Below are 144179 nucleotides of genomic sequence, written 5' to 3' on the forward strand. Positions count from 1 at the left end.
TGTTCTCCAGGCTCAAAGGAAGGGGGTTGCATCCCTTGAAACATTACTCTTGAGACATCACGGACTACATCAGCCTGACCAGACCATGTCATTGAGAAAGGCAGCAAGAAGAAGCGCATACCGATTCCTGGAAATCCCATTCCTGAATTCTTCAATTCCATTCAACTCACTGGACCAGAGCTCATGCTGGTTTCCATGGTGCTAAGAGCTGGGAGGACTTGTGAGTACTGGGGTAAAGCACTTCACTCAAGGAACAGCAGCAGGGACTTGAACTCCCAGTCCTCCGGTCCTGAGGCCACTGACGTACCTACCAGGCCACACAGCACCCATATGGACATGTATCAGATGCATTTGAATTGAAGTTACTCTTGTATATTCATATTGTCTTCTGTGTAATTATAAGAAAAAGCACAGGAAAAGCCAGCATATTGTATGTGCACCTAAATAAGGACTATTAATGGAAATGAAGGTCCATTGCTAATTATACTCCCCTGGGTACTTCCTGCTGATAACCTTTGAGATTTAAGTTTGAGTAAAAAGTGCGAAACAGCCAGAAGTATGAAGAATGCACCTGAGAACAAGCATGGGTTTCACATGGTCACATTACATGGCATGATGTGAATTGTGTCTGTGAGACTATAGTGACACCAAGAGGCCACGGCGAGAATGGCAACTAGCTCTGGTCTTGCAATTCTGAACGTGCCTATATACTGTACTGGAACAAGTAATATGTTTATTTCCTGCTGAAAATAGAAGACAGAAAACAACATTTCGGCTGTGGAGCCTTCTTCACTTGTAACTCTGGGTGCTTACGCCCGAAGAAGACTCCACAGCCGAAACGTGTTTTCTCTCTTCTCTTTCCAGCTGGGAATAAACCTATTACTTGTTCCTGTGCAGCCTACGCATGCTGACGCAGCTCCCCACCTATAGACTGTACTGCTTACTCCTTTAGTCTAAGTATATAAATGTAGATGTGTACTTGGATATGCTGTATGGTTTATGTCCGGTGACGATGAGTAAGTGTCTGGCGGCGGGTTACAGTGCTGTCCCTGGCATTCTAAAGCTCTGGTAATAAATACACCAAATGTATTGCTGTGAAAAGGAGATCACGTTGATGCTATCAAAAGGGTAATTGTTTTAAAAGAAGATATGTCTGAAACAGTGTAACACACACTGATCAGGGGCAGGTTTTTCATTTTCATCCATCTGCTTTCACGAAGTCCATTTCATAAGAAGATAAATTACAAACAAGAGGTGGCTTTTTGCCCCCATCTGACTCTTTTGGTTACTAGTGGTTCATTGATCCACGGATCTTATCTACCAATTTCAATGGATATAGTGGTTTATTGAAAAATGTCTTTTTCAAATCAATGCTGACTATCTTACTGTAAGCTGCAGGCATAAATATAATTGTGTTTGACCTTTACTGTGTTCCCAACAACGTAAAATGTAACAGCACTGGGGTTCCAGGTTCAATTCCAGACCCGGAGTACTATCTGTGTGCAGTTTATATGTTCTCTCCGTGTCCACGTGTCTTTCTTCCAAAGATTTCTGTGAAATCTTGCCCTGCAGTGGGTGTCTGTCTGCCCTGCGATTGACTGATCCTGCCCTGAGCCCACTGCTTGCCTGGTTAGGCTCTGGCTCCGCTGTGCCTCTGAAGTGGATGAAGATGTTAGAAGGCCCTTCAGCCAGTCAAGCATGTTTGGGTTCTGGTAGCTAAATGTTCAGATGTTCAAATGCTCTATTTCAAAATAGAGAGGACTCGGGAATACTCGCTGAACGGAAACTGATTGTATAAATGCCCTCGCGTCTCTTCTTCTTTAACGGGAAAGTCTCAAGAATAGCCTGCCAGCAGTAAGTGTCAGGGATGTCGGGAAGGACGAACTGTGGAATGGCAGGTGAGTGAAAAGACCCTATGCGTAGCGGCGAGACTGTTCCCCAGCTGTTCAGGGAATGCCGTATGGAAACCTGTGCCCTCGTGGAGCGACCTGGTGCTAGGCGGGTCTCAGGACATCCGAACCTCAATGCTGAGCCAAGGCAGACTGAAAGACCCGGAAATATATAGCCCCAGAGAGAGAGAGACACCGGAAGGACAGCAAAGAACCGGAAACAAGAGACGAGACAGAGAAGGAGCGACAGTAAGACCCCATTAATCATTCTGATTGACATGGACTCTTGTCTTAACAAATTCATAAACCCAATCCTTCGATCTGGGAACCTTTCTTTCAGCTGTTGCTTTATAAAACGCTTTATAAAAAAAAAGTGATCATTTTAATGCATTTAAAAGCCACTGAACACTGTAGGAAAAATTATTTTCATCTGCCACATTGGAGCTCATCTTTCTGTGGAATGTGACATGCTGGGCTTCACTTCAGAAATCACTCCATATCAAATACACATGTAGACACACATTTCAAGAAGTTGAGAAAAAGGGGTCTGTGAAAATGGAAAAAAGGCTTTGACCTAACTTTTTATTACTTATTGCTTTATATTCTCTGGTCTTTTACTGTACTTATCTCACATGTGCCCAGGTAAGGTTGTCCCTGTCCTTCTCCCGTAACAGCGAGGAGTTTGGATGATCTCGCCTGTCCAAGCACATCCACGCTGGTGAAGCCTGCATGTCTTTGAGGAAGACACGGATAGTGCCGTTCAGAGCTGATGGTTTCATCGGCGACTGACTCGTTTCCGTCTTGTTAGCAGAGGGCTACCCCTTCTCAGTCCTTTTGCAGTGGCGACCAGCAGTTCTTGTAAGCAGAAATGTCTCTTTCTTCTAAGAAAAGATCTGACACAGACCCTCCGGGAAGCTTTACCTTCAGGGTGGGTGGCTGGAATGGGAATCCTCTGGGCTCTTGTGCACAGGGTGCAAGAAATTCTTGTTGGTCCATCCCAGCGAATTCCATGGGATACGTTGCCCCAGTCCAGCAGCTCCACAGGGAAAGCTTAGAAGTCCAGTGAGAGGAAGGACAGAGATCAGAGGAATGGAAACTCCAAACCACATCTGAGTGCCAAATACAGAACTCCTGCATTATTTTGAAATACTGTGTTATTTTAAAAAACGTAGTTTTGCCAAAAATGTAAGAAAATATGTTACATGGATTAGAAAAAAATGAGGTTTTAGAGTGATTATGCCTGTTCTATTATTCTTTGCTACAGGGGTAAAAAATATCACTGGATAGAAGCCAATAAGAACCACAATGAGAAATTTTAATTGCTGAGCTGGAGATTCCTGGGAAGTGATTATTTTCTGCACCTGTGGGCTGTTAAGTTTCAGCAGGAACTCAAAAGCAGATTTTATTCACAATACATACACTTAGAAACTTGGCAGGATACCTGATACATGAAGCAACATCACGCCTCTGTGGAGAAATAAATTGTGAAAGGTCAGCTCCATACTTTTAATTGCTGATACGTTTCAAGACATTAAAGTATGTTTTCTTATCCTGAGAAAAACCAGCAATTCAACTCATGTCTATAAACTATAGGTGCTATAAATACATTAAAATACTTCTATTCTATGCATTCAAATGTTGTAAACGTATGTAGTAAAATATGTATTTTTGTCGTTTGCATCTCTTTCCCAAATTGAACTTTTATGTACTATATAAAAGACCAGTAGCAGTAAGTGTAGTAATGGATACTGCTTAAACACAGAGAGAATACACATCTGAAACCAGAAAAGGACCCTTTTAACAAAGGAAGCACATGGAATGTTCTACACTGATGAGCAGAAATATGGTCTCTTTAGTCTTGACTAGATACAGTATGACTATGATGGGTGTCTTCAAACTCCTCGAAGGCCCTGACAGAGTCAACAGTGAAATACAAGCCAGAGGTCACAGTGGAAACTAAGGGAAGGAAACCTGCACTTCCTTACACAGAAGGTGGTAGGAGTGTGGAACAAGCTCAGCAGCCATGTTGTCGAGGGCGATACCTTGGCTTCTTTCAAGAAAGGGCTGGGATCATTTAGGTACTGAAAAAAACAAGCTTTTTAGAGATAATTAGCCATTAGTATTGGGCCTAAAGCAGGTCAGTGTTGGAATGAAAAGACATGGATGAACCAATAAAAGATCCTACAGCTTGTACTCTATTTAGCCTACAGATGAATTATATTTGCACTTAACATTTACTTGATATTCACCCTCTTACCCAGAGTTTTGTACATATGTAAGTCATCTCATTAACATCAGAGTTTTGGTTAATTATTCTGAGTGATTTAGTAAGCCTGTAGCCACTGGGGAGACTTGTGTCTGCTAACTGCTCTCAGCATACGCTGTAGACTGACTGAGGTAAGATGTCAGACATTCCCAGCATTTCCCTACTTATCCTTATAGCAACCTCTCAATAAAGAAAATCGGCTTGCTCTTCGTTTTCAGCTGCAGCGCTTGTAAATCAAGCCGACAAAACTCGAGCTGTATTTCAGAGAGCAGGCAGGCTGAGCTGCTGGTTAAATCACAAGGCCTGTCACGGCTTAGTGTCCTTTCAGGCTGACCTCCTTGATTGGCTGAAAACTTTTCAAATCTTTCTTCACTTGCACAGCTCCAGGAGCTCTGAGAGACAGATCAAGACTAAACAAAGCTTAAACAGCTGCTGCAAATTTGTTTTACAAGGCTAGTTTTAACCCAGCTACCTGCTGTGCAGTATTGAGCAGGCGTTACAAGATGGAAAGCAATAAAAGCAAGACTGTGATTTCATTTATTCACAGCGATTAGGCACACTTTGCATACTATATCATTTGCTTGTCACCTAATGACTGACTAGTCTGCCTGACTCATTAGTACTGCAGTCTAATGAAAGGACAAACGCAGGAATGAGGAAGACTTGACAGAAGAAAGGCGTTGTTTTCCACAAAGAAATGTTGCTCAGAGAGCTGTCCCAGCTGCAGGTGTTCCACTCACAATGTGGGAAGTGGTTAGGTTCCAATTTAGCAGAAAATTAAGTACAAAAAAACTGTTATTTGTGGGCACAAGATACTCATCCTAGGCAATCATCCGTGCTTTAAATGTAGTAGATGAGCATTCAGCTGTCTTCAGCCTGACTTAAAACAATTAGCATCTTGGGCTACATTCAACACCATTGTATACTAATTATCTCTAGTTTATTCTTTCCTTGGAAATCTTTTTTTTTGTCTCCCTGTGGTATTTATGGATAATTTACTCATTTAGCTATAAATCCATTTGGAATACACAAGGCAGTGTGAAAACACTGCAGTGTGGCAGAGATGTGATCTGTGCAGTTTTAATTTACAGCCTCCATAAATTCAGATTTGTTCAACAATACCTCTGGTAATGTGTTTCTGGCAGCAAACGCAAAGAAACACATCGCACATACAATATAGATGGTTACTGTGTCTTAAATAGAAGAGGAATGTAAATACATTTGCTTTTTTTCCTGGACAGAATTTCTTCTCTCTTGGGTGTCCAGTGAGGAGAGTGTGTACAGGTACTTTAACATCCCCTCTCAAAACCTTCAAAGATCAGCTTTTTTCTCGCAGGGGCTCTGCTGGCAGCAGCTGGTGTTGAGTCATTGGTGTGCCCTGTGAGAAATAATTCATTCTCTGTGGAACAAAATCCCTTCCCCACCCACTGCACAGCGCCAAGCACGGCAATTTCAGAGCTGCTGTTTGCTGCAGGTGGACAACATCTAATCATTTCCCCTCTCAGCAGTGGACCGAGCAGCGCCTGTGACAAATCAGAACAGTGACAACAACAATCGTAGTCTTGCCCAGGAATCTCCAGGTTCAACTGCAAACGTGACAGTTCTATCTAATGCCACTGAATAAACGCGACACGGCACAACAGGGGAGCATTGAGATTGGGGAAGCGGTGCGAAACATCTAAATCTTAGTTCATGGGCAACTGCTGTTCTCCTGTTCTGCACGAGTAGCAAAAAAACCTGTCTGTTCAGCGGAACAGATTGTAGAATGCATGCAGATAAATGAATGCACGTTGTTAAAATGCAGTATATGTATATGATTTCACCTGTCTAAAATCTATATACTGTATTTGGTGGTGACCAGTGAGACTGATAATGGTTCTGTGCGGAGCTGCGTGTGACTGGTGCTGTGATAACTGTGAGCCAAGGCAGTGTGAGGACCACTGTTTATTCTCAGATTACCACTGAAGGACGTTTTCATTCAAGCACAGGGGAGTTTAAATGGGTTATATTTAGAAATCCGTTTGTGTATTTAAACAATCGAGAAAACTGTAGAAATCTCTGAACCAGCCCCACCTTCACATTTTGCCGAATTGTAAGAGAGCAGCACAGCAGAGGAACCTGCAGCCTGGGGTTTCTGCCTCTGCGGTGCAGTTTCTATAACGCACAGTAGATGGCAGTCACGTCCTCTTTAAAGACAGAATCTCCGGCTGCTGCTCCTGCGTCAGAGACGTCTCAAACACCGGCCTTCTGAAAGAGGGGTCTGCACAGACAGGCAGAGAAATAGAGGATTAGACAGATAGCGAGCCCCCAGTCCTTGCAGGTGAGTGGGAGAAATCTCAATGGAGCTGCGACCCAGTACATGAACCTCTGAGCCTGAGGTACAGAGAGGGAGCCTGTCTCTCAGTGATGTTTTAGGTAGAGGTATGTAAATGTCCAATAATATGTTTGTACTGTAGACGATGTGGTAATTGTATCTGTTTTGGCAACACTGTAATTCATTAGACATGCAAATAAAGCCCTTTGAATTGAACTGAAATTGACACACAGCTAGTTCAGGCAGGGAGCAGTGTAGGACCATGAGCCAGAGAGAGTTTAATCTCAGAGGCTCCAGTTACTCAAATCACAGTGATTGAAGACAATTTTTCTTTACCCCGGGAGTGTGGTGCGCTAGGAGCCCTGACCTTGAAAACCTGTGTAATATTTCAGAGTGAAACTGATGAATGAGAGTTTCCTTGACATGAATCATCCTTTGCAGCCTGATGTCGAGGGACTTTACATCGCATGTCTGTATCTGAAGTGTTTTTCAATCCGGCATTTCTATACAACATCTACATTTCTAGATTGGACTTGTAGTGGGGTACAGAACACCCTCAGCACCTGCGGTGAATAGATGAAGCCACGCCACCAGCTGGCCTTCTCTCTTCAGGTGGTAAGATGACGTCACAGCTGCACTGCTGCCCTCAGCACTGTGAGCCAGCTGCCAGTCTGCTCAGATACCACAACATTGCAGATTTGTAACAATGTAGCTGTCCATTTCAACGTACCTAATGTACCTGCATCTCCTTTCTGGAACCCTCTGTTAATTATCCTCCTGAGTGACTGTCTCTAAAACACAAACGTGCTGCACATTCTGCTGAGGGAGAAACCTTCTTATGAGGGAGGAGTAACTTCAACCTCTTCTCCTTTTTCATGGAGAGAGAGAGAAAAAACACACTGCAGTGCAAAACACTGATGGACCTGCTGTGCCCTTGATCAGTTTGCCTCTGTCTGTGCTGGACACTGAATACCCTAGGAATTAGCATAGCTCTGTTGGCATCCAGTGTGGTCTGTGCTGGACAATGCTTTAAACTGTACCATCTATTAAACGGGTTTCTCCAGTAGCATACAGCCTGCTACAGCGGAGTGTATTATTATTCAGCTGTACAAAAGGTCAATGTCAGGCCTACCTCATTTAAAAGTCAATAGTCAGATGTACACACAGTCCCTAAGGAATAACAAATGTATCTCTTCTTCAGCATGTTTGATATCATTCTATTAGCAGACCGAGTGCATCTCCCTTTAATCTCAAACCTGCTTAATATATACAGTACGTCTCCCCCCACCCCACTTGCTCTCACACAGACCCCAAACTCAGGCACGAACAATTCCAGACTGAAATACTCCCCCTGAAATAATAAAAACAGTAAAATAAGGAGGGTTAAAGAGCTGTTGTATTTGAAAACACAAATAGAGGATATGTAGTGGTTGGAGTAGAAGGAGTGACCGCTGGATGGAAGAGTGTGAGAGTGATATCTGTGCACAGGTTAGTCACACCGGGAGAAGGCAGCAGCAGCTCTCTCAGGACAGTAACACCAAGCGCAATCACGAACACAGCCTTTCTTCGGGTCTACAGTAACAGACTTGCAGAAACCCATCTCGTCGGTAATCTCAGAGCGACGCGGGTCATCCTGAGCCGTGCCTGGAAGACACTGGCCCGCTCAGCTGGGGTTAATCCACAGCCCGGTCGTCTCGCTGCCCACGGTTCGACTCGTTTATAAAGGGACCCACACCTGGTTCTCACAGGTGTTCTGCTTGTGTTGGTGTAGTTCTTCCCCAGCCCATGTCCTTTGTTTATGTAGTCCAAGCACTTGCTGTCCAAGTACACTGGCACCTCTAGATATCCCCCGATATTTGTGTGATTGCAAGTGTGCGTGTGCAGAAGTGTGTGTGTGTGCGTGTGTGCTTATGTGAGCGTGCATCTGTGTGCCTGTGCATGAGTGCACCAGTGTGTGTGCGTGTGTGCATGTGTGTATGTGTCTGGGGTGTAGACATGCCTGCCCTCTCCGGCTCTGGCTGACCCGATAGCCACAGCCCTCTAAGGACGATGCCATGGGGTGGGCGGACCTCGTTCACGGACAGTAGAAGCGGAGCGGTGGTCAGGGAAGGTTGTGGGTTCGAATCCCACGTGAGGCACCGCACACCGTACCCTTGAGCAGTCTCCTTCACTGCAACTGCCCCGGTCAAATACAAACCTGCTGGGAGCACACGTCAGTCTCTTCGAGTGGAAACGTCCGCCGAGTAACACGAGTGAAAAGGTCGCAGCGCTCCGGGTCCTTAGACACACACAAGCCCCGTTAAACACGTCCATTCCCGTCTGAACCCGCCCCTCTGCCACGGCTCACGGGGCGGGAAGGGGTTGCATTCCTTTAGGTTATAAAAACCGCTTTCAGAGCTGCTCGTTTTGTACGGCGACGGGGGTTTTAAAAATTTATAAGCAGCATTGTAAAATTGAGTATAATTAAAAATGCCGGGACCGCGACACCGCTGTCAAATCGCGTATACCGCACAACTGTGGTCGTGATAATAGTAGGCCTGACAAAATATTCATATTTAATTAGTGATGTGGGATTTTTTTTTGTAGCTGGGAATATGTTAAAGTCGCTGTTAATTTTCATTTAACGAATAATAAAAACGACCGCGGCGATCATATCAACTATTCAAAGATATCAAGAGTGGCACTTCAGCCAATCGTACGGTTTAAGAAGCATTTTCAAAATCGTCTCGGAATTAATACAGAATAAGGCGATAGAACGAAATAAAGCTACAGCATCCTCATCAGCTCAGTTAAGCGTTTCTTTTGACTTGAAAAGTGCATCCGATAAGCGTTTATAAATTTATAAAGCATTCAGGTCCCGTCTGGATGAACGATTTTCACACACACATACGCACACGGTGACTAAGGACGGGTAAAGCTATATTAAACATTACTCGTTTATCCTCAGCTTATTGAACAAGCTACCTAACTCAAACATTGAAAGGATTTTGGCCTACATCTGAACTACAGGATAGATGTGCAATGGTATCCATGTCTTCATTTGCGGTTATTCACAGCTTTGAAAGTCGGAAAGTTAGAAAGAAGAGCCTAGCCCTAGGGCATAAGAACAGTTTGTTTTCAACCCCTTTCCTCTGTCCAAAGTCAGAATTTTAAAGCAAAGTGTATTTGTGGACCGGTATTTTATGCGAGACAGTAACAACAGTGTCGCCACACAGTTCACGGTGAAAGGCTGTGCTTCCTTGTCCCAGGACAGATCATAATTCAAAAGATTTGTTGTTGTTGATTTCTCCGAATGTCTCTTATTTACCGGCCCCCTAATCAAAATCGGCGATATTGACCAAGAGGCACCCTGTTCCAAAACTTTCATACTGATTTCATATGGTAGAAATAAGCCTAATGGAGGCTTGAAGGAGACATTTATGAAGAGTTACTATATAAACAGCCTCCACCTCCAACACAGCGCGTTTCCCTACTCTGTACTGTACTGTATCTGCATTCAGATTCGACTGTCACGCTGTTCGCTGAGAAACTGCCTTCATTGTGCAGCTGTAACAGCAGGCACACCGCACGGCGGGTTGATACAGGACCAAAACTGAAACTGTGCGCAGCTCACAGACTCGTATGCCGCCTGGTTACACACTGACATGCATGCACACGCACACACGTGTGTCTACAATCGCCTTCAGGCATGCGTAGGCGGCAGAGGAGCGAGACGAGGTTTGTTCCCCGCTGAAGAGAGAAGAAAAGACAACACAACGTTTCGGTGGCGGAGCCTCATTCAGGTTCTCCACACCCGAAGAAGGCTCCACCGCCGAAACGTTGCTTTTCTTCTCTTTTCAGCAGGCAATAAACCTCGTCTTGCTCCTTGATAGGCAATAAAACTGCTAAATAGCCAACCTGCAGCTCCTTTAGCAAATCACCTGTAATGGCTACATGAACACCGTTTTCACTGCACTGTGCATACTGAACTACTTGGACATAACATATTGCATACACCATGGAGACATAGCATTTATACTGAGTTTCGTCTGTGTTTATTTTATTTCTATTACATTATTATCCATTATTATGAAACCTTATTTTTTGTAACATTAATTTTGTGATTTTTTTACCCTCCGCTAAACTCGCAGAAAAGACATTTCATGGCCAGCAACTACAGCTGCGTGCTGTATTGCTGTGCATCTGATAAATAAACTTCGATTGACTGATCGATGATCTCCTATTCCACGTGTTACTAGTAGCGAACCCGCAGTTCACGCTGCTGCAGTTCGCTCACTTTCCCGCGAAACCGCGGCTCCCCGCCTCCTGGCCGGGTGCGGACCGGCCCACTCTCCACACGCGTCGAGGGGGGGGTCACGGCACCACTTTCGTGCCCGAGAGGGTAGCGCCGTCCACGTTCGCAAACGCGTTTCGTGCCCCCCGGGACAGAACCGAGAAATACACCAAAAAAAAAGAAAAAGGAGGAAATGGAAGCGGGTCTCGCACAGGTTTTCGGAGGCTGACGACACGCCCGAACCCGCCCCCCCCCCTGCTCCCGCCGGGCGTGCGGCGGCCCGCCGTGTGTGTGTGTGAGAGAGAGACGCGTGTCTGGGGCGCTGCGACCGTGTCCGTCTTTAAAGTTTAAAATGCCGGTGTCCGCAACGGTGAGTTTCCTCTTGTACTCCAGCACGGTTAACTGGCTAAAACGCCCTTGTCTTGTTCTCCTCCGCTTTCGTCGGCTCCAGCCGCGTGTGGCCCGGGTTCACAGAAACTTTCCGTGGGCGCGAAACAGCCCCTCTGCAGAGCGGGTCCGGGTCTGGGTTCGGATCCGGATCAGCTCGGTTTTCGGAGGTGGTTTTTTTTTAATATATATATATACACACGAGCAAGTATGCGCAAAGTGGAAACAAAGGGGGTTGTGGGTTTAGGAAGCATTTTTTTTCCTACCCGTTAAAAAAAAAAAACGAATGATTGTACTGTACCTCGATAACAATACATTCCCGCACAGGCACAATTGTAAAGAAAGAAAATGTCTGTAACCGAGCCTGTTGCATTGCTGTCCGAGCGCGTTTGCAGGGCACTTTTGTATCTTTCCAGGAACCCGAGCTGCTGCAATTGCAGTACGTTTCTCTCTCTCCCCCCCGTGTGAACGCTTGGACTTTCTTTTAAACTCTCGTACAGCCAAAAAAACGCAAAGACCGAGCCGACCGGGCAGCGGGACGCGCGGTACCGTGCGTGCCCGGCGGGCTCTGGAGAGGCGAGCCGGCGTGCCCCTCCCCATGTCTGGGCGAGCCCGGGTTCACGGCCCCGCGGTCTGTTCTCGTCTCCCGCCGACACCAGGTCCCGAGAGCGCTGGCTGACATCTTTGAGACCCCCAGCGACGAGGAGGACTTCGAGGGCTTCCGGGGGTCCCTGCCGAGGGACGCCGCCTGCTCCGAGGACAGCAGGGACAGCCTCCGGGCGGTGAGTGGCGGAGCCCGCTAGCGCAGGGGTGTCCGGTGTCCGGTGTCCGGTCCCGGTCCTGGGGTGGGGGGGCGGTGAGTCTGCAGCTGTAGGGCTGGGAGAAGCTGGTCCAGCTCGTTAAGGGGTGAGATGGAATGGAAGCCCACACCAGTCCTCCAGGACTGGACGCCCCTGGACAAACACCCCACGTCCATTTAAACCTGTTGGTGGAGACAGTCCAAGCTTTCAGTACCCTGACATGCGGCTGATCCGCTCACTGGCTGAGGGTAGGTACCTGCTCGGTCAGTAGGCGAGGGCTGGCCGGTGTCTTGTCCGGATCTAGTGGCCCGGTGCTGCTGAAGCCCTTTCTCTAGGACCTTCAGAGCAGCAGCTGGCTGGCTGGCTGGCATCCTCATGACGGTTAGAGCAGTGGCGCGCCCTTCTCACTCTGGAGCTCGGTTCAGGATTTTATAATGGGAGAAGCGAGGACGCTGGTAAAAGACAAGAGTCTGGTGGTGAGCGTTTCTCAGGAAGCTCCTGAGCGCTGTTCCGTCTACGCGAAAGGCGGCAGAAGCAAAAAAAAAGAATCAATCTTGCAGCGAAGATAAAGGAAGGTCTTTAGGAATGCCTTGAAGTGGGTGACAGTCGGGGAGTCTGCGCTGGCCCTGGGCAGTGAGCCCCACAGACACGGCCCTGCGCAGGACAGGCTCCAGTGCCGCTGTGCGCAGTCGGCTCTTCAGAGGGGGAGAGCACCGGAAAGGAGCTGGAATGGGAACCAGCCGTCCAGACTCTCACTTAACCCCTCACCTGCCAGGGCGGCGAGCGTCGCTCGTGAAAGTGGAGCAGCAGGGTATCGGGGTATCGGTGTCCAGGGCGCTGCGTTAGTGCAGACCTCTCCAGCACAGCGAAGCCCAGGTCCGTCCACCCCCACCGGTCCGCTTGTCCAGCCCGTTTGTCGGGGTTTTCCGTCCGCGGATTATTGTTTTCCAGAAAGTTGGGGTATCTGTTTCTCGCTTGGAGCTGGTGTGCAACGATGTGTAAACGAAGATGAAATCTCGGTCGGCTGCGTCTCGATCTCGGGCTTTTTCATGAGACTGCAGAACCTGCTGCTGTGGAAAGGCTGTGTCGGCTTTCTGGGGGCTCCGTGTGGAGCGGAGGCAGACCGCCGGAGTCGGGCGCGCGGCTCAGGCCTGGTCTTGACTCGTGACTCTGCTCCCCAGGCCCTGCGGTTCCGGTCCAAGTACATCACCGAGGAGCTGGCGAAGATCTTCGCGGAGGACACCGACCCCGAGGAGGAGGAGTTTGAGGGCTTCACGGAGGCGGAGCTGGAGCTCAACCACAGGATGAAGTCCATGGTACGGAGGTGCTCTCCGGCTTCCCCTGTCCACGCCTGAGGACGGAATGAGGGCCGCTCGCTGTTCTTAAGTCTGTTATCTGGCACGTCTGACCAAAGCGACCAAAGCGTTTGTACCTGTTTCGACAGCGGGAACAGTCTGCGTGAGGTGCCATGCTCTGGGGGGTACGAGAGCTGTGCCGCGCCTGAGACTCGAACCCGCAACCTCTCAGTTGCAAGTCCAGAGTCCCGACCCCCTCCTCCTCACTGTTGTCGCAGCTCTTATGGGTTGGAATATTTATGTAAGGACAAAAATGAATTGTGTGCTTTAACCCGTTAAATATTCTGCTGGCCCCAATTTATTATTTCCTTGAGAAAGCGCCAGATGAGGAATACCGCTTGCGTCATGCAGTCTGTCTGTGGACCGTGTGTGACACGACAGAGGTGCAGGTGGCTGGATTTAACGGCTGAACTCTTCTAGGCCTCTAGCGTAGGGAAAGGGGCCTCTTGCACACCTCGGAGGTTTTAGACCCAGGTGTTCACTTATTTACTTATGGTTTTAAAAAAGACGCCCGGCCTTGAGACGGCTGTAGTCCTTTGGCGTTCCAGGGGTGATCATGGGAGTTGTAGTTTCTCCTGCTCTCGGCTCGCCAGGCGCCTCTTTCAGTTCAGATTGGATGAAACGTCGATCTTTCTCTTTTCCTTGCTGGAGTTACTTGCCTGGTCCACTGAAGCGCCATCACGCTCGTGCTGCTCTCCCTGCGCGCAGGTGGGGGTCTCCTTCAGCTCCCTCCGCTGGCTCCCTGCTGCGTGAGGCCGGAGACCCGGGTTCACGCCCCGGTGTTGCGGGATGAACCGTGGTGGTCAGGACTCGAGAAGCGTGAGCAGGGTGCTGTGTCTTGCAGTCCATGGACTCCACCGAGGACAGCGAGGAAGAGGAGGAGGAGGAGGAGGAGGGATTCTGCTCCGAGGGCGAGGCGGAGGCGGAGGCCCCGGCGAGGAGGAGGAGTTCCAGCCTCTGCGTGGCCTTCCGCTTCCCCGTGAAGAAGAGCCGCCCCGGCCGGAAGCCGGCAGAGGGGCGGGGGCGCCGGGACCGGGCTGCGTCGGGCTCCGAGTCCGAGGACGAGGGGGGCCCCGCCGGGGCCCAGCCCAGCGCCTTGCAGAGACGGGCCAAGAACATCAAAGAGAACAAAGAGATGGTAACGCGCCCCCTGAAGCCGCCCCTCCGGCTCGCCCGTCTGTCCCGTGTCGAGCGCCGGCAGCATTCGCACTCTCTCTGTGGTCTCTTTCCTGCAGCTGGCCAAGCTGCTGGCGGAGCTGAACGCGATGCCTGACCTGTTCCCGGTGAAGACGCCCACGGTGAGTGCCCTGGGCCTGACTGCGCCCCTCCTCGGGAGGAGCCCAGGACGTGTGGCTCAGGGGCGTTATCGCACCAGGCCCTCATGTACCCGTGGAGCAGCGCCCTGGTGCCCCGCGGCGTGCTCGGGGCTGCGGCGCTCCTGTCCCCGGTCCTCAGCTGTGCTGAGACGGTCCGTCCGTCCCCTTCGAGAGACGTGCAGCAGGCAGCCCTGTTTCCCAGCCTGCAGCAGGGACAGGAAGCGTGAAATATCGGAGGACTGTTCGGGAGGACGGGGTGCTCAGATAAGATTGGATCACTTTATTGGTCATATGCAATTTCTTGTATTAGGAATTTGTGTTGTCACAGACCCCAGCTTGCTCTCCATGAGACGCACAGACAGGGAGAGAGAAGCTGGGGGTCAGAGCGCAGGGTCAGATGTTTATACGGCGCCCCTGGAGCAGCTGGGGTGAAGGGCCTTGCTCAGGGGCCCAACGGAGTAGGATTCCTCTGCCGGCCGCGGCATACGAACTGATAACCTTCCTGACACAGGCGCAGATCCTTAGTCACAGGGCCACCGCCCCCCCCCCCCATCTACTATTGTACTGTTATACTCTTGTATCCCCCCCCAAGCAACCTCAGAGTCGTTTCTTCCCTCTTGCCCAGAAAAAAAGGAAGTCTCCGAAGAAGCCGTGCTCGGAGGCGCCCAGCGGCCGGAGGAACCCCTCCCGCAGCGCGCGCCCCCCCGAGCACTTCGGGATCGAGCGCCTCCCCGTGTCCCCGAGCAAGATCCTGGAGCAGCTGCGGGGCGCCAGCCGGGGGGCCGGCCTGCGGAAGAGGCTGCTGGAGGTGAGGGGGCGCTTCTCCGCGGCCTGCGGGCCGAGCCGGGCACGGGTGACCTCGGCTGCTCCTCTTAAGTCGAGGTGTTGGCTTCACCGACGCAGCGGGGCGGTTTGTTCCACTCTCCCACCAGCCTTTGTGTAGAGACACGCCTCCCGTTCTCGGCTCGAGATGCCCTGCCCCACAGTTCCCACTGTTGATAGTGAGTAGGTGCCCCTGGGGGCCCAGCGCAGCCAGACGGGCTTCATGGCCTCGGAGGGTCTTGCTTTTTCTGGAGTGCGCGATACGGCACCGCGTTGCGCCCGGCCTCGTGAGGATCAATAGGCACGCGAGTGGCGCCAGCGGGTTCCCCGCGCGCCTGATGGGAGCCGTGTTGTTCTGCGCCGCAGGTGAGCGAGGAGCCGGAGCACAGCGGTGGCGCCCCCCGGCGGCGGTCTTCCAAGCACGGCGAGGCCCGCCCCGTGGAGGACATCACGGAGGAGGAGCTGGAGAACGTGGCTTACTCCAGCAAGGACAAAGTCTACGACAAAGAGCACGTGCGTCTCTTAACCGCCCCGTTAATCTGTTCGGCTCACAACGGTTAGAACAGATATCACTCGTTTCCTGCTGGAGGGCGCCGATGGAGTTTCCACGTTCAGTGTGACCGCAGAGCGAGGCGCTGTGTTTCTGTAGGCGTGGCCGTGAACGCGCTTGGGCTGCTGCGATCTGGGACTGGGCTGTCGAATGATTCGGGGGGGCTGTTCCCGAGTGACCCCCCCCCGTGGTCTGTCTGCCGCTCGCAGGGCAGCACCTGCCACCAGTGCAGGCAGAAGACGCTGGACACCAAGACCGTCTGCAGGAACCCGAACTGCTGGGGCGTGAGGGGGCAGTTCTGCGGGCCGTGCCTGCGCAACCGCTACGGGGAGGACGTGCGCAGCGCACTGCGGGACCCGGTGAGTCGCCCCTCCGCCCCACGCTCCCGGAGCCGGTGGGCGAGTCGCATCCCAGAGGGGCACTGTTTCCATCCGGGATGGAAATTCCAAGCTGGCTTCCCGGCAGGGTGGGGTTCTGAAAGTGACCCGGGGATCAGGAGGGCAGGTTGGTGACCGAGGGTCATGGCCTCCTCTCTCTCTCTCCTGTAGCTCTGGGTGTGTCCTCCCTGCCGGGGGATCTGCAACTGCAGCTTCTGTCGCAAGAGGGATGGGCGCTGTGCCACGGGCATCCTGATCCACATGGCCAAGTTCTACGGGCACAACAACGTGAGGGAGTACCTGGAGAGGTTAGTGACTGTCCCCGTGTTTCCGCACATAAAAGCAGGAACGTACCCTCAGCCAGTGAGCAGATCAGCCTCATGTCAGGGTACTGAAAGCTTGGACTGTCTCCACCAACAGGTTTAAATGGATGTGGGGTGTTTGTCCAGGGGCGTCCAGTCCTGGAGGACTGGTGTGGGCTTCCATTCCATCTCACCCCTTAACGAGCTGGACCAGCTTCTCCCAGCCCTACAGCTACAGCTGTTAAGAGGTCTGGAACGGCTGCCCCCTCCCAGGACTGGGACTGAACACCCTGGATGTTTTGCTGCTACTGACATGCTTGCCTACAATTTTGTTTTTCAGTCTTCAGAAACACCTGACAGATGAAAACTGACGATTCTGAAGCACAAGTGGGTGTGACCGGGATGCCACAGCCCAGCAGACTGCTCCACCTGCTGCTCTTGCCTGGCGCCGACTGTCGGAGCAGCGTTCCGTTAGACACAGACAGTCAGCTGCTCTGAGCGTTTCTTTCAAGAGTTTGTTTGCTTTTTTCCCATGTATAGAAAGAACAAACAGTAGGATTCCAATCATTAGCATTTAAAAGCCCAGCAGATGCTATCAAACAGTAGGCAAGTTGTGAATTGATTCTTGTTTTATATACTGTATCTGTGAATAGAGCCAAGAGCCTATTGCACTTTTATTTTGTTTGGCAAATGTATGACCAGATTCCTGTTATTTCCCTCTGACTTTTGCACTTTAAAACTATAATGCTTCAAGGCTGCGTTTTCCTCCTACTAGGACTGCTAAGTGCTCAAATTTGTTATGGAACAAGTAATAGGTTTATTCCATGCTGAAAAGAGAACACAACGTTTCGGCTGTGGAGCCTTCTTCAGGTGGCTCACACACTGTTTTCTTTCTTCTCTTTTCAGCCTGGAATAAACCCATTACTTGTTCCTTTGCAGCCTGCGCATGCTGACGCAGTTACCCACCTAAAATTTGTTATGGCAGCTTCAGTGGTCCTGAGGATTGTAAATTTATGTGGTCGGACTGTTAGGTAATGTTAATTAAAGACCGCCGTGTTTCTTTGTAAACTTCATTTTATTTCAATAAAAGTCTTTCTTTAATTCTCCCGGATTTCTCCTGTTTTCTTCACGAAACTGCTTTTCCCCGGCGCCACTGGGATTCCTGCTGCAGGGATGTCCCGCCGGTGTCACACAGACAGCAGCAGCGCCAGGCCTCCCAGCACCCACTTGGCGGGCTTCTCTTTGGTCTTGAGGGGGAAGGTCCAGACGTAGGTGGGCCCGCGGGCCCTGGTCCTGTAGACGGGACACTCATAGGCGGCGGCCGGCTCCTGCCGGTCAGCTGGGCCGGCCCGCAGGAGGAGCACGGGCAGGGCGGGGGCCCGGTCCTTGAGGTGGGCCTCCGCCATCAGGCCGCTCTGACTGTCCCAGCGAGCACCTGGAAGGGCAGCAGGTAACCAGAGCTGTAACAGCCTGCGCTCACAGGACGTTTCAATCAATCAATCAATCAATCAATCACTTGAGGTTTATTCATCAACGCACGAACAGGACAGCGTGCAGCATCGTTGTCGGCAATGAAATGCTTTGGCCGCAAGCTCGTCGAGAGGGTTAGGTGAGTAGAAGGACAGAAGTTTAGGATACAATAAATTCTCATCAAGCGAGCACTACGTGCAGGTAAGAGTAAGAAAGGCAGCATAAAGTAAAGGAAGAGACAAAGGCGGGCGGCGACCCATCCTTGTCGGCACCATCGTAGGCCGTGTCCTGTTCACTGAGGCGGTCATTCTTAACTCCTCGCGCTGCGAGTTCAGGCGAGCTTGCCATTGAAGTTCATCAAGGTCAGGATAAGACTGTCCCTGCAGGCTGTAACAAGGTGCTCACGTGCTGCCTTGTGACAACGAGCCCTATCCCCCCCCCAGCAGAAGACAGAAAGAGCAGGCCGGACCCACCCTCCATGTACAGGCCGTGAACGTAGGATCCTTCACGCGGCGGGTGGCCGTAGTCTTCCTTCGTCTTCTTGGTCACGTCTACGGTCAGTCGCATCTTATCCAAAGGCCACTCGTTCTTCCGAGCGATGCTCTGCATTATTGCTGCAAGGCAAAGACAAGACAATCTGGCCGGAGCTCTCTTGAACCTCCTCCACCCTTGTCTAAAGCTCTGGAGGGGCCAATCTGAACGGGCGCAGAAACCCTGCTGGACAGTGACCTCGAGTCTGACGCGGTCATCAGTCCACTACCGCACCATGCACTGACCCGTGAAGAGGAAAAGGAAGCACTGTGGTCGAACGGCGCTGGTTTCTGGGAGAGTGGCCATGACTTACGTTTAACAGGAAGGAGGCGAAGTGCCGAGACTCACCCGTGAGGAAGGACTGGGGATTGAAGAGACCAGACAGCCACACCACCGCCGGGAGGACTAGGTCCTGCGTCCAGGTGTCCAGCTCTCGGCAGCGCTGCAGGAGGTCACTGAACCTGCGCGACAGCGTCTGTTAGAGCTTCACCTGTGCGACAGCGCCTCCTATAGGTTCACCTGTGCAGGTACGGATTGACCTGCACGCACACGGCCAAACAGCTGCTGAAGGGCTTTCTAGTTAAGACAGATGGCATTTTGCAACTTACCTTTACATGAAAAATTAGGATTCTATACACTGACAGGTACAGTATATACTCAAGGACATGAACACTCCAAAAAAGTGACTAAAATTATGGTTAATTCTGCCCAGATGACTTTACTCTGTACACATGCTAGCTGCTGTCTACTGTTTAAATTGTAGGGCTCCTGTCAGGGCCTGTTCTTATTAGAGCTCAGATACAGCAAGGCTGGGCCTGGCCGGTACTGGAAGGCAAGAGCTGTAAGGAAACCAGGCTGTAAGTGGCCAGTAGGTGGAGCTCTTATCTCTGGAGCAGAATTTCCAGTCCAGTGCCCCAGTAGGGTGACAGGAGACGCTGTGCTGTAGGATGAGCTGTCCTTTGGCTGATGCTTTCCGCTGAGGTCTTGACTATTTGCTTGTTAAATATCCAGTGGGCTTGACTGTAAAGGCGAGAGGGTTTTTCCCTGGGGTTCTCAGGTAAATTTCATTTCAGGATTGCACAGTCTGGCCTCTCTAAACCCTTCCCTTAATGCAGCTGGTGCAGTCATACCTCACTCCTCCACGTGCCCTACTGCAGGAGCAGGGGGGTGACAAGCGACATTTATTAATTACTGTGCATAAAGGTGATCTGTACAACAGAGTAAACAATTTTCGAAACTACATTTTGTTCAAAGCCCGCGCAAGACTTTTTGTACCGACTGGGGCTGGTGGAATTAGGGGAGATGCTGGACGTTACCACTGTGCCAGGCTGTAGGTGGAAGGGTAAGCCAGCCTGGTCCAGGAGTCGGGCACATTGTCATAGTACAAAGCCAACTGCAGAACTTCCATCTTGGAGGAAATGGTCAGCTCTCCCTGAAAAGTCAAATAAAATATATTGTGAATATCGTGAGGTCCTGCTTCGACGTGGACAGAGAGTTTAAGACAGCTGCAGGAAGGTTAACCCAGACTGTATCCATACGATGGGTATATATATATATTCCTATCATACAAAAAAAGTTTGGAGCAGCAGCAGTGTGGCTAAGGATCTGCGCCCGTGGCTAGAAGGTTGCTGGTTCAAATCCCGCGGCCGGCAGAGGAATCCTACTGCATTGGCCCCCTGAGCAAGGCCCTTCACCCCAACTGCTCCAGGGGCGCCGTATAAATGGCTGACCCTGCGCTCTGACCCCAAGCTTCTCTCCCCCCGTCTCCGAGCTGGGCATTACTGGGGTATGCAAAAAGATAAATTCTTCATGTAAGAAATTGTACATGGCCAATAAAGTGATCTTATCTTCTTATCTGATATCGCAGGGACTGGATACTGGATTGAATAGCAGGTTATTTGCAGGCTGACTGCTAGAGCTGCGCATCTACAGTAAGTGTCCCTGAGCCGCCACAGAAACCACACAGAAGCCCAAGAGCTGCCTGTCTTGAAGGCAAAACATGATTATCTGGCTTTACTTCGGAGTGTGGGGCATTGCTGAACACTCCTACCGTATGATGTAAAAAGCAATACTCTCCTACTTTGACAAGACAGAAAACAACACGTTCCAGCCCGGTTCCACAAACGGCGCGATACATGATTGATCGAAAGTGCTCAGTTCCTGCTCTGGGAATTGTGGAATAACCTGCCTTCAGTCCCAGGTCCAGCTCTTTAAGTGACCTCCTGACCTCCTCGATCAGCAGGTTCATGCGCTCACACTCCTGAAGGCACACCAGGATGTACGGACTGCGCTCCGGTGTCTTCTGCATGATCTCCTGCAGGTTGAATTCTTCCGGGAGCTGCTCCAAAATCCCGTCAAGGGTGTTTTTAACCTGAAAAAAAGAAGGCATTAAGGCATTTCATGGATTTTAACAACAACAAGCGACAGTTCAATATTAAGCCCATCACAGATACTGTTTATACCCTATTCCACCAGTACGCTGCAACCAATTGGGAGAAGCATTAATTACACCTCAAGTGTGATCTGATCTTCTGAGTCATAATAATAGATAGACACAATCTGATTAAACTAATACACACAGAACTGAGCTTTTTCTCAGCTGTATTGAACACATTAAACATTCCCTGTCTGTGCTGGAAGAAGCATGTGAACCTTTAGATTCAGTAACTCCTTCAGCAGCTGTGTCCTGTAGCACAGGGGCAGGGGGGGTATTTTGGCCCGTTCCTCTTCGGTGAGGGCTCTGCATCAGTGCTGGGGTTCAGCCCAGCCTTTTTACAGGTTACACAAGCTGCCGGGGAGCCCCCCGCTCTGGAGGGGGTGCGGCCTGACCTGCTCCTCGGCGCTGGGCGCGGCCACCTCGCTGTCCGCGGAGCCAGGGGGTCGCAGCCCCAGCAGGGTCCGGAGCAGCGCGTCCGAGGTCGCGGTCAGGAACTCGATCTCGGCGTTGGGGTGCAGGCCGTACAGCGCTGGGCTCTCGGGGGGCAGCGAGTCGTCAATGTATTCGTGGTAACCGAGGTAATCCAGGTTTGGGGGAGCTGGGAAGCCGGGGCAGAGAAACAGCCCCCCCTCCAGCTGGAAATGGAGGACAGAGACTGTCTGCAGGTGCAGCACACAGGCCACCCCGCCACCCTTGTGGAAACAGGCAGGTCAGCGTTCTCAATAATTACACCACAGCAAGACCTGGCTACTACATGGAAAACAGGACCTTCCCAAGAAGGATTTTTTTATCTACGCACCTGTCTTTAGACTGGGATTAGGCATTAGGCATACTCATAGGTGCACGAGATTAATGTCGTTGTGCTCGACGCTGAGCACATTGATAGATGGCTGCTCAGCTCCTAATCCTTAATGAGATTCTCTGAAGCCTAAACCGAATACCTTGGTATTTAAGGCAATCCTCAAAAGAGGATTCATTCCTTCTGAAGTAGAATCGGACATCCACAGTAAAGTGTTTGAGCGTTTTCTTCATGACATGCTGTGTCCCACAAATCCATACATAGGGTTACAATACACTCCTACTTTCCCTAATAAAATTAACAGGAAGGTGCCCGTAGTAAATTCCCAAGAGAAACAGGACGTTTCCATAGAAACTTATTTATAACATTTCCATGTATGATCCTCCAAAAATGATATATCAACCTTTTGTAACCCACAAAAAAACAAAATAATTCAAATAGAGGAAACAGAAGACAGCCAGGACACAGAACACATCACAAGAGGAGTCTAATTAGTGAAATTAAATCCTAACTGTGTTCAGGCTAGTAGGGACACCAGCAGTACAGTAGCTGATCCATAGCACAGAAATCTACTAATACTATGGATCATGGCATGTATCAACCCATTTCAGTGAATGTTAAGGATACCATTATTAGAATAGGAAAGGCAAATTAAATATCAATTTGCTAAATTCAACATATTTGTAAAATATCTAATTTAAATATACAACATTTTATATAAACTAATTTCTGTAAAAAGGTTTCCATAAAGGCATTGGTCAGCAGAGGGCGCTGTTATCCTTTGGGAAAACTTGCTGTTAATCATCTGTATTACACATTTTGGGTAAGGAACCTCAAGATATGAAGAGAGAGTATTTTCAGAATATCTGTGCAGTTTGTGCCATTTGCTGGGTCCAAAATCGACTACGTTCTGATTAAAGCAGGTGGGCTTTCTCAACTCATCTGGGTCGCTGCTCCACCTGCAGGCAGTGGCTTGTAAGTGCAAATAAAGGTCCTTCACGACTGTGAACCTGTCTACAGAGGACACCAGCCCTAAACGCCACCCTGTATTACTGTGAGCAGGCAGAGGGGAGACCAGCCTTCCTCTTCCAGACCCCCTCTCAGTTTAACACAGCTTTGTTATGTGGGCTCTCGGGATTGTTTTCTTCTTCCAGAGGCAAGAAAGCCTTTTAAATGACGTGTGATTCTGGTAATTTCTATCACGTTTAAATTATGTTTAAAGATCTTAAGATAAATCTGTTGGCACTGTCGTTAGGACTTCTAACGCAGGACTCAAGGGGAGAGTCTAGGGCTGAGGCCGACGCTCCTGGCTAGGACAGCTCTCATAGTCACCATTGCAGGGTTCATGAACTCCTCCAGATAGGTGCGGCACAGTCGTCTGTCCCAGTCATCCGTGATGTGTCCTCCATACATGATCTCACCAAACAGGTAGCGCAGATCCTCCCAGGGGACCTGCAGAGAAAGACAGAGAGAGAGCTGACATGTGACCACAGTCTTCTGCGCTTCTGGCCAAAATCTCCTGCTCACGACACTTATAATCACACACGATCGTAGTAGGCTACAAATGAGAGGAGGTTGGGATTTAGTCACCAGCAGCGAACCCATCCAAGGATTCTATCCCTTTGCAAAAAGAAGTGACTCCCGCTCTCAGTTTTAAACCCACATCCCCTTAGTTTGCTCTTGTGTTACTGATACTGAAAACATTGATTGGGTTGACCTTGCGAATGGTTTGATCAGGAAAACCATTCACCTCCTGCAGCCTGACAGTACAAGCCTGGGAATGTACAATATCTGCTTGCTCTTCATGGACTGAATCCACAGCAGCAACATCTATTGTGTTCTGTAGTGACCAGAATTGTACACAACATTATTAAAGGAGTCTGCTACCTAATGAGTGAATATTTATTGACAAATTGGAAGTTTTAAATTAATAGGTCGAACTAAAATCATCCACTGCTGTAAAAAACCGCAGAACTATAGTCTATCAAAAGAGATGAGCAAATTCTGCACAGTAGGTCAAGCACGGAGCTGCATCGGCACTTGTAGGCTGCAAAGGAACAAGTAAAGCTTAATTCCATGCTGAAAAGAGAAGAAAACACCCGAAGAAGGCTCCACAGCTGAAACTTTGTGTTTCTTTTCTTCTCTTTTCAGCATGGAATAAGTTCTGCGCAGGTTCAGTTCAGTTCTCGCTAACCTTGGCTTCTCCTATATCTGGGCTGCTTTGCTTTCTAGACAGGGTGTTAAGGGAGGCCCAATGTTCACCCCTCTGGCTTTTGTAGAGAAGAGCTGTGATACAGCACACCCACACAGAGGGCCTTGCGTTCCAGAGCAATCCACAGCAAGGGACCGATTCCAGCTTCAGAGGAAAGGCAAATCCTTTCCCCCGAGGCATTTTGTAAACAGAGATACTATGATATTTTCACACAAAGCGCTGTCTTCAAAAGTAACCAAGCTTATTTGCTTGACCTTCATAATAATACCAAAAACATTTGAAAAAGCTGTCTGCTATCAAAATAAATGCTACCAATACATGCGTTTTAGAGGACTGTTGAATCCTTCTGGGTTTACTGGCATTGCAACAAGAATGTTAATTTTTCAGGTTTCAAGAGGAAGCCGGTACCTGAAAGTCAAAGCAATGCAACCGCCTGAATTCATAACAGTGACAAATCCAAGAAGTCCACGCTCGTTTGTACCTGCATTGTTCTGTAAATTGCTTCCATCATCAACACTAATTGCAGTGATCATTTATGTAATGTTATGAACTGTCACATTTGCTGCATGTAATTACATCTGAGCAAATGCTTCATTGGCTGCCTAATGAATTCTCTGTATATGCACATGCAAGCTACTGTTTTGTTAACATAATGAAGGACATTTATTCTTTGGGAAAAAAATCCTACGTAAAATAATTGGTTGTGACCCAGGTTGTGTCAGTGCTTTGACATGCACACTATTGAATCTCCAGATTCAGGACATTCAGCGTTCTTTCCCAAAAAGTGTCCAGGAGTAACTGTTTTTAAGTGAGTCATTCGGATATTGTGGGGTTTTTTTTACATCGACAAAACATACTTTGATTTCGTAAAGTGTCCTTTGATTCTTATTTATCAAACAAATTGACAGTGATGAATACCAGTTACAGTCAGCTATAATCTAGCTCATCAATTCGCTGCCTCTCATCTCTCAGACGAGTCTTAATTCTCCACGTTCCATGTGATGCTCCTTTCATGTCAGACATTACCAGATCAATATCCGAGATGTTCCTTGCACTAATTATTAAAATCCATGAATTGTCTTAACTAAATTGCATGCGTTTATTTAAATCTAGGCATCCTGGAAATTCTGCATGTGAGATTTTTTATCACGTCTGCACTATGTAACTGACTTTGGCTGCAGAGACTTTTTAACTATAATGTTTCATTTCATACTATAAATTACGTAGAAGGCCTGCCTGGTGCAGGCAGACACTCGGCCAGCCCGCCTCTGTCTTCTTGGGGAGCTGAGAAATAAGCTGAGAAGCAGTCTGAGTCAGAGGCCCTACAGCCTGACTACTGCAAGAGTAGAGGAAGGAAAATAAGCGACTGCGTGCAAGAAAGACTTTCATCTTCAAACTGACGGTCCATTTCCTTGCTGTGGTTGTTGTTCCAATAGTTCACACTGGAAAGTTTAGATTCAAGCTCACTGGGAGTGGGCTACACCAGCTGTGTCTACGCCCCGGCCCCCCAGAGACAGGGGGAGGAGGGTGGGGTTCAGACAGGCTCCTCTGGCCGGCTGGGTCTCGGGGGATACCCCACAGGCTCCACAGCGCTGCAGGAGGTGCTCACTGGAGCGCCTGTGGAGCAGGGGGGGCACTGTGCGGCCGGGCGCCGAGAGAGCTGGCGGACTCATCTCATCCCAGCTCTGCCACAGCGCAGCTCAGCAGGCGACATCGCCCAGACTCGGACCCTCGCAGGGAGAGCCCTGACCGGTTCCCTCACCTGGGACCGCCCCACGGTGGGAGATCTTACACCAGTGTTCCCCACGTACAGGAAGTACTTTATTTCTCATTTCTTGTACTTGGCCCTTGGCCCCCAGTGCAGCGCTCGCAGTACGATGGTATGAAATGGTATGAAAGCCAGGGTGCAGCCCACCTTGCTGTTGGCCTCCAGGTAGTTGTAGAGGACGTTGGCAGATATGGTGAGGTCCCCTGTGTTGAAGGGGTAGCTGAGGTTCCAGCCCTGGGGGCCAAACTTCCGCCTTTCAGCTACGCAGGCATGGAAGTAGCAGAGAGAGAACAGGATACTCTTGAACTCCTGCTCCCTGGCACACATTTCCAGTGTATCCTGCCAACAGGAAAACATTGCTTGTGTATTAAAGGTCATACTTACACTTGCCCTAGCCTGCTGTAGTGATGTAAATCTGAGTGCCTATAATTACATTCCTGTACAGAATGATGCATATAAAATTGCTTTTGACTTATCTGAAATAACATGAAAGGCCAGCAGAAGGATTTATTAAGCAGTTTTTGCTCTTGCACGAGTAATTAACTTTAAGCAATAAAAGCTGTGGGGTCACGAACATGAAAATACAATTGGCTGAGCTGCTTGTTCTGCAAAACTCTGGACACCTGTTCTACAGCAATCAACAGCTTGTGCACCCAGGGCACAATCCTAACAACCTTGTGTCTACACAGGAGCATATGCTGTAAATCGCTCACTTATTAAGATTTGTTTGCAATTTTTAGGCAAACAATTATATTTTTTTACTTTAGACAAACATACATTCTCTGAATAAGCACATACCCAAACACCCCAATAGCGCAAAAAAACCTTCTGAAGTTGGTGTCTGAGAGCAATGTAACCCTTCTGTGGTGAATGCTTGTGAGACTGTTTTATTTTATTAGCTTGCTGGCATGTGGATTTATTTAGTTGACAAAACATCATCGATCAGTGAAGGACCACCAGATGGAATAACCGTTTGTTCATTAGAAAAATATCTGATGCCCAAATCATTGCAAGATTTCTGTTCCAAGTCTTTTAGTTCTGGTTATATAGAGTATACAATTCTCCAATAAATGTTGATTTTGTCAGGAATCTAAAGTTGAAGAATACTGACAAATACAGACAGGCACAGAGTTCTACAGCTCGTTAAACGCTAAGGCCTGGGACTGTGGACAAAAATATAAAAAACACAAAAATATGTGAACTGAAAAATATCAGATTGAAAAGAGAAAATGAGACTCCGGGAAAACATCAAATGGGGAAAAACAGGCTAATTCGTTCTCACTGGCTCACCTGGAACCATGTTTCTGAAGTACTGGTTGTTCTGGGAATAAGAGAGGTGGACCCTGTGCACCTGCTCACGATTTACAGGTTTAGGCTTGCTAAGCACATGTGCTTTCTACCTCCTTGCTGAATTTCAACTCCCCTTCTTGCTGCTGAGAAGTGCTTTTCAGATTGGTGTCAGATTCTTGCACTTCTCACCTGGTCAAAGTTGTACAAGGCAGCGTGCAGGTTAGCAAGCAGGCCGGCAGGTGGCTCGTTGGTGATTTTGATGGAGTTCTCCAGGATTCCCTGGGGGATGATGTGCTCCTCGGGGGTAGCTGCTGGCTCAGCACTGATAAACACCCTGTAGTCTGGGTGGCTGTCCTCACTGGTACTCGCCAGTAGTTTCTCCAGAGTCCCTAGCCACCCGGCCACCAAATGTACGTTCTGTTGACAGGTTGGAGTATGGAGAATGAGAATGGATAGTCCATGGGCCCTTAATCTCTTACAGCAATAACAGTAATTTTGCAATCTTAGTGGCTCATATAGTAAAATTGAAATTTAATAGTGACAATGATCTTTATATATAGTATACATTACATTGTTGTAATTCAGGAGTGATAGTGCTTTATAATACTGTCCTGTAGTTGCAATTCAGTATTGAAAGTGGTCATATTGCAGGTACAACTAAGTAGTGATTGGCAGTAATTCTTTACTGTGTGGCATTTTAATTGTAACTGAGTAATCACGGTGGTCTATATCACTGTATTGTGACCATAATTAATTAGTGGTAGAGGTCTGCAATGCTTTGCAGAGATAGCGATCTACACTGTATTGTAAAGTAACTGTAATTCAGTGGTGACAGTCGTTTATTATGTACTTACTGTATTTACAATTCAGTAGTGATAATAGTCTATAGTCTATAAGTCTATAGTCTATGACACCTGAAGAAGGCTCCACGGCCGAAACGTTGTGTTCTCTTTCTTCTTTTTTTCAGCATGGAATAAACCTATTACTTGTTCCTTTGCAGCCTACGCATGCTGACGCAGCTACCCACCTGAACTACTATAGTCTATAAGTATTATAATGCAGGGGTACATGTACTGTAGTGCTGAAGAATAAACCTATATAAAACAACATTTAAAAATATAAAATGTATAATCCAGACATTAAGAATAAAAACTTAAACTGGGTGATAATTATATTTGAGTCCATATCTGAGATGATGATGGATTTACTGAGATTTTCTTGGTAGTGAAATCTCCCAGGCTGTCCTGGGGACTGGGCTCTGGCTCCGAGGCTCCGCAGTGGACAGCAGGTTTTTCAATCGGTGGGATACACTGTTTCACTGGGGCAGGACGGGCATCTTTCTGTCACCTTCTAGTGACGTTTACAGTACGTACAGTTATGAACAGTACTCAACACATAAAATCCAGAAGGCTGAATGGCAACAGTTCTGGAACGACAGTCCCTGTCAGTCCTGTGCCGAGCGAAGATTCTCCGGAATACCTGCAGAATGACCCAGTGCCCCTCTCGGGAGGCCTTCAGCAGCGCCGCCTCTGCCACCACCTCCTGCCCTTGCCCGAGAGACACGTTGTGCAGCTTCCCCAGGTCTATCCTGAAGCCCAGCTTTTTACCTGGACAGGGGGAAGCACAGGTGGCAGCCTTAATCAGCAATCTCCGCCTCACAGAATTATTACAGAATCAACAAGTCCTAACGCCTGTCGCAAAGCAAAGCACAGCTAAGGGTACAGCAGCTGTATAACTAAGGCTGCAGCCCTTATTTCAGCAGGGCACTAGTGACTCACCGAGAGGCTCCACACCTGTCAAAGGGCCAGTGACTCACCGAGAGACTCCACATCGGTCAGAAGGCCAGTGACTCACCGAGAGACTCCACATCGGTCAGAGGGTTGACTCCAGGGGACAGGATGAAGAACACAGGAGTGGCAGGGCTGCTTTCCTCAAAGGACTTCTCAAACTCCACCCGCATCCCCTCAACATACTTTGAGCCCATGCTTTCCTCCACGAAGTTTCTGTATGAGGAGGCAAGTGAAATCCCTGTCTCTTCATCTACAGTACAAATTTAACTAAACATCACAGTCTGTTAATATAGGAAAGCCATCAGTCAACAAAGTTAAAAGTAACTTTTTTTAAAATAGCTCTTAACATTAAACAGCTAGAGATGTGAGTTAATGCACAGCCTACAGAAGAAAAACAAGTTAAGTTAGTCTATAAGCACCCAGTATTGTAGTAATTTTTGTTAAATGGGCTCATGAATTCTTCCCACAGTTCAAACAAATACTGGCAGGTTTATTGGATTCTAGGAAAAGTGGCCCTGTTGTGAGTTTGTGCGTCCGCCCGCCCCGTGTCCCGCCCCGTGTCCGCGTCCCGCTGTCACGGACGTCCAAAGGGACTAACCGTGGGGAGTAGGAGAGCGGAAAAAGACCCATATGCGTAGCGGCGAGACGGGAAAAAGGCCCGGGCTCATTAGTGCAAAGAGTTCAGGAATGCCGTATAGAAACCTATGCCCTCAGGGAGCGGACGTGGGGCGCCCTGGTGCTAGGCGGGTCTCAGGACATCCGAACGTCAATGCTGAGCGAGGGCAGAGTGCAAGACCCGGAAATATATAGCCCAAGGGAAAGAGAGGGACAGGAAGGACAGCAGACTGGAAACTAAGGACAGGACAGAGAAGGAGCGCCCTCTGGCTGCAGAGGGCGTGACACCCGCTCTGTGACCCGCCCCGGGTTCCACCCTGTGTCCCGCCCCGTGTCTGCGTCCCGCTCTGTGACCCGCCCCAGGTTCCGCCCCGTGTCTGGATGTCCACCCCATCCAGGCTGTATCCTCCCTTGTGCCTGGTCCTTGCTGTGCTGGGATAGGTTCCAGCTCCCCCACAACCCAGTATTTATCATGTTTATAAGCAGAGAATCCTTTTCGGTCGCGTATCCTTTAATAACTCTCCCAGTTCAGTGGGTGAACGAGCCCTGGGTGTCACCTGTGCAAACCAGGATCTAACTTCATTCACAGGCTGCTGTGCCCCTCTGCTCAGCAACATCTGTTTCTTAGTGCTTTAGGAACTGGTAGTGTTGTTGGCATGCTGGTACTCTATTCATGTGTCTTGCCAAGGCAAACGCTCAGGTCCAGAGCTCTTTGCTTTGTAAATATGTTGTCCCACAGACCTCCCGCCCTCTGTGCGGTACAACTTGCCTGATCGCGTACGTCACTCTGTCCGGGCGCAGGGCTCTCAGCATGATCACCTTCTGCAGGGAGCTCTTATTTTTCCATTCCTGCGGAAACCTCTCCTTCTCCGGACACTCGGACTCCACCAGCTTCTTCCAGCGCTTTGCAGACCCCTCGATATCCTTGTCCAGGCCGCGAAACTCATCCATCGCTGACATCGTCTGCAACGCGACAGGCAGTCACTAGCGCCGTGTGTTGGAATGCGCCTGTGCTTCGCTTTCAAGTACAGATGGTAGAACCAGCTCTGCCTCCTCTTTGGATCTGCTGCTCTTGTCCACTTCAGCTGAATGTTTTATTGTCTGTGGGCCTTGGTGAGGTCTAGGCCAGGTGTGGGCCAGCAAGGGCCGGTGCATCTGCAGGTTTTCATCCCACTCATCTCTTCATGACCAAAATCAGCTTATTATTGGATTAATGGGATTTAGCAATCAGTTTAACTTCTCCCAGCTCTACAGGCGCTGGTGCTTTGCAGAGACAAGGAAAACCTACAGACACACCTGCCTTCCAGGATCAGGACTGTCCACTCCTGGTCAAACAGTCTTTGAGACACTCAGACCCTCCTTCATACTGCCTTTCTGACACCTCTGGCATATCATCTTCTACAGCTATCAGTGGCAGTTCTCAAACTCTGCAACCCTGGTCTCCTGAGGGAGCAGGTGACCCCTGGATTGTGGTCACAGCATTGGAGTGATTCTGTCTTTTCTTGACCCCTGGGGAGCAAGAGGTCATGCAAGGTCATGCCTTCTAAGCTGAGCTGACCTTGCCAGGCTGCTACAACATCCCACACTGCTGTCAGGGGCCGTTTTCAAATTGGAAATCTGATACAGCTGCTTAATCATCATCAAGCAATTAATGACAATACTCTTAAATATTGGTAATGTCTTCAAATATTATTAATGCTCATCTGTAGGAATTTAACCACTAATGGGGACTGACATGGATTAACAACACTTCTGAAGCTTGGAACTGAAAATCAAATGGAGTAATGGGATCAGCACAAGCAGATGTCAATATATATTTATCACAAACACGATCACTATTATCATGATAATTAGCCAGGTATTTTCTGGTGGCAGTATTAATCATTAATATTACTATTGTTGTCATAAACAATTTTCCAAATCTTGGGTGGCTTACATCTGATGTTGTCCACAGCGCTTAAGGTGTTCCACCAGGATTTGTGCTAGGACCTTCTCTAGGTCAGCAAGGTCAAAATGGCCAAAATATCATCACCATCTCCCAAGTCAAAATTTAGAATGTTTTTATCAGGTTCTCCTGCTCATATATAAAGCACCGAATGGCCCGTAGCTGTGCTATTTTGAGAACATAGTGCATGAGTGTAGTCCAGCTCTTCAGCTGAGACTTGCTGAAGACCAGGCTGCACACAGTGGGTGATAGAGACTTCTTGTGTTCAGCACGTCTGTGCAGCTCACTGCCCAAAGACCTGTAGCTTTTAGGGGCAGGGAAGACAATTGATTATATACTGAAATCTTTTCAAGTCCCTGAAATAATATTCTTTTTTTTTCAAGTTTTCAATACTGTGGAACATACAGACTACAGGAAAATAAGGCAGAAGAGTAATTTGTCAAAACAGAACAAAACGCCACTGCAAGTGGAAGTAGGACAGCGTTTGAGCAACAGGAGGAAAGAGCTCTGTCTGCACACAGCAGAGAACGAGGGGTCACCTTAATGGCCCCCCAGGACTGTGGGGACAAGAAGTCCACTGGGCTTCTGCTGCTCTGCTCCACTGGGAATCTCAGCAGGAAGTCCAGCTCCTGGGGATCTAGTGTCTTGTTGGTCAGAAGAATCTTGAGAAAAAGCAAAGCAGGAAAATGAAACAAATGCAGAACATTACCACCACCATTGATTAATGACTAATTTGGAAAGCCCACAACCAAAATCAACAATTCAGAAATATTAGGATCAAGGACTAACAGAGACTCATTCACAGGTATGAATGTACATGTTATGTATGCATATATAACCATACAGTGTATATATACTGCATAAGATGGTACATTAAGCTAAGTACAGTGTTCAAAGATACAACATGCTTCCATCATTCTGGAAATGAGAATTTAAATAGTTTTGCTTTTATTTCGAGTAGTTGTTTTTTATACAAAAGAACAAATTCCACAGCAGTCAAATTCATACAAGTTCTTCTGCCATGCAGTGACAGGAGGGTTTCCTTTAGGAATGCATGGTGAGGATTCACCCCAAGATATAGGAGCAGTGTGAAAGGCAAACCAAACATACACTGGCATGTATTACAGCTTTCAAAAACAACCTAAAACGACCAATAAAACCTTTGCTGCATGATGTCCAATACAGGTGAACAGCAGTTCGTCTCAACAGTTCTAAGTTAACAGCTTCGTCCCTCACCTGGAAGGCGGTCTTTGACAGGAAGGTGAGCCTGTCTCGCTCAAAGAGCCCTCGACTGGTGTAGAGGAAAATCGAGTAGGTGACGCACTCCGTCAGGCGGGCGACTCTCTCCGCCACCTCCTCCGACTCCCCGGCCCGCTCGATGGCTTTGTGAAAGACAGCACTGAAGGTCTGGCAGAAGACACACCAGTGGACACGTTACTAGAACTGTGGCTGATGTTGCACTACAGAGTGAAGGCTAACTCATCCAGCATGATGGTGCCTCCCGCCATTGGAGTCTTTCCTTGGAAAGACCATGTACAATTCATGGTTCCCCTGGTCCTCATCTGTCTTCTCCCCACAGACAGCATGTGGAGCAGCAGGGCACTCGAGTGCGTTACTGACATCAAAGCGCAGAAGATCACAGCAAAGCTGAAGAATCGAGGGAGAAACGCAAAGACAGCTCTGCAGAGGCATGTGCATAAACATGGAATGAGGTCTTCTTCACATGGACAGTCTGCACGATGTCTCCGGAAACTCTGTGTGCATGCAGACCTGCAAATACACACAGCTGACAAAACCTCCAGTGGACTAACCAAGGGAAGCGTAACCCTTGTTTTCTCATGGTCTGACCTTCAGGGAGAACTGGTACATCGGGTTGATCTTGCTCAGGTCGTTGATGATGAAGTAGAGGATTGAGGCTCGTCTTGCAGTTGGGCGGTAGAGTTCCCGTGCCTCGTTGATCTTTCTCTCATTCTCCTGAGATTCCAGCACCTATGGGAGGGACACGGCGAAGCTCCATCAGCTCTGTCTGAACCGAGGTCTTTTAGCTCCTCTGATGAACACAGCGTGGAGTTCACACACTTCTGCACACCAAAACACCAGCTTCAGAAATGCTGAAGGCAGGAAGATGAAAACGCTTTCTCCTATCTTAAAAATAACGGTAGAGCTATAAACCTCAATTACCCGTGCGTCTTGTACTTGGGTCGCCAGCGTTTGAAAGCCAGCAGCGCGAGAGAAATCACTCCAGCGGCCGGGCGAGCAGGCCACCTGCGCTCACCTTGGCCTCGATCTCTGTGGCCGTCTGCTTGGTTCTCTCCAGCTTCTCCACCAACACGTTGTCCCCCAGGAAGCTGCCCTCAGCCGTGGACAGGCGGGTCAGCAGCTCGTCCTCCAGTCTCTTCAGCTCGATCTTGAAGTCGTTCTGCTGCTTGGTGAGCTCAGACTGACCCCCCCCACCCCCCACCGAAACACACAGTTTGTGAAGGCTGCTGGATTCTAGTGTTCACCGACGGACAACTACAGCCATCGCTCACCAACTGAACACAAGAAAGAAAAACTGAAGAGCTCAGCATACAATTATCACCTGTATAATTACTGTTTGTATTTTACTGGCAGCAGTAACTTCCTCAGGTAAGTTTGCAGCTGGTGTCCCAGCATTTACTCCTGCCTTCCTAAAGGCTGAAGGGGGAAAGTCATGGTACAGTTCACACACACACACACACGTTCACGCGGGTCGTGTGTGTGAATCCGCAGGTACATCAAGAGAAAGCACAAGAGAAAGGACACAGCACAAGAGAAAGGAGAATTGTTTCGGACAGATGGAGCTAGGACGGCCAGCCTCTGCTTCTACCTGGGCTGGGCTGTGCGGAGTGCCCTGGCCTACCTTGAGCCTCTCCAGGTCGGGTCTCTCTGCGCTGACCACCCCGGCCAGCAGCTGCTCCTCCAGGCCATCCCGGGTCACGGTGAAGTTGATGAGGGTGGTCTGGGCCTGCGTCTCCGGCTGAAAGTGGGGGTTGGCCAGCTTGGTGTGCAGAATGAGGCGGAACCCACTGCTGTATTCACACTCCTTGTCTCCTATTTTGATGTACCTGCGGATTCACACACACGACCCGCGTGAACGTCGCACCTCGGTCTCCTGCACACTGCCTGGACGTGACACCCGCCCCTGTCCGCTGAAGGACCTTCCCCTGGGCTCCACGTAAGCACCTAGAAGGGCCTTAGAGCTTCTTCAGGGCTCAACCCAGTATCCCCAGAAAGCAAGGCAGACACGAAAGAACAGAAACCGCCGAAGAGGGGATGGAAGAGGGCAGGTGAGGTCTGCACCACATCAGCAAGGTGACCCGGTTCGAACTTTAACGAACAGCAGGTGAACTAACAGCCCATTTGAAATAACGCAGTCCGAAACTATTTGCACAAAGTCAATACTTATGCATTTCATTTGAATTAGGGTTGCCTGAATCCTGATGATTTTATTTTTTTCTAATTACCCGGCAATTGTCAGCAGATGCCCATTTTACGGCAGTGGTGGTTACAGAATGGGTCAGGTTCAACTCTATATCTTCACAACATGGAATTAATGTACTATTGATAGAACCATTACTAGACCAAATTAAAGTCTGTGCTGATGGATTAGCCCATGGGGTTCTGTCAGACATGAAAGGAATAATTAGTATTCATTACTTCACACTCTACAACATTCCAATTATTAATGAACTTCAGCTGTTGGGCTGCACCATATCCATCACTAGCAACTTAGCAGGCTGTATTAATCACAGGAAAAAACAAGGTACTAGGTCATCTACAAGGAATAAACTTATAATCAGATTTACCAGTAGGAATTGTCAAGGTTCGGGGACTATGACTAGTACAAATGCTCAATGAATGAGTGCAGATATTTAATACGCTAACTCATGCATGTCTTTAAGGGGTGCAGCATCAGACCATAATGCTTTTCTGTTACCATGATGAATCACCTATACAAACCAGCTGCATAGGAAGTGGAAGCCATTGGATTACATCAGTTCAGGGTGAGGAAGAAAAAATAAGAGGAATTCTCAGCTTTCCACCTCCTGACAAAAATATGCACGTTATTTGCATGATGCACGACGAAAGGCACAGAACAGGCATGAAAAGGTACTCAACAGCACTACACCTGAAAACCGCTCCGCCTCGTTTGGCAGATCGGTCAGGTGACAGACAGCCAGGCAGGGTATGCTCAGTGTAAAAGTGTTTCTTGGTTTAGTGGGCTCTGTCTGTCGATGGGCTGTGGCACACGGGCTCCCAGAGGTGCCCAGGAGGCTGCTCCAGTGTCAGATGTGGCCACATGCTACAGGACACTGTGATCGCAGTGGAATGTGCCGAGCAGGAGGACCAAGCGCTAAGTGGCGAGTGCAATACTTGTGCAGCAGTGCTAGACGTTTTCTAGCATTTGTCATGATACCAAAACTGCATAAACACTTACACTTATCACATGGATCTCAATATAAAACCAATAGCCCTACCCCTGTGTTTCAACTCATGTGTTACAAATTCCTCCATAATCTCAAATCTTCCAGTCATCAAACCTTAAGTCAAGTGCCTTCGGCTCGACTGTGATCAGATGCACATTCTCCTTAGCCTAAACAGGAACGGACTCAACAATATTTAACAACTGAAAAAAAGCTTAGATTAACTCTGCCTGCAGGTCTGGGAAATTGCTCTAGCACAAATGTGATTAGAAACAAATTCCTAGACATTTTAAAAATGTTGTGTGTGACATAAAACAGTCTGAACTGAAACAAGGCAAACTTCTGCATGACCGAACCCCACAAGAGTCAAACAGGATTAAAGAATACTGTGACACCTCTAGCAGGTACAACAGTAATCTACAGAATGACAGCACGAGTCTCCAGATGCCCTTCTAATAGGGAACCAGTAAGCCAACTGCAGACAGTAAGAACAGAACCAGAAACAGGAAAGCAAACAACTTCAGGCTATTCAGTCAATCACACTTGTGTGCTAGCTAGGCGATACCAATACCAATAGTTAAACCCGTCTGCAGGTCTAAAATTAATCCTGACTTAATGATGACTCAACCTTAGTTTAGTTTATTTGTCATATGCACAAGCGCAATGAAACGCTAATTTGTATGTACGCTCCTATACCAAGACATTAAGAAAATACCATGAAACAAAAACACAGAATAGAAGCAGCAACAACAACAAGTTAAACAACATACAGTACAGCTTTAAAAAAGCAGTGAGTGACAAGACAAGCAGTGTGAGAAGAGAAAAAAAGAAAATAACACAATAACACAGTGTGAGTAGTAATGCAGGTGTAGTAAAGTACGGTAGATAAGTTTCCCGTTACACAAAACAGACAAAGGTGTACAGACAAGGAGCAGTATGCAACGCACCCTGCTGGAAACGCCCTGTTCAGGAAGGCCTAACCTGACCAGGAGGCAGGCGGACACTTACCTTCCTTTTTTAATAGTGTTTCTTCCCAGCAGGGGATCTAGAATGGGGTCCACAGTTTCCTCCAGATTTTCAATCAGGACGGTCTCACCACAGGCCAGCGCTCTCTCAAGCGTATCTAAATACCTAAAAACAATCACGATGACTGCCACAAATTCTCTCATTGACAAGAGGACCTAGTGTACTGTAACTGTGATCAACACACAAGGAAAAGGGCGAGTACGCCCCGCACTTAATAAAGATATGCAATATTTACAATATATCATTGACATATACTACTCAGGAAATATAAATATAAAGCTTGTATACAGTATATAAAGACAACCCACTATGAACAATACTAAAACATTAACCTAAAATAATAACCTAAATCTTTCAGTTGCTGGCACTTCATACTTAATGCAAATGCATGAATTATTTCTTGATTATAACTTATGGTTTTATGTTATGTTGTGCCTGACGTCTTTGTGTTACTGTTTTTATTGTTTTATTGTTTAACTGTCATGAGCACACTGAGGCAAATTCCTAACAACTAACAACTAAGTTGGTTTAACAATAAATCTTGTTGAGGCTGGACGGTGGTCAGGCTGTGGCCACTGGCACCCGCCACCCCCACACTCAGGCCCCTTCGGGGGTGAGATGTGGAAAGCAGCCATAGTATCAAAAAGGCAGATCAGATGTCAGTTAGTGGTCATTTTTTGTCTTCTATTGGACATTCCTTTTAAGCTGAAAGCTTTATGTATAAAAAGTAAATAAGACCACTACAATATATCTTTTTATAACAGCTGGGATATACATGGAAGCAATGGGACAGGAAGGGACAATGTACAATCCCCTCTGCTGTTTGACAAGCAGGACTTTCTCAAACACAAGAGCCTCTGACCGAGCGTCTCGGTGGAACAAGTGCTGGACCACTAAAGCAGAATCAACCAAGAAGACTCTCGCAAACATAAAAAGCAGTCAGCACAAGCAATGTGCACGCGGTTTTTTATCCACCTCATCACGCCACAGGTCACAGGCACGTTTGTATTTGCGATTTCTGTACTTGGGTCCTTCCAGGGATAACATGCAAACCCTTACCCTTTCTGGCCAAGACGAACGGCCTTCAGATCGGCGCCGTACTTATTCTGAACCCACTTGATCCCCTGCTGCTGGGGATCAATGAGCAGAGGCCAGCGGGCGCAGCTGGTCAGGATGGCGGCGTTCTCGGCCGACATGCGGTCACCGGGCAGCCCTTCGTTATTCCAGGCCGCCACGGTGGCGTCGTCCGTCAGCATGCCAATCGGATCTAGGCCCTCGGTCAGTGGGATGGGCACCTGAAGCGGGAAGAGAGACCCAGTTCAGCCCGGCAGGAATGAGCTGGCCCGGAGCGCGGAGGCGGGAAACCGGAGGCGTGACGGGCGGCGTGCCTTCTGGGATTTTAAGAAAGGGATCCACATCCCCAGCAGATCCTCCCGGTAGCGCCTGGTGAAGGAGCCCACGTAGGAGACGAACGCCGCCGTCAGCAGAACGTCCCCGCACAGGGTCTTCCGCTGGGCCTCAAGCTGCCCCACGGCCTGAGCCCAGCGAACGTCTTCAGCCTGCGGGACAAACACAGCAGACAGCACCCGCCACACGCGACATCTGGGCCACTTCCTGTACAGAGTCTTCCCGTAGATCAACACAAGAGCTCGGCAATGGCATGGCCAGGAGATCCAGACTTCGCCTCTGCCGTATCCAGCTGTAACTACACCCTCCTAACTTCCAGTTAAAGGCAAACCTGGGATACAGGCCATCCGGTAATGAAACAGCTAAAACTAATCAGGCACATTAGAAGTCATTCAGAAGGTAGTTGCTCGTTAAATACATTTCTTCCAATTTTTACATCATAAAGCATGAAGGAAGTTGTGCCAATGGACCCTCTGAGCAGTCGGAAGAGTATAAACTTGGACAACAAGAATTACATTGCAAAAGAGAATGAAATCATAACCATTCACATCGAGCATCGTTTCAGATATTTACTGATTATGATAAGATTCAGCCCCCTTTTCTTCTCTTAAATTTGTTTTTGTTTCTTGGCACATGCCAGACAAAGTGCTGACAGGAGTACATCTGATTAATCTCTTTCCTCCCTGACAATCTGGGAACAGCAGGACATAAACAATGAAGTATACAAACACAATCCCCTAAAATCGCATTGAAAGTTTAAGTAAAATTTCAATTAATTTCAAAGCTTCAATTTAGCATCTATTTAAGTCTTCAATAATGTTACCACAACACCTCATGACAATAAATCACCAGTGACATTAGTGTACAAGGGTTTAAGAGCCTCAACTTGTAGCATAATAAATTTCAAGACAGTTAAAAATCACTATCATTTTATCCTAATGCATTATAGATTGCCTGTAATATCATTCTGTCTGGGGTGAACCGTTTTTAATTTTTAACAGCTGCTCAGGTTTTAGAGTAAGTTAATGATTAAATATAAACTGTCTGATTTATTAGTCTGAACACCACTGCTTCCAGGTCAGTGGCATATAGACAAAATCATTTGTCTTGATATGTTTTAGAGTCATACTTTACCACTCTGTGAACAGGAACAGTCTCGAGATTTAAAATGGAACTGTGCAAAGATACCATTCTCATTTGAATCCCTGGCGAACATTTTTATATTTTAACAATGAAAAAAAATATAAATCCTTTGAAAAATGCATGACTATGTATTTTACGGTTATATTTATAATTATTTTACCTAACTTGACGTGCAATTTTATGTTCTATATCTATATCATTTTCCAAGAGTTAAGAAATCGGTGCTCATCGTTCTCTGATATCACTGCATATTATGACACAGTGCGAATGATGTCAGATAATCTAGCTAAAGTAAATGTTAAACGTCAGGTTGGCTGCTGCTCAAGAGAGCAGTTTTTCCCTACGAGACCTGGACCGAGCCCTGTCCCGCGTACCTCCAGCCCCCTGACCAGCCTGTTGGCCAGCTCGATGGTGCGGGTGGTCCTGGTCACTCCCTCCTGGCACTGCAGCTTGTCCGCTGTGGCCTTCTCAAACTGAGCTGTGAGGCGACTCAGGCTGCCATCCAAATCCTTCACAGGCAGAGAACAAGACACACGCCGCATGGGTTCGCACCACTAATTCATCTTTTCTCTACTGTTGCAACTTAATTGTTACGAAGAATGCCAGCTTAACCCTGACCGTGAGATAAAGTACACCCATTTAAAATGAATATAATCGAACAAGGATACGATGGTAGGTGGGTTTCTTGAAAACTCTGAACTGACACCTGCTTGCACTGAAAATCAAACCCGTCAACAACCTGAAACTGAAAGGCATAGGAACTGAGCATAAACCTTAACTTACAGTACCTTCTGTATCTGTATAAATCCTTAGCTTATTTGAGATTTTGCTAGAAGATGTCTGCATCACTGTTACACTGTATACGAGTCAAAGTAAGAGCTCAGTTTCTGACTGCCCTGCTTTATTGACTGGCAAAGGCAAGTGAGTCTCCTGATCCACTTAAGTCATTACCACAGTGCCAGCTCTTTAGCTAGAGTACACTCTAAAAACACGGCTATTTCATGTAGTTTCACAAAGTAAACGCAGAAGAGCTTCAAGCCTTCCACTGATACATAAGCCTTGGGTTTTTGTATTAGGTCATTTGTTAATATGAACAGTTTTGAAGACAGCTTTGACTCATCATCATTCATGGTGCGTGTATACGTCCTGTCTATCTCACGGCCAGATTGATGCTCCCCTTGCTGCTTGGCGACAGATCAGGGAAAACCCTTACCAGCAGCCTCTTCCGGATCGCTCCCAGCCTCCCTGTCGCCGTCTCCAGCTCTGTGTTCGCCACGGACAGGGCTCGTCTCTTGGGCTCCACGTCGCAGTAAACCTGTTCACAAGAGTAATTAACTCCAGGACGAACACGGCCGCGATGAAAGTTCAGACACTGCCGGCCAAGCCAAACACAGACTTGGACCCCGCGCGGAACTGGAGCGGCTTGCATCCTAAGCGACAGGCCTTGTCGTTACTTTCTTACAGAGTGCAGGTTAGAGGCGAGACTCTGCGCAGCTCGCAGGAGGCGGATCGGCCCCTCCCTCGGGCGCACGGTACCTCGTAGTACTTGACAATGTTGATGACCCAGGCGCACAGCCCGGCCGCGGCGAAGGACTTGGCGCGGACCCGCTCGGGGCGGAAGTCGGGGCTGCTCAGGTACTCCCCCTTCACCACCCTCAGGCAGCTCTCAGGGATGTGCTCCTTGTCGTAGCTCACCAAGGCCTGCAGGAAGTCGTCCACCTGGGGGGGGGGCGGCGGACACGGGCGTGACGTTCCGCGAAGGAGCCGCGAACGCACCCGAAACAAGAGAGGCCACACACACGGTAACGGAAGGATCAAAAGCACACAGCGTCTGCCTGTGGCCTTATACGCAGATGGGCGAGACGCGTTGTAAGTATAGAGTGAAACTTGGAGTCTGTGGAAGCGGTCCCACCTCCCAACATTATAAAAATGGAAAGAGCCAATTAGCATTCATTCCCATTCCCATGATTCACTGGCACTAACGAGCGTTCCTATCGAAAGGACCCCTGCAGCAGCGAGACGGCGGTGCGCGAGCGGGCTGCAGAGACTCGGCCCCGCCAGCCTACCTTCCCCATGAAGGCCTTGGCGGCCCTCCAGCCGCGGTCCTTGGGCACGCGGCCGCGGGGCGCCAGCAGCACCATCACGGCGGCCGCCACGTCGGTCACGGCCGCCGGCGGGTTGGGGAACGTCTTGAGCTCCGTCAGGTTCACCTGCAACGACACGAGCCGCGGCGCGCGGGTTCAGCCCCGCGGCCCAAAGGAACGAACCCCGCAGGACTGTGGGCTGGCCAGGCTGAGCCGGAAGCAAGCAATGCTTAATACAGAGTGGCACCTGGTCCCAACACCTGTGCTAATCTCCCTGCTTATGACACTGTACATCATCTAACCGCCTGTGGCCTTTTTAGGCTTCTCCTGACAGCAGCGGCTGAGTGGTCTTCTCTGAGCAGAAAGAACAGAAAACACAACAAAATACTCACTACACGGGAATCTGGAGCCAGCTCGTCATTCCTTCCTGTACATGAGCACAAACCTCCACATGAATGTCTTTTGTGTGCTGTACTAGTCTCACTCACGGCTCCCATGGGACGACACCAGTCGCTTGAGCATCACCTTGTTCAGGGTGTTCAGTGCTGAGGTGGCCGCCACCAGGGCGGGCTCAGCTTTCGCCAGGTCCGTCTCGCAGTCTTTCTGCCTCGCGGAGACCTCAGCCTGGATCGCAGCCACCTGCAACCAGGAGAGTCAGAAACGACAATCACTGCGTGTTTAAGAGCAGAGCTACCACCCTGTGGCCTGAACTGGGCCTGAGATGTCAGAGGCTCCGCAGGGCTGAGTTTACTCAGTACAGAGATGCAAGAGCTCTAAGAAATCCACGGTGCTGCTTTGAGTGGTATTGGTAGACCAGTAGGTGGTGCTATTCTCTCTGGACTAGCAGTGGTCTGTATGAAATGTTCTGTATGGTGACCCTAAGGATATGCCTAAAATTATGATGTATGAAGATAATGTATGTATGATGTATGGTGACATTGTCCTGAAGGAGGTGCCATTCTTTGGACAAGACATTAAACTGAGGTCCTGGCTACTTATGGTCATTAAAGATCCCACAGAGTAGGGGTATTGTCCATGATGTCCTGGATAAATGCCACCCTGGAAATGAACAATCTGGCCTCCCTAAAGTTTCCCCTTGATTCAGGTGGTGAAGCAGTGCTGCAACATGTCCACCAGGTGGCGATGCACTTCAGTGGAGGATGAAGTGTATGTCCCCTCATATACATGAAGTGCTTTGGGGTCATTTTGGAATGGAAAGAGATCCACTAATTTAATCAATGCGCATTTGTTGTTTGTACACCTCACATCGGCAGGTGGATGTGTGGTATATTTTAGACTTTTAACAGCATCCAGCACCTCTAACAAATGTATGCGAAACAACACCATCTCCTTTCCATTTGACAGCTTACATTTTTGTACGGTCTTTAACTCGCTCAAGGGGAAAATACAGCTTTCTCTAACTCTCTATGAAAAGCTTTTACCATAATACACGTCACTTAGTTGTAAATAGAAGCCTGTTGATATAGGAGAGAGCACATTTCACTGAATTTATCTCAGCATGATAGACATACTATACATATTAAGAAATACCAATATCATGTTAATAGTCCATTAACTTGATACTCTGAGAAGTCTCTTTTTAAAAAACTCAGGACCCTTTCCTTCTCGTTGGGATTCTTACCCTCTGCTCTTCTGCATCTGCTATGCGTCTCTCTCGGCTCACTTTCTCAGTCTGACGCCCTATCTTACTAATCAAAGCTTCCGCATCTTGGTTCTTCAGATTTAACTCAACCTCCTGAGAAGCAAGTTTGGCCTTCAGGTCCTCCACCTGCGATAAAGAGTTAGAGTCACCTGACCGGTAGAACAGATACACCTCTGAGCAAGACCTTCGTTTCCAGCTGGTCAGCAGAACGGACTGACAGTCCTGAAGAGAGTGGTCAGCGGTCCATTCCTTGCTGTCCCCAGTAGGGGTCAACAAACAGTGCAGGAGGAGTGAATTAAAACAGTCGCACAGAGCATTAATATCGGAGTGACCCAATGACAAATGTGCTCAATTGTGTGAATTGAGGGAGAGTGACCCAGGTCGAAGGTGACCCTGCACATTCAATAGAACAATAATCAAGGCAAAGGTCATGTCAGGCGGTGCTTAATTGTGGCCGTGCTGCTGTCAATATATTCAGGCTGCCAGCAACTACTGGAAAACAGGAATGAGTAGGAAAATCTATTAATAAAATGAATGAAAGTTCCCTAAAACCCGCTTTAGTTTTGACACTTCTGTCTTTTGAATATATACCTACTGTGGCAAATATGCAAATGAACTTGCTATGAAAGCTTCATATTTTCAGAAAAAAAAACACAAGCTAAATAGACTTTTTAATTGTGGTGCTCATACATTCAGTTAAGGACACCAAGAGCTTTTTCTTCTTGTTAGGACTTGCAGGAGAGGTGTGGCCTGATCTCGACTCCTGAACTACCACTAAGATACTAAGATACCGTTAAGATACTAAGACATGAGTGTCCAAAACAGCAAAAGAGCTCTAATTGTTTCTCATAACCAGCATAGTTCTTCTATAGTTCCATATCTGAAGAATGCATCTATTTAAAATGTTACCAATCACCTCTTGCTCATCAGCGCTGAAACCCAGGCGCACTTTTTAAAAGAAACCTGGCATTTCCTACTTATTAATCCCAAATATGACTGCATAAACAGGAGTCTCAATCCGTCCTATTGATTAGTCTTGATATAATAAACTGTTATACAATTACCAGCCAGGAGGCAGTACAAAGTACTGTGCAAACAGTGAGCTCATACCAAAGCTCCTTAAAGAAGGGCCAAATGATTTCCAGCTGGGATATATACCTGGGACGCGGTTGTCTTTAATTTCTGGATGCCGTTGACAAGACGCTCCATTTTTTGAGAAAGTTCCTGCTGTTTCTTCTGCAGCAGGTTCCTGAAGAGGCTGATTTGCTCCAGAAAGCTCTTGGGGGTGGTGTAGTTGTACCTCTTCTCATTCCGCCAGTATTTTTCACTCATCTCGTTGACACTGGTGTGAACATGGGCCATGAAGAGACTAATGGAATCCTGGATGTGAGGCTGTAAAAGCAGGAGCCCAGCAGAGAGGCAGGATTAAGTGGAGTTTAACACTGGGAGCTGATGGGCCTTGAAATATTATCTTCATAAATTCTGATTTCATCTACAACTTTTGCCATTTTATTCGGATAGCTTTGACTTACTCAATCTGAGATTTAGGCACTGCAACTAGAAATGATTATACTTTAAAGCCACTGTGAAAATAATGTATTTTAGCCATGACATGCAGATTGCCAAGCTGGGGAGCTGTTTACATTATCCTCTGTGTCCTCCAACTTTTTAAACTTTCCAAACAGAAGCTCCTGGCATGCTAATGATTATTTATTGCGTGATGTTTAAGCGGAAGCATGTTTAATTAATCAGGAGTTGTTAGGGATCAATTGATAATACAAAAAACAACAACAAATGAACTACCGAAATGGGTATCAAAACCTGGACATAATTTACGAAACACGCAACAACAAAAAAAAAAGAATCAGGAAATCATTACTAATTAAGCATCGACACAATAGTTCACGAAAGTGCCGGCTTATTTGCCAGCAGCACAAGTACAGACTCTGCATCGACTTCTGCTTGAATCTCCAATTATTAATAATGTGTTTAAATTTCAGAATTAAATTCAGCAACGCGGAGGGGATCCATACATCGATTTGTTTTCACATATGAGCCAAATTAAAATGAACTTTATCTGAAACACTGACAAAGCATCTCATTATCTCCTTCAAGCGGCCCTCGCCGCTCCCCTCCGTGCTGCAGGGAGTGGTGACGGAGCACCGCTGATACGTCAGTGCCTTTATTGCCAGCTCCAGCCATTTGGGCCCTTGTGCTCCTGCATTGTGAAAAGGCTGAAAGTGGCCTGAAAAGGCACATCTCAGAGAGATAAAATAACTATTGTCACTGGGCACAGCATGGAAGAGGCACACTCCACCAGAGAGCAGCTGTCTGTAATTCACAGGGCTTTCAAGCAGTGCTGGAAGCCTTTGATGAGTGGGCTCCCCTTCCCTGGCAATTTGTCACTTCTCTTATGAGAAGGTCAACAGTGACAGCACTTCCTGACTTTAACAGCTGTGGCTTTTACAGGGTCAGCCTGCGATTACTAATTACAGTAATTTCATTAGCATAATTGATTTCTGCTCGAGACCGATCTGCTGCTGTGGAGAAATGAAATGACAACATGGGTTATTTTGCTATTTGTGTACCTAATTACACATTTGTCTCATCATAACGCAGAACTAATTATGAGGAATCTATCGAAAGTTAAAGCGACTAATTCAAACGAATGTTAATTAAAAGTCGAGATGAAGGCAGGGATATTTCTTTTCAGATGGAGCTCCTGCGACAAAAAAAAAAAAAAAAAAAGATTTTCTTTCCAGTACGTACAAAATCTCAAATGGTTCTGTCTTACGAGGCTCTACGGGGAAGGAGATCACCTTGCTGCTGCACGACTGCATTCCTTTGCAGAAATTGCTCTTGTGGGATGAAATAAAGCCAAGTACACCGAGAGAGCATTTTTTCAGAGCATGTTTAGCGAAGTCAAAGCTATGTAGTTTGGGGGTCCTGTAACTGTTTTCCTACAGCATTACAGTATATTTTCAGGGTCCTAAGGTCAGCCCCAGGGAGATGATCTCCTTGTTGATGGGTGTTGAGTGAGATGGGTGAGGCGGGTTTCTGTTATAACATCTTATGTGTGTTGGGAAAAAAAAGAAATAAAATGTCACATAAAAAACATTTTAAGCCCCTGCTTTACTACGCGAGACGTGCTTTTGCATTTAGTGCGTTGTTGCATTCACCGTTTAAAACAAATATATTTATCAGCACCTCATGAAGCCATGATCCCCGTGTGAATGCTAAACCACTGACCGCTGACCGCTGACCGCCGGGGACAACAGTAAATCTGCAGAACTAAATGCTGCAATGCATCTGTAATTCCTGCAGATAGCTCCAAACACAAACTCTATTTCATCTCAGCAAGACAGAGGGCCGTTTTCTTTCCATTGGAAATGCATGTGGTGAACCCTGGAGTCCAGGGATCCATACCACAGCCCTGACCCGACCAAACCGGGACCGACGAACCCGCTCTGTAAGCTGCAGTGGGCCTGAGGCCCTGCCGTTCGGACCTGCGCTGCTGCGAGTGATACAGACCTCGACCCCCTGGACCCCCTCCAGTAAGCGCCTGCTGACGGACTGCAGCGCCTCCTGTGGCCACTCGTGGAACCAGTCGACGGCTGTGCAGCTCACGATGGCGGGAAACCTACGGGCCCTGACTCGCAGAGTGCTGCCCACGGGGGAGAAGCACAGCGCCACCTGGTGGTCGGGGAAATGGAAACAGGGCTCAGGCAGGCCTACCGTTAGCAACCAGAGCACAGAGCGAGTCGGGTGTTCAGCTGCATAAAGCTGAAATTAATCACAGCGAGGACAAGGCACCACCTTACAAGCTTTTGGAAAGTTTTTTTTCTTTTTCTTTTTTTGACTCAAGTCTGTTAGGAAAGCCTAAGAATCACAGTGTCTTTGAAAGCTGCCCCACGTTGTAACCAATAAATGGCACACAGAAAAGGTTACCAGCAGGAGGCCGTTCAGCTTGTCTAACTTGTTCAGTTTTCAACAGCTGACTGATCTGAGGATCTCACCCGTAGCCATGTCCTAAACGAAGCCAGCGTATCAGCTCCAGCAACACGGCAGGGCAGCCTGCTCCTCGGGCACCCCTTCCAGTAAGAGAGGGTCTCTGGTCCGGGGTTTGAAATGCACTTCCTTTTTGTTTCCACTGGTGTCCTGTTGTGTGTGTTTCAGGGCATCCAGCGGGCTGACATGTTAAGGAGGATTCCGAAACACCTGGATCAGGTCACCTCCTCGTCTTCTAATGTGTCGATCACTTCTGTCCAGGTGTATCCACTACGCTTTACAAGTTCCACGCGGTTGATTGTGTGTATGCCATGGATACATTCTGCTCAGGCATAACACTCTATTTTGTTACTCAGACGTATCAAATAGTTACTCCCTGCTGGATCGGTAAACCAAAAGGGACGATCTTCTATTCTCTCTAGCAGCTCCACTCTCTTCTGAATCTAGGGTTAGGGGGAGGGAGCCGACGAAGGCTAACAGAAACTACGATTTTGCGGATGTCTTGTCCCAGCTCTCTGCTCAGGGAGAGGAAGAGCATGAGGAGTAACCGACAGGGAATCTTTGCCTTGTGGATGAATTCTCCCTAGGAAACCCACCGAGGCTGCACCTCCTTGATTTATTTAAAACACCGAAAACCTGCCGACGGCTCACTCAGCCCAGAGATTCCAGCTGGACTAAGATACATGACCTCCTTCTCAGTTTTCCATATTTGTTCATGGCTTTACTAAATGCACTGCGGTCTGCTCCTGGTTTAAAGTGTAAAATAAGTAAATCTTGGAAATGAGATTACTGTCACTTAAGAAATGTTTGTAACAGTCAGTGAGAAGAAAGCCAGTTCATTATTACTGTCTGTTCATACCCTTTTAGTTCTAGTTCATTTATTTTTTCATTATTCATTTTGAAATTGTTTGGATTTGACTGAACTATTCCCTCTACACTTATAGTGCTTACCACATTCCCACAGTTCCTTTGATAGGAGTTTATTCTCTATCACCACATTTACCAGGCTTTTATTTCAGTGTCATCTGACACATTGTTATCAGAGTGATAATGACATTTTGGCTGGAACGTTAATATTAAGCTTTCGATTCTGTTTTCGCAATGATCTTTTTTCTAATTCAATGACTAAGTTCCTAGAGACAAAATACATTTTACTCGCTGAGAGGTTAGAAACATACTGTACGTGGCTGCACTTTACTTCCAAAAGGGGGCGCAAGATCCTAATAAGTCAAGAGTTTTGTCTTGAGAATATTTGTATTGTGTAGTTTATGTAAAGTGCCTTAAGAATGCTCTGTACTCTAAGGCTCTATATAAGAATACAACTGACTGAACGAAAGGACATGGCCATTCCCTCTCACTGTAGTTATTTCAGGCTCTCTCCTTGTTAGGAGAACAGCAGCAGCATCCGGACAGAAGCTGAATTAAGAGTTTAGGAGCAGGTCTTTAATTGTGTTCGAATACTAGAGGATTTACAAACATCTTTATTTTCGAGGAAGTAATTAAAAATTCATCAAGATGAAATTGAATGGGCTCCTCCGAGTTTAAATTCACTGCTTAGCCTTCTACAGGTTTTACAGCATCTCACCATACTTATCTGATCAATAACTCCAAAGCCAAAACCACAATTTATTCAGATCATTTCCATGGAGTCAGTGTAAAAAGCCCTACTGAACGGTGTTCATGTGTCTCACCTTCAGCTGCTGTCTGACTCGATCTATGAAGAACTTCCAGCAGCTCTCCCTGCTGTCCGGCAAGCCGAGTCCCCTGACCTCACTCCTGATTCCTGACACGATTCCATCCTCCTCTTCGTCGCTGAACAGCTCTGGGATTTCACCTGCAGCAGGTGTTCAAAGACAAAGCCGTTTTTCAAGCCTCAGAGAAGCAGTTTCAGTCGTTTGTCCTATCTTATATCCTGATATTCTCATTACTCCTGAGTCTAAAAGAGTGTGCATCTATATACTGGCAATATATGTAAAATAATAAGATGCAATATAGCAGAGGCCCTTGTCACTGAAAAAGATAGACTGATACCTCTTCTGGGGTAGTTGAGGAGTAATTGATGACTCATTTGTCTTTACTAATAGCAAAGGCATTGCGGAGAGTAACCAGTCTAAATATGCAGATGACATGGTTCTTGTGGGACTCTGTTTAAAAGACCAACCTTTAAACAGATGTGGTTTTATGTAACTTGCTTGTGTGTTTTGTACTTCTATGGGAGAATCCAAAGACAAATTTCCACAGAAGTGGACAGTAACGTATCTATCTGTCTGAGAGACAGGATGCCAGTAGTGGACAGCACACAGCTGTCAGTGGAGGCAGCATGGGAATGTCAGAGCAGCTCTTACCTGTGGCCAGCAAGTCGTTAATGAGCACAAGGAAGCTGTCGCTGGGCACCTGCGCGTCTGTCAGTAGGAACATAGTGGGCATGTTCTTGGCACCCGTCTTGATGTACAAATTGGCCAGGTCCACCTGATGAGACACCAGTGAATCCTTCAAGGCTTGTTAGCGAGCTAGCGAAGGAACACGCAAGAATTATCTACCAATTGTTCCAATCAGCAAGCGTCGCGATTAGGCCTGCTGAAGATCTATTACTATGAGCCACCACCATGCTCCAGATGAGCAGCTGAGTGTCCGAGTGCGCAGAATTCTAAAAACTAAAATACCGAGGCTCTGTACTGAAACACTGAAGAATATACTTTGGGTTTACAGATTTTAATATCTGCTCGATGCCTTGAGCAGCAGGAGAAAAGGGCAGAAATGCCAAGTGCAACACTGCATTGGGATTTAACTGGGGCTAAACCTTACATCTTGAAATCCCAATGCACTATTGTACTAGAGAGCACATTCCAATGCACATTCCCAAACACTTAAACACGCAGGAATACTTTTTAATGTAATAAGAATATTTTTAAGTCAGACCATAAGAATGGTCTCAAAGAAAAGAACTGCTTTTTGGCATATTCTAGATTTATTGTCTGCAAGTTGCTAATTGATCTGAGGATCTCTTCCAGACATTTCTTGAACGGAGCCACAGTTTGAGTTTGAACAACCTTGCTGGGTTCCAGAGCCCCAGACTGGCTCCTTGTCTCAGTTTGAAATGCTCTTCATTTCCACTTCACTCTTATCGTGTTTGTCTCACTGTTCACTCTGCAGAAGTCCCTCGGGTTGACTTTGTCAATCATTGTCTTTGAGGATTTTTAATACTTGAATAGTCTAGTCGAGTCTTCCGTGTCCAAATAAAAGATTCTGTTCTTTTCACCCACTCTGTGACCGGCACGTAGAAGGATGCTTCAGCCTGTCAGTACTGGACATTTCCTTGAGCACAGAGATGCAGCTGGCTGCTCTACTCTAGACTGACACCAATATCTGTTCTACAATACTGTGACCAAATAACACACAATATTCTTGTGAGGACTTACTAGTTCATTGTAAAATTTTAATATAACCTCTCTTAATTTACATTCTATGCTTTTAACCACATATTCATGTTATTATCGTTTGTTTGCTAATTTTATTGCTTGCCTAGTAGATGTAGATGATGCATTAACAAACACCTTAGTCTCTCCCACCAGCAATGCTTGGTCACAAGCTGAGTGGTTCCCGTATTTACAGTTCCTGCTATGTAACTCTATTCTTTTGTACCACTCTGAAATCAGCACTCCTCAGCACTCTTTCCTGTAGTTCTTGGCATTTCTGCCTTTTTCTGCACTTGATGGAAAGAACAGAACACGTCAGACCAAGCAGATATTGAAATACATTTTCTGCAGGTCTTTAATGAGACCTGACAATTATTCTACCCACCCACAGTAATAGAGTAAACTGGACTGAATAAGATCTATATCGTGTGAAAAGCCAAGAAGCTATTGATTTGTAGAACACTGTCTAAAAGGAACCCTGATCCATATTAATTAACTACGAAGGTGTGAACATGTTTTATCCCATTTAGGACCAAAACACCCGACAGACTTCAGCCACACACGCCTGTCCCCTGATCCCATTTAACTGCCGCCAATTAAAACCCGGAATGGGGCCACACTTGTAAGGAAGTGCCCCGTGCCCTTCCCGGGGGAGCGAGCGTTCCCGGCGAGCCGCGGCGCCCGTTACCCGCAGGTCCTGGATGCCGTAGCCCCTGCGGAGAGAGACCTGGAAGACGTCCAGGGCGCTGATGTGGGCGGCCAGCCTGGACAGACTCTGCTTCCCACTGCCGCCCACCCCCACCAGCAGCGCGTACCCCCGGCAGGCCTGCAGGATGCGGCTGATTCGGCAGCTGGAGAGAGAGGGTTTGCGTCAGCGGGGGGTCAGCGGGGTCAGCAGGGGGTCAGCGGGGGGTCAGCTACCACTGCTGGGAAGCACTGGGCTGGTGCCCGTAGCCGCGGCAGTATTATCACACCCGTCTCAACTTCCTTCCACACGACTAAAAGGGTGCCACTTCTCTTCTTAATGAACATTTCCTACAACATGCCGCAGGTTCTGTACACTTGCAGCGCTAACAGCTAAGGTCATTCTGAAAGCACGCCGAACGTCTGTGCATAGAGTTACTAAATCCTTTGATGTGACACAACTTCAGAACACAATTCTAAAAAGGGGTCTGTGAAGACAAATCGATAAAATCTCATGAAGTTAAAAGAAGAGTTCCGGTATCAGTCGTTTGCCTACTGAAGTCAAGCCTCAACTTGTTCAACGTCTTTTTTTAAATGCCTCCCACGTTCCAGAGGCTTTGACCCAGCACGGGCCACACTGTTACACAGCTCGGTGCCATGGCTCAGAGATAAGTCAAATACACCTACACATGCTGCATCGCATCTTCAAACAACACAAGGTTCATTGCTGCGTTGAGCTCGTTGTAGCTCTCCAGAGTCTCCACCAGCACTTTCTTCAGCGTCTCCCAGTCTCTGACTGGCATATAGCGGGATTCTCCAACTCCGTTGGCAAAGTGGCAATAAATCAGAGGCCTCTGCCGTAGGATATGATCCTCCACGCCCTTCCAAACAAAGAAACACTCATTTTAGAAACTCTTCGTCCTAGGAGGCTAAGTCATTCAGCCCCGCTGGCTACAAAGCAGTAAATCACAGGGCGCCAGTGTTTAGTGTGGTCTGCCTTTCTGTACCTTCTGAACCAAAAAAAACCAAAACAAAACAAAACAGCATATTGAGTTCAAACAGAATAATATGCCAAGCCCTTTCCTGCCTGCAGGCCTGCGATAAATCACAAGGCAAGGGGCTATGACTTTGACGTTACTGACTATCTGATAACAATAGAAGTTATATTTCTTCTTAAAAAAAAGCTTTTGGAAAAGGTAAAATCGTGCTTATTAAAGACTTACTGTACATACAGTACCTGCTTATTCTGCAAAAGTGGGAACATAAAAGACAGCTTTCAGCGTCTTCTTAGTGAGGATTGTTACTGAACAGGAGAAATGTCAGTACGCTTGTATTGATGGATTATGTCAACACTACAGAGAAAGACTTCACCTGCATCCAAAGACTTCAGTACGACTGAATATACAGGAAGCTGGAGGGGATGGGAATTCTTACCTCAAAGTGTTTGTGTGCGGCGTCCAAAAGTAACTTGTTGAAGAGCTCGCAGTCCTTGGTCTCCACCAGCTTGTCAGAGTACACTCGAGATGCTTCGTGCATCCAGAGCCGCACCAGATCGCTGCTCTGTTTCAGACAGTCAGCCGAGGAGAACAAAATGCCCTGCAAGGCAAACTCTCCGTGAAGGTCACGACAACACCTGCCTCTGCAAACAGATCGGACTGTTTTTTACTGCCTGCGACGGTTCCTGCAGTGCAGTATACAGTCCACAGTAAATCTGACACAGGAATACTGAATACTGTCCAAGTGTAAGAGATTTTCTTTGCTGCTTCGACACTCCAATTTTGTTGTGTTCTGCAAGCTTCACTAGTTTGACCACCATACCAGAGCCTAGATGTAATTAGAATAATCGATCTAGAAATTAGGAGAAGTGTTCCAGGTCAGATCCCTGAGGTACACCACTAATTACATCGCCACAACGATGTACAGCAACAACAACAACAACAACAACAACAATAATAATATAATAATAATGATAGAGCTCCCCTAATAAGTGCCAGTAATGTACTGCTGTTTCTGCTGTTGCACTGATGCAATGCAAACAGAATGGTGGGACTATGTTCCATGAATGCAAGCAACCTTGCGAGAAGCTGCACCTGGAAAACGCTGGAGAGGTCCCGGAGGTTGAAGGTGTAGTGGAACTTGACGGCTGTGGGCAGGAAGTTCTGCACCATCCGGAGGTGCAGCCAGATGGCGGCCTGCACCACTGCAGGGCCCGTCCTGACGACCGCGGGGCCGAGCACCAGCCGCCGCAGGTGGGAGCCCAGGATCTGGGAGTAGATGGTGTCCAGAGCCTCCGCACACGGGAAATTGACAGCAAACACTGCAAAATGTCTCTGTGAGGAAACGGCACAGCACCTTTTACTCCAGAACGAGTCCCACAGATGTGTCCTCCACCCTCTCCCCACCACAAGTACCTGCAGTCTTGAATTCACAGTGAAACTCCCAGCTGTGGGATTCATGCAGGCCACATACTGACAGTTGTGAACTTCTTTAAGAGTTAGTTTCTGTCTGTCGTACCTAGAGGTGGGGGGAGGAAAAAAGATTATTAAGCAGATTATTATTAGTAGTATAAAAATAACACTATTCATTCTGGTAAAAGTGAAACTTTTCCCATAGAGTTTAGGTGGCAGATGTGTTTGAACCTCATAAGACGTCCAAGCACTGCACAGCCAATGTGCTCCATGTGCTGCAGATACAGTCCTGCATCCTGAACGACACTGCACTGCTGACAGAGGAAGGAACTGCCAGGAATTACTGCCATCTCGTCACTGCAGGCTAAAAAAATTGGAGAGCAATCTAATCTCCAATTAGTGTTCCACACTTTCAGATGCCTGTGTTTTGATAAACGTCTTCTGATGCACAGCGGCTCCCACAGGAAAGCAGGCTCACCAGTGCTTGTAATCCAGGTGCTGTCTGATGAGAGTGTGGGGCTGCACTGTGCCATAGGTGTCCACTGCCGGCATGTTGAGGTCATCAATAAAATAGATCAGCCTCTTGTTTCCTGGAGGGCCGTAGTTTCGGCCAGCTTTCTTCTCCAAGGGCTTCTCCAGGACCCCTGAGACAACGAAACACGAAGCTAGCCCGATCTCAATTCTGTTGTCTTAAAAAAACAGGTTTTCCATGCCTCCCTGCTCCCAGTCTTACTCTGCAGCATGGCGGACGTGGTGTAGTAGTTCAAGGGCACTTTGGAGACCATGTGATCATCGGAGAGTGCTGACAGGGTGTCTCCGACCAGCACGGTCTTCCCCACCCCGCCGTTTCCCACCAGCATCACAGGCTTGCCCCTCCGCAGGAGCAGGTTGACAAAGTACTTGAGCCGCACGGTCTCAGGGGTGTGCACCAGCAGCGCCTGGAACGAGACGCACAGGCCGTACAGGAGAGAGAGAGAGGAGTGAGCACAGGCCGTACAGGAGAGAGAGGAGTAAGCACAGGCCGTACAGGAGAGAGAGGAGAGAGCACAGGCCGTACAGGACAGAGAGGAGAGAGCACAGGCCGTACAGGAGAGAGAGAGAGGAGTGAGCACAGGCCGTAAAGGAGAGAGAGCAGAGCATAGGGCATACAGGAGAGAGAGAGGAGTGTGCACAGGCCGTACAGGAGAGAGAGCAGAGCACAGGCCGTACAGGAGAGAGGAAAGTACAGCACTACAATTAGCTAAAACAAGAGTTAAAGCAGTCAACTCGAAGGGCCACAGTGGGTTAAGATTAGAATTAGGTTTCTGCATTATCCTGTTCCGGAGATGATACAAGATTCCAGGAGTAAAACCTAAAATTACAGGCTCTATCCACTAGATGGAGTCATGTGTTAGAAAACATAAGAACTGGATGTGGTAGTTCTTGTGTTTTTAAAACAAAATGAACAGTATTTACATCATTCTTATGCTGTATATGATCTCATAAAATATGTTTTGCCTACTTAGCAGTCATGAAATTGTTGAATTACAACAGGAATATTCTGTCACCTGTTAAACACTTTTTATCTAACATATGATCTTGCTTTTCTGTGGTGAGCTTCCCCCCAGTTGTTAGAAATATATTCAACACAATAACAACAGTGGATGTCACCGGCCTGAGAAATGGGCTCTGTTCTACTGATGCTCTGTTTGTTGCACTGACTCATTTGCAAATCTGACACAGCTCGATTATTATTTTTTTTAATTCAGCTTTTCCTTTTATTTACCTGTAAGGGACTTTCTGGCTCCATTTCAAACGTGGGAACCTTGTCACTCCAGGGCAGAAACCTCCTACTCTCTGTGTCCAGGTAATAATCAAATACTGTGCCCTGGGATGGGAATTTGACAGCTTTCATCTCCTTTGTCCACCACTGGCTGAATTCAGCTCGGTAGTCAGTGAGCTAAAAAGGAAAAGGAGCAAATGTTTCAATTCACTTCTTTTCAATGTGGTCATAGTGGTAGTATGACAATGGGAAAAGGGCAGGAGTAGAAACACACTGCAATGCTACACTTGCTGTTTGTTTTCAACACTGACAGCCACCCATCTGAGTTAATGTGAGTCGTGGAGTAATATCCCTCGCGGTTTTAAGAAAACATTTTACCACAAGGTTCATTTTAGGACAAAATGGGAAGTTGAAGAGACTGCGGTTAGCTCTACACAATCTCTCGTGACTGCAGCTAAGAAAGATGCTTCTTGTTTCTGTTTGTCACTTTACCAAATCGACTGCTATCACCCGGGCGCCCCCTGCCTTACCTGATCCTGATAGACTGCTCCCCCGAAGGCCCAGATACAGGCAAAGACGAAATAAATCTCATAGAGTTCTCGAGGGGAGTCAGGAGGAACATTCTGTGGAGTCAGCAGGCAGCCCAAGAGTGAGCAGAGAGTCTGCAATGAAACACAGCCTTGCTATCAGGACACAAGCAGCTGCAGCTCTGAGGACTATGGGCCAACTGGGATATGTCAGTCATCAAACTTCAAAACAAACCAGCACACGACAAAACGTACCACTCTCCACATGCCCAGTGAACGCCGTCAGTATCGACAGTGAAACACAAACCAGAGGTCGCATATGGAAACTAGGTGGAAGTGCATTTAAATGTGAAAAAAGAGGCAATTCTTTGCTCTAGGGGTTGTAAGAATGTGGCACAAGCTGCCGAGCCATATTGTTGAAGCCAAAACCCTGGTTTACTTCAAGAAACAGCTGGGTGAGATCCTTGGATTAATTACTTATTAACTACCAAACGGGCTGTGCTTGCCAAATTACCTCCTCTCATGCTTTATGCTCTATGAAACCAGGACCGAAGAACTAATTTTAATCTCCAGCAAAACACCCCTGCAACAACACAAATGACTGAATTAGGGATTTTCATTTTTTTCCTGTAACACAACCCACTACTTGCTTGACATTCTGTTCACAGCCCCTCCCTGTGGTTTCTGCAGCAATCGCCTAGGAAGATGTCCCAGTTCCTAGGCGTGAGGACTGAGCTGGGACTTCACCCCGCGTGGAACTGGGCATCGGTGACCCGCCCAGCAACTCCGTGCCTGCTAACCCACAAGCCCCTCATACTCCCACTCCTCCTCGAGAACCCTTTTCAACAGCTTTTCATCGACAATACAAGAGTACTGTCAATACACCTGGGCAATACAATAACGGCAAGCCTAGATCTTGTACCGACAAGATCTCCACCTAGACCCGTGTGTTAAAAGAAACGCAGCGAGCGCGGACAGAGAACGGCAAGGAAAGATGCTGCTCTCTCCACGGAGAAACTTCCAGCTACGCCAGTGCTGAGACACGGCCAGTTCAATGGGGAGAGGAGGGCCCACCTGCACCATGCTGCTCTCAGGAATGGGGTTGATGGTTTTAATCGTGCTCCTCAGCTGCTCCAGACACGGGGGGACGTATTTCTCAAACAGGATGGTCAGATTGGCCTTCTCCGACTGCTGGCTCCTCGTGTCAATCCAGCTAGCTACGTACCTGGCCAGCAGAGACAGCCCACTCAACACAGCAAACACAAAAGAGCAACGCAAACACACACTCCGCACAGCTCCTGTGAGGCCAGCAGCTTTTTCTCCCAGTGTCCCTGATTGTCAGCTACTTCACAATGTACAGTAGCTGCTTATTCAAATGTGTCCGTAACGTATTTGCTGCTTTAGAAAGAAACATCCATAGCTGAGATTCTAATTAACCACACAATGCATTCCTGCTACTGAAACAATCTCAAACTGCATCAGTTTAAAGTTTCCTTTTACAAAACAGTCACCTCTTTAATTGAGCTTAAAATGTCGACACTGACTTGAAATGTAAAATTAAACTTCAGCATAAAAAAACATCAAAACATTTTCAAATGACACAAGTTTAATCGACAAGAGACACCTCAGCCAATTCTTTAAAGTACTTTCTAAATCAGGCTTAATTAAAACAAACCACTTTGTGCAATCAGAACCGGACTTTAAAAATGACTATTTTAGAGACAAATACAAATGGTGCCGGGATGATTAATCACATGAACAATCCCTCTAGTGAATGAAGTTTCAGCTGCTGGTGAGCTGCTAATATGTTTATGTTCTGCGATCTTTGTGAGCAAAGCCCCCAGCCATTTATATTCTATTAGTGTCATTGTTGCTGTGGGTTCAATTCTTCAAAGCAACTGCAACATTTATCATATCTAATATGTGCTGTGAGTGACTTTTCTGTTTCAGGAGTGTAATTCACTTTTGCCCCGAGAGCATCGGTGCGCCTGTGCGAGACACAGAAGGTGGAAATGCATCTGCCTACATTTCCCGTCAAACAGGAAAATAAATCATAGAGTTTGAAAATCTTTTTAGTTGAGATGCACATAACCCTTTGATGGTTGTGTTGAGTTTTAGCACGTGTTGCCTTTAGAATTGATGGGTATCAAGCTGGTGTTTTTCAGAGAATCACAAAAGTGTTTCCTGCAAAGATTGTTGCCCATTAATGTAGGTGAGATTCTCAATGGAAAATAACCCTAATTTCAAATACATTTCCACCAGCGCTCACTAAGCTGGTCTCTAATTCCTCGTGCTGCAGACCCTGAGCGCCGCTAATTCAGATCCACCCGGAGTCACTGCTGTGCAGGGAATGCGGCTCTAATGTCTGATGTGGTGCAGCAGGAAGCAGCAGGAAGCAGCAGGAAGCTGGTGTCGTGCACACCGGAGGGCTGTGCAGATTTCGAGGACGGACTCACGGGTTCCAGCCCAGATCCTGGGGGTTGACGTAGAGGATTCCCGCTCGGGACACGGTGGCCGGCGTGGCCGTCCTTAGATGGCTGATTTCAAAGAGCAGCCGCATGGAGGGAGTGAGAGGCACCCGTTCGTTGCTGGCCAGCGTCAGCACCTTCGGGAAAAACGTGGAGAGGGTTGAGGTGCGGCGCTTCTCTCTAGACCAACCCCTTCGGCCTGGAATTTCTCTATCCCGTGACTGGATTCGTGAACCCATTCGTCCTTCACTTACAGCCCGCTACTGACAGCGTCCAATTCCAATTTCTCAACTCACTGAAATCACTGCTTTGAACTGTAAAAAAGAACCGAGCAGAGAGGCGTTTCTCGCCCCAAACCAGGACCGCTGATGTAGCGTCATTCAGAATTCCTGTCACGGCCAAGTCACAGGAGCAATCTGGCACCTTATTGTCGTCCATGACAGTGTTGAGGGACTCGATCCACATGGGGTCTATGTCTCCGTCCAGCACGATCCACTTCGGCCCGCCGTGAGGGAGGTTGGCCTGCTCGCGCAGCAGACACGACAGGAGCCCTGAAACGGGAAAGGCTCGCGCTGACGTCGGGAGTGGGAGCGACGGACAACAAAACGAGGGCAGGCTGGCCCCCCGACACACGTGCTGCTCGCCCGCCCCGAGTCCACTTACCGTCTTTCCACTCGCGCGTGGCGGGGTGGACGAAGCCGAACAGCTCGTCGGTGGCGACGGCCTTCGGGTTCAAGTCGCTCCACACAGGCTTCTTCCTCAGCGTGGAGTAGGTTCTGTTCAAGGTTTTCAAAACCTGCGAAGCGAGATGGAGGGTCTGTCATCGAGCAGTACGCACAGCGGGGGATGTGTTGCCTGAATGCCTGAGTGATTGGATTGGGCGTTGGAAGGCAGGTTTAAAAGGACCTTGGAGACACTTTGCTCTCAAGCATGATCAAAATAAAAAATAAAAACACCAAACCAGTGCTTCAGTAGTTTTAACAACAGTGCAGACCTGGCTTGACTATAAATCCACCGCGTCGAATACTAATTGCATTGGGAAATTGCATTCCCAATAGCACTGTCAGATCTGGGCAGTGCAGCTACTGTAGGCTGGGCTGAGACACTGTTAGCATGGGAAAGCTCCAAGGAAAACCAGGTTCCTGCTGGAAGTGGACCAGTAGGTGGTGCTCTTCCCTCTGGGCCATGTATGGTGACTGAAGACCTTGTGCTTTAGGATGTTTAACCTCAGTGTCCTGTCTGAATGTCGTTTGGGCTTGAAATGGCCTCCCTGAAGTTCTGCTTTAATTTAACTGGTACGGCTATTTCCTACTCCTCCATCTGATCTGCTGGTATCTAATGGCTGCCAAGGACCATCCAGGTGGGGAGGCTCTTCAGTGATGGATAAAGTGTGACCCCTCTTCTATATGAAATCCTTAGGAATCCTTCAGGATGACAAACGCTATATACTGCAAATGCAGTGAGTGCCCTTGAATAAACCAGTTCAGAAACCAATTTATTTGCGTGCATTGGTTTTGCCTCTTAAAATCAATGTCACGCTCCTTCTCTGTCCTGTCTCATTTCCGGTTCTTTGCTGTCCTTCCGGTGTTTCTCTCTCTCTGGGACTATATATTTCCGGGTCTTTCAGTCTGACTTGGCTCAGCATTGACGTTTGGATGTCCTGAAACCTGCCTAGCACCAGGTCGCCCCACGTCCGCTACCTGAGGGCACAGGTTTCTATACGGCGTTCCCTGAACAGCTGAGCCCGGGCTAACCCCCGTCTCGCCGCTACGCATAGGGTCTTTTCGCTCTCCTGCCATTCCACGGTTCGTCCCTTCTGACATCCGTGACAATCAAGATTTAAGCATTACTTTTTTCTTGGATTTTCTTTGTATTTGAGAGAGTTGACTGGTATGCTGTGATGTCAGCCATCTGTTGCCCACTCTAATGACCTGCTAGTTACAGCAGAATGTGACCTAAAAGACTGCACAGTACATCTTCCACTGTAATGGAATGGTTGAACTACTTGCACAAAACTTTGGAAAAGATCATACAATGCTCTCGAGGAGTAAAAGAGATGTTTTTTTTTCTTAAAAGGGAGAGCAAGGGAACCTACCTGGCTTTTTCCTGTTCCTGCATTTCCAACCACAAACACTGAATGCCGAACAGCCAGGAGCTCCTCCAGCTGAATCACCTGGAAAGCAAAAAATTAACATTCTGATCGCCTCGATGAGTACAATTATTAGCGGCGTCACTATTAATCAGTTTCTCCATAGATCATTACCTGTAGTTAAATAGTTTGTATTTTGCATTTCATGGTCCTGAGCAGCAACTAACATGCCATATATATACTGTATATTTCCATTCTTAAACACTTTTCAAATTCAGGCTTATTTGAACTTTTTCTGGTGAGTTAACCTCTATTTGCACAAAGTAAACAAGACAATCCTCACTCTAACAAGCAGAGAAAAACTAAAAGGCAGATCAATAAGACGTTAATAGTCTTGTAAAAGAAACAGAGGCTCCTATGAAAGCATAGGGGACTGTGGTTCTATCTCAGCAGAAATGGGTTCCTGAGTCTAACAGGACCTGGTGAGGGTAAGACAGACACAGACACAGGAGAGAGAGCATAAAAAGGCACATTATGGGAATGTAAAAATTGATTATCTCTTTTTAGGCTGTTCTGCTTTCTAGAATTGTGCAACATGCCAGGTCTAATTAATATTCACCTACTTACGTCATGTACGGGTTACATGACTTACGTCATGTACGTAATGTACAGCAACTTGTTTACGCATGACACTGTAACCCTGAAAATGTGTTCCTAGCAAAATATATAATTCCAACTTCATGGTTGTCACAACACTTGAAATACTCCATGGAATCTGAGTGAATGATAATGGGACAAGGGTTCAACATCAGACATATTTTGTTGGAGGATTTCCTTATTAGCCCAAAGAAACGTTAATCACCATGACGCAAAGGCAGGCCCCAACACCAGGAATGTGCTGGGCCCTTCTCTGCAGACACCAGCCAGCGTGCCTGTAATCAGAGCCATAGTGAATGCAGTGATAGCATCAGGGGCTTCACTGTGATGGATCTCTTACTTTGAGGACAAAGCTCTCCTCAGGCTGCAGGCAGAGGTCCAGGGTGGACTGTCTCACCATCTGCTCGAACTCCAGGTCTCTCTGCCTGGGCACCTCCAGGGCTGGGAACAGGTCCCTGATGAGGCCCATGAAAATGGGGACATCATCTGCGATGATCTTGGGCAGGTTGAAGTCTCTCAGGGCGCGCATCAGTACCTTGGGAACAGAGACTACGCTTCAGGAGCTACTGCACAAGAGTAGGTGTCTGCTTGTGGTGCAGCTGAAGCTTTTATGCAGCAGCTAATTTGACACAGTGACAGTGACAAGACTGCAGTCAAAACGTTTGGGCTCTTGTAGTTCATAAGAAGGGTTCCTGCCAAGGAAACACGGCATATTTCATAGTTTATCACAAGATGCACTATTTTGAGCATCAAACATTAACATACTTAAAAGATGCCAGATGATGTTTAACTTAGTGGTGAGTTTGAGCTGATCCACCGTCCACCGTCCAGCAGAGTGGAAAGTATGAGGCGGTTTACCTGATCTTCGGGTCTGTTCTTGTCTCCTCTCTTCAGGGAGCCTGCAACCACCAGAACTGACTTGACCGCTCGCAGGCCCCAGTCATAATGGTCCTAAGAGAGCAGCAAGGAGAAGGACCAGCAGCACAAATGTGAAGCTGAAGGAGGAGGTCATCAAAGTCATCGATAAGACTGAGCCCTCCAGGAGGAGACGGAAGGAGTTTTCATGTGAAGTAACTGTATCACATTTTCATTAAGATGTTACAAATTCCCTCCATAGTTCAGAAATTCCAATTAAACAAAAAACAATCAGGTTCTTAAATGCCACATTGTGACCACACTGATTTTAAAGCATACAAGGCACAAATACCTTATTGTTTAGACAGTGTTCATCCACTGTACAATCATTACCCGCTTCAAAACACCTGTATAAAGGTGACTGCCAATGTGCTAAATAACCATCAGGAGTGCAGCCTTCAGACGTGTGTTTTGGTGGACCTCAAAAAAGGGCATTAGGCTCGTCTTGCACATTGGGCTGCTGGTAGCTACTGTAATAGATCCCCCGGTGACAAAGGAGAATTGGAACGAGACCATGACATCTGCTTGCCTTTGGCGGTCCAGCAGCATACACACAATACAGAATTCTCTTTGTGTTGTATTTAAGGAAATGTAATTGGGAAGTTCATTCCTTTTTTTCCACTGGAATTATAGTCCATGCAGCAGCAAGCTCATTAAATAGCATTTAACAGCTGGTTCATTACAGTTCATTACTGCAGAGTAGTAGACTGAGCTGGGATGCATGAATTATGCTTCTGAAGTTTAATTGATCTTGTTTTGTGTTACTTGCACGGTCTATATGACTAAAACTTTATATAATTTATCAGTTTATGTTCTCACGACTGTGGATAATTACTGCCTTGTAGGCTACAAGAGCCTTTCCCCCTTGTTGTACGACAGTCCCTCCCTGTTGTTACACGACACACCTTCATTGGACTACAAACAGAACACAGGTCCTTGTCAAGACAATAGCGACAACTGACTGACAGCTGGTATTCATGATACCAGAGCAGCTCACCATGCAAATAATACCAGCCCAAAAAACAATTTGCTGCTGTACAAACAGACTTAGAGTTACTTTTTTTAGATTAGCTAAAAAAGCTAACAATTTGCCCTTTCAAATTGTCATATAATAAACACAAAAAATGAAAATCAAGTAGCTGGTGAAAGGCAGTGTCGAATGGCAGTCAAAAGAACCTTTAGCACTCTGCTTACATTCTATGTTTAGAGGTCGGTCTCCTAAAGTGAGATGACTTGAACAGTGAAGTTACAAGGGAGGAGTGCTACTGAAGCAGCACTTTTCGAAATGCATGACCTCATACAGAGGGACTAGAAATAGGAATGTCTTAAGTCTGTATGTCTTGTATGTAAGAAACCCCGTTTATAAAGCAGGCTATTCTAGAAGGAGTACATCTCTCATGGTGACCATAATTAAGCTGGGTAATCTTTTAACAACTGCCTGCCGTACTGAGGGCATCTCTAGACACGTCACCGTAATCGGCTACGCGCAAACACCCCGAGATGCACCTCTGTAAACCTGCACGTGCATGAAAGCCATGTGTGGCAACATCACATCTGAATCCCCTGGTACCTGTTTCGAGAGCAGTTCTCGGCAGAGAGTGTATAAAGTAATGAACTTTCTGGCCAGCAGTCGTGCGGAAAGGAAGCCTTCAGCAACAAGCATGATCTCGCAGATCAGCTCGATGTCCGGCACCACCATGGCACAGGGCCTGCAAGCGGATACAGATGGTGACACATCTGTATCAGAGAAATACAGGAACACAAACTCCCGGCATCCCACCACGACAGCAAGATGCCCAGGTAAAGATCTTAAACCCTTTTATCCTCTGAAATTTGCAGTCAAAGACAGCTACTTAAAAATAAACTTCAACCACTGTACAATGATGAACGGTGCAAGGTAAGCTGTCATGAGGCTGTGCGCAGGAATCTCCAGAGCTATATATAGTGTGGATTGTACACTTGAAAACACTGTGGGAGCGTGCCTGAATAAAGCTTTGAGGTTTTCCGGGAGCTCTGTTCTCCCTGCATAGCCAGGATTCATTGTGATGAATATCCCCACGGACGGCTTCAGAGCAATGTCCTCCCCGAGGAAGAGAAACCTGCAGAGAACAACAGGGCTTGAGGGAGACACTTGGTGAGGGAAAACTACAGTAATCGGGCAAATGAAGACAAATGGACCTACCTCTTTCTCTTGTTTCTTATCGAATCCTGTATGGTTTTAACTTGCACAGCAACTACAGACAGCACCTCCACGGAGATTCGGTTAAACTCATCAAAACAGCCCCAGGCACCCGTCTGCGCCAGGCCTTTATAGATGTTCCCGATGGACTAAAGCGCAGGAAGGCACAGACAAACACGACAGCTTCAGTACATTGTTGAACAAGGAGTCATGGTCCCGCAAGAAGAGGACATCGTAATGAGCCGTCTGCATATTCCTTCTGTCACTCAAGTTTGGTTTTACACACCTATTCTAGCCACTGCATTTTCATTTTCATAAACCTGAAACATTTGAAATGGGACACAAGGAAACCTTCAAAACAGACATGCAAGACAAAGCCCATGCACAATGTCTGAAATGCATACCAGGTCCTCCAACCTGCGTCTATCAGGAACCAGAGACGCCTTGGGTTTCTGGTTTCTTCCTTTCAAGTCCATAAAATAATTTCAGTAGTTCATAATTCTGACGAGTTGAGACAACAAATATAAAGGTACTTATGTTTCAGTATTTTAACTCACCTGGATGAGGAAATAACAGTGCTAGTCAGAGAGCAGTGCTGTCACAGCCCCCTCATTTACAGGGAATGAAGCAGGGAGCCAGCTATTAGGGTGAAGCTGGATTGGAGGGAGGGGGGCTAAAAAAGATGCGCTCAGAGTGGTGGACAGTCTGCGAGTATTTATACACAGGAGAGCAAGTGTGAGATTAGAATCTGACCTCCTCTCAAACTTCTGTTTAACAGCTCCATAAACTATAGCTATGAAACACTTCTTTTGCACCCACTTCATGCTGTTTTTAATTGAGACTTGGCAATTCTTTTTTTATGCCCACAAGCTCTGCAATCACAAGTGAGTTTTTCAGCTCTAAGCAACCACACACAGGGGAGAAAGAGGAAGTGTAGGCAGACTCCTCCCACCTGCCTGTCTTCAAGCCAATCATCTTTTAACACATCACAGGCTACACAGGCCAGTGTTGCAAGTTAAGTGCTTGTAAAGGGCAGGTGTGTGTGTCACCAACAGCATCACATGGCGACAAGTGCCTGCAGGTGACTGGGAGGCCACAGGGGTCACTGTTGCACCAAGAACTAAGGAGAGCCCTGAGCGAACATCGAATCCCAGCCCATCATGCGCAACTGCTCGAGGTCAGCTAGTGACATGACCCAGCCTCCATCACTCAAAGGACTCAACCTGCTCTATTTAAAAATGTAATTCCTGCCTGAGGACAGGGGCTGGAGTGTGCATGAGCTGTCACAGAGTGGTGCCTCTGCGCGGTGCGCTACCTTGTAGTCCATCTGCTCGGAGCAGTTGAAGACATAGACCATGATGCCCAGCGCTCGGCCCAGGTCCTTCGTGGTCTCTGTCTTGCCTGTGCCGGCTGGGCCTGCAGGAGCCCCACTCATGGTCAGGTGCAGGGACTGCGTCAGCGTGATGTAACACCTGCGCCATCACCGGAGGAAGCACAGGACACGGGATCTGTACCGTCACTGCCTTTCCCATGGGATAATAATGCTCAGGGCTCAATTCTCCTCTCTTCCTTACCTGTCCGTGAGCGGCGTGATGACCAGGCGGGAGGTGTTGCCCAGATACTCGTAGGAATACCGGAACTGCGCATCGCAGATGTTGGCGAAACAGTGGCCCTGCTCCTCGTCCCAGCGGGGGCGCAACTGAGACAGCCAGGCAAAGGCTTGAGAGCTGCCGACCTGCGGGACAGCCAGGGCGTCACCCTCTGAGCGGAGGACAATTTGATATCCAACTGAAATCGAGGTATGACTAAGAACGCAGAGGACTGTGCATATCAACTATGAAATGCAGAAACTGTGAACAGGACAAGAGCAGCTCTCCTCCCGCTGCCTGGATGTGATCCCAACGATCACAGGCTCTGAGCATGGAGAGTGGAGAGAGCAGGGACCCTCAGAACACGGCGCTGTAACTGCACGATCACAAATATTTATCCAACGGCGCAAAAGAGGGACAAAACAAAGCCAGGCAACTAGAATCGGTCTTACCTCCGTTAAACAACTAACAACTGCAACCTCCAAAATATTGTGAAAATTACCAGCTTATGCATTGCAGCTCTTCCTAGGTTATATCAATGCTCACTGCAAATTAAGAGGCATTGCACACATTATATAAGCAGTAAAGACAATCCAAAAATCTAAAAACATTATGAAAACACTGGGCAGACACCGGGCACCTGGTATAGCACAGGCAAGTGCAGAGGAACAGAGGGTAGTAAAAATGTCCTCTATAAATGCTAGATGAAGCAGAAGCCTATGAAAGGGACTTCAAGTTGACAATGTGCAGAAGCAAAAAAAAAAGCACACAAAATGCTATGGTATGAAATTAATAATTAAAGTTAAAATAAAGTAGTTAGTGTTGTACTAGTCAGACCTCACTCCTATACTGCATTATAAAAGGACTTGAGCCTCCTGCACAGTTGTGTTAAAAGACTTGAATGTCTTTATCAACCTCATGGGTGATTTTATGCCTGGCAGTGAAACAAGAACACATGGGTACGACTGTGAGCTACTGTACGTCACTAAAAGCGCAGATTGGAACTGTGAAAAGAAGGTGCGTCAATACACAAAGCGTGGTGGGTGTGTGGAACAAGCTGTCGGGCCACATTGTGTATGTTGATTCCCTGGGAACCTTCAAGAAGCATCTGAATGAGATTCTTGAGTCGATAAAGCCATTAGCAACCAAACAAGCTAGTTGGGTCAAATGACCTTCAACTCAATGTTTCAAAACATCAAATTTATGTTCTTATCTGCTCCAGGTCACTTCAAACTGTCTTTTGACAAAGGAGAAGGCTGAAGGAATTTTAGATTATTGCATTCTGTACACAGACATGCCTTGTGTAAACTTCTAAAACAAACTGTTTTATCTATGGGGAACTGAATTCTAACCACAAATGGTGTCAGCAGTGTATGTTCAAAGCCCAGCTTACCTTCTGAGCTATGAGCTTTGCTACCACATCCCTGGCGTGAACATCGATGGTACAGATAGTCATGACTTTCTGCCTGTCTCCTGGAGCCAGCTCTCCCAGCAGCATGTTAATGAGAGCGTTCAGCTGTGCGATCTGTGCATAGCAACAACAACGCATACTGCAAATTAACAAACGCTGTACTGTACTTTACATCAATATTTCTTTCATGCAGCCATTATCTCTAGTTGTTGTCTTACGATAAGAGAATCATTATCTCTGTTACTTGCCTTCTTGCAGATGACTCTCTCTCTTGCAATAGCAAGTTTCAAATTAACAGAGAACCGAGTTCTCCTGACAGTTCTACATTTACTATATATACACTGAATTGTAATAATATAATTAACATCTCCTTACATCCTTGGCTTTTTAGTTCACTATTACAGTGGCACTGAAGAATCCTGCTACTATACTGTTGCTGTAATAATTCTTCCTGCACTGGATTTGCGAGTGTGTGTGGGTTTGAGGTTGATCTAATATAAGAAGGTCACACATGTTGCTTCAGGCTGATGGGGCTACATGTCATTGATCAATCTCCCCAAGCAGAGTGGGCAAAATGTGTTTGCTTGTGGAGTGGAGACAGTCCTTCTGTAGGTGCTTGTGAATGAGCTGTAACACTGGGACTAGAAACATCCTCCACCCAAAGACATGTTGGCTGAGTTGATTGTCTATGCTGCACTTGGTGTCTCCAAATTGTTGCTGTATGCATGTGTGTGAGTGTGTGCATGTGAGCATTCCTGTGTGTGCCGTGTGTGTCGGAGCGTGCATCATGCATGTGCTGTGCATGTGCGTGAGTGTCCGACCACGTGTGTGTGTGTGTCTGCGTGTCCAGCAATGGACTGGTGTTCACTCGGGGCTGTAGTTTTCAGGGCTAGGTTCCGAGCTGTTGCGATCCTCAATGGGATTAATCAACTTTCTGATAATAGATTCTGTATATAGGTGAATAAACAATGTATTATTGTTTGCTTTTGTGAAGCACTAGAATCCCCACCATACTTTTAAGAAAGGCAGTAGACTAGGTTTGTTACCAATGGTCACCCGAAGACAGACATTGCTGGCCTTTGGAGTCTGAACAGATACAGTAGCCGAGTCCCAAAAAGAGACGTTACTAAGGCATGTTATTTAAGGTGTGCAAGTACAGACTCTGCCGGCGATACTTTTTCTTCAGAATTATCTCCTCACATCTTACATCATGAAACCCTTCACAAACACGAGGCACGGACGAGTATGTCGCCTGCCAGTGTGTGCTAATACGACCAGAGCTCCTCCTCAGCTGGAGCAACATGTCACAACATTCCACCCCACGCTCACTGAACTCACGAGGCACAGGTGGCCGCAGTGCTGCGACCAACTGGCCTTGTCACCTGTTTCTTGTTGTAATCTCTCAGGGCCGTTTCAAAGCCCTCCTCCAGCCTCTCGAACGCTATCCCCACGTCGGCGGTCCACCAGATCTGGGAGCCGGTGAGGGAGACCTGCGCTGGCCAGTCCAGGACCCACTGCTCCCGGGGCTTGTCCTCGTAGGCACCCAGGGCCTCGGCCAGCTGGCCGCGGACGGTCCGGCGCATCGCCTCCTCCAGGCGGTTCAGCCACACCTCCACCTGCGCAGAGCACAGCGCGCACTCAGACCCGCCAGCAGGGCGGCCCCCTGCTCGCTGCTGCTTATCACATCGAACTGCAACAGGGGTCGTGCGCACGTCGGCTGCAGAGATGATGAATGAATAGGCCAGAGCGCGGCAGCAGCGCTGTTGTGGTCTAAACCCCGCACTGCGCTGTAGCCGCCGACGCTCTCTCGCTCGGGCTAAAGTCACACTCTGACTGAGACACCTGGAAAACACGCCAGTGACGGGTCTGCAAGGAAATGCGGCTCAACTTGACACAAAGTTTCTGTGCTGCAGCTGTATAGTTTTTTGCCATTAAGGACTGTGCTGGGAGCAATGCTAAAACTTCATTAAAAGCACTAAAACTTCAAGTAAAAGAATTAACACCAAAAGTATAAGTAAAAGCATTAATTATTCCAATATATAAAAAATAATTCCTAATACCGGGATACACCAAACCCAACTGGCCAACATGCCATTTTAATATGTAAAGATGTCTTTTCCTCACTCATACTCCAGGTGGCGCTGTGCTACAGTCAGACCTCAACAGCGGTTATCAGTCACTCCGGCACGAGCAGTAATCAATGCTCCCTGATCTTGGGAAGCCTGCCTTTCTTTTTAGTGGTTTAAGGCTGCGAGATGGAAACAAAACCAATCTTACCTGACCGATACAATTGCAGTGCGTGTGGAAGGGAACATATTCTTTTTCTTTGCTGAACATTCCCACTGCCACTGAACTTTGCCTTTCACTGCTCTCAAACTGTAAGTCGGCCATATTGTCAAACAGTTTGGCAAGGTGCCGTGTGACCTATTAAAGAAATAGACCTAGGGATTAGGTGATCATTTTACATATGATGTTACAGAACGTTTATGAGATCGTTGGCCAGGAGAAGAGACCAGTTGGCCAGCCAAGCTCGTTTGGTCTGAGGAGCTTACCGATCCCAGGATCTCGTCGAGTAGCTTCTTGGAAGACACATCAGCTTCAACAACAATGCTGGACGCCCTGCTCCACGCTCCCACAACTCTTTGTGTAAAGAAGAGCTTCTTCTTCTACGTTTTAAATACATTTGTTTTACACATCCCCCCCCCACCCTTAGAACCCTTAAAAAATTAGTTGCAAAAGGCTGAAATCAGTGTGCAATCCAGAAAAAAAGCTTCAACATAATTATCACAATATAATTTTCTCCCCCAGAACCTGTAGCAGCCTTCCACTTTCCTGCAGGGTCCTCCTCACCTCTTTAGGCTGCGTGCCTTTGGAAAGGATATCCAGCAAGTCCGCAGAGGAGACGAAGTAGAAACGGGGGAAGGCCAGCCGCTTGGTTTCCAGATAGTCGGCTAAAGCCTTCTCGCACACCGCCAGCCTGGGAGGGAAGAGCAGTGCCGTTGCTACCTGGGCCTGTCTGCCGAACACCCGGGCATTCCACAGCTGGCCGACACCCCTTGTCAAAGAAGACGATTCAGCACAAACCTTTTCTGCAGATCCTCGAGCCTTTCAAACAAATGGGGCTTGTTGGTGGCTTCTATTACGTTCTTTGTTTTGGTGCTTTCAAACATGAGTTCCTTCACACAGACAGGGAGAAGCAGATAGTTAAACTGCACCACAGCGTGATGACCGTTTGAGGGCAGTCAGGAACAACTACTGTTCTGCGAGAGTCTGACTGTCAGGTGTGTGCTGACCCATTTACTGTGCTGAAGAGGAACTGCATTTCAGGTTCTCCTGTCAGCATCACAGAGTTATCTACACTACCAAACCCAGATGCACTCTCAGGAATAATTTAGCCTGCTTCTTAAATCACTTTCTTCTTCACCTTTTCAAATCTACCGACATTCGCAAAGCAATATCTTGAGCAGAAAGAGCCAAGAACTTTGTGACAGAGGTACAGTGAATGAAGTCAGCCTGATGTGATACACAAATGGGACCACCTTTAACATCACAAGAACAAGAATTTTACTTCAAGATCACAGATTATTCACAGATGTAAAGAAAAGGCATATAATACAAATTTTCATAATGTTTTATCATTCATTCTAATCAGTCTATTAAAAACAGCAGGAATATTGTTTCAATAGAATGAAATTATGTCTAATCTTAATTACAGTTTGCAAAAGGGACTTTTAGAAAATTCATTTGTAAGCCACTGTCCGCTCTAGCTACCTTAAAATCCGCGTCTATGCCGTCGAACCTCCCGGCGTCCTGGGGCAGCTGCCCCCGGATGTCCTCGGAGCCGATGAAGATGCTCTCCAGGTGCGCCCAGGTGCGCTGCACCTCCAGCCAGATGAGGATGACCGAGTCGGCCACCGTCAGCCTCCTCTGCCAGCCGGACACCTGCTCCAGGAAGTGCTCCACGTGCTTGCTCTGCAGGATGGCCTGCAGCTGCACCTGAGAGCAACGGGGAGGACACCACAGCTGCACTGTCTGCGAGTGGAAGCCCATGCAGATCAACTGTCCTGCTAATAATAACATGAATACGGCCCGCTAATAATAATGAGTCAAGTAACTCCGGAGTTAAAGTGGAATCCCAAAAAAGGAATTATCTCAAAACAAAACAACCAATCATTTCCAAAAAATCATATTAGTTCACTTTAATGCTCTTGTTTTGGCATTTTAGTATTTTTTCTGATTTCCCTCATGGACAAATTATCCATCTAATGAATTTGTAAGGGAGATATTACCAGGGGTAGTGAAGGCCAATGCATGAATACTTCCTCTGACAGTACAGGATTGTCCAAGGGTGAATATGCTGCACTGTCTAGAAACAGGTTTTATTTGTAGGCCAGTTTCACACCTGTTTTCAACTCATTACCCAAATCTACACAGCGCAGGAATGTCAGACCATGCACAGATGTGTCTGGGAACTCAAACAGCTGCCCTACAGAGACAGTTTTCTTCTCTGCTCATCAGAGTTGCAGACTAGACCGCACTTGCCATACAAAAACAACAGACTCAGTCCAGCCCCGGTCCCAGCGCAGTGCACTGAGAGCATTAGTTCACCACTTCCATTCAAATTGTCATGACTAGGAATAGACAGGCCATATTTTGCACTGTTGCAGCCTCAGAGATCTAAAAAAAACATTGGAATGTTTCATGCCTCCACTAATCTTGCAGCTCTGTACTCCAGTAATCCTCCCCATTCAGAGACTGCTCTGTGTTTGCTTAGTCTTGTCCATAGCTGACACATGGACACAGGGACAAAATGTGTAATGAAATGTGTACTGAAATTTGAAAAAAACGATAAAAGCTATACAGAACAGAAATTAAAAAAATAATTCTAACACAGATTGAGGAGTCTATTTCAGATTAAAATTCTTAAAATGATTCAGCTCTACCAAACTGTCGCGTTTATGTTTCCAACCAATACCTGGTTGTCTTCTAAAGCATCAATTAGTTCTTCATCCGATTTTAAAAGTGGAGTTGATGTCCGGTAGTGGTCTTCGTAGCAGAATTCCATGGCTGTCCATGTCTGGGTGATCTCTGTGAGAACCTGTGGTGACACATCTGAGTATAGACAATACTGGCAGACTGAACCCTTCTTCTTCAAGAACATCAGCAGGTTAGGACTGGGGCTGAAGTACTGTATAAGGAATGGATTAGGACTGGGGCTGAAGTATAAGGAACAGATTAGGACTGGGGTTGAAGTACTGTATAAGGAATGGATTAAGACTGGGTCTGAAGTATAAGGAATGGATTAGGACTGGGGCTGAAGCATAAGGAACAGATTAGGACTGGGGCTGAAGGACTGTATAAGGAATGGGTTAGGACTGGGGCTGAAGCATAAGGAACAGATTAGGACTGGGTCTGAAGTATAAGGAATGGATTAGGACTGGGGCTGAAGGACTGTATAAGGAATGGATTAAGACTGGGGCTGAAGGACTGTATAAGGAATGGATTAAGACTGGGGCTGAAGTATAAGGAACAGATTAGGACTGGGGCTGAAGTACTGTATAAGGAATGGGTTAGGACTGGGTCTGAAGTATAAGGAACAGATTAGGACTGGGTCTGAAGTATAAGGAACAGATTAGGACTGGGTCTGAAGTATAAGGAATGGATTAGCACTGGGGCTGAAGCACTGTATAAGGAATGGATTAGGACTGGGGCTGAAGCATAAGGAACAGATTAGGACTGGGTCTGAAGTATAAGGAACAGATTAGGACTGGGGTTGAAGTACTGTATAAGGAACAGATTAGGACTGGGGTTGAAGTATAAGGAACAGATTAGGACTGGGGCTGAAGTATAAGGAACAGATTAGGACTGGGGCTGAAGGACTGTATAAGGAATGGGTTAGGACTGGGTCTGAAGTATAAGGAACAGATTAGGACTGGGGTTGAAGTACTGTATAAGGAACAGATTAGGACTGGGGCTGAAGCATAAGGAACAGATTAGGACTGGGGCTGAAGGACTGTATAAGGAATGGATTAGGACTGGGTCTGAAGGACTGTATAAGGAATGGGTTAGGACTGGGTCTGAAGTATAAGGAACAGATTAGGACTGGGTCTGAAGTATAAGGAATGGATTAGGACTGGGGTTGAAGTACTGTATAAGGAATGGATTAGGACTGGGGCTGAAGTATAAGGAACAAAGCTACTGAGGTGTGCTGGAAATGAGGGTTGACCTTCTCGATGCCCATCTCCTTCACTGCCTTGTCCACGATGCTCCGCACATCCTCCTCCACCCTGTGCAGCTGCAGGGCCAGCAGCTCGGCCAGCGTGGTGTCCTCAGTCATGGCGAACTGCACCTGCAGGCAGAGAGGCCACACACACAGGCTACAGGACCCCCGCACCTCGCACACTGCCGCCGAAGCCAGCCGGACGCCCCCGCTAAACCTATAGCTTAGGACAATGACACGTAATGCAGGGGTTCGAGAGGGAGACTGCGTCAGTGCAGGAGCTGCAGAGGAATAAGCAGAGGTTAATTCCACACATTGTTCTGCTTCCCCACCTTGTGTCCCAATTCTTATTGTTTCTGTGTGGAATGAGCTCCTACTTGTACTCTTGTCATGTAATGACATTTGTGTAAAAAAAAATAAATAATAAAGGACGGTAAATAATGCAACAGGACTAGTTTGGGACAAAAAAAAATCAAGCAGCAGCTAAAAGTATTGTTGGTGGACCAATAGGTGGTGCTCTTCTCTCTGCACCAGAATTGCACCAGTATGCTGGCAGACGTACAATGCTCTAGGAGGTGCTGTCTCTTAGACAGAAGTTACTTGGTCATGAAGGCCCCATGGCACTGTTCAGGAGAGCAGGGGTATCAGCCCTGGAGCCCTGAACTGAATTCCACCCTGGACTTGAACAGTCTGCTCTCCCTAATGTGCCCATGTATCTGAACTGGTGAAGCCACTCCTCCCCAATGTCCCCCCCCAGTCTGTGTGCGACGGGACCGCCGGTGCTACACTCCTTTGCTGGAGCATTGGTTCCTCTTCCACAGGTGCTTTCAGTTAAAAAGCGCTGTATAAACGAAATGTGTGATTATGAGACAGAAGGATGTGCTCCAACGATGTAGCTAACAACTGAAGCGCCTGCTCTACATTCACAGGGGTTCCCTCAAGGCTCCTGGGCTCTCGCCGCTCGAGACCCTGCGGCTCACTCACCCCCGTGGTGCTGACCAGCTGGGCCCAGTGGCGCTCTCTGATGGCCGGGCTCTGCAGCTCGGTCACGGCGCGCAGGGAGGCCAGGAGGTTCTTCACGGTGGAGTCCAGGCCGCTGTAGGCACCCCAGGCCCGCGCCGCCTTGTCCAGCTGCCACATGTCCTGCGCAAATCGTCACGGCGACAACACGTCAGCGGTTCCCTGCGGCTCGGGGGGAACGTACGGCACAAGCAGGCCCAGACGGCACCTCCCAGCTCCCTCCACACGAAGCGAAAAGCGAACTGAACCGGACAACCTGAAATAATAAGACTGGTCTCCTATCAGAAGCAGAAGCATTCGCTAAAAATGTTAAAAATGTGTTACAGGAGAACAGCCCTGGTTACCGGGGACAACACTTACTCATAAGGCGTAAATGAGAAGAAAACGGGCAGAAGCCTGGTACAAGTGGAAACTACGTGAAAGTGTATTTAAAACGGAGAACAGGGCCACTTCTTTCCTCAAAGGCTTGAGGACAAGCTTTCATGAAACCACTGAATGAGATCAACTAACTCATAACCTCCTCTCAGCTGCAGTTTCTCCTGTGTTCTATATGATTTTAAAATGTGAAGATGATTGGGGATTACAAGTATGGTAAGACATGCTAAGAAAATAAAATATCAAATCCAATAAAATATCAGTGTGCTTATAAAAGATCACTAGTCTTTGATCAAAAAAGAGAGGTTTTGATTGTGTGGCCTGTCACAAGACACTGAACACGTTCAAACCCACCCAAAGCCTCTGCTGCGAGCTGTGTATCGATTCAGTGGAGCGCGCCAGGCGTGATGCACTGAATCACCTCCAAGTGCAGAGGAACAATTCTGGCCTCTGTTTCTCCTCCCTGAGCATTAGCACAAATTATATGTCATGTTCCATTACGCCACAGCTAAACTGCCTCCTTCCTTGTAAACAGCCGAAGTCTCTTTGATCCAATCAAGTCTGACATTCATGTCTCTCCCGTGATTGAGGGAAAATTACTGCAGAAAGGCTTTTACTGCCAGCTGACAGGGGAGAAAGCAGCTCTTGATAGTGCTTGCGCAGAAGCAGTCAGGTGTAACAATATTTAGTAGCATGAGAGCATAAGAAAGGTTACAAACAAGAGGCCCTTCGTCCCATCAAGCCTGCTTGGGCTGAATTCTGACTGTTCTGGGCTCTGGACCGGCGAGACTTTAGTCAGCAGTGCCGAGAAATTTTCTGTGGCCCCTACCTTGGCAAACCTCCGCAACTCCACCTCCATCTGCTCCACACGGACTTCTCTCCAGCGGGTCTTTGTCCAGGCATCTACACTGGTCTGCAAGACAAGCCCAAAAACGACACCCTTCACGAAGAGCAAGATCTGAGGCTCTTTGAAACGCAACGCTGCACCCCACCACCCTTGGCTGCAGCTGATTAAGTAACAAAGCTGTCATTTCTTGTGCAATTCTGCAATGCATAAGCAGGGCGCGTGTTTTTTTTTTCTGCAGAACAGCTTTTCTTATTCTACAGGAGGGTCAGAGGTCACTGCAATGAAGGCCTCGAAACCATTACAATATCTGAGCTGCAAACTGGCAAAAAGGTGACTGTGTGTGCCTGTATGACTGAGAAGAAAGTATACAGTAGCTCACTCCTAAAAGCTGTTTTTTATTTGATACAAAAAAAATGCACACATGTTAGAGAATATCCTGTGTCAGATGAAAAGCATACCCGAACATATATAATGATGTCCCACAGGTCTTTGAGGATCACAATTTCCTGACGGCACAGCTTGAGTTGCCTGTACTCCGGAGTGCTCACTTCAAACAGGTTACTGGACTCCTGCAAGCTGGCCATCTCTTCTTCCAGCTGCTGGATCTCTCTGTTTGCCTGGAAGGAAACCTCTGTCTGACAGTGGCTTGTATCTAGTGGCTGTATTACATGTTCCCACCATGTAAAATGTCACACATTTCTTCAGAATCACTCAATGTTACCCGGTGCTACTGTGCTCCAAAAGCTCAGCACAACCACTGATACTGGGGCCAACCATGTACTGATACATGTATGTTTATGATTAATAAAGAACCTCCCAAAATTGGAGACATTGTAAGAAAAATGAATACTGTGGGGAAAAGAGGAAGTTAATGTTACTTGTAAAGAGATTATACAAAGCTGCAGTCTTCAGAACACTTTAATGAATCATTTCACATAACAATTACACAGTGTTACCAGTGAGTCTAAAAACTTAAAAAATATATATTTACTTTTTGTAGTAGGCCGTAAGGTTTTTCGGAATTATAGGCAAAAGGTACTTCCAGTCTAAATCTTTCTCTAAATTCGCACTGCTTCATCTGAGGAAGAAAGAGAAAAGTATGTCAGTTCTGACAACAGGAGTATGTCAAGGCACCAGAATCTCAGTAACAGAGGGATCTGTGGAAGAATTCACTTACTTCAAATGCCACACACTTCCTTCTAATTACTGACACCTCAGCTGTCTGGAGAGGAGCAACTTCGTGTTTCACAGACACAGCAATTTTCTTGGTATTGTTCCATTTCTCCGGCAGCTCCTGAAGGGATTAAAAGGAGCAACACTGAAGGGATTAAAAGTTTGTTCTTCAGAGACAGTGATCAGCTCAAACAAACCGATAAATCCCTAAACTACAGAAAACACCTTTATATTGGAGGTCAGTAGAATTTGAGAAATGAGCAAGTGAGTGGGTCAACATGCTTACATGCATTTCTTGCAGATCAGGTGCTGTGGAGCCAAAATTAGAGTATGGAAAACACTCAATTTATAAACATGAGAACTGTGTTCTTTTAGATTAGATGAAAATGAATCACAGTTCCCAACTTGTTATGACACAGAGTAAACACAGTGTTTACTATGGTGATCCAGAAGTGCAAAACACTATAACACAAATGAGAGCACAAACAGAAAAGACTGCACGAAAAACCTACACAACACAAACAAAAATAAATGCACAAACAGAAAAGAATGCACAAATAAAAATGTGTTCTCACCACCGACATGACATCTGTTGTAAGGTGAGAGGGGAGGCTACAGACCAGTGTGAAGTCAACAAAATAATTGTAAATAATTAAAATAAACCTACAATTTAATGTTATATACTTTAGACTTCATATTTACATTTGTAATTTAAAATCCTAAAGGATTCAGAGTGGGGAAACTCGCATAAGAAGCCATATAAAGTATATGAACGTCTTATAAAAAACAGAGCCCTGGAAAGGTTAGAGAACTTGATAGCACACTGTCATGACCGTTGTGAGAGCCCATGTCTGTTTTGAACACATTTGCTTGCACATTCTTTTTTGTCTGTGTTGTGTAGATTTATTTTAGTGCAGTCTTATTGGTTTGTACACTCTTTTTTGTTTCTGTGTTTTGTTTCTTCTGGGCCAACGTAGGTTACTGCTAGATTCCACACGGTACAAGATGCACTTGTGGTCAAGGCCCGTGGCCTCACCTCCAGCTGTGTGCACACATGATCCGGCATGCGGTGCCCATAGCCTTCCAGCAGGACAATGGTCTCCTTCAGGGGGTGGAAGAGCTCATCAGTGGTCGCCTGGCGGTCTCTCACTGCCAGAAGATAGCCCATGACCTCCACCAGACCACTGTAGTCACCTTCCTTCAAAGGCCTCTGAAGGCCTTCGTCTGCCTCTTTTATAAATTCTTCCAATTCGTTGAGACTGAAAAGGAAAATAAATAAGAATCGGAATAACACACTGTACATCAAGGCCATAGTTCTCACTATATGATACATATGATACACATGCTTTAATCACAATCCTTCTTTCTTTTCCAGTCACGATTTCCAATAGAAAAGTCCAAATCACCATTTGTCACCATTTCAAAGAAAAAAAACAATTTGTAATTCTGTGGGGAATAAAAACAGTTGTCCCCTGCAGGATATAGTCTAGGGCAGGAGAGGCTCTGGGCTGCTGTGTGAGGAATAAATGGCTCTCTAATAATGGACAGAAGAAATCTTTTACAAGGCTCATGCTAAAACGTTTGTGAACTCTTCAAAGGTTATGAGATATGCGTAGGCGAATGGGCAAGGAGAAGGTCCTGACTGTTGCTCTCTGACACGCCGAAGCCACCAAGACAGCGAGACCAGCCTCTCACCTCTCCGTGACGTAGGTCATGAGGTGCTCTTTGAACATCCAGCTCCATTTCTTGATCGTATTTAAAAGACTGCTTTTAAATGACCTAATGTCCACTCTAAACCAGCTTTCAAACACCTTGGCGTCTTCAAGCGAGCTGATGTGAGCGTACATGTTCTCATAAACATCAATCTGTAAAAGAACAAAACAGTGAAGCACATGGGATGTGTAGCGAAAAAGCTTAACATTGTGCTTAAAACATTAACAAGAAAATTAAAAACAGCTTTAATAGTAAGGCAATTATTCAATGTACACATTTTCTTTGCAATACAATAAAATGAACACAAGAAAATGAAGAGTTAGTTAATTATATTTTTTCTCTTGCTTTGTCAATTTGTTTATGGCATTTGTAAAACACTGGGATTTTGTTCTGAACCAGACTTCTGCACAGAACTGAAATCTTGCGGAGCTGAATCACTTCCACAGAAGGCTGCCATGCACCCACCTGTGCTTTAAACTGATCGACGGAAGGAGGATTCTCAGGGATCGGGTCTTCACCATAAGCCCCGATCTCCTCCGTGGTCAACACGTGGCCATAGAGGAGGAACTGCTTCATGAACTCGCCTCGGTCGTCCACCCACAGGTGGCGGTAGGGCTCAAACACACTCTTGTACTCCACTGCCTTTCTGATGACATCGTCCACTCTGTCCAGAACTTCCTGCCGCAGGTCAGACAGGTCCAGCATGTCCTCCATGTCATGCTGTCCAGAGGACCCAGAGCAGAAGACACTCAACACACACGAAAACCTCTCAGCCTTCTGTTCCAGCAAACGGTCCTCATTCCCATTCTAGAGTACACTGAGGCGAGGATGCCTTCACAAGGATTTTATGTTCTTTTAAAATGTGCAATTAATATGCACGACAATACAAGTTCCACCTCAGGCAGCATTAAACACTCATCCTGTACAGGATGTCAAACTATGTTCATTCTAGTACTATGTGGTGAAAAAATATAGAAAATAATTGTTTTATATTTAATAAAATATGGAATATCCCAGATAGGAGTGAAGTAGGACATACTATATATACACATCTTGCACATATTGAAGGTTACAATATTACTGCTTCATTACACTGTGGTGAGTATTAGAGCAACAGCTGAAATCTGTTAATATACCTTTGTGCTGCCTGTACCACAAAGTATGTTATAACAAACTAAAACTAATTTGTATTAACAACCGCAGCAACTAACTTCCTCCTACAAAGGGTTAAGAGGAGATCAACTTCAAATAACAGGGTGAAACCTATCTAAAGTGAGAAACAACCTCTGTCACATACCGCACGAAGCTGTTTTACAAAACAGAGCTGTCTGGCTGCTCTGCGGGGTCAACTCAACGATGCATTGCTAAAAGTACTGAGCTCAATAAAGGCTGAAACTGTACTAGCAAGTCTCCTGCTTTCCTACAACATGACCATGAATTCCCTGGAAACTGTACCTGGTAGTCTTCCATGCCCAAGTGCCCAGCGACTCTCTTCACCTGCGCTGACACTTTAAAAACGTCACACAGCAGCTCGTCCACTAGATCATAGAAGCCATCTGCAGCATCTTTGTCCAGAGAGGGCTGGAAGGTGATTTCCGGGGCTCTGAGGATCATCTGTGCTTCAAACAGAGGCGCCGGCCTGAAGGTGCTCTCCGTGTTCTCGATGAAGAAATCCAGGGAGCGCCTGATGGAGCAGAAGAGCCCATCGACCACCATCTCGTCCACGTACTCCAGGTACACCTTCCACGCGCCAGAGGACGGATCCGCTCGGAAAAGGCCGCGGTTCTCCTGGCGCCGGCCAGCAGTGGGGATAAAACCGGGGGGAGGGGGGTCAAAGACAGATCTTCTAAACGGCAAACACTGTACACAGGTCATACAGCAACAGGCTGTACAAAGAGCCAGTGAAAAATGACCACCGTTTCTAAGAAAGAAGAAGATAACCTGATTGTATTACTGAAACACTGCCTAAGGGGTTCAGCGTGAAAAACCCCGATTTATGATTTGAGTATTGATGAAAATGAGCCAGACTGGCATGTCTCTCTACACATATACCCTGTTCGTGATGAAACCTGTGCTCTGATGAGCGGATAACTCCAGACGACCTGCGTCGGCGCCCATGGCGACAGCCTCCCTCGCGCGGGCGCACTCTCGCTCACCTCCACGAGCCCGTGGATCCGCTCGCCGTCCCGCCGCACGGAGCCGCAGCTCCTCGCCGCCCTGTCGGCCCTGTCCTCCAGGCAGAGCAGGGCGTCCGGCTTGCCGTCTCTTCTGCAGAACGGGGCCCGCCCGCCCCAGCCCTTCGTGAGGGTCTGGAGCCCCCCCACGTTGCCCTTCGCTGCCTGGACGCGGCGCCCCAGCTCGCACACCGCGTCCTTCACCGCGCTGGCCCGCTCCCAGCAGCCCTGCTGCGTCCACCTCAGGGTCTCCTCGGCGGCACGCAGACGCCCGTCAATGGCCGTCACCTCCTGCCTGACCAGAGGGAGCTCCACCTCCAGGACAGACTGCTTGAGCTTGTTGTACTCCTGCACCAGCAGCTCCAGGCCCCCCACATACTGCCAGGAGAAATGAGGGCAACGGGGGGGGGGGGGGGGGGGGGGATTTGGGGGTATGTACAGAGGTCAAAGGTCACTTCCACCCTGAATCGTGTCGGGGCAGCAGCTGAGAGGGGATCGAACGAGAATCAGGAAACGCTACAGCTTGGAAGTAGAAGGGCTGGAGAAACGTGTGAGCAAACGCTGTCCAGCTGAGACTGTGCTCTGGTCAAAAGGGAAATACACATCCTGGGAACATAACTTAGGGTCCAAAATTAAAATCAAAAGATCTTTAAGGACATGTTGTCACATGGTCTGCCTTCACTATTTATTATTTCAGGAATAGAATAATAACAGCAAATAATACACATCCACTACCTGTAACAGTAAGACCTTTGCTTTGAGTTATGGAAAAAAACTCTAGGAACACTTTCTGGACCTTGTGATCAAATGCTTCAATTTGTAACATGTTTGCAGTACATACAATGAAGAATTTCAGATATGCTAAACTACGTACCTTAATAAACATTTCTTTCTTTTCATACATCGCCAGTGCAGCCTCGGGAATATTGGTCTGGTTTAGCATTTGGAGATATTTCACTTCTCGAAGAACAGCCACCAGCTGCAAGAGTAGAAAGACAGTTTTCAAAGCTTCAACAAAGCCTCACCAGCAGATATCAATGCCACCACCAACCAGTTGATTCCACATAGTAGTAAAATAATTATTTTCATCTTGCAAAGAATACATAAGTCTGTGCCTATGACATACAGAAGAACACAAGCAAACATACTGATAGAATATTCACTGGCTTAGCTACTGCACATCTATCTGATCGACTTTCCAAACTGAGGAATACGGCTGCTGATTAATAGACCAGTGAATTGCTCAGACATCTCAGACAGACAACAGGTATCAGTGTTGTAGTTACTACCTCCATCATGATAGTTATTATAAACCTCTATCCTGAATAAGTTGAAGTAGGCGGCTGCATCAGCATGTATAGGCTGCAAAGGAACAGGTAAAGGTTAATTCCATGCTGAAAGGAGAAGACACAATGGTTCAGCTGTGGAGCTTTCTTCAGTTCTGAGGAAGGCTGATGAAGGCTCCACAGCTGAAACATCATGTCTCTTTTTTTTTCCTTTCAGCATGGAATAAACCTTTACAAGTTCCTTTATTCTGAAAGACAGGCCATCAAACCATGTCTCTCTTTTCTGGTCTGTTTTTTAGAATTGGCATGATTCTGCACACCATGTGTGCATTTGCAAGTATATATGTATGTCTGCCTCTCTCCTGTTTGAAAAGTATTGAATATTATGAACATTAATGAACACTAAATAAAAGCAGCAGTGTAATTCACTTCCCAATTCAACAGGCATTAAATGATACAAGCATGATGTTCGTGTTACCTGAGGGTCAAAATTCACAGAGAGGAGGCCACTGAGGGAATCACGCTTAATGAGAGGCTGATCCAGGTTGAACTGGCAAACTCCCTCCACCCCTGCCGCCCAGTCTGAGTACACCTCCTCCTCGTACCGGCCCAGCAAGGACAGCATCTCCACGAACTTCCGACAGACCAGCTCTGCTTCTGGAGCTCCGGAGCTTCAGCAACATTGGAAATGACAACGATGAGCTTGTTCAAGAGCAACTGCTGGCCAAGCAAACCACCAGCGACGGACCTGCTCATCGGTAGGAGTTCACCAATCTGAACATCACCGGAGAGATGAAGAATCAGGACCAGCTGCACGCCAGGGTGCCTGTGATGCCACTCTTGTTTCCTGATTCACCTCTGCCTCGTGGTGCGTTTTTGAAACTTTTTGCCCAAACGCATGTCAAAGTCTGTGAACTGTGACCACCACAGGCTGTCATCACCTTCCGTTTCTGCTACAATCTAAACTCAAGTGCTGCTGTATCCCTAAGTATAGGAGTTGGGATAGCAGTTATATCCCTAAACTGCACAATCATTAACTTTATTATTTGTAGAGGATTGTAGCGTAAAACATCACAGAACACAGAGGCGGAAAACACTTACAGGTTGTAGACAAGCTTTAGGTTTTTCCAAGGGGACTGAATTCTTTCCTTGAGCTCATTTGCCCACTTGAGGGATCCTGCTGTTAAAGGCATATTCTTGTTTACCATGTTCTTACAGTTCTGCACCTAAAACAACACAAGCCTCTGTGAGACCTTATTAATTAGCACATGCAAAATGGAATTTCATTTTCAGATTCACCTATAAAACAAGCAAAATTTGGTTCTGCATTTTTACATCATAACATAAGAAAGTTACTAATAAAAAGGCCAATCAACACATTTAGATCATATGGTTGCTATTACCATAACTAATCTGAGTATTTCAGGGTACGAGGTTCTGCAAACTTTGTGTGCAATTGAAAGATCTCCATAAATAACCTAGGCAGTGTTGTAAATATGACTTGTGTGCTTGTAGGGTAGTGGGACTTTGGAACCCGCTATATTCTTGAAGGCAATATCAAGGCTTCTTTAAAAAAAAAGGCTGATGAGATCCTGGAATTAATTAGTTACGAACTACCAAAGGAATGAGAAAGGACCAACAGGCTTCTTCTCATCTGTAACTATTCTGAAGTTCTTAAAATCCAAATACCTGTTTAATGTTGGAGTCATACAGCTGTTTACACCTTTCCAACTCCTGGTTGAAGAGTTGCAGCACCTTCGGAAAACTGGAACTAAAAATCTCCTTGACAGCAGGTCTTTCCAGGAAGCATCCGAATACAATAAGCAGCTGTATCACATCAGATTTTTTAAACCAGGATTTAATGACATGAGCTCAGTAAGCTTTACTTTCGCTCTTCACATTTCTTTTAAATATTATATGAAACACCATAACTTTAGAAGTAGTTCTGATAAATTATAACATAAAAAATGTAACATATTTCAACAAATTCAGATATGAAACAGATATTTCAGTAAGTATATTTCACAAGTCATACGTATGAAGCCGAAACCGACAATGTAGTAAATAACATTTTAACTGCACAATTTTATTAAAACATTAAAAGAGAAAAGAAACATTAACTTTCAAACTAACACACACATATATACGCGTCAAATACAGACACAAAGAGAGGCAGAATCAAGATGACAGGAATCCAGGCACAAAGCTCTGCAGATCTTTCTTGAAAACCCAGAACTGGTACTTGGCCCATAGGGTCTTTGCAATGGAAATACGGCGAACACAGTCAGTAAGAATGTTTTTATTTCGGCAGTCTCTCACAAGCAATTCCAAAACAATCAATTCCTTTCCCCACAGAATCCTTCCCAAGCTGACTGCATGCTGTTTTGGGATTACAATGTGGCTTTAGGAACAAACAAGCCAGTTTCATTCTTGCTCTTCGTGGTCCTATTGACTTATTTTCTCAGGAGAGCATTATCGTAGTCCCACCAAATAAATGCCAGCACTTAACCCACTCCATATGTGCAACAAAGCTATCATTGAAATAATAAAGCTATTTCTGTAGCTTGATTATTTCAATGATTTCCCAAAAGTTGTATCAGGTAGACTTAACAAAGGCAGGCCAGAAAAACTCTAAATTAGAACACGCATAAACCATATTGATTGCAAAACACTTCAAGTGTGCAAATTTAGTGCTTGATTGTGATAGCTATTGCTTATTTAGGAATCTTATTACATCTAATATATTTCATTTGAACAGAGACAAAGACCTATAAAGATAGCACTGGGGCTCCAAGAAAGCATGTGCTCTCTGCCAAGGAATCTAACAGCATACCTTCAGTGCAGATTCCAAACCGGAGCAGTCATTGAATGCCATGTACAGGATAGTGGCAAGGCGTCTATCAAAATCCAAGACTTTCCTTTTAAACATTTCATAATGCCGTTCGAATTCCTTAAGGATAAACAAAAATTAAACACTCAGCAGAGAAATACATTAATAAGAAAAACGAAAGCCGATTGGAAACAGAAAAGCAAACACGAACAATATATATAAGCACAGTGACCGGATACAATCTCAGGCTGAAAGTAATGTCCTTCAAAGAACCAAGTCTTGAACAGAGAGTACAAGGGGATCCGGATCTAGTATTCAGTAGGTCCCCCAAAGTACTGACAATGTCAACCCAGTGGATCCCTTCAGTGAAACAGTGAAACCCGAACCAGAAGAAGAAACTACACAGAAGTGTTTGTAAAACACTCTTTCACACAAAGGGTGGGGTCTTGAAGACGCTGCCCAGTCATGTTCTTTCAAACACAGCTGGATGAGACTCTCAGAACAGAGAATGGGTTGAATACCCTTCATCCTTGTCTGTGTGGGACAAGACTCTCCTTGTCCGACATCAAACTTTTCAGAAATTCACCACTTTTCTGAAAACAGGAAAATAAAAATGAAATGAATTAACTATGGTACTTTAAACCGCTTCAGTGTAGGACCGTTTTAGCTACAGTGAACGCTGGTTCTCCTCTAATAGAAACAGTTCACCTCACTTAGTCTTTCCTGGAAACACCGAGGGTCCTGTTAACTTGTGTAGCTCACTGGATTAATCACAGTCACCTACAGCAGGGGATAATCCCCTGATTGACAGCAGTGCAAACCACGACTGGTCTGAGATCACAGTGGTCTTTTTCACAGTGTGACTCAATCAGCTCTCAGCAACTGTTAGCTAAAGGAAAATAAAACCACTGATAAAAACTTACAAGGCGCTGGGATTTTGGAATAAAAGTCACATAACAACCAAAGTCAAATAATAACAAACCACTAACTAACTACTGTAACTGTTTGGCATGGTCACGTCAAGTCAGATTCTGGCTGTAATGAAGTAACCGTTTTCAAATTACTTAGACATATTAGCTAATTGCAGCAAGACATATTGATTGAAGGAGATAGTCATTTTATACAATCCTGATTCACAACACTAGAAAGGATATCATCTGTAGGAATGTCCAAACCCAACTGATTGTTGACAAAGGCAAGTGGTTAATGAAATTAAACATTTGATTGTATTAAACATACCTTACTGTACTTGTCTACAGTATGAATAAAATAATTATGTACTGTACCCTTTTCTAAACACATCTTTGTGTTGCAATATAGCTGAAAACAAAAAACAAATCCAACCTTAAAAATCACAAGAAAATAATTACATTTATTAACTGAAGCCAGGATTATAAGACATCTTGGTAAAAACAACCCAGATCAATTTTTTATCACATGAATGTATTTATCAACTGTTTCAAATGTTAACATCCATTCTTATACCATCACAAAGCATTTACTATCACTTCCTTAGAAATGCCCTGGTATACACTAAAGGTGCATTATTTTTATATTCAGATAAAAAGCCTCAAATGATATGGCAGTGTAAAACCCTTTACTAACCTAAGCGATGTCAAGGAAATAATTGTATGTGTTTTAAAAGCTATGGTTCATGGCCATAGATTATTGAGCCAACTTTACAATGTAGTGCAGTTTGAACCATCACTGCCAGTGCATAACGTATTAACTGTATGTACATATACTAAACAAGTGCGTATCTACGTCACTAGGCAAGTTTTAACAAGCCCCAAACTTTATCAAACTGATTAGTCTCATGTTGAGACATTTATCTACTAAACCATTTACATTTTTTTCTAAATTCTGGAATTATTTTTGAGTCTAATATAAACATGTAGCATTCTCTGACTGAAGAAATTACTGCATATAACAGCCGAGAAAATTAATCGGACACAGTACAGAAAGCCTGGTCACTTGGTTTGTGGAACAGAGGTCCTTTAGGTCATTGTGCAAACACAAATGTGGTCAAAGTCTGCCACTAACCAGATTTTTCACTGCTAACAGGATCAGTTACTGTAGCTATGTTTCTGCTCTCACAAACAAGGCATTGTGACTAAGTATCTTGTATAAAGTCTCATTTATAATAATAATTATTATAATTGCTTACACTTATATAGTGCTTTTCTGGACACTCCACTTAAAGCGCTTTACAGGTAATGGGGACTCCCCTCCACCACCAATGGTGGTTTATGGTTTATTCTCAAAAATAAAAATATAATAACACAATATTAATTGCAAAATATTTTCCTACAGGAAAGTAATATTTTTCAGCTAAATAATGAGAAGTAATTAAATGCATTTCAGTTGTAGCTTTCATCCCAAAATATCCGAGAGCTGCTCGCATAAGGAAGGTGCACCACTCCAATCATCACTGAAGTTCAACTTCACCTCGGTGACTGTGTGGGAGACACACAGGGGCCACTCTGCACCAGCAGCCCCACCTGGGAGACACACAGGGGCCACTCTGCACCAGCAGCCCCACCTGGGAGACACACAGCACCAATTCTGCATCAGCAGCCCCACTTGGGAGATACACAGCAGCCATTCTGCACCAGAAACCCCATCCAGCACTACTGAGCTTCCAAAATCTTATAGCTTGATCGTAGTAGTGAAGTTTGTTATTTACAGAAGTGGTGTATAAATACAGTTAAACTACAACATATGACATATGCACTAGAGAGACAGGGTGTTTTTATTAATTTGACTGACAAGAATTTTTACTCTCCAGAACCTCCTGTTTGATTTGGCAGCTGACCTGCCACCTGCCTTGATGCCAGGGGAGATCAAAGGCACGCACACTCCCTCACAGTTGCGTTACCGGGCCAGCAGTACTCTGCTTTCTGCACTGCAGTCCTTTACTGCACTAAAAGTCAGTGCAGTATGACGTTTTGAATCGGGACTTCTTGCATGGCGAACCACTAGGAATCACCGTGAAGGTGGTGTTCACCTAGGTATCGCCATCCCACTCGATTTCCACTGTACCTGCTTGCACTCCCATGGCTTTCTGGCTGTGACCACAGAAGGCTGGATTCTAACTCAAGACCTCCAAGGTCCTGCATTCTGAGAGGAGATAGCTGATGCTCTGGCTATTCAGGAGGCTTTTTAGAACAGCCTGTCCAGCCAGGTCCACTGCCTGGGCCATCAACACCACTTATAGCAGCAACCTGGTTTTCAATAGAGGTCTCCCATCATAGTGCTGGCTGAGCTGCTGTTGCTATGTCTTTCTTGCAACTTTTGCAGACCAGAAATATTGTGCATGAGGTCTTTTTAGCATACTGTACAAAGGTAACATATCTCGCAATTGAAATTCTATGTTTAACTATATATCTTCACATTCCATTGTTTTTTTAATGGCTTTCCCAGATGATGGAAATCTTCCTCGAAGATGGAAGCGATGTTAACACTTTTGGTGTTACTTTTTTTAAAGTAGGTTCTTTGAGATCGATTTTTCTCATCATCTGACGCCATGTTTGTAGTTTGTTTTTCTGCTGTTTGCATGTAACACTGTGCGCCACCAGTAGAATCATAACAGAACTTCAAATATTTCTCATTACCTGACTGTTATAGTCTAGAGGGTTGTAGTCACCGTCCTTAAATACTCTGCAGGACTCCAAAAACTCATCACGCATCTTACAAATGCCGTCACTGAGCACTTTCCCTTTGCTTCCTCCAAACTCCAGCTTCTCCAGCTTCTGAAACTCCAGCATGATGAGTAATAGGTCCTACAAGTGCGGAAACAGCACTGTTAACAGGCCGTGCATCCAGGCGGTGCAGTTCGCACAGTACCTAGTGTCAACACAAAATGATTTGCTTTTTTACAGTACAAGTGCTTTCTGCTCTCACTTATGTAAATGAAAATGCAAAAACCATTTCTGGTTAAGAGCTGATTGCATGTTTTAGAAACTCCATTTAGCAACAATCTATCAGTAGTGTTCCATGTAGGTTTTTTTTTTAAATAAGCAAATACTTAGGATTTGCTATCCTCAGTGAGGACGACTAATTGTCAGTATTAGGATTAGCATCCTTCATTAAGAAGGAAACCAGTCACTTCATCACCAATATTCCTCAAAGACGCCACATGGGCAGTTGGTGCCTTGCTGGGCATGAGCTGCCTGCACTAACCCCAAGCCTAACTCCAGCGCTACAGTTACCTCCACTTCAAGAAGACGTGCGAGGAGCCTGTCACATCGCGTGAACACCATCTGGGAGGGGAAGTCCCAGGGCTTGAACGTCTCTCCACTGCGGATGAAGCCTGCAAGCTTCTCTCTGCAGCTCACAAAAGTCTCCCTGAAACACCTGAAGACCTTCAGAGACGCCTGGACCTGCTCCAGTGCTTCCTCTGGTTCTCCTTTGAGGAGGTCTTCAGGTGACAAGTAATCTATAGCCTGGAATACAAATACCATGCAGTAAGACTGTCTTACTCCACGTTTTGCACTGACTTCTCATTTGCACAATGTACCATACAAACACCTGCATTCATATTTAAATTCAGATTATTAATCCAACAATCAAGATAAATAAAAATGTTTTTTTGCAAAGTGTTCAACGTACAGTTAGGTACTGGATTTAAAGAATGTGTATGTCATTCCATGTGTTGCAAATAAAATGAAAGGAAAATAAATGTTTTGTATTGTTCTAAGATACAATAAATCACGGAATACAATAATTAAGCTGCTCTTAGACAGTCCTGATGTGTTTCTAACGTTAGTCAATAAATTTGCTATTAATAAGGAGCATTCATGTGTGAGTACAGTTCTTAACACGATCACATTGTATAAACCCTTTCAAAACTGTTTTTCTTCTCCTTGCAGAGAAGCTACTGGCAAGTGTCAGGACTGCGGCACAGCATGAAGGGACTCTTCCTCAGCCAGTACTGTGTGCGACCCGTGATTATTTCTTCTGGTCTGGCGCCGTGCACGCAGACCCGTCAGAAACACCCGTTACCTGCTCGATGAGCAGGTTGCAGAATTCCTGGAGGAGGACGACGATCCGCGCGGGGGTGTGGTAGGACTTGCAGCGGGTCCAGAGGAGGCCCAGGGTGTGGAAGAGAGGAGGGAGGAGAGGCCGAAGCTGAGGGAACAGCGTGTCCTGCAGCAGAGCCAGGTGCCTGTGCAGTGGCTGCAGGTGCAGCTCCACATCCTGGGCCTCTGCCAGAGCTGGGGAGCAACAATTCCTTTAACATCCCTGATGACATTACAACATTAACATTACTCAAAACGTCTCGCTTTCTGTAGTTTGCACAATCAAGCTATAGGGTAAGAAAATCAGATTTGGCCGGTTGGTCAATTCAGCTTCTGGGCCTTGACGGCACCTTACACCAGCTGCTTAACAAGAGCTGAGCTGCAAAAAACATCTGAGCTTTTATTTCATTATTTTTATCAGGGGTGAGAGGGGTGCTGTGCTTGGTTTAGTCCATGTCTTTACTGAGCTTAAACGGAGAAGTAAATAAAAAAGAAACTGAAATGAAAACTAAACAAACAGGTCAAGCTTAACGAACAACAGGTTTTCTGATTTAGTTAAAGCTGAACTGCATTTAAGAAAGTAAGCACCTCTAAACAATTCTTACCATCAGCTACATCCATAACAGTAGTCCTGAATGTGGGATAATAGCTGCTGTCAGTCATTTTCAAAATCTTCCCCATTTTTTGGACAACAGGGCTTTGAAGCTGGAATGAAACAGGTGTAATTAGGCAGCATGGTCATGAATTGCAAGATCATGGTAGTGAAGGTGGACGTTACTGTCCCCATCTGACTAGCCTGAGCTGGAACTGGACTGTAAAATCACAGACCTGCAATGAGTATTTCTGACTGAATGAGGACGCCTCTGTGAATTCTGTCTCTTTTGCCACTTTCTGCCTCCCCCTACCCATTCTCACGTGTTCCTTAATAATAATAATAATAATAATAATAATAATAATTAATAACTCCTCACACTTATATAGCGCTTTCCTGCACACTCCACTCCATGGAAATCCTTCTTCCATCCTCACCACTCCACCCCTTTGCCTCATATCTCTGCCCTCTCCTCCTCGCACCTCTCGGACAAAACTTTTTCTTCTTTTTACTTGTCGGAGAGGAACCGTCCCTGTTCCCCATTTGCTTGCTCCTGTCTTCCCTGCTTTCCGAGCTGTCCGTCTCCGGAGCGGCGGGAGAGCCCGACGAGACTCACCTGCGTGTGAATGCTCAGCAGATTCTCTCTTCTAGAGCTCCAGAAGTCCAGCTCAGCGCTGGGGCCTGGATTGAACCCCTCCAGGAGAAGCCTGGCAGAGTCTTCCTTCAGCACGTCTCTGATCTGGTGTGTCCAGCTTATCACCATGGACTCTGTGGCATGTATCACCGTCCTGTCCCTGTAATCTCGCCTGAAGGTAACAAAAACTAAATGGTAAAGGAAAGCCAGTTTGGAGACCCAACTTTATATTATCAATAGATTGAATCTTCCCCCTTTGTCATGTGGGACTGTTCATTTTAGGCTTTATATATATATATTTAGAAACAAATGTTTATAAAAGACAAAGCCAAGCAGCTTTAGTATTTATTTCATGATGCACTTCTTAGAAATAACTTCTTGATTTTTTTGTCTTTCCAAAGCAAGGCAAAACAGGCAACTAAAAAACAACTGGGAATTGTCATCGCAGTGCAGGGTAGTGGTGTGTCGTACACATTGCCGCTGTCCGGCTGCGCTCCTCCGATCCTGGCTGTCGCAGCCGGGATAGGCAGGGTGGTCCGACCGGAGCGCTGCCCTTCCACCACGGACACCTTGTTCCTCAGACTCTCCACATGGCGAGAGACGTCCTGGGACGTGAAATTAGGCCACCCCTGGTGGTTTCTTCTGTTGGAAAGAACTGGAACAAAAATCTAGAGAAGGCAGAGAGACAAATGACGACAAATCTTCCGAAACACTGCTAGATCTTCGCTGATACTGTTACAATGAACTGCTATGAATTTCAGACCCAAACATGACCTTTTTCCTTTCTTATCTTTTTCTGAGCTGATAACTAGAATTGGAAAGCAATTTAAGAATGCACTGCAAATATTGTATCGTTCCTCTGTCTTTGTAATGATCCATTTCACTGACTGCTAGTTTAAATAGCTTTGTCCTTGTGAGGTATCTTGTAATTGTTACTTCTGAAGGAGCTGTATATTATCTAGTACACTATTACGAACACTTCCCCAGGAAAAGACAGAGGGAGTTGCGGGAGATCTCCCAACACATGCTGCCTCTCAGTGTTAATACCTCTGAGCTTTGGTCCATTGTGATCCTGCCTCTCACTAGATTGATTAGATGAATAGCAAAGTGCTGGAGAGAACCATACAGTACATCTGCTAGCATACTGTTAGCAGTGGAGTCATTTCAGTTGTTCCCTTTTTTACAGCAGTGTACCTTCAGCGAGGACTAGGAAGACAGTCTTTAATGAGTCACTTTTTTCCCCCAAAGGTATTAGTGCTTTTACTTCTGGGAAGAATGCATACACTGCACCACAAGACACTGGAGTATTAGTGAATATCCCTTATGATGTCACACAGAGTCCTCTTCAGACTGCTCCAGCCTTTCCTGCTGAGGGCTCAGGGAACTGCAGTACATGCACCCCAGTTTTGCACACAGGTGATAACCCCTGGAAGAGTGAAGGAACACAGCTGAAGTGCTCTTACCTTTTCAACAGTGCTGGACACCTGCTCCAGCAGCGACAGAGACACAGTCCCGAACAGCAGCGATGTCTTGTAATTGTCAGAATGAACGCAGCCGGCCCTCTTCTTAAGAACATACACTCCCCTGTGTTTACAATCTGCCGAGACCTAAGCCGAAGCACACCGCTCATTAGTTTGACATTAAACGCTTCGTTGGAATCTTCTAAATATATTTTAGGTAATCTGAATTCGCAGGTAAAACCCCAGCCACAAAGGTTAAAGTATTCCTGGGGTAAATATTTCGGTGTAAAGGGTCGTGTGAGGGGTCTCTTTTTACTGCTTTGCTAAAGTAAGACATTTAACTGCGTAAAGTGGGAAGAAGTCATTAAACGCATTTCCATTATAGTTAACATAACGGCAGACAGCAACAGCCTTACAGCATCTTAAATTTACCTCACGAGTAGCAGCCAAAAGGCCGGCCGATGTGATGTAAAATACCAACATCCTGTTGGTGTCCCTCTCCAGAAAGTCGCTGAGAACTGCCTGATTCTCCTCCAGGGCGATATAGCTGTCCCATTTCTCCGACTTCACTTTTAGTGACTGGCTGAGTTTGTTGGCGACAAATTGCACCCTTTCATCTTCTGCGAAACTGGGGACCTGTTCCTCCTCATCGTCGTCTGCCATTGTTGGGGTTCAGGCAGTAGTGGGAACTTGAAAACACTCGAAGTTCAATTTAATGGGCGAATCTTCGGGAAGGACTGGGAGTCTGGGTAGAGCTGGGGCCTCGTGTGGCTACAGTCACACGGGGCCAGTCAGGATAGGTAGGGACCCACGCTTTCGTTAACAGTGTGTAGTTCTGCGTCTTTTATGCTCCTTGAATCGGTGCAATCTGTGCAGCCGACTGATAGATGCGTCCGCTGAAATCTGCTTATGCGTCGTTCTTTAGGTCTTAAAGGAGTAACAGGCCGGTCCGTTCAACTGTGTTGAAGCCATGGGACTGGCAAGCGGGCAGGAACTGCTGGATGCAAGTACGAGCTCTAATGAAAGGGAAAGGATCGGTGGGCGTGGTAGCGTCTTGTTTCCCTGGAAATAGTGTAACTATTTCAGCTGTATCTGGCCCTGCCTAGCTGCGCGCCCCATTCACGGAGATCGGCCCCCGGGGGGGTGGTTATCTCTACAAGCTCGAAAAAAAAAACAACTGCAATGCTTCGCCGAAGTTCCTGTACTGACGCACAATGTAAACGTTTAGATTTTTTTACATCAATTAAAAGCGTTCGTACATAATGTTAGTCCCAGTTTAACTACTGTGGTGAGCGGAGAGGTATGTCGATCGTTTTGAGCAGAATTGTGAGTGCTCCAATTTTATTGCGTTAGAGGGAGTGTCGTGAAAATAATTGTTTTGTATTATTAAATATAGACACTAAGGAAGTGCTGGTTTGAGTTGAAATTGTATGCAGTATACACATTCCGTAGAAATGTTACAATCAATTCACCGTTTGCATAATGCAGGCAATAAGGGGAGTTCTGGTTTAGACCCCGGGACGCAAGAAGGTGGGATGTCTCGGGTTCAAACACCCGGCTCTCGGGTGTTTTCAGCACAATATTCGGTATACACAGGTTCCTAAATTATTTCATGCTAATAACTGTGTGGTATTTAAAATTATAATCAGGAGATACAGTAAAGTAGTAGGTTGTGTAGCCTACTATGCTAATTGTATTTCTTCACAGAAGAAGGTAAAAATAGGTTTACTCTTTTAAAACTTTTTTAATTTTTTCATTAATTTACTCTTTTTAATGTCCCTGCTCCACAAACCCTCAGACCTCAGACTGCAGAGTAACCTCATCTAGTCCTGGACAGTAATTAGGCTTTCTGGTGGTATATCCTCCCTGTGATTTCCACATCCATTAAATTTAATTTCTGCCACATAAGGGAGTCGTTTCTTTCCTGTAAACTAACAGGGTTCTGTTCAAAGGAATGAGCTAAGGCAATCTGCAGGAGACTTACAGCACTGCTACTGTAACGATGCTGCAAATAGATTGACTGTAATCATCAATTTAGGATATTTCATTAATTGCACATTCCACTGCATCTCGACCCCCTTGCAAGATAGAAAATGGTGTGCATGCTCAGTGACCACTCAAGAGTAACATGAACAGGTGAACTCTGGGGGCCAGCAAACATCTGAGGTGGCAGAAAAAGAGTCGGAGAGTGTTTTTATTCACTGATGAACGCTGCTTTGCCTTTGACAGACTTCATGGGAAGTTAAGTGTGGAGGTGAGCGTTACGTGCCCGTCACATCGATCAACTCAGCCTGCTGTGCATTGGAACTGTGTTGATGTGAAAGCAGAGTCTCCCCACACAGGTTCAGTTCAGTTTATTTGTCATATGCACAAGGGCAATGAAATGCTTATTTACGTGTCTGCTCCTATACAAAGACATTAAGGAATCGCCTGAACAAACACAGAACAGCAGCAGCAACAGCAACAACACATTAAATAACATACAACTTAAAAAAAACAAGTCAGCACAAGCAGTGTGAGAAGAGGAAAAAACACACCAGTGTGAGCAGTAATGTAGGTGTAGTAATGCAGATGAGTTTAGTCAGTGGCAGGGGTAGAGTTCAGTAATCTTGACAGCTTGCAGGAAGAAACTCTCTGAATCTGGAGGTTCGTGCCTTTGATGCAGAATCAGTGACACACTGATGAAGCATGTGAGCCAGGAGCGTTTCTTTTCCGTCCCAGAACTGTTTTCCAGCAGGGCAATGAAGACCACCGCCGTCCTAGGATTACAACGGCACAGCCGAAAGCTGTGGGCTTTTCTCCTGACCCAAGAGCGACAGAGCGTCTGTGGCGGCGGCTGACCAGCGCCATCATCACGACACTATCCACGGCCATCCAGCCGGTCATCGCCGGCTGGCGGCACCTGTGCAGGAAGAGTGGTGAAGTGGGGGAGCAGCAAACGGCAGCAGGTCTGGAGGCAGATCCAGTGTCTAAAAAGGCAAGTGTCAGAAGGTGTCCACAGTGGGAAGACGTTCAGTATTTCTTACCTTCTTGACTGATGTGTAATTTTAAGGAAAGATATTTATTCTAATCCTGTCAACAATTTGGTATTTTATGAGTAAACTACAAGATCTACAAACCCTAATGACCAAACACACACACACACACAAAATATAAGATTTTATTTTAAAGTTTTATTTAGTCACTTGCAAATATTATGCAGGCAACTTTTTTTTTAAACTTTTTTGTCCACAAATCACTTTTGTACAAATCGTTTTTAAAAAAATGTCAATAAACCAAAGCCTTTAAGGCTTATCTGGCAAAATCTGTTATTAAACGTCATGATGACACAAACAAAAGTTTTAGAAAAAGATTTACAAATGAGATGCTGCTAGAAAATATTAAGGAAAATTATCTGTCACACAAAATCTTACCCAAAAACATTGCAATTGTTTGGTATCAATTATCCTGTTTTAAACAGTTTTGACATTTTTATTTTTTTACACATACTTGTGTAAGAGAAAAGCAGGTTAAATTAAGATGGCATTATTACATATATAATAAGACCACAAGGTTAAAAATTATCAGTACAATACCTGAATATATAAACATAAATAAAACATGCTGCTCATTATATCCTGAATAGGAAAACTTACAATACACTACAGCTTTGTTTTTCAATTTGCAAAAGGCAAATAGGAAACATAAGGATAAATAAACCAGAAGGTACACAGTCACCTAATGCTGCCATTATATATATATATGAATATAACTGAAATAAGATCTCCATAAACTAACATCTATAACGGCACTGGCACAACTTATTTTAACATCATAATTGCTAATTGGGCCTGCTCTAAGACAATGCGAGACAGAGGCATCAACATTACAACAGGAAAAGGAATGGAAAAAAAACAAAGCACAAAAGGTCATTTCATTCAAAGCTATTGCACACCTGTGCCCGCCTTCTCCTGCGCCTGCAGCAGCTGCTGCCCGCATGGGAATTGGGCACCGTCTTACATCCCTTTGAAGACACACTAGTGGACTTGGAACACAACCTCACAATGAACATCAGATTCTTCACAGGGGAACCAAAGTAGGTATCTGCAGGCCCCTCTGGTTATCTGGAGCTGGAGAGTGGGTCTGCATCTTCTCTACATATTAAGGCGATTTAGTCCCTAATGTGTTACTTTAGTATCTTCAAATGAACAGAAAAGCAAAACATACTTTTAAATTCTATTGAAAATGAGGTGAGTGTAACAAACTGCCTTTAATATAAAAGATCAAAGCGTGACCTTTGTTTTCTAATGTAAACATGGTTTCAGAAAGATTGTCTTCAGAGTATCACCTCCTTGGTAAAGCACAATTAAGGAGGCAGCTTACATCTTTTTGTTAAAAAAGTCAGCATCTAACATTGTCCGTTTCTAAAAAAAAACGTATGCGATATTTATAAATTTGTCAGTCTGTGCTTTTTTTCCTCTCAAACTAATATCATTTTTCCCAAGTTAATGGAAAGAGCCAACTGATCAGTTCTTCAGGAAAAAGATTTAATGAGACACCGTCGTATGCCTCTGCTCTAAGGGCTTCTACATGCTGCTCATGTACGGACAGATGGACCCTTTCACTGTGACCCCTCCCTGGTTTTCCCAAGTGAATGAAAAGAACCCCCCCGGGCTTCAGCGTGGGGGGTCACTCAGCTCTTCTGCAGCTGAGGTGAGTTTGAAATGAAGACTCTCCTGTCTTTCTCTGTCTGTACCCTTGGTCGCGTCCGAAGACTGAAGTCTGTTACGAAAGACACACCAGTAAACTAAAACTAATGCTTGCTTTAACTAATGAGGTCAAGCTAGAAATCCTTTTTTGTGCATAGAAATAGATTTCCCCCCCAAAAGAACGACCCTTCCTAGTGGCACACACTCATTACCCTCACACTGGCATTACCCAGTCATTGTGCTTATCGGACTCTCGATATAGACATCTTTTTTAAAGATTTTTTTTTTTACTAGACTTTTCTCAGTACATATTCTTTCTCTCTCATAAAAAATCTGATGTGCATGAACATTTTTTTCTTCAGTCCACTTTCATATCTCGAAAGGCATGTGACCTTGGGTGCGAGCGACGCCCAGACCCGACTCCGCGGGCTAGAACTCCTCCATGCCACTGGAGGCGGTGGGCGTGGTGGGATTGGAGTCCTGGGAGAGCGAGGCCACAGTGACAATCCTGGGGGAGCCCAGCACCTCGTTGACTGTGGCCTCCATGTCCTCTGTGGTGACAATGGTCAGGGCTGCTCCACCCTTCTTGTTCTGGTGCGTCTTGATGTGCTTGGAAAGGTGATCGCTCCTCATGAACCTTTTGGAACATTCCGGACATTCAAATCTTTTTTCACCTGGGCACGGGAAAAAAAAACAGGGGACTGCGATGAGAAACAGGAAGCTATTGAGATTTCCTTCTTGCGGTATCAGAAAACCAGAAGATGTGTTAGTATGTCTAGAATGAATTTCCTCCCCAAGTATCATGCTGACCACTATCAAGTCGATTTCGTATTTTGCAGAACAAACGCTTCAGCATCGCTGTATTGGTGAATTATCGAGGCCCTTCATGATTTGTCAAAATGCTGCTCAAAATGACACTTAAAAAATAAATTTCAGAAGACTATGATAAGTATTCCTAGAAATAAACGTAAAATGTAAAAGGCCCTGATCTTATGTTATTACATGAAATATTCAGAACACATCTCAAAATGACTTATTCTGTTTAATATTTTCCGTGCTGCACTGAAGCAGTCATGGCGCTAAGCGTGCAGAGCTAGGCCCCAGTCAGGGCAGTGGGGGGCCCCAGTCAGGGCAGTGGGGGGCCGCAGGAGCAGCAAGCATGCAACAGTGAAGTACTTCACTGGTCTCCGTTCCCCTCTTACCTGTGTGTGTCCTGCGGTGTCTCTGCAACTCATCACTCCTGGTGAACCTCTTCCCACAGAAGATCCAGTTGCACACGAAGGGTCTCTCCCCCGTGTGCCAGCGCAGGTGAGCGCGCAGGTGCGACGTCTTCCCATAGACCTTCCCACAGCCCTCGATGTGGCAGATGTGTTGCTTCTTCTTCCCGGGTTCACTGTTATTCCTGGGGGGGGGGAGACATCAACAGCAGAGAGAAAACAAATGATCCAGCGTCCCTGAGATCAACCGTCTCTTCGGTTCTCCGCTGATTCTCTTGGGTAGTGCCGTGAATTACGGGTGTGGACAGGACAGATGGAGGTAACCCAGCCATGCTGTTGAAGCCGATACCCTGGTTTCTTGTAGGAAACAGCCGGGCGAGGCGCTGGGATCAATTAACTACCAACACCCTAATTGACCAAATGGGCTGAATAACCTCCTCTGGTCTGTTACTGTTCTCCCATCACCCGACAGGCACTTTATCGACACAATGTGTTCATGCAGCCGGGGTGCTCGGGGTGGCCACAGCGGCTGTCGGAGAAGCCTGGCCCTTCGCTCAGGTGCCTGCCCGTGTCCTCCGAGCGCCCCCCGCGGGCCGGAGCGAGGACAGAGCGGGGGCGGGCCGGCCGCACTTGCCTGCCCTCGCCGTCTCGACAGTTGGGGCAGGAGCAGGCCACCCTGCGCAGGCGCTTGCTGGGCTGGCCCTCCTGGTCCGAGGCGGTCTGGCCCTGCTGGATCTGCACCTGCGCGATCTGGTCGGGGCTGACGGCGCTCAGGGCCGCGTTGGTGATGTTGCCCACGGCCACCGTCACCGGCGCGGGCTGCACCTTCACGCCGTCCTGGCTCTGCGGCTGGCCTGGGGTGGGGGGGGTAGACAAGGACACGGGTGAGCACCGCACTCCCTCTCCTCCGTCGCACACTTTAACACGCTCCTCTCTTCTTTACAGCTGTCAGTGCAGGGACCCGAATTCATGACAGGACTGCAAAAGCATCAGTCTGAGAGCAGTGTGCTGATGGTTCTTAAACCGTGATGTCACAGCCTGCACATGCTTTTCCTCAGCTTGGCTACACAAGCAGTAAGTCCTGGGCGTTTATGGGAAATGCACAGTTCTGATGTTGGGGACTGTGCGTATTTCACATATAATTCCATTCTCACATCCCAGTTTTGACTCTGAAAATCTGCAGAGTATGAACTGTATAATATAATACTGTAGCTCCCAAAATGCTACCAGAAATACAGACCCCGGTTCCAGACAGGAACCTCCATAACCAACCCCCAGCTCTGCGCTGTACTCTGGGACTACGATGTACTGCTGAAGGTCAGAAGAAGAGTCATTGTGCTGCTTTGAGCAACACTGCTGACTGAACTCTTGAAGTGCCAGACTCCCAAGTACTGGTCAAATCCAACATCTGGGGAAAAGGTGTGCCACATGAAATATTACATTTGGTCTCTCTGCGATCCGCTCACAGTGCAACTGGATCAGTAAGGTATTTAGCCTAATGGACTGCACCGTGCAATCTGGGCTCTTTGTTTGATCTAATTTACACTACATTTTGGAATTTGTTGTTGCCTGTTGTCGCAACTAATGGACAGAAACTGAAGTTGGTCTACCCAGCCAAACAGAAAAGGCGCAAAGAACAGAGCTATTTGTTTTAGCTGATGTAAGATGCAAGACTGCACATTCATAACAAATATGCGATTTCTCATTGTAAGAATTTTTTAAAGAACTGTATTTTCAGTATCTGGAAGGTGTTTTCAAAGCTGCTCGTCTTTATAATTACAATCCTAGCTAGTACTAGGTTGAAAAATGTTCAGTTTATGAAGAAGATAGAAAAGGGTTTTTACAACTGTTCAACACAAGCACCTTTTCAATAACAATGGATGAGTCAAGCATCTTGTACCTGAATACAGATACATACTACTAAATATAAGGGGTATTACTCCGGCACAATTTATTGAATCTATTCAGTTTGAAAAGCAGTTGTTTTGTGACTACAGAAGCAAGACTATCACAATTGTGTAGTTTTTCCACTTTATTCATTCAATAACAAAAAACTACAAAATTACTACAAAGAACATGCCATTGACAAGCAGTTCAAATGTGCCTGAATGCCTGCAGTCTTAAAGCTTGTAAACAGGTTTGGAATCCTCAAGCATATTCATCAGTGACAAAACCATAAAACACAACAGTATAATGTCTTGTGTTTGCTGTTATCACTATCGCCCCTGTCCGTCTGCTGCTATTTGCCCAACACTAAACACAGTTTGAGGGGTAAAACGTTGTCAGGGTGAATTTAAGCCAAGCAATTGCACAATCAGAGAGTCAAGCTTTCCTTTAGCAGCTGCACTGCACACAGTAGATAAGCGCTACAATGAAACTGAATGGCCAGGTCATGATTTACATGGTTACCATAACCCGAGGAACAGAATGGATTCACATGAAATCCCTCAGCCATGCACACCTAGAATGGAAGTTTAAGTTAATGCCCACTCCTGTCTCAAGTGTCACTATATACACAAAGAAATGACCTAATGACCTCTTCACAAAACATAACAGTTTTAAATGAAGGGGGACGTGAGGACCATCTAGCCTGTTTGCCATTGAATTTATCCAAGGATCTCACACAGCTGATCACAGAGAGACGTTAGGGTGCCCGATTAAACAACACGGCTGGGCAGCTTGTTCCCCCCTCCCACAACCCTTGGGGTAAAGAGGCGTCTCCTGTTCTCAGTCTTTAAACACCTCTGGCTTGAGATTCACTTTGATTGTGATTCCTCTGATGGCTTTGCCAGGCCACCTCTGTCTTCTCTGTTTGAGACTCATGTGGTCCAGCTGCTTCAGCCTGTCAGTGTAGCACACTCCTTTCAAACCACAGAAGCTACTAGGCTGCTCTTCACTGGACTGATTCTAAAGTAGCAATATCTTTTATCTAACATCATAACCAAAATTGTATACTAAATTCACAATGAGATCATACCTGTTCTAACTACTAATTGTTTTAGTTTAACATCCAGCAATTTGAATTCTTCACTTTAACTATATATTCAAACGTTATATTTGTTTGTAAATGTTGCATATTAATTCATTCTAAATGTAAACAAACACCTAAACCATCCTCGTGCTGTAAGTAGTCTCTTCCAGGTTAGACTTTCCCCTTTTCGTATTTATAAACATTTCTGCTACCTGCGTATATATCCCTGCACGATTTGCAACACATTTGCCCAGCCTTGGGGTTCATCTAAATCTCTTTGTATTTAGTTTGTGGTTTCTACAGTGTTCAAACATCATCTTCCAGGTGTTGGCCCAGTCTTGAAGTCTTTTACTGCTACTACAGCTATATCATTGATATAATTTAAGAACAATAGTTGTCCTAGTATAGATCCTTGTGGTACACCACTAATTACACCACATCAACTTGAATTTATGTCTCATCTGTACCAGCTGAACCAATTCGCACTCCAAACACACGTTGCAATGGGTACCTACTGCCTCTAAGTTTGAGTATTAATCTTTCAGGAGGAACAGCTGCTGTTATGAAATGATTATGCTTGTACGACTCATAGATGTAACCCACAATATTACACAATATCACCCTGTAACTCACAACTGGCAGTCCACTGGAGGAGCTCAGGAGATGTGAGCCTGGTCAGTACCTGGATGGGAGACTTCTGGGAAAGCTAAGAGGTGCTGCTGGAAGAGGTGTTAGCAGTAGGGGGCGCTCACCCTGCAGTATGTGTGGATCCTAATGCCCCAGTATAGTGACGGGGACACAGTACTGTACCCAAGGTGTTTCTCGTAAAGTGTAGAGGTGTCAACTCTGATATGCTAAACAAATTTCCCCCTGGCCTTTACCAGTCATGGCCTCTTAATAATCCCCATCTCTGAACTGGCTTCATCACTCTGCTCTTCTCCCCACTGTGAGCTGGTGTGTGGGGAGTGTACTGGTGCACTCTGGCTGCTGTCGCATCATCCAGGTGGGGCTGCACACTAGGGGTGGTGAAGGGGGTCCCCATTACCTGTGAAGCACTTTGAGTGGAGTGTCTAGGAAAGCGCTATATGAGTGTAAGGAATTATTTTCTTCAATAGCCCTCATCAACATTGTCATTACCAAACATGGAGTGTTGGTAGCCCTCACAAAGGATTTGTCAAGAAACCATGGCTTCAGTGACCTGACCTTTAACACAAATTGTGTTAAGCGATGGTTTATAATTACAGTGTGACTTTAAATTAATAATAACATGAACTTCACTTTCCTTATTAGTCAGACCTCTTAAAACCCCAAAACTCAGGGCCTCTCTAGGGTTTCGAGAATTGTGCTGCTACAACAAGCAATAATCATCCAGTATCAGAAAAACACTTACTCCGGGTGAGGGTTATGGCATCAAAGAGGGCACAGAGCACAAGATAGGATTACACCCTGGATGGGTGTCACAAGCCACGTGCGCACACACATATGCAGTATATTCACACACCACGCACACACATATATACACAGGCATGGAGATACAGGTCAGAGACACCAACCAACCCTACCACTGTGTGTTTGTGAGGTGGAGATGCATTTCTGACTGAGTGGAAAACCAGCATGAAAAATTGATCCATCAGAATCTGAGCTGACACTTGCCTTTGGGTATTTTAATGAGAAAAGGCAGGGTTAAAGAACAGCACCCACACTCACAGTACATCTGTGCAGCATGTGATCAGCTCTACAAGCAGCAGACTCTTCAAAGATATTTCTCAACACTGTTTCTTTCATCTTAACGGTTAAAATAAAAGAGACCTTTTACAGTGCAATAAAAATGTCTTCATGTCTTGAAGGTACAAGCGAAGAGGGCATCACTGGTATATTCACAGCTACGGTGCAATGCATTGTAAAGATATTTATTTAATGTTTTTAAATCCAGAAAATCTGCCAATCTTGAAATTAGCTTCGAGGATGTATTCAATGTATTTTTATAGAAATACAGATGATCTATTTTTCTGCTTCTACTGAAGAAGCATGGCCTAAACCATAAATCTCAAAATATTTCATAACCAACTGATTTTCTACTGTCTTGGTGATGTTTTTCTTAAAAATGCACATTCTTTTCTACATGGACTGATGGACTTTTGTATGCTATGCATTGGTTATTAAAAACAGATGTGTATTTTGAAGTCACTTTTTGGGACAGTACTTACGAATTGACCCCATTACAAAAGAGTAGGTACCCCTGGAGTAATATGCCACAATAAACATTTATGTGATTTTAAATATGTTTCATTTTTAAATAAATATTGTGTCATTTTGCTGAACTTTGTTAGAGCCATACAATGAGACAATGCTTAGGTAACTGTTTTTTGAAAAAATAATATTTGTAGGTTCATTTAAAATCAAAAGTAAAAAACTATAAAACACCTATCCTGCAAGATTTTAATGCTGCATTGGAGCTGCAGCACACAGGATGTGTTTCAGAATGACAAGGCTCAGGACTTCCTCTTTTCAGTTCAGTGTCACTTGCACGTGATTAAATCCTATATGTGATTATAAAACCTTCAATTTGTTCAGAAAAGTAACCAAAGGCAATGTATCATATGGACTTACACTGTCTGCTTTTATGTGTCTGGATACAACAATCTCAACTTGATTACTTCTTCCTTCTGGAATTACTACAGCACAAATCTGCTTTATAAAAGCCATGACGCTGCTACACTTCCTGCTTATAAAATTCCAAAATTGCTTGTATTTTTCTTGGATTCAGAAAATGCCATCCTGAACATAACATCTCACTGCTTACTTGCTCCACCCGCAGTCAAAAACACATACAGGCAGGACACCAATCTGGACATCTGCAATTGCTTTAAAATGCTGTGGGAGTCTGCGCCCTGTCCGGGTCTCTCATGTGGCTGCTAGACTCTACTGCTTCAGTCTGCGACATCACATCCAGGAGGGCGTTACTCCGCTGACTAAAGCTGCTTTGCGTCACAGACGCAGGATGGAGAGAAGGCACAGCAGCGTCGAGAGCGCAGCAGCTGGTGTCTTTCATGTGTTAGAAGAGAGCTGTCCATCGGAAGAGTCATTTTGTCCCACTTTGGCTTTGCGATTACAAGACTATGAAGCGCACGAACTGAACGGGAATTAGCAGAGGGGTGCCGATGTGCTCAACAGCAACTGCGCATGACACTAAGGTAGCTTTTAGTCTTTTCCTTTCAAGTACTAGCAAGGTGTCATTTAAAATAACAAGCACAGTTCTAGTCACCACATTGTAGAAAAGATACGACTCAGATAAATCAAATAGGGGTGGTGCGATGACTGGGGTACCACAGGGATCTGTATTTGGACCACAGCTGTCAGGAAATTCAATCGATGGTCTAGAGTCCAGATTTGCAGGTGACACAAATTAGGATGACCAGCAAAACATTGTAGAAGCAGCGAAGTAAATTAAATCAAATCAATTAAAAAAATAATTAAGCAAAATCAAAGACCAGGCAAACCTCTGGCAGGTGATACTTCATATAGACAAGTGCAGAGCAAAAATATAAAATATAAATACAAAATTGGAAATGCTGAGCTAGAAGAGGCTACTTACGACAACGCTTTACATGTGACACTATATACTAGAATATATAGTTAGACACACATCATTTTAATTAAGGGATGTTATGTTACACACTACTTAGGTCACATTTAGAGAATTGTACACTTTGGAAAACATACTGCTGCTCTGGTAAATCCCAGAGAAAGGCAGCCAGACAGCTTCCAGTCCTTTAGGGGAATCTCCAACACCAACAGGCTGAACGTTTCTAGTCTTGGGCGGAGAAGACTACGGGGAGACTGAGTATACTGAAATACACAAGTTCACAATCCTCACAGTCAACCCCACGGATCTCTCCAGAATGAACGCTGAAACACAAACCAGAGGGCGCAAGCGGAAACCACAGGGGACTGTATTTACAGCTGGGAAACCAACCCACACATCAGGGCTGTGGGAGTCTGGAACAAGCTGCCCAGCCATGCTGTCGAAGCAAATAACCTGAAACAGCTGAAGGAGACCCTGGGATCTGTTAATGACTAACTACCAAACGAACGAGACGAGCCAAAAGGCCCCCTCTGGTCTAGAACCTCTTACATTCTTCAAGCTGTCATAGGTGACAAGCACTAAGAGGAGGAAAAACAGCTAGTAGAGACGTAAGAAATCTTAGAAAATAAAAATTAAGAGAAAAACCTCCCTTTGCTGTGCCTCATACTGCCCCCACCAGTGCAGCAAGTGTTGCACAGGAAACACTTGTCCTCTGATGTCTGGATGTGTTTGCAATCACTTCCTTTGCCCACATATCAAACATTAATCATTTCTGTTACAAACAGTGGACTTTTGCATAGTCAAATTCATGCTGTTCTGATGCAGTGGTACCCATTCACCTAAAAGACATGATCCGAGACAAAGCTGTAATTGGAGCAGTGCCTCTTTGAAAACTGGCTGAGCTCTTCATGTGGAAAATACTATTGTCAGCAATAGTCATGTGCAATTCAAGGTCTTGGTTTGGATGCCAAACAACGCAAACATTGCAGCCAACTTGTGCAAACCGAATAGAAACAGGTTGTGAGAGTCTGGAACAAGCTGCCCAGCTCTGCTGCTGGAGCTGACACCCTGGTTTCTTCTTTGAACAGGTGAATGAGATCCTCCTACCAGGACAGGACGTGCTAATTTGCACAAAGGGTTGTGGGAGTCTGGAACAAGCTGCCTGGCAGTGTTGTAGAAACTGATACCCTAGTGTTTTTTTAAGACAGTAACATCTGGAAGTGATCCTTGGATTAATTAAACACTAAATAACAGGATCTGGGCCAGACTAACTTTTCTTATGTTCCTGTGAGAAATTAATGTTTGAACCAGCCGATGACATTTTGAAGGAGCGTTAATCAGGGACCACAGTGCATTTAAAAAGCTTTCAGCAAGGAGCATGGTGGGACATCTACACGTCACAGGGTGTAGATCCTCTCAAGTCCACACCCTACAGTCTCCTCCTCACAATGACTATGCTTTGGCGGTGCTTCAGGAAAAACAAGGGTTTAACGCATCAAAGTAATTTCCCCAAACGGCCATAATACATAATAATAAACTGAAAACTGACTGACTGCAGTGATAAAATAAGGGAGAGACAAGTTTTAAGTTTATTTTTAAATGAGTATCTAATATGTGTATTGATCAACTAAATCCTGGTATGCGGGCAGGTTTATCTGGGCTTGCTGCAACCCTAACTAAAGTCATTATTCCTTCTGAATAGGGGGAATCTGGATCAGACATTTCTGGGCAGACATCAACTAGGTGCTGTAGATCTGTGACGCTGCACAGAGGAAATTCCAGACTGAGCGTTTTGACTGGCTTTCCAGCTGGATGCTGCTGCACGGCTCAAAACTGACGGAAAGCCAGCTGGAGACCCGCCTCACGACCTCTTGAATTTCCTTCTCCCACGGATGAAGGTAGGTTACCAGCTTCCAGCCACCCAACGGCCAACACGAAACATGTCAAATTTAACACCGCAGCGGTCTCCGTCCCCGGGGGGGACACACCAAAGCGCCGTTTTCCCTGGTTTGCCTGACTGCTCTCAGAAGGAAAGCCATCACCCCAGGGCGGCTGCACGGACAGCAACTTCTGCACCAGCCAGAACCGGCCAGCGCCAAGACACGTGGACCGGCGACGCGCTAAATCAATCCTCGTGCACGCCAACACCAGAAATTAACTCGATCTACCCCCCTACTCGAGCACGCTGATGCCTCGACGGGACCCGTGCAGCTCACGCCCGCTGCGGTGGTCGCGCCTTACCTTGCACGCCGGTGATGGTGACGGGGACTCCCTGCACCTGCACGCCGGCGGCGCCCAGGTTGGCGATATTCACGGTCTGGATGTTGGGCACCGACGTCAGCTGCGCCGCGCTCAGCGTGATGGGGGTCCCGCTGAGGGCCAGCGGGGTGATCTGCGCGAAGGAGCCCCCGCTGGCGCTGGTGGTCACGGGCGTCAGGGTGAGCTGCGGCGCCACGCCGGCGCTCTGCACCTGCACGCCGGGCGAGAGGCCCTGGATGTTCTGCAGCTGCACCGTCTGCCAGCTGATCTGGCCGGACGGGGTGAGGGTCGGCGCCCGGATGAGCACCTGGGCCGGGCTCTGCACCGCCTGGAGCTGCAAGCTCTGCAGGGCCTGTCCGGGCTGCAGCTGGATGGCCTGCGGCGAGAGTCCCTGGATGAGCTGCTGCTGGGGCTGCTGGGGCTGCTGGATCTGGATCTGCTGTAGCACGGGCTGCCCCACGATCTGCACCTGCTGGATCTGACCCGGCGGCTCCGGCTGCAGCCCGTTGGACTGGACCGGGCCCGGGGGGTCCGGCTCGGCCGGCGGGGCGCTCTGGGGCTCCGGCTCCGAGGACGCGCCCTCGGGAGCGGCGGTGTCCTGTCCGCCCTCCGCCGGGGCCGCGGCCAGGGTGTCGCTGCTGGGCAGGGCGGCGGAGGTGGCCGTGCAGGTGGGAGTGGCGGGGGATTCCTGCATGGTGCTGACAGCCGTGGACAGGGGCGTGGAAACCAGCTGGCTCCCATTGGAGACCCCGGCGTCGGGGGGCTGGACCAGCTGGACAGACCCTCCCCCGGCGGCCACGTTGTTGATCACCGGCAGAGCCAGAGTGACGCCGCCGATGTTGATGGGCACCGTGGTCACCACTTGCGTCTGCGCGCCGGGGATGGTCTGCAGCTGCAGCGGGAAGGACATGCCCGGCCGCAGCTGGAACGGGACGGCCGGGCCGGACGCGCTCTGGGCCACCAGCCCGGCCGAGGGCGCCCTGCTGGGCGCCGCGATGATCGCCTGGCCGCCGGCGGCCGGGATGAGCTGGATCTGCTCCTGCGGCACGCCGAGAGCCGCGGGGTGGCCGGAGCTGATGTGGATCTGCTGGCCGTCCACGGTCTGGATCTGCGGGATCACCTGATACTGGATGCCTCCGGAGGGGCTCTGCATGTTCTGCACCTGTATGACCTGGAGCTGCTGCTGCTGCCCGGCCGCTTTAACCTTCCTCCCGTCATTGCTGCTGCTGCTGCTGCACGCTGCGCTGCCGGCTCCGGCGGCGCTAGCCTGGGCGATGCTCTCCTTCGGGACGGCGGGGGAGGCTGCCACTATCTGCCAGCCGCTGCCCAGCTGCGTGGTGACCAGGTCCAGATGCTGGGGCGGGCTCTGCAGCTGGACGAGCCCCTGGTTCGGGTCGAGGATGAACTGCTGCTGGTGCTGGTGCTGCTGCTGCTGCTGCGCCGGCGCTTCTCCCGGAGCCCCTCCTATCTTACTGCATGTGGCGGCCAGCAGGGCGAGGGGAGACGGCTGCGCCTCCTATAACCACACAGGAGAGAGAGAGAGGGGGAAAAGCCAAGAAGTGTGGGCGGGTTTAAGGGACGGGAGGGGGTGTGAATTAAGAATTTGCACCGAGGGGTAAGAGAAAAAAAGACGCAAAAATGCATGCACTTGAGATAACTGGGGAGACGGAGGATAGATCAGTCCAGCGGACCAGGAAGGTGACGAACAGCAGACGGACACAGTCGGCTCCTCTATTACCAGAGCTGCGCCTCCACATAACGGGACTGTTTGACGGGGTTTTTTTTTTTAATCTTCCGTGGAATCAAACCCCCGTTCGCCAAGAATAACAACGGATGCGTTTTTTAAAAAACTGGTTTATTGTTCCCAAACCAAGACGGGGGAGGGGGAGGAATCTCCGATATATTTTTTGTTTTCTTTTCTTCAACAGAGCGCTGACAGGCAACAGCAGTAACACTGCAGCGACACACAAGACACACATGTAGCGCCTAAACGAAAGCAAAGAGAGTAAATTGTGCAGGAAGTGGTTTTTGCTTAATTGCAATGAAAAAAAAGCGAGACAGCTCGCTAGAAGCCTCCCTGCGATATTAATCTTATTACCTGGGATCCCGAAGTTTTGCCTTTATTAGCATAATCACCGCCAGATGATTTCCCTCCTTCTGACGACATTGTTTCCTTCTTTTGATCTGAAAAAATAAAACATGTTTTTTTTAAAAAAAACAATTGCTATTATTCTATCGTAGCCTTTCTTACGACAGCGGAAAAAAAGGAAGAGAACGCAAAAACTTTTCACTGCAATCAATCAAGGTATTTCTCATGCCATGGTCATCTTCCTTTTTTTTTGGGAAATAAATAAATAAACGTGTTTCGAAACCCGACCCAATAGATATAAAGTAACACCCTAAAAGAGGTTGTCTCTTGCAGACATTTAAAAAAAAAAAGGCGAGCAGGTCAATCCGAGCTGCTGTTAAAACAGTAAATACATAAATATATTTTTAAAAAAGCTTTGGAAAAAAAAAGGATGAGAGGGGAGCAGGAAGGAGGGAGGGGAAAAAGGAGGAGGGGAGGAGGGGAACGTACCGCTCATCCCGCATTAATAAAAACACAAGAGAGGAGTTGTTTAAGAAAAAAGGCCGGACGCTGTGGATCAGAGGCTGGCTGAAGCCCGGAGAAGGACGGCCTATTTTCCACGAATGAGTGCTGTGGGGCTGTGGCGTCGCTCCGCGGCCGCGGCAATCGGCAGGCCCGGCTGCTCACAGACACTCCCGCCGGGAAGGGCGGCGCTTAGCTCGCCCGAGAGGAGGCCAGGCTCCGGACACCCATCTGTCACCCACGGGGGTCCCGGCCCGCTAACGGCCCGCGAAGCACTCCGTGTCGGGATCCGCTCGTCTCATTCCGGGCTGCTCCACCCCCCCCCCGTCCCTGCGTAATTAATATTTAATACGTCCGAGTGCAAGTTTTCAATTACGGCGGCCGCGCACGGGGCCCACCCACTCGCCAGGGCCGCGCACAGCCGAACCTGAAGGCCCCCGGAGGGCGACGCCCCCGCTCGCAGAGCCCAGCTCAGCAGGCGGCGGGCCCCGTCGTCGGCCCGTACCGCCGCCCGCACGTCTACTGCCAGCCCGCCCTCCTGCCCCTTACAGCAGAGCCGCCAGCCCCCGGTCCGGCAAATTAGCGCTGTTTTCTGAAACAGAAGAGAGGAGCGGTCTTCTCTGATGGGCGGACGTCCCGCCCCCCTTCCCCTCCCCGCCGCATTCAGATTGGCTGTGGGGGGGGGAGCCGCCGCTCGCGAAGGGAGAGCCGGGAGTTGTATTTTGTAACGGGCGAGGTTGCGCCGGCTTTCACAGCTCAATGGACTACAGGTCCCGATATGCAGCGCGTTGGGAGGGGGGGGGAGGTGGTACGTGGAATCAAGCTTGGTTGAGGGGAGAGGGGAAGGGAGGGATCGGTGTTTATTGTGGGGGTTGGGCAAAAGTGACAGGGGAGGTGGGGAGGGACGGGTGTCTGGTTTTCTCCCAGCCTCTGGGTGACTCCTTCAGGATTGTGCCATGTGGAGAGAGCGGGACCTGTTGCTTCAGGTCTCTGGTTTCTTAGTGCTTCGCGAAGACGCCGAGTGTCTATAGACCGTCAAAGCAGAGTCTGTCTGGTTTAAATCACAGTCCTCGCCTATTCTGCTGTTCTTTTATAGAAAATATAATCAGGATGTTCTTATTTCTTATTTAAGTGTTAAGGCATGATGGTAGTGGAATGTCTTTTGCACTCATCTGAGTAAAATACAAACTTCTAGTTCCACATTTTAGGTCGAATGCGTAGTTGTGAGATGAAATAAACATGAAAACGTCTTGCATTGTTTTACTTTAAGGGAAAAAAGTATAAAAAACGATAAATTCTCATAAAAAGATATATTTTTTTAATTGCACGCTTCTGTGTCCCCTGTGTCACGGGAATAGATTTAGGAAATCTTTCACTACCTCTGCAATCTCTCTCTCAACATAAAGGAACTCCCTTATCTTCTGAAACACTGCTGTACTGTATCTGTTGATGATGTTGTTGATGTATTGCTGTATTTGACTTTGACATAAAACATTTTTCCCCAGAAGATAATAAAGCTTGAATTGGATTATTGTACAACTATCACATAAATTCAGCCCCCTACCTGAATGTCTGGCTTACCTAAATTTGGTGCTTGATTCAACTTTGATTTAACCTCCTAATCTCATGGACTGCCTCTATTATAGAACAAAAAGTGTCCTAATGACACCTGAAAAAGGCTCCATAGCAGAAAAGTTGTGTCTCTTTTCTTCTCTTTTCAGCAGGGAATACACCTTTAAATGTTCCTTTGCAGCCTAAGCATTCTGACCCAGCTGCCTGCTTGAACTTCTTGTGCCACTATTGGCATTTTCTGGAGAATGTGTGTGCTAGGAAGTTTTAAAATATCTAAGAATGCTAGATAAGAAGAAATGCAGTTTGTCCAGCATTTTGTAAAAACAAAAATCATATTAAATACTATCCCGGACGAACTCAACTCGGGTATAGGACTGTTACAGGACATTGTTTTCTAGCCTGAAGTGGACACCAGAAAGGTTGGCCCTGTGTAGCCTCTCGTCCAGCCTGGCTGGTGACGTCTCTGAGAGACTGCCCAGACAGAACCTGTCTTTTAGCTGTTAAACCCGGCCAGCTCACTCCGAGACACACTGAGTTCTGCTTTTCCCAGACTGATTGCTAATGATCTCAGCACCCTCCCTCTGCCCATCTATCACTCAGGCCTGGCCAGGGTCAAGACAGCCCAGAGTTCACCCACAAGGTGGGGCTGCACTCCCTTCTCAAGACGCCAGGGCCCACACAGACACACACATACTGTGCTCAAACGTGCAAGAAGAACTTGGAGAAGCATATTCATCTAGTCCGCATGAACGTGAGGGATGTGGGAATGAAGCAGAGCACTTGGAAAACACAGGGAGGGGGCAGCAAACTCCATAGCAGAAGTCACCCCAGTCTGAAGTCAAGCCCAGGGTTCAAGAGGCAGGAGACAGCGGATCCCGATCTCAACCACATGGAGGTTAATTTAAGACACGGAATCAATCTGCTGTTTGATCTCATGTCCCAGAGAGAAAAAACGCGCATGGAGCCCACAGGTGTCAGGGACCACAGTGACCTTAATGTTGCATTGAATGGCCAGTGTCTCCATAAGGGTGGTCTGTCCTTGTTCTTGAGCTTCCCATTGATCAAAGGTCCTTCTTGCCCAGGTGTATGTGCGTGTATGTATGTGTATCTGCATGAGGACGTGCAATTATGTGTATGTGCCTATGTGCATGTGCGTGTCTATGTACATGTATGTGTGTGCGCGTGTGTATGTGTGTATGTGTACAGTGAGCCCTGGTTAAGGGCTCTGGAAATGCAGTCTACACCACAGCTCTTGGGGGTCTGTATGGTTCTTGTACTGCTCTGTGAGAAAGTGCCTTTGGTGGTTCTGCGTGTTGGGTGGGCAGTTATAGAAACGGGTCCTGTGTGATGGGTAGAGTGATGAACTCTAATAAAAAGTGTAATTATGCAGGATGACTGCATGACTGCAGTCTGCTCTGTGAGTGCACTGGTGGTCCAGGGAGATATAGAGATATATAGAGCCTGTTATGTGGGGAAAAGGGTCCTAGTATGCTGAAAATTGCTAGGTGGCGAAGTCGGCTACAAAAGCTTAAATTATCCAGCGCTAAGGGGGTCAACATCTGTGGCAGTTATTTGTGTACCCTGTTTCTATAAAATAGACTTCATTCAATCCAGTTCAACAATCCTATGAGAAAGTATTCTTGTATAGTGCTCTTCATGCCTAGATATCCCAGAGCTCTTTAAAAAATAGTAAAAAAAAACATATGCAAGATTTCATTAAATAAGAGACTAAGAAACAGAGCACCTGTAAAGACAGTGCTGCTGTCTAAGAGCGTCTGAAGCATACTGGGGGGGTGCAGCAGGTTAAAGATGTCTGTGTATCAGACTTCACGGAGTGTAGTCAGTAACCTTTGATGTGGGGCTGGTCCCGACCCATGGAGGACCTTACCTGTTATGCTGTAGTTGTTACCTTGATGTCTGCTAAAAAAACCACACGGGTAACCAGTGCCAAGACTCCAGCACTGCGGTGAGGGGCTCAGAGACCCGGCCCGGCTTCGGGAACCCGCTGCAGCCAGCTGAGCGAGCCGCGTGGCTCTCCGGCAAGTAAGGATCCACGGCAGCCAAGTGACAAAGACACGAGCAACGTCCTGCTCAGCCTGCCACGGAAATCTAATTACAGATGGACAACGCCCATCAAATGGAAGTCCGACGTCCCCGGGACAGGGAGACGGAATTATTGTTATTATTTTCATTAAGAGACTTTTGATCATCTGGGTTTAAGCACAGCCTCAATCTTGTCACTGTTCATCTTTAGAAGGTTGTAGTGCATCCATATCTTAATATCTGATAGACACGTGTCAAGTGAAGAAACCGTAGTCTTGCAGTGCCTGACGTGATCTGGAACTGAATGCGAGTGTCCTCAAATTCAAATTCAACACACTTAATTAGAATGTCCGATAAATTACAGTTTTGACAAAGCAGATGCAATTAACACAACATTTTTCGGAAGTTTATAAATGTTATTGAACAGTTACATACATCACATAAAACATTATTGCGGGACAGGCTCGCTGTCTGCTCCTCAGGCTGGGACAGGAGAGAAGATCCCAAGCAGCCAGCTCTATCGAGTTCCCACCCCCCTCCCCCAGTAGGACTGGGAGCTGTTCTGGTTCTGGCAGGTGTGGGGATTCTGGGATTAGATTTGTTATTTTAGGGAAGAATGTTTGTCTAGTGCCAGAGTATTTCTCACACTGCAGCAGAAAGTGCATCTACGTCTCTGCTTCTCCTAGCTGGTAGAGGGAGCACAACCTGATCTCTCTGGACATCCAAGTGTGCCTGTCTCCAGTTTCTATGCCCAAAATTGTGTCATTCACCCTGTACTTTGTCAGGGACTGTTTCTCCTTGCTGTCTCTTACTAGCTAGTGTTTAGGGTCCTGTAGCATTCAGGTTTGTGTTGTGTTTGTGTGTGTGTCCCAGTGGGTACGGCAGTGTTGTCTGGCTTGTGCTGTGATTTGGTTGACTTGGATCTGTGTTGTTCTTGTTGGCCTGGGGTTGGCCAGTGTCTCAGGAGCTCTTCTGTGGGCTACATTCTTGGCTTAGCAGGGCCTTGCCATGTAGGAATTCTTATCACTGTTTCTCAGGTGTGGCCAATATTGTATTGCGATTGGCCCCCACACTTCATTGTCATACAGGAATATGGTTTGACAATATATTGTTACAAATGGGTGGTTACTAAAATGTTGAAAATCAAGAATTGACTGAGCGGTTTAGTCAATGAGTGAAATAATTATTCATAACCCCCAACTTGAAAGTGATTTCTATTAATAAACCCGGCTGGTATAATTAGAGGCACATTAATTCTTTGTTCTCTGGCTCAGCTGTGGTGAGAGGAGTAACAATCCAGACACACTAGGTTAAACAAATATTTATTAAAATGACTATAATACAAACTACACTACACACTACAAAACATATAACACACAAGTTAGTCTATGTACAGTGTTTACAAACAAGGCATACTGGTCACCCAGACTGCTGCTAAGCATTAAACTCCTAATGCCTACAGAGGCCACATAAGAGATAAGCTGCCTTCTAACTACAATGCAACCTGCAGTTAAATCTCTCTCTCTCTCTGCACCCTGGATGTCACAAAAGAAATAGGAGGCTATATCCCTATCCATAAAAATGCACCCTAAGCAGGAAAGACATTTCTAACTGAGGTATCTTTTACCCAGGAAACCCAAGTTCCCTAAAAACACAGAATAGCAACCTTTCTCTTTAGTAAGGTTCCGGTCAGGTTTGGTTTGCATGACCATGAAGTAGGGGCTCTCGCTGGGCACAATCTGCAAGTCCCCACTCCTCTCGTCTTCCCTTCTTATTGTTTCTTCTTTTACTTTTGTGTTCTTCATGTGGTCTTATATTGTGTGTTTCTGTACTGCTCGTTGACAATCATTAAGCCAGAACTTACCTAGGTACAGTATACAAAGGTAATCTTTACAATTGTTTCTGCTCATCGGACCCCCCAGACATCAGCAGATATCCTTTCTGCTTTGAATCTAGAAGTATTTTCTCTTCCAAGTGTCACAACCTTTATCAAAAATCTAAGAGACACTTCTCAGTCACCTAAAGCTGTAATAATACTTTCAAGTGTTGGCAGCCAGATTTTTATGAATGAGGGGGTCAATATTGTAGAACTTCCTCCTAATGGCGTAGAAGGACCCGTGTGTCCTCTTCTTATTGTCTTCATAGTAGTGAAACCAAAATTCATGATGAGCCATTAGCTTATTTTAATCATGTCCACTAATTTATCTGTAACTTGTGTATACTGTAATTATGGGGTTTGGATTTGTCACATACAAACACAGATAGCAAACCCAGCGCCAGAATCGAACCCAGGGCCCCAACACTGCAAGGCAGCCATATTAACCACTAAGCCATCCACCATTGCTACCAATTCAGTCGATTATTTTTTCCTTCACCACATCCTATTCCTTTTGATAATTTAATAAAAGACTCTCTTTTTAAATCATTTTCATCATAATCGATTCATTAAACCATTAGGGCTCCGGCTTCCTCGCCTTTGATGTACTAACTCCTGGGATAAATCTGTTCTGCGCCTCAGGCAGTATTTCTTCAAACTGTTGCCATCCGTTCTGTCCTGTTCCCTTCGTCACCCTACTGAGCTCTGCCTCATTCCTGCACCGTCTGCTTTCCTGAAACCGTAAACCTCTGTTCCGGGCTCCACCTGTAGCGTTTCCAAGTGTATTTCAACATCATACCACCATACGACCACTTCGCCCTAGTGGGGCTCTCACCTCTGCTGTCCTTACCCTGTAGATAACTGACAGGACAAACCAGGTGCGCAATCATTAAGCATGTCTGCTATTTCAGTTGTACCCAAAGATGCCCCTGATTCTTCCCAATCACAATATGTAAGGGCAACTAATATCTTAAAATTGTGTTCAATTACCACTTCTTTCTTTCAAAGTACATACTGTACCGGACTGCATTATGCAGTATAAGACTGCATTGCAATTGCGATGTGAATTTGGTAGTCTCTAGCATACACCTCATACTATGCCCTTTCATATGGATTCCGAGAGCCTTGATTCACCTGTGTGTACATCCTGGTGCCTGAGGCTGTTTTTGATAGACCTTGATCTTACTTTCGCTCAGCCACGTTTCTGTGATTCCTGTAACATCACAATCATCTGCAAATGTGAAGTGATGGTTTCTAATACTCCTTGCATTTAGGTGTAAGTATTCAATCACCTGGTTCTTTGTGTTTTTTTTCCTTTTGACATCACTCCCCATGTATCCTCTTTTGAGATATTCTTTGGCCTTTCTCATCTCCCCTTCTAAATATTTTTTTAATCCCCTTATGTTGTATCCTTCACCATCGGTCCCTGTCGGACACGTTTCAGTGATTCCAATCATGTCATTATCATCCACTTATGTGGCGTCTACTGTTTTGTATGGTATGTTCCTAATAATGTTGGTATTAAGGTCTAAGTACTTAATTATCTCGCCTTTGCAAGTTTTGTTTTGTTTTTTCAGCTGGGGTCTCATTTTTCTGTGCCATGTCCTCTGGGTTCTCCTCTCTTCCATTCCAGCTGAGTTTTTGGCCTGCAGATCCCTGGCACAGGGCAGCTGGGGCACCATCCCACCTCAGACGGTCTCCTTCGTGCGTCTACAGCTGTTCTTTGCCCTGGAAAGGTTTCCAGTGCCCGAGACAGTTGCAGCCTTCCTCTGCACAACCACTATACTCCTCATGCTACACATGTGTTGTGTTGACAAGTCAACACTCCTCGCTGTTCAGCTTTATCTGGTCCAGGAGGGATTCTGGGAAGAATGCACCCTGCTTTTCAGTTCAGTTTGTGTCCAAGGTCTTTGAATTGGTTTCGTCATGAAAAGTGCTGCTTATGCCAGGGTTATTTGTCCTGGTACAGTATGCACACAGCCTCTGGCCCCTGATGGCAGCCACCTCAGGTGCAGGGAGACGACACACTGCTGCTGACTCAGGGTCTGCCTGGCAGTGCTTCTGAGAGTAGAGTCTCACGCCAACACCTCTGTTATTCTCGTGCTCCGTTTCTTCTAGGTGCGATTGCTAGTCTTGTCTAGTTCACTGCTGCCTCCATTCTCTCTCCCTGCCATCACATTCCTGCTCCCTGGACAGAGGCTAACGCCACTCCCAGACCAAAGACACAGACTTCAGAGAGAGTGACGTCACGTCTGCATCTGGCTGTTCACCATCCAGACTGTTCGGAGGTGAGGGCCGAGTGCAGAGCCAGGCAAGCACTGTCCTTCTCCACCGCGCAAGGCGTGGTGCAGGATACAGGGCACTGGGAGCGCGAGCACCTTCTTTAAAAAGGAGAAGAAAACTGCAGCAGATTGTGTGCAGCATACAGCACAATTTCAATTTCAGGTGTACATTGTCAATTTGAGATTATAGTAATTATACATCTGGATTGTAATTACAGTGGGTTCTGAATAATAGTATATTTGAGTACAATGCAAAGGAAAAAAAGAAATATAGAATAACAAATCCAAATAATGAATCACGCTGGTCAAACAGCTGTCTTCGTATTTCTGCACCCTTCTTTCTTTGTGTGTGTAATTGTATAATACAGATGGACACATCTGTAAGACTGTTTGCATTGCATTTCAATGTTTCTGTGGGTTTTAGAGAAACTTTACAGCATGACTAAATTAAATCAAATTCTAAACTGTGTGTATGCAAAATAAAATGCTGTCATCTGGGGAAAATGTGGTGCCTTCTATTTCTGTAAACCCATGATTAAAATTCAAGTTTACAAAAACATTTGGACACTTGCTTGTTTCACCAGGTCTGCAGATGGGCAAACACAAGCACAGTAAGTGAGCAGTGGATGTAGCAGTCCTCTGTCTGTGCCTCTTTGATCTGCCATATTGCTTGACTATAGGGCCAGCCTCTTTCCATGCAGATTGATGGTTCAAACACACCTCGGTGTCAGACCCAGTTCCTAGAGAGGCTGGTGTCCTCTGGGTTTATACAGTGGGTCTAATTATTTAATTAACCACAAAATTGTAGTACTAAGACTGGGGTGTCATCTGAGCAACAGTACCTTAAATAAAGTCAGTGTCAAGAGAGATCAACTGGAAAAATCTCTTATATAACACCGTATATGTGCATCAGAAAATAAACTGGTTAATAGTTTATTTGACTACTCAATAAAACAGCAAACACCAGGCCTTCCAGGATGTAATGTTGACAACCTGGACTCACATCATTTCCAGGGCCGCACAAAAACATTTACTAGATCTCAACGGGATACATTGTTCTGAGGGCTGTTTATTGCATTGCACTACCGTTCATCTACTGTCCTCAGTAAATATTTAAGTGATCATAATGGCTTCATTCAGTTCAGGCTAGCTACTTTAGACTCAACGGGCTCCTAGGTAGGGCAGACAATGACCCAGTTGTGGGCACATGAGATTGGAATAGGCAGCACATTCAAACAGCTCGTCCAGAAACCGCAGAACGCGACCCGATCCACTGTTTTCTCAGGAGCCCCACCAGCACCGGGGAAAGGTGAACAATCCCACAAATATCAACCCGTCAGAACAGCACACGGACGAGGACACTGTGTGCAGAAGAAGACTCCAGCCTACCGGGCCTCCAGGAGCCTTTCCATGGAGCAGGCCAGCAGCGCGGCCCCGCCGGCTCACGTCTGTCTGAGAAGGGCTCCTGCCGTCTGGGCAGGAGGAGCCACTGAAACATCCAGCACCACGTGAGCTAGAAAATACGGGAGGAGATGCTAACAAACTCGAAAGGAAGTTGCACTGGAGACCCAAAGGGGAAAACAAATGAGCAGGTAATTGAGCGCGCAAAAACATAAATCCTATGAGAATGCTAAATAAAATGCATGAGGCGTTTAGATAGTGATGATATAACTGGGGCCCAAGAAACACAGCTGACCCAGAATGATGGAGTATCGTTCGAGGATACACAGAGGATCGGAGGAGAAATGGCAGACGGAGGAGGAGGGAGGAGCAGTGCTACAGTGTGTATCAAAAAGAGTGTTCAAGTCCAGGAACTAAAATTAGTGGAATCAAGAGCGTGTACGGGTCAGAAACATCAACGGTCCCATGGCGTGGGGTTCAGATTATACATTACAACAACCAAATCTGAGCGTCATCAACAACGTATGGTGACGTGAAGACTTCATATGCATAAAAGAAGTAGTTATTGTGGGAGACTTCAGGTTTCCCTGAATATACCTAGAAATAAAAAAAACTATAGGAATGTCATCATTACCCAGATTATTGGCACACCTACTGGAGGACAATTGTTCTGTTCTCATTGTTCTTGTTTCAAGCAATGAAGACGGAGCGAGGCAAACGGAGAAGAAAGGAGAACTATGCAGTTTGATATTGATAGAGACTGAGTTTCAGTCCAAAGTTCACAATTTCAAGACACTGGACTTTGAATGAATGAGAAACTTTAAGAGAGGTGGAGTGGCACAGAACAGAACAGTTCTGGAGAAAGGATGGAGAAACCTTAATGAGTTTCTGCTCGGAGGACAAAATAACTTTATTTATAAACTACTTAATAAACAACATGATCCACTTAAAAAGAGTACAATGGACTGCAAGCGCAAGTTAGAAATGATATTAGAAAAGTCAAGAGAAAGATAGAAAGGACTATTGGCATGGAGGACGGAATAAATAATAAAACATTGGATTAGAACTACAACAGAAAACGAGCCATAAAGAGGAAGTAAAATGCATCCATGACATTGACGACAAAGGTACGGAATAAATAAATCAGTTTTTTGCTCAGGTGAGTATAATACTAAATGAGTTATTTTCTCAGGTGTTTACAGAGAAAGAAGCCAACAACATGCCTCAGGCAGCAGAAGGGAAAAGGTCTGGATTAAACAGTATTTGTGCAGAAGAGGCAGAAGTGTTTCAGGGACAGGAGGCACTCAGAATTAATAAACCATGAGAGATGTTATTCAGAAGCCACTGACACAGCTTTTCAATGAATCAGTGACAGACAGGGATAGTGCACATCCACGAGAAGAGTGAGAAAAATGAACCAAGGAACTATAAAGCAATCACTCTGGCTTCTATTACATGTAAAGTAATGGTCACAATTATAAGAACTGAACTAGACGTTTGCCTTCACAGAAATAAAATCTTCAGGATATTGACTTAGGAAACCCTAGGAAATAGTCAACATAAATTTAGAAAAGATAGGTCTTGTTAGAAAGTTAGAGTTCTTTAAACAAGCAACAAACGTTATGGATACACACAGAGCGTATGATGTATTTAGTTTTGGAGAGTATTTGAATGAAGTTCTTCATAACAGGTTAATTCTCAAACTACAGATGGTAGACATTCTGACAACTGCTGTTTGGATGGAGAATTGGTTAATAAAAAGGAAGGAGTACAGTATAAGGTGTGAATGTTCAATTTGTGATGATGTAATTAGTGGAGTACCACAAGGATCTGTATTGGTACCTGATTCCCAATTTATATCCAAAAACAAGATTCGTTAGTAAATAAGTCACATTGGCAAGTGAGGATAGCAAATTAGGAAGTAGCCAACACTGAAGAATCAGTAAATGAAATTCAACCTATGGTTTAACTAGACAAGTGTAGGGTTTTGTATAAGGATAGCATGAACATAAACTACAAATACAAAATGGGAAACACCGAGCTAGGCTACTTTTCGAAACGATTTAGGTTTTTGACATCTTTTACCTCTCCCAGACAACATGAGGAAGCAATAAAAAAGGAAAACAAAATGTTTGGATATATCCTCATGAAATCAGAAGACGTTATGCTAAAATTGTACAGTAGACTATGGCCTCATCTAGAATATTGTGTATGGAGCCTTTCTAAGGGTAGGAGGGTAGGTTACAAGTACTCAACATCCTCAAAGCCACTCACAAACTCCAACCAGGGGACGTCGTCAGAATAAGCTGTGCGACAACGTAGAGGACGTGAAAGTGCCTTTAAAACTGAGGACAGGAAGAACTTATTCGGCCATAAACATTGTGGGAGTGCGAAACAAGTGATGCTGTTGAACAGCTATGCTGTTGAAACTGATACTCTGGCTTCTGTCTCGAAACAGCAGGATCTGGTCCTGGGATACCAACTGCCTAATAGGCCAGATGAGCCAAATGAGTCCTCTTGTTTCGGAACTCTTGCCTTCCAGTCGATGGATACACCCGGTTTTATTTCCCGGATCAACCTGGTAAATGCCTCTGCATTGCACCACCTAACTGGAAAAATATGAGGACTGGGACTATACATATATGTTTGCTATACATACTCTAATTTTGGGTACTATTTTAGTTCCATTATGCGCATATTGTTTAATGAAGAGTAAGAGTTACAGTGTACAGTTCGGTGTATATTGTTAATACTGACACCGCAATCAGAGGTCACAGTTGGACATAAACTAATGCACGAATACAGGATACAATCCAGATTAATCTGGGCCTTAGACATTGTAGATGATGATGGGGCTGTTTAATAGGTTTCTGCCTGCACCCAAGTGCTAAACTGTGTGGGAATGCCTGAAGCCCTAATCTAAGTCTAAAACCACTTTCTTTCATTTCCCAACTTGAACACCAAGTCTGGCCATCATCACATTCCCCTCTGTCTATTCATTCAACCATTTTCTCACTGCTTTCCCCAGTACATGGCCATGGGAGAGCAATGGGCACAAGGCAGGACACAGTGCACACACAGACACAGACACCAGGGCCAAATGAACCTGCCAGGATGTCTTTGAACTGTGGGAGGAAACCTAGTGACACTAACCCCTTTCATGCCAGGAGATCACATATTTAACTATATATGTGCGTTCGCCGATACTGCTGGTCAGTAGGGACAGAGGCAGTGAGCGGTTGTGCTCTTGGTCGTGTGCAGTTTGTTCTCACACGGAGGACTTTGGGCAGAGACCTGATTGTATCAGTACCAGTGTAGCATCATTGGAGGCGCTTGGCCACCCCATGTACCTACAGGATGTGTGCATACACGTAGCGTTGAGAGACGATGGGGTGAAATGGGCTTGATGTGGCTCAGATGCCCTTTCTGCACTGTAGGCAACGTGTAAACAATGAGGACTTGTGATCGGCGAGTGCACAGAATTACCATCTTCCAGCCAGATCCTCTTCTCACCCTCTGCCCCTCAACAGAGGATGTTGCTAAGCAACTGCCTCCTGGAGGACAGCTGTGCCGCGCCAACAGTCTGCTCCAAGCGGAAGACTGGAACGGTGTGAGGAAAGCCAGCTCGGCTCATTCTCCCCCCCCCGATGGGCCGGAATGCAGAAGACAACATTCCTAACGGACAAGATCATTCCACCAGCAGGTGTCGAGCCAATAAAGATAGCATTATCTTCCCATCTATAAGCCAACTGTACGCCATATTGAAGTTACCAGGCCCGGAGAGTTCTTGATTTTTGGAGCATCTTGCTCCTGGAAGGTATGGGAATGTTTCCTGAAAGTGTGTTCCTGGTGCTTGAGTCTCAGAAATGTATATTGTTGCACACAGAACATTACCTTTTCTAAAATAACAAAAAAAAAACATTTTTATAAAGAGCCTTGCAAAGAGGTTTCTCAAAGTGCTTAATAGAAAAAGAGTGGGAGGAGGTAGCAGAATTAAACAGCTACTGTAGATGGAATACAGAAGGAAAGCAGAGAGGCAGACTAACACAGCTGATAAATAAAACCCCTTCTAAAGAAGTAGGTTTTGAGTCTAGATTTGAGCTCAAGGAAGGCTATTCTCCAATATCCTTAGGGATAGAATTCCAGAGCTTTGGAACATAGCAGGAGAAGGGCCTGTCACCAATGGAGTGTAGTTGGGCTTGGGGGACAGACAGGAGACCAGAGTCAGAGGAACAAGAGATGTGAGGTGGGAAGTAGGATGATAGTAACTCAGGAAGGTACTCAGATGCCAAGCCATGTAGAGAATTATAGATGAGCATGAGGAATTTGAAGTCGCCAATACCTGAAAGGAAGCCAGTGCAAGGACTCCAGGATAGGTGTTATGTGATCACTTGCACTAAACCTTGTTAGGATTTTGGCTTCAAGATTCTGGACATACTGAAGTTTCTCCAGCAAAACAATGCCTTTTCTAAAAAGACAAAGTTTTCACATTGTTTCCAGCATAAATATATCTGTCTTATAATTCAGCACCTCATAAAAACCATCACTCTCTGAGAAAGAAATCTGTGGCATGATTGTTTTACTCTCCCATTGACCTTGTCTTGAAGAGGTGGCAAGAGGATCTACTGCACACTACTGATAGTGATGCTTCACAGATACAAGTAGCAATATCAGGCATCTCCACAAAACTATGCTAGGATAAGAATTAAACAGAGATCACTGTTCAATCTGAACACTGCAGGTGGCAGGCATCAGCTACTCCACAGAAGATGAAGAGGGGAAACCAATCATTATTAAAACTCTAAGAAGACACAGAAAGAACAACTTGTGTGTATTTCTACTTTATTCGGCCGACAGTTTTATCCAAAGTAACCTACAGCTGTCCAAGTGGTATTTTACTGGAACAGTGCGGCTGCTAAACCTTGGTCAAGGCTACAACTGCACTGATCTATGTGGGATTTGAATTCACAGCTTTCTATTTAGGAGTCCAGAGCCTTAGCCACTGCTCCCCACAGTGCTGCCCGGTCTTGATGAAGGTAAACCCAAACAAAAACTCATGTATGTGCTCAAGAGGAAGGACCACTATACAGATCTAGAAATAAAAACAGTGATAAACTCACTTGTTTCCCTCCAATGGCCTTATCACGTCAGCTCAACAGAACCTTTCGTCTGCAAGAAATGATGACCCCCCAAAAAATGTCAGCTCAGGTCAGCGAGCAGCTGCATGCTGCTCTTTATGATGCTCATTACGCAATTACAAACAAAGGTTTGATTCCGGATGGCATGATGGTGCGTGGTTAACATTGCTGCCTCACAGTGGTGTGGGACAGGGTTCAGCTCCTGGGGTGCATGTTCTTATGTTCACGCAGGTTTCCTCCAGGTGCGCTGGATTCCTCCCACAGCTCAAAGACATGCTGGGGGGGTTAATCGGCTCTTGGCCCTGGTGCATGTGTCTGTGTGGCCCCGAGATGGTGAGGTGTCCCATCCAGGGTGAACCCCACCTTCAGCCCATTTCTACCCCTGTACTGGATAAACCTGTGAAAGATGGATGCTCCGATTCACCACTGTCACTCAACATGATTTCCCTTAGTTCACTCTGGAGCCTATCTCGTGTTCGCTTCTGTAATCTTAATATATACAATTGAAGGACCAACCTTTGCAACATACGGTACGTGCCACAAAAGGCTCAATTCATCCAGCTTGACGACTTTGTCAGCTCTCCCATTTCTCAAAAATAACTAAAAAGGACTTGGCATTCAAACATTTTGAACCCTTTTGCATTTTACAATTTAATGATAAACAACTTCACCGTTAAAAGGCGTTGCAAAGAGATGACCATGTGTCCACTTTTCAGTTCGGAAATTATGTGTAAAGATTGTAGGCGTTACAATGGCGCCCCCTAACGGCCACAGCGGAGAACTACAAACTTTTTTTTCCCCGTCCTGGAGCTCCCCGGTTCTTAAACACGTCCTCCATCCAATTAGGATATCCACTTGTTACCGGCCAAGGTCGCGGCCCCTACCGTGTGTCACTGTATTAATTAAATGTTGCGATTCATAATTTAATTTTCGACCGTGTTGTTAATTTCGCACATTTGTTTTAAGTAAACTTATATAAAGGTTTATAAAGGTTTTGCCATTAAAAGAACGGAGGTCTGATAGGAGTAAAACACTGTTGAAGTTTCCAACTAGCTCCTGTAATATATGGTTTCTAAAAATAACGAAACATTACGAGTATAACTGCATTTTGTGGAGCAGGTGAGAATTAGTTCGTCTTGAGCTATAAACACGTGGAGAGATAACTGTGCTGGTTTGCGATCACGTTAATGAGATTAATTCACTTGGATTACAACCAGTAATCAACTCCGTCTCTGAGCCCCTAGAACAGATCAAGAGGAGGATTCTTGAGTCTGTACTGTATGTACAGTTCCAGCGTCGTGCTAAAGAGCTTTTCCACAAACGGCATTCGGGCACGGAATTTTATTAAAATATTTACCCTTTAAAAATGTTTAAATCCAAGAACCTTCCGTCGCTATTTGGCCCGTTTCGTGACGGAGCGCTATATTCTCCGGAGACACGGTTAACCTCAAAAGTTGCGTTTTTAGGTGAAAGGTTTTGTAGAAAATTAAATAAAATGTCAAATGCTACAAATCGCTAAGCTTCTTACGGTCCGCTTAATGCAAGAGGAGACCGACGAAGGACAGAGCCGGGCTACAGCTGTCATGTTTTTCTGAATTACTGCTTTGTCGTTTATTAAGATGACTATTTCGCCGGACTTACCGGAACATAGGTTGATGAGAATACTAATAAAGGACCCAGCCATTTTCTTTAACCCAGTAGAACTAGATGTATATCGACGCATAAATTCATATCGGTCAGTGTCTGAATTAACACTTGTTTAGCTAAATGTTTTCTGAATAACCGGACGGTGCCTCTTGTAGGTAAAAAAAAAGATAAGGTGTATAATGTGCCTTATTTTCCTACGTTTTATTGTGGGTGTTACGTTGTCTTCAAGTTATAGCTTTTACTTAATTCCTTTTGGTAAAAAAGAAAAATCGGTTTGTAACTTAGGGGGAAAAAAAATAAATCAGACTGGATTTCAGACGCACACTAGCGGAATGGAGCCCTCGGGCCGGGGGTACAGTGACAGTCAGGCTTCTCTCGCCTTTGTATATCCTTATTTTAAAAGGAAAGTGCGGTAAGTTTATCCCCCCACCTGTAGTACTTAATTGTGTTAAAGCCTTACTAATAGAAGACGGTTCTGCAAGAGCGTCAGTTTGCGCGCCGCGCTGGCCTTCGGTCCGGGGGAGGATAGTTCCAGCGCTGGCCTGCAGAGGGCGACCCACCCTGCCAAGCGACCTGTCGTGGTGCGAAGCGTCAAAGAACAATGCGCAGCAATTAGCAGAGGTGCGTGGACGTGCTCATTAAGACACCCCAGCCATCGTTAATTCTCTCCTCGATCCGGGGATCCGGGCACGCTGGCAGAAAAACCCCCGTCATATATCCTGTACAGTACCCAGGAGGGAAACTGTTGTAAAGTCGAGTAGTTTGCGTGTTGTATCGGCTTTATTATGCCATCAATATATAAATTTGATTTTAAACTTAAAAGGGAAATGGATTTGTTCTTACTACTAGCACTTTCAAATGTCTTCAATAATAAATCTCTACACTTAGTACTTCAATGAATGCGATGGGGAAAAATGAGTGTTTATACACGGGCTTTGTGCAAGGTAACCGGCCTACAGATTCAGGCGCAATGGGCTTTAATTCTATGCCATTTTAAGATCCAAAACAAAATCTAAATTCCTCAAAAAGTTTTAAAAATCATACAGTACGGAACCTCTATAAATAAACAAAAGTCTAGTTATTAACCGAGTTAATTAGTGCAATATTTAAATCATCCGAGATATTACATCTCGTTTGAAACAATTCTTTGGTTTACGAGACAGAATCCAGCCCCTTTTTCTACGATTATAATCTCTTTTAGAAATATAAACAACGCAGCAAACAAAATTAATAAGTTACATAAAATGGGGAAAAAAGTAACTAGAAAACCACACCATGTGGGTAATTAAAATTGGCCGTATTTAGCCCCCCTCTCAATTTCAGACCTTTAAAAACATTAAAACCCTTTTAAAAAAATGTTGAGATATTACCGAAAGCCTTCTTCCCAGATTTCCTAACACGCCAGGTGCTTCCTAACCTGCAACGGGGCGCTCTCTCCCACTCAGCTGCCGAGCTAACCCGCTTGATAGCGAGTTTGCTAACGGCCCCTTCTCCGTCTAATTAAATAGGCACCGAGAACCCGGCTCGCCGCTAATTTAATTGTTGCGCCGAGGCCGAAAAATTGAAATCATCCGGGGGTCTTAATTACTTCAGACAGTACCTCCGAGACAGGCGTAGCGCGTCACCTGAGACAGCTCAGAGTAATCCCGCGGAAATGTTCTGACAAAGGAATGCATGAAAATGATGTTAGGGCAGAGCGGCATGTTAAAGCCCAGCGCTCACAGGTTTGTTATGAAGGCTCCCGCAGTGTTGTGTAAAGCTACAGAAAGAACAAATTTGTTAGCACACCCCCAAGGCATTTGTTGACGGATCCGCGCTCCTGTGGGACTGGAGAGAACGAGTGCGCACCAGAAGGCTCTCATGTTATTACGCCTCGGCTGCGACGGTTTCCGAGACTTTTTCTTGTTAAATTACACCCCTGTGTTACGAGGCACTCATCAAATTAAAAACACACTTTAAATCAACGGCAACGCTGTTTCTCAGCACAGCGCATCTGAGCAAAAGCCACTCTTGACAGGAACTAACGCCGGGGCAAACATGTAAGATGTACACGTACATTTCCCTGCTACAGCTACCTCTAATACACCATTAATGCTCATTATAAAGTCGTGTAAGAGTCTCATAAAAGCAATAAACCCGTCAAGTCGCCTCCTTCTTCATAGTTTGCTGATAAATAATTAGAAAACTAGAAATAAACATCAAAATTATCTGATTTTTAAATCATTATTGTTGCCAGGCACCTTACAGTACTAAATGCCGTTCAGTATTTAAACAGAAGCTGAGAACGCAAGGTTGTATTCGACAGTAATGGAAGTTTTTTGACCTGGAAAATCACTGTTCGGCTTTTCCACTGGGTAAACGCGTTTTACGACTCCCAGAAACTTGGCCAAACCCGTTAAACATTCAGAACCCACGCGTGACAAAAAGAATAGCTTTCAAAACGCCCTTAAATAATTTCTTTATATAGCACTAGGTATCATATATAATAATAGTCATAATAATAATCTGTACATCATCACAACGATTTATTTTCTATAGGATTTTCACAAGTGATCATCCCAATACTAAATATTCTATTTATCTACTAAAAAAGTATGTTTGTAATTCACAATACAGCTCCGAAATCCCCTTCCCTCGTTCTTCTTATATTTTTTTTTTAGAACAACACTGGTTGAACGCGTCCAGGGGTCGTCAACCAGCGTCGCCCCAAGAGCCCCGTCAGGCACACCTCGCTGCCCGGTCCATAAGAGCGCTGAGGCTCGGCACAGAGCGGGCCGTCCGAGCTGAAGGACGATCAAACCGGCACTGTACGGGAAGAGCCCAACGGAGCACGCCTGAGCCCCAGGATGGGGAGTCTGTCTTTCGATGGGGACAGAAACCGTCGCTGAACGGGCGGCGGGCTCCGGACGTTAAGAAGCAGACGCCCAGGAATGTCTCTCCGGACAGGCGATTAGTCTGACGCTTCAGACCACCGGCATCTCGCTCCCGTGTGGTCAACGTGAGCGCGGAATCTATTTTTTTAATGACACACACATCCAAAAAACAAAACAAAAAAAAAACTGTCCCTGGCAGAAAACAAAAAACAAAAAAAAAAAACCCACTCAATTCAGAGAAGGTGAAAAATAAAAGATACCATCCAAATGGCAAGCACGTTAACACTGGTGCCATTGTGTCATTGGTGGGCCCTGCACACAGCTGGGTGTGAGAGGCTAGACTGGGCCCTACAGGAGCTCCTTGGGGCCAGCCGGCCACTTGTCTCTGGAGGGCAGGTTAATCCCACTTCATAAATGTCCATAGAGACTGGTCCTACTCTGTCAGCTTTAATGCCTCTGGCTGCAAAGCATAAAGACTCAACCTCTTCCCAATGAAGTGCAGTGAAACTCCGGCATAATACGTCTGTCAATCAGTCTTACCCTAGAGCTGTCCCATTATTTAATATCTTTCTGATTATCCATAATCTTATTTTTTTTTACGACACCCAATTTGACCTGTTTGAGGAAGAGCATCTTGATCACACACACACATGCAAATCTTTTAACGGTTAGAGCTTCATAAAAAATGAACATTAAAAAATGGAAATTTGTACTGATGGTAAGATTATGTACAGTCTCATAAATGGGCGATCTTCTGCATTTTGGTAAACTATGACTATTCACAGCTGTAATACAGAAATTTATACTGTATGTGGGTTTAACTGGTGAAGCATAAGGCTCAGCTTTAAATAGCAAAGATGACTGTGCGAAGCAAATGCTGTCAATGGGTTAAACACCCCATGCTCCTGCCAGCACTGTGCTCAGTGTCTGTCCGTTCGTACGCTAGCCTTTCCGATTGTTAATCCCAGCGCAGGCCTCGGAGAGCCGCCTTCCTTCAACGAGACCTGCTGCTCACAAGCCTTGATTTATGTGCCTGTGTTTCTGAGCAGAATGTCACAGGGCCTGCAGGTGTTCTCCAGCCCAGTGAAGAAGTTTTAGTATGTGCTCCCCACGGTGTTAATCTTGGGCGGGTGCGTGTGGGGGTCACCGCGCACGCAGCCTGGGGAAAGGGTCAATAGTCATGTGTTAGAACAAAAACAGGCCCTTACGGACAGAATGGCACTTCACTTTTTTGGTGTTTCAGACTTCATTCAATTAAGGCTTTTGTTCTTTAACAGGACAGCATGCAAAGTCAATTGAGTATTGAGCAAATAATGAACAATTATTTGATTTTTTGCATTAAAGTACTCTCATATTGACTGTGCTTTTGGCTTATCACTAAAAACATTTTCATTTAAATAAATGCAAATAATATAATATTATGTACGGGTTTATTAAATTATAGTATATATAATCTCTCTATATAAGTAATACATACTTTTCAGCAGTTTTTCTGAGCCACTCTGTGAACTTTGTAGCCATCATCAAAAGTCCTGTTATTACTTCGTGGCACATCATACAAATTAACACAACACTTTTTACTTGTATAAATAATATTATGAATTGCATCAAATTGCATGAGTTTAACAATCACCTAAGGGAACAGAAATACACCCGATAAGACATATTGCATCTAAATATGATCCTCTTTTTCATATCTTCCTTTTTATTACTTTTTAAAAACATTTTGAAATGAAAAAAGAAAGAGCACAAGAACCACGAATTGATCATATCTCATTTAAAAGCCTTTTTTTCACACTGTACAATTTTGAGAGTATGCTGCATTTTCAATGACAAAATAAAGATTATCTGCAGAATTAGAGGATGTTTAGTTAACTTAAGGGAGCATAAAACATAAAATGTACTTATAATGTTGATGAGATTGGAGCACGTTTCTGAAAAATTAAATTCACTTATAATAGTGTACATAATAAATGCTGCAGAGAAGGTCTGGTACCATTATTTGAATTGTACAAACCAGGGAGGTGAAATAATTTCTAAATCATTCTGTTACTCAGTGTTTGTTTTAAAAAGCTTATTTCTTTGGTGAGCATAATCTCGATGTCCCAGTACATTTGAATTGTACCATAGTCAAAGCACATGAATTATATTAATTCCTTTTTTATTCTTAAATATGAATTCTGATATATGTTAAGAAAAACAATATTATTGTTTTAGGGATTTAAGTCTTGCTTTAAAAAGACACAGTGTTGCTAATTTGTCCTTCATTTCATGACTGATAATTGAACAAGAAGTTAATTTATGTAATGATAAGGTCCTGAAATAGTTTACTTATCTCACTGCTTGTGGTTATTTAAAGCTGAAGTCAGTAAAACAGTAAAGCTATGATGTAAACATATACATATCAGCAGAAGCAATGACAAGTTTAGAATCTGAAGAGTCACTGATCAATGTGACCAGTAGTGTTTATTTTCCATCAGTTTTATAACACTGTGGACAATAAGTTGAATATCCTATGGTATATATACTGTACAGTATACACTTGTTACATACTGTATGCTATATTATATATTCAGGAATGATTCAAGCATATGCAGATACAAAATGCAGAATGACATGGATCCATCACCATGTCTGTTGATCTGATGAGCACCTGTGTCAGCCGGAGCCGTACCCCGATAATGACATGAGCACCTCTGTCAGCAGGAGCCGTACCCCGATAATCACATGAGCACCTGTGTCAGCCGAAGCCGTACCCCGATAATCACATGAGCACCTCTGTCAGCAGGAGCCGTACCTCGATAATCACATGAGCACCTGTGTCAGCCGGAGCCGTACCCCGATAATGACATGAGCACCTCTGTCAGCAGGAGCCGTACCCCGATAATGACATGAGCTCCTCTGTCAGCCGGAGCCGTACCCCGATAATGACATGAGCACCTCTGTCAGCCGGAGCCGTACCCCGATAATGACATGAGCACCTCTGTCAGCCGGAGCCGTACCCCGATAATGACATGAGCACCTCTGTCAGCCGGTGCCGTACCCCGATAGTGACATGAGCACCTGTTCAACAGGGCGGCTGGCAGTCTCAGGCTGCGGAGCTGGACAGGAAAGACTCCCCCTCCACCTTGCATAAGTAGATGGTTCCGCTTTCAATGAAAACCGTAATTACGTTCAGTCCAACTATCCTATTATGCACTTGATGTGGTCCAGAAAGACGAGGCTGTTGCCCCGCTTTTCGGGGGGCTCCTCTCCCTTTGCACGTGGTGAGATCTGCACGTGTAGGGTTGTGGTGTGAGTTCCGTCTGCATGGGAGAAAAGACTGAACCAGGCGGAGCTCACAGCCCTGAACGCGAGGAGTGCTGTGCTACCGGTCTTGTTCCTGACAGGTACTGTACACCTCTCCTTCACGAGCTGCCCATGTGATGATCTGCTTGATTTCTCTTTACTCTACCTTCCCCGTATTGTGTGCGGACTGTCAAGCTCCTCTCCCTTCAATTGTCAGGCCCTCTCGCCTGCTGCTTCGCTAGGGTCAGACGTGGTCAGTGACACACTCATCTCACTCTGCACATAGAGATCATCCAACATTAACTGATTATTACTAGTTGCTGCTGGTTTATTTAGCTGGATATTTGATCCAAAGTGACTTACATTCATACCCATTTGTACAGCTGAGTGTATCCCTGGAGCACCCCAGTCTTCCGAGTGCCCACACATCTTCCTGGTCTTTCACTTACATTTCGTGTACCGTGCGTAGCTTTCTGTTTTAAATCGACGGAAAAGACGTCAACTGATACAAACGTGCATTCTGAGGAGGAGGTGCAGGCAGCGGGGAGACTGGTTTCGATGCATACTGAAACATTCAGACAAGCGTTGCAGAGTGCCTGTCAAAGTAACCATTTCATTCTCCGTGCGTAGCGACTCACCAAAATGAGTCGCTGCTCATTACATAAAGCATGTTTTGTATCCATTAACAAATACAAATAATTTGATTGCTTTGATATGAAACCAGGAAAATAAGTTCATTACTTTTTAAGCCTTTGTGAAGTATACATTTAGGGTTATTTTTCAAACTCCCTCTGTTTTATCTGCTAAATTTTTGTGAATGCAAATTTGTGATTTAAGATTTAAGAATTCCATTTTTGGGCTGATTCATTCGTACTGTATGTGCTTCTGCCCAACTGCATTAGAAGAAAAAAAACTGCTTCAAATATTCTGAGAAAAAAGCCCCTAAAATATTTAAAGGTCTTGTTCCTTCAGTATAGGGTATGTGGATGTGTGGATGTGAAACAGCTTGTCATTCCATTGCTAAATGCCCAGAAACATGTTAAGTCAGGTTTAAACTGCCTTGGCTGCCTGACTCATGCTGAATAAAACCTGCACCTTTAGGAGAGGTCTGTTTCTCCAAAACCCCTACCAGCTTTCCAGGAGACGTTAATGTTTTGCTTGACGATGGGAATTTTCAGCAGCAGTGAAACATTGCCACACACATTCACCTTTTCTCATTTCTTTCTCATCTTCGAGGAGTTCGAGGGCTTGGAACAGTCTAACAGTTGCATGCTAATTTTAAGAGATAATTGGGGACACTATCATTATCCTGAGCGCTATTCAGAACACCAGGTTAATTTGATGAAATGCAAAAATGTATATTAAACTTTAACCTGCATCACCAGTGAGTGAAATAAAGGAGGTATTGTACTTCTGGCACACTGGGCTTGGGCACAAGATTTACTGCTGCTGTTGAGACAATGCTGGTAAACATTTTGGCAGCGGACAGTGTTATTAATACAGTAAGTGTGTGAATGAAATAGGAAGTCTTGTGTTAAAACGGAAACCGGATCATCAAGTTGTAGTTAACCCAACAAATGCCAGATATTTGTTAACATACTCTGATCTTAAATCTGTCGACAAAAAATAAGTGTGTGTCAGTGAAAGAAGCTGTAAGTTTCTGAAACAAATAAAAAGTGTTATCTATATACAATTTATAAAGGTAAACATCCAATCAATTTATATCTTCCAATATACAAAAGAAAAATACATTTAAAGAGAGGTGTGATCTTTTCATCCTTCAAAAGCATCAAGAAAATGAAAGAGGGTTTTTTTGCTTCAAACTAAATTACTGTCATTTACCTTAAAAAATGCAGCTTAAGTTTATATTAAAACTTAATATAAACTTTAGCTGCCAAGTGTGAAAGGGCAAACTCAAAAACTGGAGGAGCTGAATGTGTGAAAGATAGCTTTTCAGATGTGAAGAAACCCTTTCATATACCCCATCTATGTGCTGTTTTTCAATATTTTAATTTGTGTGGTTGGGAGCCCCAGAGCCCCACACTAGGACAGTGTGATAAAGTGTCTTGATCAATGATCTCCTTTGAGCTGGTCATGGTCCTGATCAGCAGGTCTGCTGATGAAACACTGAAAAATTGGTTTAAGTTTTGCTCTTGGTTTTACAGAGTTTTTCACTTTCTTTTTTACTTCTGTTATGTGTATTATATGTGCGTTACTGTTCAGCACTTTGAATTTCCTGAAAAGAGTGCATGAAAAAAAAACCTGCACTGTTATTATAAGAACACCCACCTACGGCTAAATGTGAAGATAACAGTTCTGAGGTGCTTTTCTTTAAGGCAAAATGCATCAGAAATCACATAGTTACTTTGAACAAAAAGGGGAAAAAAATCAGACACCCCTAAAATTCAAATACTAGACACTGACTACTGATTTACATTGAAAAAACATACAGAGTAATTAAAGGGTAAGTAAAATAAAAATTTCCCTGATTTTGCCTTTTGTTATAAACACTGCTAGTATCTTTGAATTGTATTGCGAAGTTACTTTATCCCAGGCTGCTCATGTCCCTAAACACAAAATCCAAAAATGAGGTAAATTCTTTGTGAAATTTCAGAGTCATATATATTTCTAATATATTAATATAATATTAATATTAGGCCGTTAATACTGGGAGGAGTAGGCCTAAAGTTAAACGCTTTGACAGACCCAGCAGAGCTGCTGTAATAGTGCCTGAAAACAATGTTGCACCTCTTAGTTATGTACAGAAGTATCTCTCCAGAAATCTATGCAAAATAAAACAAATCATATACCAAATAAAATGTTAAAACATTTTAAGATAAATGTAAGTGTTGAATGTTTGACTCTGCCACTTTTGTAATGACATGCTAATACATCATTTGAACATTAGGTGGTACTTCTTTGTGTAATTATAAATCCATTGAATTTTTTAAAAATACATAGTGAGCTACAGTAAATGTATCACTATTTTCAAGCATTTATACTGATATATGTACAGTACTGATATACGTACTGTATCATCTCATAACTCTCCTTGTATACTCAGGGCCTGCAGAGCTGAACCGGGGTGCAGGCGATCCTGTTCAATTAAAAAAAATATAAACACAAGTAAGTGTCATACAGCACAGTTTTGTAAAGTGCAGAGCTTCACTGGGGTGTCCGCTGAGAAAGTAAAAAACAAGAGTTGTTTAAAAACTGTGATGATACACAGTAGCTGGGAGGTCCTCTGGAATGTCCTGACAAAGTACACCTGAAGCTGTCTGACACAGATTATCATGAGGTAATGATGCAACAGCTCTGCTATGTGTGCTGCTATGCTTGTTTCCTGATGTCATGTACTGTATAGAATCATTTATATTAATTGGACATTTCGAAAATTTGCTTTGGGGCTGCAGTCTTTTGGGGAAAGAAGGAGCTGAAAGAGTGTTAAAAGATGAGGCTGGTGGCATTGCTCTGGAATGTGATGATATGATTTAAGAACACAAAATACCAGAACTTGTAAATGAAGAGCATTTTTTTATGTTACCATACCTGCTCTTCCCACCAGTTTATGCTTTAGTCTGCTTATTCTTTGCTTCAGCTTTGCGATAATAAAGCTTAAAAATAATAAATGTCCTTTTTTTCACATTTTAGAAGCAAGCCAGAGATACCACTATTGTAACAACACTTAAGCAATGTACACTATTAAATGGAGTTTGAATGGTGAAGAAATTAATTTAAAATGGGTAACCGCAGGTACACAGAAGGTGGGGAGAGTGTGAAACAAACTATTGGGGTATGTATTAAAAACCGATATCCTTCAGGAAACAGCTGGATGAGATCCTTGGATCAATTAGCAACTAGCAACCAAATACTCTAGATGGACTGAATAGCTTTCTCTCAGTAGAGACCTTTCGTATGTCCTTAAAACAGATGTGAATTCAGCTACTGTCCTTCCTGTTCATACCACACTTCTGGAACATCTTCTAGATCGGATTGAAGGATGTATTCCTGTGCACTTTTCTAGGAACCAGAGCTCCCTCCATTCAATAGCCTTCCTGTTTTCCTTGATTTTTAATTCCTTATTCCTTAGTTTACTATGTGTTGTGGTGTTTCAGTTCTGCGAGAAGATAAATTTGTGTTTTCTGTGCTGTGCAGCTCTTTCTGTGCTGAATCATGAGATACACAATGAAGCTGACCTCACCACAAAAAAAAGAAGAAGGTGTCAAAATGTTTGGCCTTTCTCTTCTTGCAGAATTTATTATTTCTAATACATACAGTGCATATATATGGTCACCTTTTTCTGCACATCCCAATACGAAATAAGACTCCAGCAGCACAATTCAATCTGTTCAAATTGAAAAAGGTCTAGTAGATACGAGCAAAGGCACAAACAGAACCAGTACACCATAAGCTATTTTAATACAAACTAATCATTACATATTTTTTTATTTCATTAATAAAAGACAATTATTCGGCTTCAGCTTTTAGAAGTCACAAGCATGACAGAGCAGAATTTAAGGGCAAGCATGTAATTAATATATACACAGAAATTAAATAAAAAACACATAATGGTTTGTTGTTGAATACAGCTGACTGCATTATGAAAGGCAAGGTCAGAGCTGAAGTAATTTTCCCATCACTAGCACTGGAGGCTGAAGAAAACCCTTTGTGTAGAGCAGACCATCAAGGACTCGGTTATTTTGTTAAACTCGCTATTTTCGATTTACAGAGAAATGCTCCTGCTGACTTTCAGATGCCTTCAGAAAATAAAATTGGATACAGAACAAAAAAGTTTCAAGATTTTTGCTTTAGAAAACTTAACAGTAGAGGAGAAATCTCCTGATGGGATTAAACCCACTGAAGCTTCTGCACTCTGCAGAAGGTAAGATAACATATTAGAGGACTGTGATTTTTCATTGTCTGAAAATATACAAAATATCATATTTATAACATTTGTTTCAGCTGTCATTCGGACATTTCCTTGAAATGAGGGCTTTGTTTACACTGGTGCTTACTTGCTGATGTTAAGCATGTCCACTAAAGCCGTTAATATTGCAAATAGCATTTTTGTCCCTGCTGTTTGTTACAATGAGAGTTTTGCAATGCACTTATAAGCCAGTGATTTGGTATTAAACTGAGTGCTACAGGAAATGCTTTCCCCTTCAGTCCAGAGAGGAGTTTACAGCAAGCAGCAGACGTCACGGAGCCCCGAAGACTGAACAGGACAAAAAAACAAAGCAAAAGTTCACGCAGGACGACTCTGGTAGACAGGAAAGCCCCAGAAATACATCTTAAGATACAGGCAGGATACCAGAAGAAGAATGGCATGGAATTACAAAAATATAAAAAGGGTATCGAAGAGAATAAGGTTTTAAAAAGAAACAAGCTTGCATTCAACCATGTGTTCTGTTATTCCTCTATTCATTTATTTAATTTGCTTTACAGGACAGAGGAGATGTCTGTCATTATTTCTGCCCAGAACCACTCTGTAATAAACAGAACTCAGGTAAGCAGGTGAAAATTTCTCCATATATCAATCTACAACTTGTGAAGAACGCACCAAAGCACACGGATCCTGACTCTCCTGTTCCTACTTTGTCTTTCATTTTTTTCCACAAGCAAGTTATCAAGAAAAGGCGATAATTCCTATATGCTTATTTTGCTTAGAATTCACTGTGATATTTATGAAGAATCTGTACAATCTGTCAGGCAAAACAGTACTTCTACATGTATTTAGAGATGTTTGGGGAAGTTTTAAAAAATCCACGTTCAAACATTCAAATCAGACACTGCAAAATATGAAGTCACATCAGTGCTGTGTAAATTCCCAAATAGAAGATCATACTTCATCTTATTGCTTGTATCATTTGTTCTTCAATTTGTCTTTTTCTGTATCTATTCTACAACTTTACCTCTCTGTAAAGTAGTTTGTCATAGTGCTGTCTCCTTTTACCTGAGGAGTCCCCACAGTGCAGCGAGCCCCTAGCTGTGTCAGCCTGAAGTACAGAGAAGGCAGAACAATGGTACTAGATATTTCAGTATTACGTGCTTCTCAAAATTTACAAAAGAAAAGTGCTGTACATATTGGTCTGCAGTAGTAGAACCAATTACAATTTTAAGCTTATAATTGGGAGATTCATTCTCAGACCACCACTGAGAAGCATGTATCAAGCACACTGGCTGTAGGGGTGTAGTATAAAACACAGTAAAACAGATTTACAGCTCCATGCACTTCAAGAAACTGGAAATGAAAAAGAGGATTATGGTTTAAATTAATCTCCACGTTAGTGAAAAACTAATGGTGGGGAATCATTGTGATTTAAACCCTAGGGAACTGGAGATCACAAGAGTCACAGCTCCTGCTTAACTTGATAGGAATTTAATTGAAAGAATAGCCTGAACACATCAGTCACACCCCAGCAACGATCTAACAGAAATGATCGTGGTTAAAAAAAAAAAACAGAAGACTTTGTCTGATCCCAACAAATCTTCCATCTTCGCTTGGCTGAGAGATTGCTGCAAACTGCATCAATTTACTGCTCCCCAACTGTCTGATAATGGACACTTTGCTGTGCACTCTCTCTTCATTATGGCAGAGGTCAGTGCTGAGAAGAACAGCTCTTGGCTCTTATGACAGATAGTTAGTTACTTGTTGTTGGGAAGAATGGCTCTGACCACATGACCACTTAAACTTATCATTTTCTTTTCTCCAGCAGCCCACCCCCCCTCAAGTCTTTTTCAGATTTTTTTTCAGCAGGTCTCAGTTAACCCCTTCTGACAGCTGTCCATTCAGACTGTACATTAGGCTCTCGCTCCACATCGCGCGTTTTCCAGCAGCTGATCAGCTCCTGCACTCGAAATTCTGCTTTTGTCAAGCGTTTTTTTTTTCAGTCCTGTATTTAATCAGGTAGGTCTAGTCATTTCGAATGAGGACCTGGACACACGTTTATACACAGCAGGGTGTTCACTGGAGCTAATCTGTGTACCTTCCTCTCGAGTAAGACTGCAGTGCCGACCCAGGATTTGAACCCACAGCCTTCCTTTGGAGCTCAGGCCCCCACTCCCTACTGCTACCAAGACCAAGTGCTTGGCTGGAGTTTCTATTATTCTGTTTTTTAAAAGAAAAAAAATGAGATGCTGCATTTCTCACTGTGATTTTTTAAATTATTTTGTGTATGTGACGCATTCAAAAATGGATTTGTCAAGATCAGTGAACTACTTCCAAGAATAAATAACGTCTGTGTTTGATTTTACAACAGAGGTGTTTTCTGAGAGCTCCCAGCAACACTCTGTCCGCATGTCTGTATACAGTATGTGTATGGGTTAGGCCAGATGTCAGGTACGTTGGGACTTCAACTGCTGCGGATACCTAACTGGCATATTTTAAACAGAAAACCAACAAGTAACAGAATCCTGTTTGATGTAACAGAATCTTGATGTTCAGGAGCATTACTGAGCAAGACATACTGTTAAGCATGGTTGAAGGTTAAATTACAGTGTTTTAATTTTTCTATTATGTCATCCACTGTGACTTAAACATGGAGTCAAATTAGGCAGACGCCACTGTTATTGCAATTATGTGGTGCTCTTAATTCAATTTGCCTTGTGAAATTAAATGAGTACTAAACTTCCCCATTAAACTTAATTGCCGTTCATTCATTTCCATAAACCAGAGAATTGTCACGGAAATTCTGATAATAAATTTCACTGTTTTAATAATGGTGATGCAGGGATGGCTGATATACCCCCTTACCACAGTAATGAATCCTCTTTAGAAAGCTAAAAACAAACCTTAAGCAGTGTCTCTCACACACAGAGAAGGACAGACAGATACAGAAATAAATGTCAGCCCAGGAGAAAGTTAACTGCTATCTTACTCTTTACAGCAGAGGCAAGATGGACACTGGGAGGTGTTGATCTTCAAAGAAAAAAAAGGTAAAAAACACAGGAAGAAAAGAAACTGAGGGAAAATAATTGCAGTATTTGATTATGTTTCTAATTACGTCCAAAATTACGTCCAAAATAATTTGGTAATCAATATTTTGAAAGGAAATAGCTAATTGTTCAGCCAAAGACTAGTATCTTGTGAACGGTGCAGGACTCTGGCTTAGTGGAATTGTGCCTGGCTAAGTAGCACAGGTTTGGACTAATGGGTTCTCTTTGGACATATGACTCTGATAACAGCTCGGCCTTCAATAACAGGCTCTCCAGCTTCACCTCTCCAGCGCCCGCTGTGGATCAGAAGCCTCTAACCTGCAGACAGACATCACTGCGCCAACTCGGCTGCAGGGCTTAAATTCAACACAGCTCTTCGATTATCAAGAAAATGCACTTTTCTATTTTATTTTCTTTGTTTACTTTGTGATCAGTAGCTATGCTTTTTTATTTTCCGAAGACACATGCTTAACGTTTCCGTAAGAACGTTTCCTTTTTTTTCTTAATTGGACAATCGTATCATTAAAACTTTCCAAGCCTGGCCTCCCCCGGTCTTCATGACATTCAAATGTAAATACCGACAGCCATGGTGCGTGTGTACCATCCTTATACTTCCTTGGGCATTTAAAAGCTTTTCAGTTGCTACCTCGCAAATCAAAAATTTCATCCCTCTGCAAAGCATGTCTCATTATGCTGTTAGTAAATTTGTGCTCCCCCACAATCAGAAAGTGCTGCTGTTTAGTCCTGTGCGTACCTTTTCCATTGAGCGCTCTGTTCCCATGTCCATTAGACCTTACAGCCTAATCGAGCAGTGCCAATTGCTCCCATGGTGAGATCATTAAGTAAATTATTTTAAGATCAAACAGCCAGCAGTGACAATGAAGTCCCATGTAAGGTAAATGCTTCAAAAGGTCCCCCCTTTCAAATTAAATCTCCACAGGCTATTCATCAGCTCTCGGGTGGTTTGCCCTGCCATTAGCTGGCTTTTAGCTGCAGGCTAAGGTGGCACCACTAATTGGCCTTTGTAACAAAACTGACCTGTGGACAGGATAAAACTTGCATGGAGCTTAAAAGAAGAAAATTATTTCAGGTTAAAAACACACCAATGCCATCAGCACGTCATCACAAATAAAGAGTGAATGAATTTCTTCCTCCTCGCTTCTCAGGGTGAGAGAAAACAGCTGTCTTGTTTTTGCGCCAGTGCTAAACAAGTGATATTAGTCTGTCTGGCGTTTTGTTCAGGGACAAGGAGGTTTTTTGTTAGGATTATTTCTCACTGGTTTCGCTGCTCTTTCTTTCCTTGAGGGAAAGGCAGAAATACCAGCTGACCTGTCTTCTCCGGGAGAAGGTAGTCTGTTCTGACTGGACAGACAGCTGACCTGTCTTCTCCAGGAGCAGGTAGTTGGAGTTCTGTGTGGACAGACGGCTGACCTGTCTTCTCCAGGAGCAGGTAGTTGGAGTTCTGACTGGACAGACAGCTGACCTGTCTTCTCCAGGAGCAGGTAGTCGGAGTTCTGTGTGGACAGACGGCTGACCTGTCTTCTCCAGGAGCAGGCAGTCTGAGCTGCAGGCTGATTGTCCTTCATGGTATTGTTATGTTTTCCATCTTGTATATCAATGGATTCTTGCCTGAAAACAGCATGCTGAACAGAAGCAGATTGACAACAAAAGGCAGGTGACACCTACAGGTATGGCACACACAAGGTACATTCTATATTTAAATGATAATGCATGTGTGCACCAGGGGCCTCAGACTTCACTGTATCACCTACTATATATAACTCTACACAGAGGGTTAAAGGTTTCAAAGGTTTGTTTTTTTGCATCTTGCATCTTTTATAATTTAATGTTTCAAGAAATGTGTGTGGGTTCATACTGCTCGTTTCAAGCTGGTGGGCAGACATTTCAAACACACCGTTTTCACTTCTTATTCTTCTGTGTGATGGGCCAAACGCGTTTTCATCTTTTTCTTTAAAGCATCTTTACCTTTGCACTTGAAGTACATCACATTTCCTGTAATTTATGGAAAAGATCTACAATACATAAAATCATGTATAGAAAAAGAGAGGGATAATACTTTATGGACAGCTGATACACACTGCCATGCCTCATGTCTCAGACACCTTGGACAACTGTGTGACATTTTAAGAAGAAAAAAAGTTATTTTAAGAAAAGAAAAAAAAAAGAAAAATCCGATTGAAATTCCCATTTTTCCCAGGTATGGGAAATGGAATGCTGATTTTTCCTCTGGGTTGTGCAAAGCTGAGCCTTTGATTCAGGTTCTTCCAATCACTATTAGAATGCAGTTTACCGAAGGCCTGTCTCATAATAATGACTAACAGCGATCGTTTCCCCCAAAGTATGTCTGCACTCAGCTTTGATGTTAGTAAGTTAGAAGAAACACTAAAACATCCTTGTAATTAATAGAGACGTGCTGCAGGTATAGTGCAGTAACTCTTGTGGTTCCTGATCTATCAGGTCAGTTCACAAGCCATTAGTCAGTGATTACACATGGGCCGCTTCCCCCGGTCAGACTCTTTGAAAGCAGGTCTTATCTGCTGAGGGTCGTGAGTGCAGCAAGGTGTCACCTAATTACAGTACTGAGATGAAATACATCATACTTTAACACGAGGAGCCTTGATTTACATGCGTTTAGGTTTTTATTCCCCACTGGCAAGCCACAACAGGGCAAAAACGCACTGTATTTCCTCACTGTGCGGATTTGTTTGACGTGTAATTGAATTCACAGCACTTGTGCGACTTCTTTTACACTTTCCTGTTCTCCTTGGACGTGCTACGCTTTGATTTGAATGTGTATTCAACTTTTTTAGCGTCATATCCTATTAAACTAATTAAGAAAGAACACTAATGTGGCCAGGGATCCACCAGGATATTTCTCCAAACCCATGATTGAGCCACTGTCAATAACAATAACATTTTTATATGATTATGGCCAGCAGTTAATTATATGATACCTAACCGCAGAATTGTTGAAATTTAATTTAAGCGAAAATGTACAGTATATTTAAAAAATACATTGTTGTAAAATGTCTTTGAGATGTGGAATAAGGTGAGCCAGACCAGGCCTATATCTGTCAGGAATCCTCAATGAAAAGGTATACAGATCCTGTGCAGACGCTGGAGTAGGTAGGTGACGAGTCAGGCGAACAATCCGGTACATCAGGCGAGTCTGTGGTCAAGAGGAGAAAGGTGGTTCGAAATCCAGCAAGTACAAATAGTGGCAAACAATCCGAGACGAGAGGCGAGGTCCAAAGTTGAAAGGCAAAAGGGAAGTCCAGAATCCAGACGAATGTGAGGTACAGAATAAATGCCAGGTAGAGCTCTCAAGCAGTAGACTCAATACCGAGCAGCAGGAAGCGGGTTCGGATGGTTTAAGTGCTGCTGTTATTACAGACTCGCTGCTGGTACTGGTTAGTTCTTTCCTGAGATGATCTCCACTGGCTGGTGGTTGTGACAATATCCTCCGGGAGGTAAAGAGAGGCCTGAGCGCTTCAGAGTCCTGTGGCATCCCCGACCTCATGACGGACCCTTGGCCGAAGAAATTCAGCTGTAACGCCCACAGGAATGAAGATCCGTGCAAAGGCCAGAGCAGTCCATCTCTGTCTGTTCAGCACACCGGTGCCTCAGCTCTGGACTTCCTGCAACCTCAGAAGGGGAGACTCTACAGGCACCGGAACATGACCCGCGGAGCCGCGCTCTCCCCTAGATCCTGACCGGGCAGGTCCAGTGGCAGGAGCAGTCCAGCCTACTGGAGCACTGGAGCAGCAGCCCAGATCCGATTCATTCCGCACAGATGGAAAGGAGAGTGAAGCACACACAGTAGTTCTAACCACTACACTCAAATGAACACACTTAGATTTAGAGTTCGATACGCACACATACCACTACCTCTTATTCAAATATACTTCATTCATTGCCAGTATTTTTTATTTGAAAGTATTCCCTATTCACCCCCAGACCAATATAAAAATATTTCACACAAAAAGGATAATAAATATCGGAATTATATTTATTGACTGAAGCCTGGAGCCATAAAGTGGGATTCCACCCGTGGGTAA

At 45.6% G+C, this 144179-nt stretch overlaps 3 protein-coding genes across 3 annotated transcripts; 1 reads left to right on the top strand and 2 right to left on the bottom strand.

Annotated features, from left to right (window-relative positions):
- The first annotated feature begins 10777 nt into the window (after window positions 1-10777).
- cdca7b (cell division cycle associated 7b) lies at window positions 10778-17757 on the top strand. The gene is made up of 10 exons (XM_015358202.2): window positions 10778-11112; window positions 11789-11911; window positions 13111-13245; window positions 14129-14422; window positions 14520-14582; window positions 15226-15408; window positions 15789-15935; window positions 16182-16331; window positions 16521-16657; window positions 16992-17757. Exons 1-10 carry the CDS (start codon window positions 11095-11097, stop codon window positions 17020-17022), a joined length of 1281 nt encoding a protein of 426 aa, XP_015213688.2. The 5' UTR covers window positions 10778-11094; the 3' UTR covers window positions 17023-17757.
- si:dkey-233k19.3 (dynein axonemal heavy chain 11) lies at window positions 17714-93696 on the bottom strand. The gene is made up of 82 exons (XM_069194733.1): window positions 93167-93696; window positions 92738-92881; window positions 91746-91942; window positions 91257-91446; window positions 90654-90753; window positions 90032-90243; window positions 89239-89472; window positions 88642-88809; window positions 85031-85147; window positions 83887-84024; window positions 83299-83423; window positions 82676-82868; window positions 81786-81890; window positions 80894-81289; window positions 80193-80525; window positions 79203-79457; window positions 78720-78889; window positions 78061-78283; window positions 77029-77145; window positions 76843-76929; window positions 76310-76468; window positions 75834-75917; window positions 74594-74752; window positions 73616-73738; window positions 72365-72487; window positions 71161-71385; window positions 70474-70565; window positions 70240-70366; window positions 69667-69813; window positions 68772-69005; window positions 67372-67503; window positions 65964-66124; window positions 65705-65861; window positions 64393-64538; window positions 64193-64309; window positions 63781-63919; window positions 62154-62246; window positions 61636-61830; window positions 60645-60722; window positions 59213-59345; window positions 58973-59100; window positions 58538-58686; window positions 57156-57306; window positions 56085-56216; window positions 55558-55731; window positions 54526-54730; window positions 54271-54436; window positions 53796-53898; window positions 53475-53714; window positions 52819-52980; window positions 52072-52265; window positions 51389-51551; window positions 49630-49753; window positions 48976-49118; window positions 46808-46969; window positions 44435-44668; window positions 43256-43402; window positions 42139-42252; window positions 41596-41739; window positions 41066-41248; window positions 40743-40844; window positions 39904-40038; window positions 38368-38538; window positions 38039-38274; window positions 36962-37084; window positions 34390-34594; window positions 33784-33948; window positions 33357-33497; window positions 32745-32915; window positions 32048-32170; window positions 30333-30526; window positions 29013-29161; window positions 28638-28765; window positions 27348-27575; window positions 26016-26207; window positions 23221-23340; window positions 21482-21724; window positions 20837-21023; window positions 19969-20080; window positions 19001-19113; window positions 18595-18735; window positions 17714-18086 (listed from the first exon to the last, which is right to left on the bottom strand). Exons 1-82 carry the CDS (start codon window positions 93395-93397, stop codon window positions 17839-17841), a joined length of 13404 nt encoding a protein of 4467 aa, XP_069050834.1. The 5' UTR covers window positions 93398-93696; the 3' UTR covers window positions 17714-17838.
- A 2191-nt stretch (window positions 93697-95887) lies between these two features.
- Window positions 95888-110690, bottom strand: sp4 (sp4 transcription factor). Its single transcript, XM_006636043.3, has 6 exons — window positions 110034-110690; window positions 109554-109639; window positions 107438-108971; window positions 99274-99493; window positions 98625-98824; window positions 95888-98096 (listed from the first exon to the last, which is right to left on the bottom strand). Exons 1-6 carry the CDS (start codon window positions 110038-110040, stop codon window positions 97852-97854), a joined length of 2292 nt encoding a protein of 763 aa, XP_006636106.3. The 5' UTR covers window positions 110041-110690; the 3' UTR covers window positions 95888-97851.
- Window positions 110691-144179: the final 33489 nt, after the last annotated feature.

This window comes from Lepisosteus oculatus, chromosome 10 (assembly GCF_040954835.1).
Source record: "Lepisosteus oculatus isolate fLepOcu1 chromosome 10, fLepOcu1.hap2, whole genome shotgun sequence".
In the NCBI taxonomy this organism is placed as follows: domain Eukaryota; kingdom Metazoa; phylum Chordata; class Actinopteri; order Semionotiformes; family Lepisosteidae; genus Lepisosteus; species Lepisosteus oculatus.

Coding starts and splice junctions, on each gene's coding strand:
- cdca7b (XM_015358202.2), top strand. Junction 14,583..15,225: donor TCCCGGTGAAGACGCCCACG/GTGAGTGCCCTG, acceptor CCTCTTGCCCAG/AAAAAAAGGAAGTCTCCGAA. Junction 15,409..15,788: donor TGCGGAAGAGGCTGCTGGAG/GTGAGGGGGCGC, acceptor TCTGCGCCGCAG/GTGAGCGAGGAGCCGGAGCA.
- si:dkey-233k19.3 (XM_069194733.1), bottom strand. CDS start 93,397: ATGGCAGACGACGATGAGGAGGAACAGGTCCCCAGTTTCGCAGAAGAT. Junction 92,882..93,166: donor TTTTGGCTGCTACTCGTGAG/GTAAATTTAAGA, acceptor GCTTCGGCTTAG/GTCTCGGCAGATTGTAAACA. Junction 32,916..33,356: donor TGTACCAGTTCTCCCTGAAG/GTCAGACCATGA, acceptor GTCTTCTGCCAG/ACCTTCAGTGCTGTCTTTCA.
- sp4 (XM_006636043.3), bottom strand. Junction 99,494..107,437: donor CACCATCACCGGCGTGCAAG/GTAAGGCGCGAC, acceptor CCCCCACCCCAG/GCCAGCCGCAGAGCCAGGAC. Junction 98,097..98,624: donor ACACCGCAGGACACACACAG/GTAAGAGGGGAA, acceptor TCCCGTGCCCAG/GTGAAAAAAGATTTGAATGT.